At 41.3% G+C, this 107,315-nt stretch overlaps 1 pseudogene; it reads left to right on the top strand.

Moving 5' to 3' along the window:
* The first annotated feature begins 12,787 nt into the window (after nt 1–12,787).
* LOC141431787 (uncharacterized) lies at nt 12,788–100,389 on the top strand (annotated as a pseudogene).
* Nucleotides 100,390–107,315: the final 6,926 nt, after the last annotated feature.

Consider the following 107,315-nt stretch of genomic DNA (forward strand, 5'->3'; position numbering starts at 1 on the left):
GAATAGCGGTAACCCAATCTTGCGACGGTGAACAAAACGTGTCTGCGCGCGCGGCGTCAGGTGCGATGGGTGTTTACAAACGTTTTTTTGCGTCCCAGTATGAACGCGGAAGGGTTATGGTTAATAGTTATGTTTGGTGTGATGCTAATCGCTTTTTAACTGCGGTTTGTTATCAAAACAATGCAATATGTGGTTCTACATTGAAGTGGATGGCATAAGTGCGGCGGAATATAAACTGTATAGGAATCTAACGTGTTTGTTTTTGTATACGTCATGGATATATTTTAGTCGAAAATTTCTACTGTCGGTTCTGATTTACAGATATAGGCAAACTCAACTTAGACAGGCAATAAAGTTAAGACGCGTTTATAACATGGAAGATAGGACAAATGGCGACGTCAGAATACATCGGCACCCGAAGTGTCAATCAATTGTTATTTTGTACTACAAATGGACGTAGTTATGCAAACAGGAACGAACCCACACCTCCCCCTAAAAGTATAGATAAGTATGCAACAAGTTAATAAAATGCACCTTCTATCAACTCGATAGAGTGCATTTTAGTAACGTGTTGCATACTTATCAATTTTGGGGGGTGGTGTGGGTTGGTTCCTGTTTGTATAACTACATCCAAATTATTCAATAAATAAAAGTATATTCGGGGATGAAAAATCGATCTAGCTTGGTCTTTTCTCTAGAAAAACGCTTCTTAACGAGTTTTAGCCCGATCAAAGCTCGGTCGCCCAGATACTATCCATTAATATGGAACTTGGTTATAAAGTGTCATGTCAAATGTCAAAGTGAAAAATGTATGGCTGGATACTGAAGCTCACTGAGAGAGCCAATCCGGATTTAGACTATTTGATTCCCTAAGCAATCCACACATGACGCCCCCAGCCATAAGTAGCCCTAATCAGCCTTATCTTTTTTATGTTAGCAAATTTTATTTTTGGTGCTGTTTATGGTGCCCCCCAAGACGTGATACCCTAAGCAATTGCTTAATTGGCTTATGTACTAATCCGGCACTGGAGAGAGAGAGCACGACAAATACGAACTTTACCGATACAATACGATAGTACGCCAGTAACCACAGGCTAACATTGCTAGTGTCAGTAGCTTTGTTGCATCGGTTTTTCCAAAAGCGCTGTTAGTACAGTCAACGTCATAAATAAGTGGTCACTTTTGTACCTTGTCATTTTAACGTCGTCTTTGAAAAGCCAAAAGAAATTGTACTGAATTGTAATTGTACCGACTGAAAGCGACAAGGTAAAAAAGTGCAATGATCACTCATTTATAAAGTTGACTGTATCCCCTAACCCCCTTAGTAACCCCCACGCTATTCTGACATCTATAAGAGAAATGCCTGTAACATTGTGTATCGTGCTGTATGTAGGTTATTATAATAACCTTCCTGAGGAGTTGAAAGTGTCGCATGGTAGATTATATATTTAAAACAAGGCTGACGGAATAGCTACATGATCACTGTTTCTATATTACAGGACTTTTTGAATTTCAAATTTGCATGTTGATTTTGTATAACGACTGAAAACTGATCCTGATAATTAATACCTACTCGTGAGACCTTTTTTTTTATTCAACTGGGTGGAAAACGAGCAAGTGGGTCTCCTGATGGTAAGAGATCACCACCGCCCATAAACATCTGCAACACCAGGGGTATTGCAGATGCGTTGCCAACCTAGAGGCCTAAGACGGGATACCTCAAGTGCCAGTAATGTCACCGGCTGTCTTACTCTTCACGCCGAAACACAACAGAGCAAGCACTGCTGTTTCACGGCAGGACTAGCGAGCAAGATGGTGGTAGCAATCCGGGCGGACCTTGCACAAGGTCCTACCACCTGCGCAAACCTTACGCAAACGCTTACCTTATGCAAACGTAGGTATTCCAGCAAATAAACATTTGATTTCACTTCATTAGTATAAAAAGTGACGTGTAAAAAAGCTCTGTACCGCACTTACAGAATTTATTTATTTCGTTTATATACGTTTCGTTTTTTTTTGTTGCAGGGCTGCCGGCGGCCGTGGCTGGAGTACCCGGCGGCGCGTCTGCGCAGGCTGCTCACCAGCGCATGCGCGCGCCCGCCCGCGCACCACAAGCTCTTCACCGGTGAGTGACTCGCTGATCAGCTTCTGTTTACACTGCCCTGATTCTGGCAAATACCCGCGGCGGTGCGTCGTGCGTTTTTATAATACACTACCCGCGACTACGAAATCGTTTATTCGCTATCCCGCGGGAACTATGCAATTTTCCGGGATAAAGTATCCTATGTCGTTTTTTGGGACTCAAACTATCTGTATACCGAATTTAATCTAAATCGGTTCATCGGTTTAGACGTGATGAAGTAACAAACAAACAAACAGACTTACAAACTTTCGCATTTAAAATATTAGTGGGATTAGTGAGATTGGGTATCAAATCAAATCAAAATCATTTATAACAATTACAGTGCACACTTACAACTCGTTGTGGGACTCTTTGGAAGAGGCATTTTTGCAGCAGGGTCTGTCTTTCGGTAGAGATGATGATGATGACTATTGAACTCACTGAATGACCCACTGTGGAACCGTTTCAAATAAAAAGTCATATTGATATTGATATGATGATGAAACTTACTGTGACATGAGGAAATTCTGGAACGATCGGGAAGCAAATGGTTTGACAGTACTTGTAGTCAGCAACAGAATGGGTAAGCTACTAAGAACTACCCCTGTAGTCGCATTTTCAACGGTCACATCCGTGAATTAGCTTTCTGAATTTGAACTTAACGTCTGCAACAACATTGCAATGACACAATATCTTAATCACAGCAAACGCCTCTGTCTTCCGCGAATCAATCCCAGTGCACCGGCTAAGGGCGCGGACGCGTCGTCGCCGATAATCGTCCGGCACAAAAACCGGAACGGTCCGCAACCCGTTCCCCTCGCGTGGGAACGGTGTCCGGCCGCCGCAAAAACCCGCCCCGGCCATGTCGTGATTTGCGTGAGAAAGTACTGTCCTCCTTGCATGAAGCCTCGCATTGTCGCCAACATCGTATGCATTTTAAGATCCACAGAAAACTAGAGGCTTGCTGAAACGTCAAAAACTGTTCAACTTTATTGAAAAGTTTATTAATGTAATTTATAAACTATTATTTAACCAAAATCTTATCACTAATATCTTCAAATTATGAAATATTTTAGTGATAATATGTAGTTCATTAGGGAAAATACATTATGTTAAACTATAAAGGAGAAATTAAATAACTAAAATGTAAACTACATAGTTCTTAAAGCATAAATAGATACTGGCCCTTTGGTCACCGGCGCTTTTGCGAAATCACTGAAAAGTCTAAGCTTTTCTTCTCACGATATTTCGCCATGTCAGTATTTATGTCCATCCATCAACGATCAACAAAAGGCCCAGTACAAGTAATCGCTTTTTGTCCTTCATCGCAGTTATAAATTTCAATCGTTTGTTAGAATCTGGAATGAGTACCGCCCGATTAGTATCATTGACGATAAATTGGAGCGCATCGGCCACTCGACTCATTATCCAATTAAGCAAATGTCCAGAGCAACAAAGAGCATGAGGGCATTTCTTTTTATTAGCTACCACTTAAAACTTTGAGCTTTATTGGGCAGGGTCCTCGATACTACAGTAGGTACTACGCTAGTCACAATAGGTCTTGGGAGCAGAAATGAAAATCTTTCTTGACCCTGATTACAAGGCTTACAATATTATGGTCACTTGCCGGGAATAAAACTCGATTTAGTGTTAAAATCAGTTTGTTAGTATCAAAATGAATTGTTAAAAATCAGGTTTATGGATACGTTGAACTTTTTGCAGTGCTGCAAGACTGCCCTCGGATTTATCCCAAGATACAAATTTAAATTCTGATTAGCCAATTAATTATTTAATGCTATTAAATTATGCTTATTAAAACAAAATGGTTGTGTCAACGATTTTTCTTTAATTTAAAAAGGAGGCAAAAGGGCAAAAGTATCACTTGACAGTAAAGTCTCGGCTGTACGACATTCCTTTTGATTGGCGACGGATGTGCTCAGGTGGCTTAAAGGATGAACTCGTAGAGTTTGAAACGCGTTAGCATTTGGGGTAACTATTTGTAATAATTGGGGCCTGTATGACACATATTGTTTCATGTGGTGCGGTGCGCGTTTGTAACGGAGAAGCTGGGAATATTGTAGTTGAAGTCTCACGCGTAGGAAGGCGTTGGACATAAACTAGCCGGGCATTACGCGCCGCTCCCACAGTCATATGAAGTGGTTACCCCGAGGAGGAACACCTTTTTGTGCCGCAACCAAATTAATGAATAATAATAATAATACGTTTAGCTAAAATACTCAAAGATCTTAGACAAGTTTAAAGTATTTAAAAGATTTAAATTTACAGTATAACTATAATCTAACTACTATAACTAATGCTCTTAATCTTAACAGTATGGTGTATATGGATTATGTGTGCGTGTGTGTGTGTGTGTGTGTGTGTGTGTGTGTGTGTGTGTGTGTGTGTGTGTGTGTGTGTGAAAAAATGCATTTCTTTCTGCGGAGGCAACGTTCGAAATGACGATGAGTTTGTTACGAGTCATAAATACCTTATTATTGGAACTAGTTCTTTGTTAGCAAAATATTTCCTTACGTATCTCTTGCACAGAATAAATTTTAACTCTTCATTGCGTTAATATAAATGTTGTAATAAAGATCTTAAGAAACCTACCAGGCACGACTGAAATTCGCACACTGATGGTTCTGTACATAAATAAAATTCAAACTATTTAGGTTTTGTTTTTTGAATTTTGTTTGTTCAAATGCCGTACAAAGTATAGTCGCTAACAGAAAAATTCTTCTATTTTGCATCATCCTACTTGATAAACTACCAAAATTATAAAAGGACATAGTTAACACGTGTTAGGTAGGTACCATCAGCCAAATATGTGGTCTACCACTTTAGCGACATTCATTTGATAGGAATTTGTTTAAAAATTGATAGACCACTTATTTGGCTGATGATACATAGAGTTTCAAAGATCAACTCGTTATGATCGATAGATCGTTAAAATAAAAAGTAAACTGGAAGAGATAAGGGATGAGGATGAGTTCCCCTTTGTATATTATATCTCATTCTCATGTTAACTGTTATTATCAAGTGTTTTATGTACAATAAAGAGTAGCACAGTAGGTACAATACTTTTTGCAAAACATTGTATCTCCTGTTGTACTGCAAATTATTGAGTAAGTTAGGTATCTTATCTTATTTATATTAAAGAAGCGTGAGACAGCGTGCCCCGGCTGGTACGGCACCCCCCACACGACGAGAACAATGTCACAAAACAGGTTCCTCGCAGGTTTACAATGTAGCGGCGTAACGAATTAAACTGTGCAATTATTTGTGCATGATACATCAGACATTTTTAGGATCCCGTACCTTAGTCGGCAAAACCGAATCCTGATAGGATACTTGGTACTTGGATACACTTGGTGTTCGTCCGTCCGTCTCTCAAATTTCATTTTCTCAGAAACGGGTAGAACGATAGCGGTATCAAGTTCAAATAAATATCAAATTGATACTCAGCTCTGCAATATTCTAGAGTAGAGAAAAAAAACTTCTAAGACAAAGCAATAAAAAAAAATACAGTCATTAGAAAAGGTGTCATACAAATTGATGGGGAATCAAAACCTATTAAAATTGTTCTAGAAACTTGAAATTTGGTACTTACCTATTTAGGTAGGTCTTATAATAACACAACCAATAATAAAGTTTAAAAATCAAATTTGTTGCGAGTCTGTCTGTGTATATCATTATTCCATACAAAATGACTCCAAATAGCATATTATTATGGCTCCAAATAGCTCTGATAAAATATATTATATTTATTATTTTATTATCATTATATTTTATATTTTATTATTTTATTGTGTTATGTTTCTTTTCTTTTGTACAATAAAGAGTTTACATACATACATATATTCGTAGATTCCTACAAAATTTGTACGGAACCCACGGCGCGCGTGTCCGACTCATATATGGGTGATACTGAATTACTTGATTATGATTGTGTACCATTTATAAAGCCAACCTAAAGACCTAAGGTAGAAGAACTTATAGGGCAGTAATTTCATCTGCTTTATTACTCTCTATGCAAGAAAACTAAAGCACAAGCGCCGCTGATTCATTTTATACCTACACTATACGTATCTCTACTCTCTGGTCGATGACCGAAATCCCGCGTGGAGTTCCTTCTCTTCTCAGGAATGGTCTAATTTTATAAATTACTTAACTAGATAAATAGAAAAAATATGTTTTTGTATTTATGTACCCACATACAGGTTGTTCCTAAGTATTAAATTGTAAATCAGTCATCTTTCTGTTAATACTGTGGCGTTTCGTATGAAGCTTTGTACGTAAGTTAAGCCGAGTTTAAACTTGCAAGAAAAATCGTCCAAGTTGCATCACATTGCGAGGCCGAAAAGCCAACAGTTTGTAGTGGTCAATTGAGCGCCGCAATGTAATGCAACTTGCGCGATTTTTCTCGCAAGTCTAAAGTCGGCTTTAGAGACACACTAATCAACACGTTCTACTCATCTTTATCCAAAGGGTAGAGAGAGACACATTGCTTAGATAGTTTAGTTCAAACCTATTAAACATCTATGTAACTGACTGACAGAGATCAGCCTGAACCACTGAAACTAGCGACTGAAATTAAAATATGACAGGCAAAGTATGTGCCTTGAATATCATAGACACTAAGAAAGGATTTCGGTAAATTGAATGAACCAGTCCTTTTTTTTAGTTTTTCGCGTTGGACCTAGCCACAGAAATAACTAGTGGATGTTTTTTTTTATTTAATACTTAATAAGGACAAATTATACCATAAAAGTTAAAAAACATAAAAAGAACCAAAGAAAAAGAAAATAAAATTCATATAGTCTACCTTTTACCAGCCTAATCAAAAGCCAAAGCCATTTATATACAACAAATAAACAACCCTCGAAGTGTAAAATGGTTTTGCTAATTTATGTCTAAAATGGCAGTAAAGCACGAGAAGTCCAAATGTGTCGGTTGTCCCAACGACCGCTGCGCTAGAGTCGTTGGATAGAGCCGTCGGCGCGTGCGCAGCGGGACATCTGACAGATAACGCGACGCGGAACTGTGCGCGCTGGAAGATACAGCTCTCTCACTTTGTACATTTTTTGCGATTAAAATTTACAAAATCTTTGAGAATTTTCTCGACAGAACTGAAATCCGTCTATTTTTTATTTAAATAAGATTTTTAAGAGCGTATGTAAAGATTTGAAGACGTCTTACATGCATAAAAGTATGCTTTTGTCTTTGTGGAAATGAAGGGACGGTTTGCGAACATTTTAGTAAATAAAATCTATTTCCGCATCCGGATATGTTTCCGGAGATCATCACAACAAAATTAAATGCTACTTATACACCAAACACAGGAACTACACGCAAGTAAAACTATTGAAAGCTGACGCTATACATTCGTTGCTTAAATACAAAAGGGCCACAAATATAATACTCTTTTTTTTCAATCCTTATAATTGCATTTTAAATGCTATTTAACTATTACAATAAAAATGATTTTTTTTTTATTTGTGGCCCTTTTGTATTCAAGCAGCGAATATTGTGTAACTATGCTTAGAAAGAGATGGTGAATATCATCATCATCAGAGCTCAAGGAGGGTGAGGTCTTCTTATGTCATTTCATATCCTAAAAATACATCCTGAAAATAAAAATAAACAAAACACAAAATTATATAAATTAATAATATTTACGGAGCTGTGTAAAATACGTAAACAAACATAAAAAACTTAAAGCTCGTAGCAGAAAATCGTTAGTACAATAAACTTATGACATGAGACAACATTAAATGATCATCATCATCATCAGCCTGCAGCAGCCAAGCAGTCCACTGCTGGACATAGGCCTCTTCCATGGTGCGCCACAACACTGTCTGCAGCCCCTCGCATCCATCCGCCGCCAGCGACCCTCTTAAGGTCGTCCGTCCACCGTGCCTCAGGACGCCGTCACATTGTCATAAAAATGATTTCAATAATTGTGCTTGTGTAAATAATATTATGATATATATTTTTAATTCAAATTGAAATTTGTACGCCACTTAGTGTCACTGAGTGGCGATCTTATTATAATCGGTTAAATTGAAACCACTACACCCACTTATGACAAATAAACTCTATTTCATTTCATTTCATTTCATTTCGCCCTACACTACGTTTTCCTGTCCGTATTAAATGATGGGGGCATTTTATGCAAACTCACAAAACATTTCGCTCTTTTCGAGCTCTACTCATCATACGATTTGAGGTTTCATCTTAAAGTAGGTAATTTGTTGGAGTGTCCCGTCGCCCAGCCTCTTCGTGCGTTAGTAGATCCGTGTCCTCGCAATTCGGCTCCGACATAAATCTGCATGCGGGGGGCGCGGGAGGGGGGCGCCAGGTGCGGGGGCGGCAGATGCTCTGACCCACATCCCCCGCGCGGCGCAACGCCGACTCTGCGCCCTTGACTTAAGGGCCACGGGGGTCACCACCGTAAACAATGGACAAGCTTAATTCTTCAATACAAATCGATTTCGGAGTTCAATATTTTATTTTGGAAAAGTGCGGGTGTGTCGTGTGCCGAGTGGCGAGGTGACATGTGGCGCGGCGGGCTCCACACCGCAGTTTATAGGTCAGGGTTAAAGTACTACTGATCCGGTAAGAGACAATGTGTAAGTACCTTCTTACCTTACTGTATACCTATTGTGTGTTCGCGTAATAAGAATCGCGTCTCGAATTTGATGTTTTATGGGGACTGTTAACGCCGTGCATGTGTGAGTGCGGCTGGCATCTCACACACACCAGCACAACTCGAGGCAGTCGCGCGCGCCTGCTACTCTAATGATATAACGAAAACTATTGGAAAAATAGATTCAAAATCGGTCCATCGTTTAGGGGCTATGATACTGCAGACAGACACAAACACATCAAACTTATAACACTTTTTGTGTCGGAAGTTAAAAAAGGTTAAAGGTTAAAAATAATATAAATACTATCCGACTACTGGAAGTGGGTCAAATTCAACTTGCAAGATTTGATTACAGACAAACATCGGGACAGGTGAAACTATATAAAAGCTTGTAAAAAGGCATAAAATTAAAACAATTTATGGACACGTGCCATGGGGTACAATGACAAATATTGATATTGCTAGCTCTTGATGCACAAGCATCAGAAGAAACTACCTAGTTAGGTACCTATTGAGTTTTGTAAGATAAACTAAACAGTGTTAAGAATTCCTTTTGAACTTAATACCCGACGGAACCTTATTCCATGTCTAGCCCGGACAGACTAATTAAATATTTGAACTCCGCAGCTTTCATAAATAAAATGATGGTAGTAAATACAAACCTTTTTCCTAAATTAATTTATAGTAGGTATTAACAAAAAAAAACATTTATATCTTAAAAACACCCAGCAAATAAACCCGAGTCGTTGTTTAAATATAATTTAACGCTAAGTTTTATGAACTTTAAGTCAGTTGGAGTTATTAGTTTGTTTGTATGTCGAGATCAAAGATATCGTTACACATACCTGCTGATCATTGTGTTCCTTCCGACAATTTCACACGACAGTTCAAATATGAATGACAGCTTGGGGACAAGATGTAATGTGTAAATACATATATCTTTGACCTCAACTGTACCCAAGTTCAATGTCACAACATTTCGTACTAATTCGAAGTTTACCTTTTTGTACAATAAAAAGAGTATAAACGAACAAATTTAAATCATATGAAAAAAAATATCGTGGAACATTTGACAATACAAATCGACATAGTTGCCTCAAGTATTGAAGTTAGGTTCTCTAACCAATATGCTATGCACTTGAAACAATTTTATTTTCTCCTTTTCTAAAGTTATAAAACTATATAAGTAACCTAACTGAAACAAAGTTTATATATTTTTTTAAGTTAGCGAATTATCATGATAGCTTTCTAAAAGGAAGTGTTCTGTTTAACAATAAACTTATCAAATGGTTCTTGGTCCCCCATTCATTATGGTACATACACAAAGAGCTAAAGACGTTTTTTAATAAATAAATAAAACTGGAAAAATCATCAATATTCAAACTGAAATAACTTTACAGTGAGCGATTACCTAGGTAGGTACTTGAACTCAATCAAATTTATAATTCAAGTAATTATAAAATACTTAATAACAAAAACAGTTAAAAAAGAAATAAATAATCATGAACTTTTATTCTTATCCCAAAAATATTAAGATTTTAGTAAATTAAACAAAATTAGTACGTACAGTTAATTCAAGTTGCATCTAATAAAACGTTACAATAGAGCTCTACCTATCCTTAACTCCATTCCATTACCTTACTATGGCTACGGTCTTGATATGCCAATAGTAAAGCGACTATTCTTTACTCAAAAGAAAGCTATTGTGAAACTGCCAGAACCTGTGGAAATGTTCTACGAAAACTACTAACAATTCTAGGAATGGCGTAGGCTTAGTGACACTTCTAAAAATAGGCCTGAAACGATAAAGCAAAAGAGTCTGACTTAAGGTTTTTTGGCGAGACAAAAATGTACTTAGTTGTAGGTATACCTAGATATAATTTTCTTTACCACCTTAAGTATCGATGTATGGTTTAAATCAACAAAGGCTATTTTCGTTTCGATATAGGAACTTTCATACAAATTACTCGACAGAGATTATTTTTTGTCATTCATAACTGCTTGTTATAGCCTAAATTGAATAAAGATATTTTGGCCTTGACTTGTTCGACTATACCACAGAATTTCCTAAATAATATAGAAGAGTGAAATTGTCGCATGAGCTAAAGAGCGAAGTGCTTAGGTATGGTCCTATACTTATTTATCCGGATAAGTAGGTATTTTGTACCTAACAAACACCTGCTCGAATTAATTGTTTGATAAATTTATTATTACAGAGATTGCTTCAAAAAGGATTACTACACTTCACTGGTAAAGTATTGTAAGTAATTTAGTAAATTTCATAAAACAACAAAACGTTAGCAAATTAAACACAGAAGAGGCGGTAAAGTGATAATATCTGTCTAAAATTTACATGATATTTCAATTTCTCTTATAGTGCAGGTGGTAGGACTTTGTGCAAGGTCCGCCCGGATTGCTACCACCATCTTCAATCCTGCCGTGAAGCAGCAGTGCTTGCACTGTTGTGTTTCGGCGTGGAGAGTAAGACAGCCGGTGAAATTACTGACACTTGAGGTATCCCATCTTAGGCCTCTAGGTTGGCAACGCATCTGCAATACCCCTGGTGTTGCAGATGTTTATGGGCGGTGGTGATCTCTTACCATCAGGAGACCCACTTGCTCGTTTGCCATCCAGTCGAATAAAAAAAAAATTAGGTAGCTTTGGTTCCCACCTTGGTACCCACATAATATAATTAATATAGTACCTATATTATAGTACCTACCTATCTGAAAATATATCATGGGGCAAATAACACCAATTTAACTGGGCCAGAAATACCTGAGCAAAGCTTGTGGTAACAGATAAACATATATAGTAAAGATATACTTATAGTAAAGAAATTGGTACCTAAATAATAATATCCAACATCCAAGACTTACAAATATCATACTTAATAATAATACATATTTATTTCGAGTTCGACCAATAATAGGATCACTAGATTTAGTGTAGCACCTACCTACAAACCTAGACATGAACCTACAAATGCTTAACTCTTAACCTAAGCCTAGCCCAGCTTATTGTTCATACATAATATTTGTCCCGACCGCGGATAGAAAGAAAGAAAGAAAGAAAGGTTTATTTTGGCTCCAAAAGTACCACCTAAAACTAAGACTAGAACTAGCACTAAAACTATGTTACTTGGTGACACGGCAGGATACCAAAAAGGGTCTCCACTCAGCATGTGTGTGTGCACATAGCACCCGGGCTCTCAAGCTTTGCAATCAGATTCTGTAGCCACTTTGCTGTCGGTCAAGTAGAGTGCCAAGACACCATTCTGCCACCTTTAAGGCACCTGTCGCGGCTCCAGCGTCTGCGGGATGCTCGGTAATGAGCGGGTTAATTGTGGGCGGGTCAAGTTCGCGCGGCCGACGACCCCGTGACGTCACGCACACTCTGATTAGCTGATAACGCTGATAATGTCATCCACACACGCAGATTACGTCGAAGACATTTGAGTTGCTAAGATTTGTATGGTTTGGCCTTTTTTCTGATTTTTGTCGAGTTACACTCAAAAGTCATACTTAATAACAATAAAATTACGATATCGTGCTAACTGGTAATGTTGACATTAAATAAACAGGTATAGTTACGCAGCATCTTAAGATTTATTAACAAAATTTGTACCTCTTATTATGCAGGCTTAACCGATCGAACTAACGTCGTCTCTAATCAGAAACAAGTGGCTCGAATTAAATGTTAAAACAATGTCGAGACAAGTAAGCAGGTAAACTTTGCCTGGCGCAAGCAACGTTCAGGTTTGGTCCTGGCGGCCGGCGTGGCAGGTCCGGTGTGGGGGCAGGGGGGGGGAGCGTATGTAAAACGCCTCGCGAAGGAAAATCCATAACGGCACGCGGAAAACCCTTTTAATATACGGCACGTAAATAAGCGCGGGGCGGGTGCGGGGGCCGGCGGGGGGGCTCCGGCCGCCATTGGCCGGGCGCGCCCCGCCCCCGCCCGCGCAAGAAAAAAACCTCGGGAAAAAAGCGGGCGCCGCGCGGCAGTGCCTCGCCGACGCGCTCTGTGGGCGGACGCTCGCCCGCGCGACCCTTTGGCGCCGCGACCCCGGACCCGCGCCGCCACGGCGCGACCCCCGACCGGCGCCCGCGCCATGCCCGCGCTGGCCTGCGACCAGCCGCTCGACTGCTCCATGCGCCTGCGCGACCTGCCGGCCTGGCCGCCCGCGCCGCCCGACCACGGTCAGTGCTAGAGTGCTAGTGCAGTGCCCCTCCAGTGCTGAACCCCGACCCCGACCCCGGCCCCAGTGCTCCGGGGCCGCCTGTCAGTTATCACTTATAATCCGCTCGTTTACAAATTTAAAGTAGTTATGTCCGACACGTCGCCCGTGACGCTGGCAGGTATGTTGCGCTAAACCGCGGCCCGTCTCGCGCCACCTGCCGCTTGGCAGGCAGCCGGATAGGTGCTGATAATATAATGCCTACGTTTAGGGGTTAATTTCAAATCATACACAAAATTAAAATTCGTCTGGCTATTACGACATATCCGTATGATGAAATGAACGACATATGTAGGTACTCGTCTGTATGTAGAATTTTGAAATAATAAACTAGAGTTAGATATCTTTTAATCTACACGTCAAATCAGACAGTGACATTCCCGTAGAACCGCAAAAAATAGCTACAACATTATTTATTTACAGCAATGGCATCGACTCAACAACCTGTAAAATCTAGAAAATAATGTAGTGGTCAATTTATTTCTATGTTTACCTACTCAAACAAACAACAATAACGCGACTAATAATTTTATATGAAAAATTACGAATAAAAAAATGGCATATTTAAACTAAAAAACCAAATGAAACTATAATGACACCTAATTAAAACTGCATTAATATTGACATTAATTTAATATACCCTAAGCTGACATCACGTACACAAAGCCAAAACAAAATCGCGATTGTTTACAAACCACAGTTATTAAATTTCCCTCGATTCAATACGTACCCCAAAAATAACTAGCAATAAACGACATCGCCAACCGTAGGGGCAATAATTAACCGGGCTGTCGCCGGGCGACCCTGTCAATATTGCTGCAAATATCTGGACATAAAAAACGTCAACAAGTCGTTTGGACATAATCCTTTATCAGAAGTAACGCGGGGTCAGGTGGCGATGGCGGGCGCTCCCCCGGCGTCGGCGATGGCGCCCAAATAATATTAACTCTTTGTCGCGCTTCTAACGCGCCCTGCACTTCACCTCCTATTGTGTGTGGAGTGTTGCTTTTCTGTTTGGATAGGGAAAGGGCTCTAATTTATATTGGCTGTCTTCGGGGCGTAATTGAATGGCGCGGATTTACGGGCTGAGAGCTTTTCAATTTACTGGACGGTGCTGACAAATAACGTTATGATTAGGTGCCTTACATCTGGCTACGAGAATGTTAAGTGTGATACAAAATTAAATTGACACAATGTTTGCATCTTCAGACGAAAACAAAATGTACTTTCTTTTGTTCTGAGGTTAAGATAAACAAGCATAGGTAGCATATGTACCTACTACATTTTTTATTTATTATACTTATTTTTTTTAAATTAGATATTATCTATCTGGATAAGGTCATAAGAAAACATAATGGCGATATTAACTTTTTTAATTACATATTCACTTTTTAATCACGGAGCTAATTATTGATTAGTTTATTTATTTATTTATGAGTACATAAATGCATTGCAAATGTAGTTCTATAAGTACCTAAAGTTAACCTACACATTTCTTTATCAGTGAAGATAATGGCCTAAAATCGTATTTTTTATCAAAACATCTTCTCGTCCTCTCCTCTGTCCTGTAGATATTGTTATAAAAATGTCTAGTATCTACTTGGTCACCTGTACCTAGGTACTTAATTAAATAACAGTTACATTAAAATAATGGTTCAACTTGGAGTATATATTAAAGGGGACGCATCGTTGGCGAAATGTAAGGCTTTCAGTGTAAGGAACATAATCAATGATATATTTAGATACGTAATACCTACTTATAATCGTTGTTTATGAAAACCAGCCAAGTGCGAGTCGGAATCGCACATGAAGAGTTTCGTACCACACCGTACAATTCCCATTATTATAATCGGGCAAAAATTATAAAAAAACACGTTTTTTACATCGGGACCCTCTTTGTACTCTTATTATTTGTTGTTGCAGCAGACATTGTGACACTCGCTCACGGTTTATTCATTAAAACACTGAACCGTACTCCGTCTCCTTAAATAACAGGTGATAATGAATAGAAACGTACCCAGGATTAGTGTAGCCTCGCATCTCCATCGCACAATGGATTTATAATGACATCGTTGTCACGTTCACATTAAATTATATTAAAATAACAATTGAATTGGCCGCTGACGGTAATGTAATCGAAGCGTAGCTACTTTCCACCATTAGCGGGTAATTTGGGTGTAATAATGTCATTAATGGGAGTGTGGTGTGTTTGTCTTTACGGGTGGTTAGGTCACGCCGCGCCGGCCGCTCGGCGCAGCCGCTGCGCGCGCGCCTGGGAGCGGCGTGATCTTTACGCCGCGCACGCAACCCGCACCTGTGCTAATTGTGATTCGGCATTACATACACGTACGCCCCAATCCACTGCCCACAACTGTCATATTCGACATTCTTAAGTTAGTCTTTTAACTACATAAACATGTCGATTTTAAAATGTGATCATAATCAAAGATTAAGGTAACGTAGACATCAAATTGTCTCCGCTTTTCGCATTATGACTTTCTCTCTACATTTCACACGTATTGTTTCATGTGTTTAATTAAATAATTTTAGCAGGGTTACTTTCTACCTCTAACAGCAGTTTCCTAGTGCTCGCTTTTTTACGGCCTTAACGGGGCAGCAGGCGGTACCCGGATAATGATAGAGTGCGAATGAGGTTATTTTTCTAACAGAAACTAAAAGCCTAATAGGTAGTTCTGCGAAGCAAGTGTGGTGGTGAGGTATTTTAATTAAATTGTACTATGAACTTAGTTAGGGGTAGTAACATTACATATTTTTCTTGAAGATACTTGACTAATTATTTTTTTAACCCCTGACGCAAAAAGAGGGGTGTTATAAGTTTGACCGCTGTGTGTCTGTGTGTGTGTCTGTCCGTATGTGGCACCGTAGCTCTTAAACGGGTGAACTGATTTGAATGCGGTTTTTTTAATTGAAAGCAGGTTTTCTAGCGATGGTACTTAGATATGTTTTATCAAAATCGGTTCAGCCGTTTTTGAGATATTGAACTTTGAAGTGACAAAGTTAGGTTAGGTTATTACTTTAGAAGGGAATATACTAGGTTATATTCAATCGCAACGTATAAATGTCTAAGAAATGCTAATATAATCCGGTCCCTAATAATGTCTAATAAAATTACACAAGTTATTCGAGCAAAGACAAATTACAAGGATAATAGTAGATTATTGTCGTGGCCTGGAAGTAGGCAATTGCTGGCTGAGTATGAGTATTAAACGGACGAGCTTGCGAGTCCGTTTAACTAATACGAAGCCAGCAATTGCTATTCCAGCCGAGACTAATATAAAGCTTTTCTCAAAAATGGTGAATAATTCTGAAATAGAATAAACTTTTTCTCAAGATAAATTCTAAAATTTAATTTTATTCCAATATTTTTCTTATGCTTTCCCGCTTTTTTTCATTAAAAATAAACTGCAGGTGTATTTTTCCACCGAAAACACCACAAGCTATTTCAGACCCAATAGAAAAAGTCCGGAGTTCCAACAAAATATCTGATACGGCCATTAGACTTGGCTGTATACGACTTGTGCCAACATTTCCATGGCCTTTTTAACTTTAAAAAAAATGTGACTGATTGCAGGCGCGCTAATTCATTATTGTCGAGCTAGCGCGCCTGCAATCTTTTTAACTTTTTAATTTTTCGCTGACCATAAACTATGCATTTCACCTTCTGATATGTAAAGAATAATGTCAACTTTTACGGACATTTTTGAGAAAAACACATTACATAGTTTACGTTATTGGCAAATTTTCTTTTTTTTACCCGACTGCAAGGAGTGATATTGTTTTTCGCTCGTATCTTGTTCTTTCAATGTGTTATTTTCAGTATATTTAAATAAATTCCGAACCGGTGGTAGATTTTTTTTGACATTCATAAGTGCTTGTTATAGCCTAAATTGAATAAAGATATTTTGACTTTGACTTTGACTTTGAAATGAGCGGCAAATGTTTAATCTACTGCTATTTAATATACATAATATCCATACTAATACGTGTGTGTATTTGTTTGTGTGTCCCTCGTTCACGTTAAAACGGAGCTACGGATTGACGTGATATTTGGCAAAGAGATAGTTTATAAGTCAGAGAGTGACATAGGCTACTTTTTATCCCGGAAAAATGCAGAGTTCCCGAGGGAACAGCGCGCGAAAACCGAATTCCACGCGAGCGAAGCCGCGGGCTAAAGCTTGTAAATATTATTTTAACACTTACCTGTCTAGGACTCACGCTCAGTGAGTATTTGTAAAAAGTCCGCCTAGCTCGAGTCGGAGCACGCATAACGAAGGATTCCGTAGTCTAAACAAAGTTAAAATGACCGCAGAAGCCACAAATATGTACAATCACGTCGTTTACATCTTTTTGCATTAAAATTACATTTTTTGTATCTGAAGGTTATGTTTTTTGTTTTGCTGCGTCACCGATGGTTGTAACGTTGAGGCGTCAAGAGTTACAGCTAGATTAGAATCAGATTCATCGTTGTGCAATCCTGTCATCGTTGACCGTATATCAGTCACTCATTTTCAAGTTTCTTGCGACGCATTCAAAGTCAAAGTCAAAGTCAAAATATCTTTATTCAATTTAGGCTATAACAAGCACTTATGAATAGGCTATAACATTCTCTTGGCAATGATGGTCTTTCCGAAAGAGTCTTTTATACTACCTTTGTTATACTACCTACCAAGTATAAAAAAGTGGCATGTAATGTGAGCCCTTTGTAGGCTACTTACGGAATAAATAAACGTTTTGACAATTTTTTCAGTCGAAACAAAGTGGTTGGCAACATACGAGTAGCTTTAAAATATCCCGGAAAAACACTCATCTTATAGCGCTGCTTTATTATTAAAGGATGGCACTCAAATGGCTGTTCTATTATCTTGATGCGTACACTCACTTACAGAAACGCTGCATCAGTTTATTCCATTGCATCATATTACTTTGTAATTTGGAAAAGCGGATCGGTTACTATCTGTAAACCTAATCAGCAGTTTGTTAATTGCCTGCGGTCTCGGCGGACCGTGTTCATTGTATACTTGTACTATAAGACTATAAGTTATTCTGTGGTACAGTCAGACGAACGAGGGCGCGAGGCGAGTCCGGGAGTGCGTGCGGCCCAGAATTATTTTGAATACCTTAATCTCTCATTATATCTGTCTAATTAATTTCATGCTTATGCAGATTCGCCGCGTTCCAAATTACGATACACATCGCAGCCTTAACTCACCCGCTGTATTATTAATGTTCATTACATTAAGCACGTAATTATTATTTCTGTTTGTTTATTCAATTATTGTGAGGTATTTTTAGTTTTTGACGTTACAACATTCGGGCTAATTTATACGATGGCTAATTATAATTATTAAGGTTGTATTCGGAGGTGAGTGACGTTGCCAAAAGTGGTGGCGTGGAGCCTGGCGGTGGTTACTTTACTGCTGTGATTTATTTTTATTACTGACGAGGCAATTTAAATATTAGTATAATGAGCTTGTTTTATTTGAGGCAATAAACTTATAAATAAATATAAATGCTTGCGTACATACATTAAATCAAAACTTCACACTTCTGACCGACTTTGCAAATAAAGTAGTTTTATGAAGAACATTGCAGCACCGATGTCGTTAATATCAGTCTTATCGTGCGAATGAAAATATTTAAACTCTGGATATTAATGCTGCAAATACGCATGTTTGCAAAATGCAGCAGAACATAGCACGCAAGTTAATTTACTGGTATGTTCGTACGAAACTTCGAGCAAAATTTTACACAAGTTTCCTTCCGTACAAAAAACGTACAACAGGCTAGTGCTTTCAATATATTGATAGTTTTACTGCAAAAACTGCCGGTAGTTTCTATTCTCTAGCATTCAAATGACTTACATCACAGAAGTATATATTAATAGAATTCATAGATAACTCAAAGTGATCTGAGCACTACTGATAACATACTAAAGCGTAGCGCCTAGTCACAACAAAGTCGATGCACTTATCAGGAATCATTACGTCGCATCAATAAAAGAAGTGGACGATGCTACTGACTCGGCGGCGCGCGGGCTCGGCGCTGCTGTTGCTATGACATCGGCTCGTATCATAATAAACAAGAAGCCGCGACCAGTCCTTCCGCTGCCAATAATCTCAACCCCCAACCTGCTCGGAGCGTCGCGCGAGGTGTTGCGTGTTGTTGCCCTCCGCGCCGCGTGGCGTGCGGCCGAGACAAGTGTTAACATTGAACGTGCTCCCGTTACGGGGTATCGATTTTCGGATGTGGGGCAATGTTTGTGTCGGCCATGTGCGCGGGGAGGCTGGGCGGGGCGCCTAATTAACCAGCCGGTCAACGACACCGCGTCTAAGAGATAATCCACTCGCGATAGACACGGCTCCGCAAAACGTTCGCCGCTCACTTGTCTAGGAGAAAATCCTCGTGTTTTTGCTCAAAATGTTTGTAATAAAGTCGTCAGTCGCGCGATTAGCATGTCGTTAGGCATGCTCGCTGACTCACGCGATTTCGTGTTAACACAAATTATTGTAACTGATAAAGCTCCTGTATGCTCGGCAAAAACTGGAGGAATCCGCTAATCAATCGCTTATATGTGGCGCACTCGCCGCCGTGCCTCTCGTGGCTATCGAATTTGGTCCGATCGATCTGTACTTTTTATCCTTGCAATAGCTTATTTAATCAATAGGCACTTATGAAGTTTTTCTGCCACGCTTGTTGTAAGTAAGTTATCACGTTGGAGAGTCGTCAACACCGGCGTCGTCGCTCGCGTAGGTAAATCACGTTCATAGTTGGCGGAGTCGCCCTCGCCGGCGACGCCGAATCACGCGGCGGCCGGACGCGATAACAGTAAACGGTTTGTCGGAGTTAGCGCGCATTTACATTCCCGCCGCGCGGGGAGGGCGCCCTCGCTCTTTCTTTCTCAAATTGGATTTAAACATTGTGAATTACCTTTCTTTGATTCGCGGGTTAGCCAAATGGGGACGATTTATGGAGCAGCGAGGAGGTGCGTCCCGCGGGAGCGGGGGATTATCCGCCGGCCGGCGCACTATTTCACGCGCGCGATTTACTGCCACCGCGAGGGGGGGGGCTGACCTGACCCCACTTTAAATAGAAACTATCCCGCTGCCTCATTTATTTCCCTACGCTTAATGCGATGCTGTCTGATAAGGCAAGGACCGCCTCGGAGCAACAGAGCATCGTCCAACTTCAGATTAAAACCGTCGCACTCGCGATGAGTTTTTTCGTGGACGTCTCCGTCACAGTCCGGCGCGGCCTCCCACGAACTGGAGGCACCGCGTTAGCTCCGGTCGCGGTGGCGGACCATGGCTCCTTTTAAATTTTTTCTAAACCTCCTTTTCTATTCAATTCCAAACTGGCGACTAAAGCTTAAGTAATAGCCCTTGAAAAGTTCGGCAATACGTCGCTGGTCGGGGCCCGGGGGAGCGAGTGACCCTTTAATTTTTCACCGGCGGAGGGTCGTCGCCGGCGCACCGCCGCCGTCCGGCGCGCGCGACACACGAGCCGCGGAAGGGTCACTCGGACTGCGTCTTAACCATCCATTACTACCCTTAAAGGTCTTTACCAACTAGTAACATGGAGCGAACATTTTCGCAAGACGATCCGAATGCAACACCTCGCATTTATACTGCGTATGTATGTACTGAGGTCACCTCTAAAAATAAGGCAGTCCGGTGGGAATCCAGTTGTTACGCCACTGAACGATGCCTCATTAGCGGTAGAGATGACGAACACTCAAGACAAAGCCTCCGGTACAGTCTGCATGCTCAAGAAAGCGGTCGCATAAATGTCTCATTGAAATCTAATCTATCTAATCTAACACTTTTAACTAAGCAATTTTAACTTAAGTTACTCATAACAATTCCGATAAAATTTTCTCGGTATTAGGTATGTTGCGCCAGCTTGATTACGATTTAATAATAATAATAATAAACCAAGTTACAATTAGAAATTAGCTTGGTACATATTTTAAAGCACTTGGCTTAGGCCCGTGCAATATTTTACCTCCTAATAGGAGAGATAACGAAAAGTTAAAAACAAAATAATAATAATAATAAAACTCTTTATTGCCAAACAAGTGGATACAAAATAAGCATATTATAATTAAGTACAAAATAGGTCTACACCTTGACAATGGGTGCCGGTCTCAGCAAAGCATGCTTTGAGTGGGTAAATTGTAACGATCCCGTTTAGTTCTACGTTCGTAAATAAAATCTTAAATGCTTAATCAATTTGTTTTTTGATTTATAATGTTCACCGTGTTATCTTTTCACTAACTCGATAGGCAAATTTAAAAGAATTTGAGTCACAAGCCATATCGCTATCGGCGTGTTTACGAGTACTAGGTATAATTAATAGTTTTGATTAGACGCCGCTTGTGGTTCGGACAAGATACCCGAGACTAATTTATTCTAATCCTACGATAAATAAAAAGATATTACCGAGATAAAAAACATTTATAACTTACACCCAACCGGCGATCAATTTCGACGATAATATATTTCAGAAATCCTCGACCGCATCGTATTGTTTTTTTATTTCCGAAAAACATTAAAAATACATACGTACGCACGACAGCTTCTTTGTGCTTGATTTAAACTGGATCGTGAAGTTTCAGGGCTGGGTTTTATTTCAAAGGGAGTAGAAGAAATGTGATCTTTTAGATAAGTACCACGGCCGCTTGGAACTTCCGAACTCGCCCCGATTCGTCCACCGCTTACAGTACTATAGTCATGCCTATATTTATACCGAAGTATACCGGGTGGGCCTCAACAGGAGCAATAATTAAAACACATCGTACTCATCAAACTGAACGACATTAGTTAAGAGACTTCTAAAAATAATTGCGTCTTTAGTTTTTCCCTTTTTCATACAAATTAAAAAGCGTTAGTTATTTTATTATCAATATACGTAATCCTAGAGCCTATATACGTCGCCTGTCACGCTATAAATATCAAAAATATTTGTACATTGCTTCTTCGAATAAACTTTACAGTGTAATAAATAAAAATACTAAATATTTTTAAAAGTCGCTGAACTAATGTCGTTCGTTTTGACGAGTTCGATCTTTGCTTTAATTACTTATTTGCTCCTGTTAAAGGGCCCACCCGGTAAAGAAGAGTAATTTATGTTTTAACGTTTAATCATACGAGTAGTTACTATGTTTATACCACGGTATACGTAATTAAGTACGTAGGTATGTTAGAATATAAATCATGTACATTTAATTCATGCAATGTATAAAGTAACAACCCTCTTTAAATGTTTTACATGTTTCTTGCGGTGGTAGGTAAATGTCAAAACGAAACACAAATAAAAACAAATAAAGGTTTCCTGACTTATGAAGTAATAGTTTTGTCGAGCGCACGATTAAATCTAATTACGTTATTAATAAAAAAACAATGTGTTAAATTTTAGATTACCGCTCTCTGGGAAACCGCGCCATTTTGTTTACATAGACAAGTTCTAGTGACGTCATTCGACGCTTTATTGCTGCCGCTATATGACGGCACAGCTGAGTCTACGAAACCAAAGCTTTTTCGGGGTCCCTCATACGCTCATACAGTACAAATAATTTAAATAATTCAACTCGTAGACGGACTTAGGTAAGCAATACATTTAAAAAAAAGTCAGGAGTCTTGAGACTAAATATGATTTAGAGAGATAGAGCGGTGCAGCTGATGGCGAGTGGACGTTGGCATAATTTATGGCAGTACAGTTGGTATTCCATTAGGTCAGATTGGCGAGGAGCCGCCCACCCGCTCGCGGGCAAAGCGCGTGTCGGCAGCTGCGCTCGCGCACCCGGGACCTATTTTGAAATCACACTCGAAAGTGCCATTCGAAAGGTGAAAAGTGCTGACTTTGAAATACGAGTAGAGTAGTACAAAATTACAAGTCTAATTAATATTTTGAACTGGTCGGATATTTCATTGAAGCAACAGCAATATACAGATTTATACTATTTTTGAATATTTAAATGGTTATGATTTAAAGAATCGCCCCCTGCCCCGCGTAGCAGTTAGAGCATAGTAGTGTGATGAGTTAATATTTTCGTTAAATTCTAGTAGAATTGGTTATTAGGGATTTGTTATCCTGTGCACGTTTTTCTCCCTTAATCTGTACTTTTATTTTAAAATTTTGTGTGCAATTAAGAGTTTACATACGCGGTCCTACATACAAATCTGCCGCCATCTGTACTGTAAGTTATGGTCTAATAAGTAACAACATTGCTAAATGTATAATTAAATTAGACGATTGAGTCGTTGTTTTACCAGTTTTAGGATTACCTGAAAGGTGACAAACGGAACTCTATTACTGTCGCTTCGCTGTTCGTTTGTATGTCTGTCACAGCTGTATCTCGAGTCCTGTAATTATAGATAGCTAATTCATTAATTTCATTGTGGTAGAGCTTCACTGTAACCACTTGCTGGCTGCAGTACGAATGGGCCGGCTCGACCGGGTTATTAGTAACACACTCCCACAGTATACCGGCGTGAAATAGTAATTTAGCTACTGTGTTTCGTACGGTGAGTGGGAGTCCCCCCTCCCCCTTTTACACCGGTAACGCAACCGCAGTACTAATAATGCTGTAGGTGTCCATGGGCGGCGGTGATCACTTACTATCAGGTGACCCGCCTGCTTGTTTGCCAGCTATTTGATAAAAAAAGCTAAACTGTATAATAATGTAATTTATACATAGGTAAATAATAAAATTAAATTAAATCCATATTAATACCTATTATAAATGTTTGTCCGTCTTTCACGTCGAAACGGAGCGACGGATCGACGTGATTTTTTGCATAAAGATAGTTTAAGGGCCAGGAGTGACAGAGGCTATTTTTTATCCGGGAGAAATGCACAGTTCTCGAGGGACAGCGCGCGATAACCGAACTCACGCGGGCGAAGCCGCGGGCAAAAGCTAGTAATAAAATTCGGATAAAAATCTATTGTCTTACATATTATATGTGTTATTTTCAAGATCAAGCCATCGACACACCAAGCGTTTACCTACAATCTTAACAGGATTAGCTGAACTAGGATGACATCTGAACCGTTAGGATGACTACAAATGTCATGTCGTTCGTCTTGTTTACATGTGCCCGACTCGCACCTGACCGCCATGACTTTTAATTGAAGTGTTGCCGTTAACATTTAAACTCGGACACATGAGGGGTTTCTGAGTGCTACAGTTAAGCCGGCGGAATGACGCATCAAGTTTTTTGTTATCCCTTCCGTTATAAATGTTAATAGAGTTGTATTGAAATTAATACTAATGAAAAATTAATACGACAAAAATATGCGAAAGTGTGAGAGCACGCGCGTGTGTTTGTACCTGGGTGAAGATAAAAATGAGAAATATAGACAAATAACGGGTTCACGAGAATAACGGACATAAAAATAAAACGTCCCAATATCGCGTTATACCTTTTTTTACTATTTTGGTGCGCCTGATATATTTTTTTAATTCTTAATTATATATGTAACAGCACCTAAGAGTTGGGCCACTGTGTCTAGAAGAAATTAACTTAACTAACTTAAAAAAGTTAACCCTTGACATTGTAATTTCAAAGTTCAATTTCTAAAAAACGGTTGAACCGATATTAATGAAACTTAGTGTGTGTGTCTGTCTGTATGCGGTCAAATTTATAACACCCCTCTTTGCAAATTAAGGGTTAAAAATAAGGTCTCTGATGTTTTAAGATATGCAAATTAAATCGCCTGGTTGCGTAATAACCTATTCTACGAGCTATGACTTCAGACACGACTAACACAGATTACATTAGATATATTTGTAACTATTTTCCTTAAAAGCAAGAGTTCCGATAAAGCACGAAGCCTCTACTAACATGATCAATTTGTCTTATGCGTTTTGATCGTTACATCCTTATCACTCCTGTTATAAACGACAAAGACACAATACCTAATCATACAGAAGTTCTTAACAGTTGTCCGTTGTTACAGTGTCGGCGCGCGGCGACGTTCGCAGCTACTACAATACACAGATGGTGCTCGACCTTAACGGTGAGTGTATAAGGACTATTGTTGAACGCCCGCGGCGGCTTGAATGTCGCGGGAATTATCTAATTATGTTTTTGTGGCGCAGCCGCCGATACCCGGGGCCTTGGCGGCGACGGCCGCCACACAAACCGCTTCGCTCCCAAACAACCTTAATACTAACCTAGGTATTAACTATATACCTATCGAGCTATCCTTTGACAGCTACTCTTTAGCAGAATATTGCCGTTGGTATGCACTATGCAGTGCCAGTGCTGGTGCAAACTACCAACTGACCTTTTTTTTGGCCTGGGAAAATCCTTTATGGATGTCAGCGGCCGATCGTAAAATCCGCCAGATCAGGAAATTCCTAGGCACAACGTGAAATGGGTTAAGGGACATCCGCCATATCGTTAAAAACTCGCCGTTTAACGATTTGCGTAGTGACGTTTAGGCAGATTATGAAGTTCCTAGGCATATCATGAAACGCCGCCATTTCATGATTTGGCTAGTTTAGGCAGATCATACAATTCCTAGGCATATCATGAAACGCCGCCATATCGGTTCTGGCACTTTAGGGTTAGATTTTCTGCCACTCAGTTTATTTTCCATACAACACTTCATCTCTATTTCATCCCAGTTGAATTTCCAGTTTTTTGTCTTTTTTTATTATTTGACTGGATGTAAAAGGAGTAAGTGGGTCTCCTGATGGTAAGAGATCACCACCGCCCATAAACATCTGCAACACCAGGGGTATTGCAGATGCGTTGCCAACCTAGAGGCCTAAGATGGGATACCTCAAGTGCCAGTAATTTCACCGGCTGTCTTACTCTCCACGCCCAAACACAACAGTGCAAGCACTGCTGTTTCACGGCAGGATTAGCGAGCAAGATGGTGGTAGCAATACGGGCGGACCTCGCAAGGTCCTACCACCTGCAAATCTAACAAAAGTCGAAAAAGTCTAACCTTGGTACTCGTTTACATGGATGAAAGGAAGTTCTGAGCAAAATACAAGGTTTTAGTCCCTGTGGTTTGGGCCAGACAGACAGCTTCTTCTTTTAGTGATATCATAACTGAAGAAACGCAAAAAGACGTGAAATTTTATAAGTATAAAATATCTAACCGCCACGCCCCGTCGGCGTAGTATTGTCGTCAGTTTTTTTTAGATAAGAACTAAAATTCATACCTGGGCGAGCTCGGGCCAAAACTCAAAATTACGCGTTTTTCCAAAAATGAGACCAAGCTAGATCGATTGTTCGCTTGCAAAGACCCCGAAATAGCAAATTGCATCGAAATCTTTAGAGCCGTTTCCGAGATTCCTGAAATATAATATGTCTACAGAAATTACTCGTTTAAAAGATGTTCAACTGCACAAAATTCGGTCCACTCTACATACAAAGTTACCTATTATGCCCGGTTCACATTATTGCAGTATAACCGTTCTAGCAGCATGACACTGCGGTGCTCGATCGATCTTATGTAATTCGTTTGGATTGTGACCCCGCAATGTATAGCTACTGGCACGATTTCACTAAAATAATAAGAACCGGGCATTAGGTACTGCGTACATTTGAGGACCAGATTTTTTACCGCTCAGTTTATAAGATGAGTACCTCTATAGATTCACAATTTGATTAAACACAGTTATAATGTGTGAAATAAATTGTATGGTGATCGGAGTGGTGCTGTTCGTAATAGAGTCGAGGTCGGTGTCGGCGACGCGTTTTGACCCGAACTTTAAATTGTGCATAATCATAATCAAAGTCCAGCTCCAGCGGGAAACAAACAAAAAACGATGACTGGAGGAAACGGCCGCGAGTCGACAGTCGGCAGTCGGGCGGCGGGGCCGTTGAGTCACCACTTTGTATATAAAAACATACTATCCTAGTTTCGTAATGATATAAAAATGCGAAAGTTTGAAATCATGTTTGTTACTTTTTTACAGAAACAGGTTGGTGGATTTGGATGAAATTTGATGTGTAGGATTTAGAAGTACACAGAGGCCACTTTTTATCCTTGTTGTTTGTGTCATCTGTAGCTCCCAAACGTATGGACCTATTTTGATGGCGTAAAAATCCAGTTTAGACGAGATGGTTCTTAGTTAAACATTAAAATTACATTTTCGCCGTTTATGAGACATTAAATTTTGAAATGACTGTGGTGGGGGTTTTCAACTTTTATAATTTTTTTTTTTTTACGTTTGGAAATTAGAATTAGTATTTTATAAATAACAGAATAAGGCAAGTTGCCAGCAAAACTGTGACTTCAGACGGACCTCGTCAAAGACGCTATCTAGCGATATTTTGTTTGTCAGAGAACCTTCAAGTCCCATTTAGACCATTCAAAAACTTGCACACAAGTTGCATTACATCGCGGACTATAGATGGACAATGAATTCAGTTGATCAAACAAACACCGCAATGTAGCGAAACTTGCATGCAAGTTCTCGCGTAGTCTAAATGGGGCTTATTTATTCAATGCTGCAATACTATTTGACGTGCAAGCGCTCCAAATAAGAAGCGATTCAAATGAAAACAAGTTACATTTCTTTGTATCAGACAGTTCCCGTTTAAATTGGTACGGAGTCGCTTTACTTGCAACTTTGTAGGTCGAAAGCAGAACCAGCCCGCGCCGAGCGGCGCACGCGCAGCCGAGCGCGACGACTCGTTATTATCATTAGCATTTGCGTTTTAGCGGGTACCAATATCATTAAATGACAGATTAGAAACTGATCGATGATTGAAAGAATATCAATGATCTGCGTGCGGTTAGTATAGATAGATTTGATTTTAAACTTGTACATATTTGATTCAGTGGAATATTTCTTTCGGTGGGAACTACTGCCCAAGCCCTTTCATTCTTAGAGGAAGCCTGCAGTGGGACGTATATAGGCTGAGATGATTTGATTCAGGCGTATCTTTGCAGAGGTCCATATCAATGCACTACGTAGGTACACTGTTTACCTTGTGTCTCTGCTACAAATTCTATTACATAATATCTTTCACGCTTGTATCGACTTGATATTCTGTCGCACGCAACAAGTAAGCTTTGCATTTCTGTCTATGATTTACATTGTAAATAAGGTTTCAGAAACTTCATAGTTGTGCAATGTGTCAGGATTTGCTTCATAACGGCCGTTGACTAGAACTTAGTCATGCTTCCTAATGTCAGTCAACCCTAGAAACGCTCCGCTCATGGCAGCGCAACCGTCAGCATCCGGACTCCGGACACCAGCTTAGGTACACATAGTTACTAGGTACTCGTACAGAGTTGATAGTCGCGTATCCCAGCTGTTATATCTAGGTGTATAGGTACCTACTAGTTACCGTCGACGCTGTAAACGGTTAGCAGTCACAGTATACTTTCGAGAGAAAACTGTCAAAGAGAATAGAAACTATCTGTCAACGATAGCGTTGAGGAAGTTCTTTATTGTAGAGTGACGGGGCACTGCCCCAAGGCGGGGCGAGACAACGCGACACAATTAAATTAATACCATTTCACAGCAGCCGCTTTTTCTACCGAGACATTTCTAAATTTGGTCGATCTGCGTTTTTTATGCGTTAATTACGCGCTGAATGCGCCCGCGCAGCGCGTGCGTCACGCCGCGCTTTGTGCGACGCTTATTCAAATGCGGCAAAAAACGGGCGATCGGTCACAGCCGCGACGCCCTAATAAGCGTGTAACGCGACATTTTATTTTACTCTATTTTGACCGACGAAATAACATTACCAGGTTCAACGTTGCACGTGGCGCCGCGCAGCGGGCAAAAACGAAGCTCGGGGTAATATCGCGGCTGGCCTTATCACGGCCAGCTGACACTTCATCATCATCATCAGCCTATAGCAGTCCACTGCTGGACATAGGCCTCCCCCAAAGAGTGCCATTGCGCCCTGTCCTCGGCTAGACGCATCCAGCTTCTACCAGCAGCCTTTCGCAGATTGTCACTCCACCTGGCCGGAAGACGTCCTACACTACGTTTTGCAAGACGCGGTCTCCACTCAAGAACTCGTTTACTCCAGCGGTTGTCGGTTCTTCGACAGATATGACCAGCCCACTGCCACTTCAACTTGCTAATTCTCTGAGCTATGTCGATGACATTAGTTCTGTGTCGGATGCCTCGTTGTGGATACTATATTTTCAGCTGACACATGGCGTCGCCTAACTGAAGTAGCCATCGGCTGTTATGTTTATGTACATATGAACATGAAGCGGACGGAATCACTTTACTGTCGAATCCTCTCGACGTTCGGACCCCTGCGCCGCGCCGCGACCCCGGCTCGCCTCACCTTATGTTTAAACCGGGCGCTTTCACCCCTTCGACCGTGATAGGTGTACAATACATGTCAACATCTCATTCACGCAGCATCTGTCGCGGGTGCGGCACGCGCGCTCTCCGGCCGGCGACTTGCTTCGTCACTGCCTTTCGTTCGTTATGGAAATGGTAGTTCCATGTAAATGGCGTCGAGTCGATAAATCACGGCACGGTCGGAGCTGCTGTGACCGCTGGTTGCTTGAACTCGGGTGACACTTCAGGCTTATTGGCAGCCAATTATGGGCCCTTCAGCTCGGCGGAAGCTCAAATCACCCTGAGCTAGGGTGAGATGGGTCTAAAAGCTTTTACCACTCTACGCTCTAGTCTCAATGATAGGTCACTCAGACTAGAGCGGTAAAACCCGCGGGCGGGGCTGCGGTCTGCGATTGCGCAAAAGTGATTGTTCACTATAAAATCTGTAATTTAATAAGAAAATTGCGTTCCGATATTCGGTTGATTGGTCGGAATTAGTGACGGGTTGATAATTTAGCTTTCTAAGGCACAAAGAGATCCATACGCGATACCGCTCCGGTCAAATAGAACTGTTACCAATTTCAGATAGGTATCTCGTTGGTCGCGGCCGCGTCGCCTAATATCTGATCATTTAAAATTCTGACGCTCGTGCGCGCGCGCCGCCAGTCTCCGTTATCTCCGCATCGCCGGCTAATTCCGCTGAAGAATGTAAACAAGCTGATCCTTTCCTATTATCTAAAAGCTTTCGAGTATAATTTGATGACCGCTTCTAACGCTCGGCAAAAAACAGCTCCGCGCGCTCGCCCCGCGTGCGGAAAAAAGTTTCAAATTGTATCGGCTAAATTTGAAACCTTTTATTTTTTTGGCCAGTTCTTATGAATATTAATAGAGATAACTAAAGTTCGGCGCGCGCAGAGAGTTGTAAGTCATCGTGCGATTAGATCGGGCGTGAGCGATGTCCACAGCGCGCAGGCGCGGCAGCCGCACTGAAACACTTCCATTATTGTACCTGAACAGTATTACAATAGAGACTGTCACATTTGTGGAAAAACAAGAATGCGTTCAATTTGCAGATTTTGAAGTACTATTATCGTGATCTTCAATTCAAGTATAGTTTCACTGCTGCTGGGCACTTCTCTCTGAAGGAAAAGGGTCTGGGGTGAACCTAGATTTTGTTTCGACTGGCTCAAAAATCGTTTAAAATCGGTTGATGTAAATGAGGCGCAGAGGATCGTGGGTTCAAATACGGGCTCGCACTTGTGTTTTTTGAAATTCATTTGCAAAATCACTATTGACCACGAGCTTTACGGTGAAGAAAAACATCGTTTAGAAATCTGCACAAACCTGCGATGTGATTCATTATAGTCTGCGAAGTAATTCATCATATGAGTTCTCAATCCACACTGGGCCCGTTTGAAAGCTACTGCCCAAGCCCTCTCCTTTTGAGAGGAAGCCTGTACCCAGCCAGCAGTGAGACTTGAATGAATATACTTCGCAATGCTCTTTTGCCTCTTACATCGCGCAGAAAAACCACTGCTCCGGTCCTCCCTTCAAAACGTTTAGGAATACGTACTTAAAAATAGACACTTAAGGAAAAGGCAGATGCTAAATGACCAATGTTTGCCGGCAAACTACAATTGAAGGTAGCGTGAACTTTAACTTTGCAAAAATTCAAATAAATACGCACATTACAGCTCCAGTGTAAACAGCTGAGCGGAACGAGAATAGGTAAAGGAAGCGTTTCTATTGGTTCATAACAAGCACATTCCTCGCGACGCATCCTCGCACATCTCTGGTGGAGACGCGGCCTTTATTTCCCGTCTTGGTTTAGCCACTTAGTGTTTGTGTTTTGTTTTGCCGCAGTTTCAACGGTATTCGTGATAAAATAAAACACTTTTTCTTCTAACTATGCTTTAATTTCATCATAACCGCCCTAAATACCCAGCACAAAGCGGGACTTTTCTGCTCTAGAGCAGAAAAAATGTATGGAAATCCTTTATTGCATTGTTTCAATTTTTTTTAATTGCACCATCAAAGAGGCACACAAATATTTTTTCTATAAAATTAGCTTGCATAGTGTAAAAATCTAGTGTTTGGTTGGCCAATTAAAAAAAAAATTGGCGGGAACCTTGCGAATATTCCGTGGACATTTTTTGAGAGTGCGAACGAAACTTGCAAAAATGGAATCATCGAGTGCTAGTGACATTTCTTTCCTATTAATAGTTTAGCATGAGTTTTTTGTTTCATCTACTATTCCTGTAATAGTTGAAAGAAAAGCAGATTATGCACCTCGCATTAAGTAATTTATATTGCCCTCGTGCTTTTTAAAGTGCAATAATAAATAACTTTCTGCTTGGTGCAACCATCTACTATTCTGTATCTCGGTCGGTCTTGTGGTTGACTGACTGATATGTATTTAGTTTTTTAGCCGGTATTCCTGGGCACCGCATAGGCTCGGTACGACGCGCGGCCGACAGCGTGGGGAGCGTGTTTGCTGTTCATTGCGCGACCGGGGCGCGAGCCGTAGTGATCACTCGACAGCACACGCAACGAATAGAAATCGCTATAACCATGCTGGTCGCGGGTAGTTCCTTGTAACCGTATATCTCAGATGTTTTTGAATAAATATATTATTAAATAATTATTATCTCACACACGCACGGGTTAAAATTATATAAATACGTATCTAACACAACACTTATCATGTTGAAAACAACGGTTACGTTGTTTGCCTAAAACAATAAACGTTCCCTCGCGTACAAACCGTACACGTTATAAACTCACAGCCTAAACTCACGGTAGTTTTAAGTTACAGAGGCCTTCGATGCCCTAACACAAGTGCTTAGCTATGAATTAAATGATTCAAACGAAATAATAATCAAGACTGAAGAATCAGTTAAACATAATGAATAATAATTAGGAATTTGCAGTAGCATTCTAGAGCGCGCTAATTCCTAGAGCCGCATCATCCCGCGCATTTGCATGCCCCCCCCCCCCCGCCGCGCCGCGCCGCGCCGCTACCTGCTCACACGCATCTGCCATTTTTTTGCCGCGCCTCGATCTGCCGCGATCGCCGAACAATCACTCGCTTGCATATTTCTTTCTATTTCCATCAGTTTTTGCCGTCTGCGCCCGCGCAGCGGCCGACGTGAATAACGATTTTTTACTTTTTCCTAAAATTTATTGCTAAACGTGCGACGGATCACAATGACGCCATGCTAATGATAGTATTGGTGCGAGCGAAAGGCCACGGCGGCGCTCGGCCGCTCGCCGGGGCCTCCGCCGCTTACTTTTCCCGTATGTTGCTGATATTTCGTATAATTGCGACGAAAGCTGTGCACTATCGATCGGGCCGTAAGCACTGTAATGACAGGCCACTGGGCCTTTCTAAGCAGCACCCCGCGCGCTCGCGGCGGCAGCGCCCGCGCTTGCCTAATGGGCGTGCGGTGCGGACGTGATCCGCTCTCCGGCATCACCCAACAATGATCATAAAATTCAAACATTTTTTACAACCAATCGATCTTATTATAATATCCACGCCGATGCAGAACTAGGTAGAGTCGTAACGGTGCCGCCGACTGCAGCGTATCACTCTATCTCGGGTATTGATGGTTAAAACGTGTCTGCATTCATAATGCTGAATTTTGATCGTCTTAACAGAATAAATAAACTTTAATTGAGGTAATTATAATACTGGTTATGGACTACATTAATTTCAAGAGTATTTTCATAACGAATCCACATGAGCGGGTGCGGCTTTTTGCGATCGATTAAGATCTCGCGCTAATTACGCATGCGCCGGGCCCGTTTCATCTCGTCAACGCGGGATTGTCATTTGTGGCAATTGTGGCGTCTGCGGCCACTGCAGCTGCCGCGGGGCGATGGTGGACGCGAGGCCAGCTAACAGACAGCAGCACAGATTTGGTTCATACCTACATGTAGTAACACAACTGACCCGACATTTGCGTTTGATGGTCGCTAATTCTTCGCGGAAGAAGTCGTAGCCAACAGCTACAAAAAAAAATTAAAGAGAGTACATGAAAAAATTAACCGAAGGATTCCATTCAGTTTCGAACGAACGATTTTAATTTTCGATTTGACATGAATTGTCGGAACGCTGCCAGCACGGTTCTCTATCGTTTTCCCGAATTTCATATGCCATAAAGTAATTTATTTCTGAAGTAGTAATTTCTTCAGAGTTGATATTAAACTAACCTAACCTAACCTTCTGCATTCTATATGATGACATTTAAAAAAAACCTGAAAACAGCATGGTTCTATATATTTTATGGCAAACGTTGGTATGGCAAATGAAATTCGGGCAAATAAAATTCGAGCAAGTAAAGGTAAATGCATGGTCCCCCGCATGGTCGCAGCACGCACGCGTCGCCGCGCGGACGCCACGCGTACGACCGCGGCCGCAGGTAGCTTACCTTGCCGAAAAAAATCGCACCGACCCGGGGCATGCGTGCCCATTGTTACGGCAACGGTCACTTCGGATATTAAGATATTCTAATGCTTTCTTGGATGTATTTCGTTGCCAAAATAATGGTCCGCAGCACAGATCTAATAAATAATAAAAAAAAAACTAAATGTTATCGTGTGTATTTTCTTCCCGAACCGACGTAGCTTTTTCGCTTCTTCTGATAGAAATGCGCATACGTTTTTGTATGTTTCTAGTAGTAGATTACGATACTCACCAGGTCCAATGAAATCCGCTTTTTGAAGCACAAACTCTACAATAAACCAATTTTTGAGCAATAAATATTGTTACAGATTCAGTTGCGAAAATAAATATGTATGTATGTGGCTTTTCAACAGCCGTGACATTTCTATTCCTTTGAATATCAGGTATAATCTGTGATATGCGATATTCCCGACTCTGTGTGGGTCAACGGCCAGCTCTAGCTATTTAAAAGGCCGTATCATCGTCATTCAACTTTTTGCCGCATTACAAAGTATGCAGTTGATCAAACGCGACACGTTGCTAAAAACAAGTCCGGAGACGTAACGTGGCACCCGTGGTATAAAAACCAGCCAATTGTAAGTCGGAGACGCGCACCCAGGGTTCCGTACACATTTGTAGCTATGCCAAAATATACACTATAAATCGTCGTATCTACCCATAAAATTTCGGTGACATTGCACTGGCCGTGGGCACGAGTAGACTGTACTGACCTTGTACTGACTGATGACTGACGCGTTTGTCGACGTTTAATCCTTTAGCTTATTTCGCATTTGTTGTTAATAACATATGGTACGTTTATATTTCCTTTACAAGGTAAGAACAGACAGACATGCCAAGTACCGCGGCACTGTTATCTCTAACAAAAAGCTATCGGTTCGTACACAGTGCGCGGGAGCACGCAGCGCGGCCATTGTGCCTTATTCAGCCGCCGCAATTTCCATAATGCGAGTTTTATTCAAAACTATGCAATTTACGACTCTCTACATAGTTTAGCGATTGATGCTCTCCCCCCCCCCGCGTCATACCCCTGCGTACGCGCACAAAAAAACTTCCGGCGAAATTGTATACGTACGTATGCAAATCCTTTGTTCGCTGTTTGCAACAAATAAATATGAGCACTTTGAAACTCACATAAAGCGCATAATACCATAGCAATAGCTGGTCAATCGCGCACGTAAAGGTCTCCATAGATTACGGCATACGTTCCCAATTTTATGGCTTCTTAGAAATATCCCGTGATCGATGGTTCGGTCTATTACCTACGTATTTTCAAAAACCCACACCTCTATGAAGCATTGTGCATGAGAATGTGCATAACTATCTTGTTATTTCGCAGCTGCGCATAAAGAGGCATTAATGCATGCATAGACAACGGGGCCGATTGATATAATATACCTCCGAGTCACGCACGCGCAGCGCGCGGCGATCTATTGCAATCCGCGTCGATGGCACCGGCGGTGACGGGTGACAGTCCGCGACCGCGACCCGCACCTCGGAATCACTTTATTTTATACACAGTTGACAGTAATAACCAAAACCATTACACATTAGCCTTCTGGATCCTGGAAGTGATTTTGCCGAAACCGGTATCTTTTCAAAAAGTCGAATTAATAGGGACACCTATTCGATTTTTGAAGAAATATCGGTTTCGGCAAAATCACTTCCAGGGTTCAGGAGGATAATGCGAGAAAATTCCTTATGGAAATTATGCTTATGTCCTCAAGTGAGGACTGGGAGATCCAGGAGGTTAAATCTCACAAAAAGACAATAAAAATACTAATAACAAAGAAACATTACAACCACTGTAACGTTGTGACTACGTTACATATTTTAATAAAATTATTTACAAATAAATATACCTAACCTAGGTATTTAATAATAATCATTGAAATATCCATGTCAGAATTACTTTAGGTACACATACTTACCAATAATACATAATAAATACTGAACAGGACCTTAATCGGCCTAAATAATAATTCAAAATACAAATAGTCTTTATTGTATCTATTATTTGCTTAAATGGTATGGTACACATTAGTGACGTTGTCGTTACAAGTCTGAGTCTGCCCGTTGGAGCATACATGTCTGCTAAGACACAAAATTAAGACATACATAACGTACATTCATTTCAATGTCAAATAAATTAGGAGGTTCAGGATTAGGTTGAAAGATTGATGCTTGTTATTCAGACGCAGCCGAAGGCTCCCCGCATTGTCGAATTATCCTTCGTCCGTAGGAGTGTTTCGGTTGACGATGATGATGATTTTGAATATTAATTAAGTTATTCCACAATTGAACTTACGTGTAACTAGCTAGGTTGTAGCATCGAACCCTGGGAGCATTAGACCGTTCCGATGTTTTGCGGAAAAAACATGAAAGTGAAGGAAATGAATAAACATGGAAGAAAGTTCGCACAAAAAGTCTGCGAGCGAATCTAATTAACAAGTCGACGCGGCTCATTGAAAAAACCTCGCTCCCCCTGACCTTAGCGCTACTGACTAAAAATAACCATCGCCCTGGACGTCCTAACCCGTTAGCCGCGGGGGTGCCGCTAATAGCCGAGCCAGGGGGGGAGGGGGTAAAGGTCCCGCGACCCCACACTCTAGTTACGCGGTCCCGTTAGTCGCCATTCACTGACATTTCACTTTTTGCGTTAATCGGGGGTGAATAATGCAGACTGGTCTGCTCTCGGGCGGCGCGCGCGCAGTGCGCCCGCGACGCCGGCCCCATGGACAAGGGTGAGACATCTCTCTTATTTATTGCTATTGCATTAAACAGTTACTCAGCAAGAGCCGAGCACATTTGAAATCGCAAACGTCTTCACCACTCCTTTCTGTCACACGGTGTAGAATGAGGGTAGAGAGATATTGAAGGCGATTGCGAACGTCAGCGCGTACGACCTCTGGACGGCGTCTAGATCCTAAGGTCCGGCCTGATCCAACCGATCTGACACTAGTTTTTACTTACCTGCTGCGTCACCAACATTTTCTCCACGAGTTGGTATGCCTACGTTACTTGGTAGGTAGCGGCCCTCCCCTCGCCTCGCGTGTGACCGACCCCCCTCCCCGCGCCGGCACCCACCCCCTGCTGAATTTTTACGGCGTCTTCATGGTAAGCCGTTAATTACATTTTAATTTTTTATCGCTTTCACCGAACGCCATAACCCGAGTTCCTCTACGGCTCGGGGTACGCTTTACGGTTATTACCGCACGATTCTGCGGGACTCGCTCGCACAAAGCCGCGCTTTGTTTTTCAACTTTTTAACAAATTAGGGATGCCCGCTAGAGGCATCAGTCGTCGGAGAAAGCCGTTCGACTCGCGACAAAAGGAAGAAATGGCTTTCTAATTTACTGTCGGTGATTAAAAAAGGAGGAAACAATTGGAATGTAAAAATTGCACAAGCGGCCGTTTTACGACCGGACAATGCGGCCCGAAGGTCCGCCCGGCTGCGGCGGCCTGCGTCGATCTGCCTAACGGTACTCGCTGCAAGTTTTTTAACTACCGCATAAATATTTTATAATGTCATTATTATAACCATTAAAAACCTTTCACGGAACTCATTTAACAGTTTGCTTTTGGCAGCAATAAGCATTGTCTGATCTTGTGCACAACCCACATCGCCTCCGGCCGTGGGCTGGAGTAGCGCGCGATTGGACGCTTGTCTAGACACCCCCCCCCCTCGGGTCAAAGCCTCCTCCATGAAACTGACATCGCATTTAAATAGTATATCTCTGCATCGCGAACCTTAAGGCACTCTCCCCACGGAGCAAGCTCTGTTGATTTTATTCCTCACGCTACGAAAGTTAGCATACGATTATAGTCTGTTACTAACTTAAATAGCTTTCGTTCAAGCTCGAAAGGTTTTCGTTGCTCAGACAGTTAAGTCGTTGCGTTGCGTTACAGCCAATACATATTCTATTACCTCCTCGGAATAACTCTTCCAAGATAACATTAAGCGAGTTGTGCGATAACAATTGTTTCATATGTAGTTATATACTTCACATTTGCTCCGTAGAACTGACATATTTGTCTCAATTTCTAACTCTATAACTTCAAAGTTTCTTAGTTTTACAGAACAAATTGAAAGTTTCTTACGATTTAGGAACTCATGTGTCATGAACCCTTCTGTTTTCTTCTGCGGTTAAAATACTAACATCCTATAATAGCCTCTTCTTGTCCAGTTTACACAGCTTTTTAGCAGAAGGGTCACTGTCATCGCTGTGTCGTCCGGATAAACAGCCACACAGTCGGTGCCGCCCCAGCGCCTGGGGACCTGCCAACTTCCATTCATACCCGTTTAAATAACAATTGAATTTCATAGCTTTTAGTGTTCCTCTGATAACATTATGTGTATCCTGCGTTTGATTAAGTTACATATTTCGTGCCTTCTTATAATGAAATCAGAATCTTTGTTGTTTCGCCATGTCACTATAGTATACGTAGTAACTTATTTGAAATTTTATCCGAACCTATCCAAAGATTAAAAACTTTAAACTAAACTAAAAACTAAACTAAACTTTAACCTTATTAAACTTATGTACAATAAAGAGTTGTACAATACAATACAATACTTAATATTTAATATTCACCGCATATAAGGTATCTACAACACTGGGCGTCAGATGAAACACACTTGGATTGTTTTTTAAATTTGAAATTTCGTATCAAAAGAAAATTACATCAAATCTTTCTATATGTATGTTACTTGGGACCTGTATGCCTGACCAATGTTATAGATGAAATATTTTTCACAATAACTGCATATTCGAAGCGCCGCAACAAACAAAATTGAGTGCATTCAACGGTTTTCAAAATAAATTTGTTAGATACTTTGAACCCCTTACTGCACCCCACACAGCCGTCGCTGCACGAGTTCACTTTCCTCCGTCACTCGTCGCATGCCGTACAGCACTTGTCGCGCGGACGTCAGGTGTCGCGTGACACTTGTCGCGCCGACGTCGCGTGCCGCGCGGCGCGCTATGCGACCTTTCACGAAAGTCGCGGGCAGGGCTGCCACAACGGACAAACAGACTGTACCTATTTAGTCTTTTCCTGGCGTTAGCCATGCGTAACCAACGCTACAGAAGGGGTTTCCTCTTTTTGACATTTGATTGTCCGAAACGGTTTTGGCTACCTAATCGATTTTAGACTAATGTTAACGTAGCAGAAACTTCATTTGGCATGACTGGTATTGTCAGGCGAAAACTAGCTTGTTTGAAATTAACATTACTTACCTGATACTTGGCAGAAGTATTTTAACATGCTAAGCATATTATTTTTTTACTTATTTTAGCATAGTACCTGGAGTATGTTAGGTTAGAGCTACGATTACAACAGAAAAGAAATTCCGCAGTAGCTAATTGGATAAAAAATAATCGGAGTGTAATAAAAATACGCGATACACGATTCACACATAAAATATTCAAACCATTAAAAATATGCTAATTTAGACTTTGCTCCATCACAATTTATGCAGTTAATAAAGCTTTCCTGCAAGTTGTATTTTACGTGAAACTAAATTAGTATTCCCAGCACAATTATCATCACCACCTGTTTGAACTACTTTCATTAGTTTTATTTAATTTAGAGTGTTCATACTTTGTTGAAAATAAATCACAACCTCAAAGTGTGATTTTGTGAGGATAAGAGTAGGTACTTAAACAATAAAATAAAACAAAACTTTAACATTATGACATGTTGTATTAACGTTGACTAATCGATTTACGTTATTCGTTTTGTGTATTAGTATAGTTGTTAGAGTAGCATGGCGCCGTAACAACCCGATGCTCACCTGTTCGCGTTTATTTTTCAAACGACGTGATTATTTATGTACACGAACTGAGAGATGTTGCCTCTAAGACATACCTAAACAGGTCTCTCTCTTTACACTGCCCATCAAAGTCACTCCACGTCACAGGCTTAAGACCAGCTGGAGCCTCATTATTAGGATCCATGTGTTGGTCCTTATGTACCGATACGTTCGGTTTGTCGAGTGTGTCGGCTAACGGTAGCGGCCTGCGACAGCCCTGCGCTGACCTTTCGTCCCGCGGCACCTGCTGGCTGCAGCACGTTACGGTCCCGCTACTCACCCCTCCCCCCCCCTCCCCCACCCCCATAACTGTCGCTGCGATACATTCACATTAGCGCTAACCCCTTTGCTGTCCAAAACTGGACTCGTTGAGCCGCTGGAGCTGTTAACAATGCGAGGTGTTAAGTTACATGCGTGTATCGGGAGAGTGTTATTATATTAAATCTTATATGGACACTGACTTATTGACAGCTGTCGCACAAGTACCTATCGTTAACCCATATATTATTATTAACAATCTTCGTCAGTTATCTATCGATACCAAACTGCATCTAAATTTGTTCAGTGATTTAAGCGTGAAGAGATTAAAGACAGACAGACAGTTACTTTCGCATTAGTACGGATGTAGAACATTATACATTGTTTGAACAAGAGCTTGCGATGGCATATGCATGTACTTCTTGCTATTTTTGCATGTTTACATGACGTCTAAAGAATCTTATTTATTTCTTATACTTACTATTGGGTATAAATATTAAGCACGAACAATAAATTAATGTTACGGTGAACCGTTGTACCCACTTGTATGCGGTTGTTTGCATTTATTACTTCCGACACTATAATACAAGTAGCTAAGGAAAATACCTTCATAATTTTCTATTACTTTTGTTATTTAATTAAGGCACTATCAATAAGTAACAAAAACTAAGCAAAAACTATAAATTTATGCCTACGTGTTATTATTTCGTCTACATACGCGTAACATCGTATAAATATTTATTTCTTCATCTAACTTTCATGCGCATCAAGAGACAATACACAGATACTGTCTGCTGCTAATAAATATTTTACTGCAGACAACTCTATCCTTCCTTACCAATATTTTAAATGCAAAACTATTTCTGTTGGTTACCTCTACGAGTACATGCTTAACAGATTTAAATGATATTTGGAAAGTAGTTAGTTTGAAACCCCAGGAAAGGCCGAGGATTGTTAGAGGAAGATGTGTGTTCATGCAGCTCAATCGCTTTCACGCTATAAGAACACACACACATCACATAAATCCAACCATCACCACCACCTCACTACGCAGACGCGTTTCGAACTCAACCAGAGTTCATCATCAACGCAACACAACCTGATGTTGGACTAAATCGCAGTTAATTCCTAGCTGTTTAGAGTTTGTATGGGTTTTTACTTGTCAATGTGGGATTTTTCGACATGTTAATTGGTGCTATCGTGAGATCCGTAGTACAGGCCGGTGCCGGGTGATTGCTTCCATTCCGGCGCCGGCGCAGACAGCCGGCTGATGATATCACGCGCATAACGCCCGGCTACAGACGAGACGCACTGCGCCCGCGCACAATAAACCATCGCACGGTTCGTTACGTCCAACATATTATAACACATGCATATCATAACTATGTCGTTTAATAATATAACCATAACTGGGCCGCAATAAATGTCTCCATGGCCCTATTTCTCCACGCTGACAGGTGTGACTACTACTCTCATAGAGAGCCATTTTGAAAATACGCGTGTGTTAAGTTAATCACGAAACACTACAATTATAACGCAAATCTGACAAAGCTTTCATCTGATGTCAAGATTTATCGACAAATCTACTTCTCTCAAAGTTGGACTTCACTTGTTTCACAACATCATTATCATTAAATTTTGATACAAACAATAGATTCTCGACAAATGTCACTGACAATTGTCACGTTGGCGAAATAAGGCCCAGGTTGAGCTATAAATAAATTACGTGTAGTTCTTTTGCGACCATTGCACGACGTGTCCCACTTGCTCGTTTGCCATCCAGTCGAATAAAAAAAAACGTGCGGACTGATGACATTCGCACACGTACGACTTCTGTCGCGGGAACTGCGCCCGCGCAGCCGCCGCACGCGAACTGCGACCCTCCGCCCCCCACTCACAGTCCACTATCGCTCAACTCCAAATGTAATCTCGCGGGAAGGTGTTGCCGCGTCCGATAGAGATCAATCGGCGGCGTACTGCTCGGATATTAGAATACATTCAAATGCGCGCGCGCCGCTCCCACGCGCTGCGCCGAGCACGTCCCGCGCGATCAGCTGATTGGCGAGCGACGCCCGACTACTAGAATTTCAATCAGTCTGGCACTTTTAGTAACAGAACGGTTTATTTTGAACTAAAAATGATCAGCAATTTAGTTCTCTCTCACCCATTGGTGACGAAGATGTAGCTGACTGGTTCAAGAACAGGCCTATTAATTTTAGCCTTAAAACACCCTACATTATGTTGATCATTTGTTGATGTTGTTGTTGTTGTGTTGATGAGCACTATCTAGCTCTAAGCCGCCGGTAGACTTATTAAGTCAACCGGCTTAGAAATACACTAAATCCAACTCGGCTAACTAGCGTTTGAGGGAACCATCTCAATGATGGGAGCAGACTTCATGCACGACTGAACCTGTGCTTGGTACAGGGTCAAGCAAATCAGCCTTCAAGGGTTCGGAATCCTTAATTCGGGCTTTAGAGCTCGCGGGTGCGCGCGCGCCGGCCGGTCAAGGCTGAGAGGTCCCGTCACCCCGACCTCGAGCGAGAATAATAATATCCTTATCTCTGTCCATCCACACTCTTGTCGGTTGCGCTGGACACTTTATACTGTTAATGGCTGTAGTAACTGAAGTAAATTAACAGTGGCACTTCTACTTATGCCTAAGTAAGTGGATAGAGTTATCTTGTCTCATATTTATGATGTACCATAAGGCAAATATATGGTCTACCACCCTAAAGTTGATAATCGTTTGCATGTCGTAAAACAATAATGCCAATAGAATAGACGTGTCTGTCAACTTAAAAGTTCGACTTTAGCGACATATTCAATTGATATAAACTTGTTTAAAATTGATAGACCACTTATTTGGCAGATGGTACAGTCAGCCAAATAAGTGGTCTTATCATCATCATTATTTTATTTATTATTTATTTGTAAAAACTTACACAGCATTACAGTTTGGCACCAAAGCACTGAGTAAGACAAAACAATAATATTTTATCTACATGCATATCATAACTTCCCTATTATATGTTCAGAAACGACTATCAAATGGCCTTTATTAAGAAACCTGGTATCTGCGGATGCATCTTAATGTCCATTAAAGTATCGTAATACTTTTTTTAACAAGCATATCTATACATATTGTAGAAAACTTATGACATGCATGTAGATAATAATGTTTTTTATTATCTGTTTTATTTAAGCTTTGGTAGGTAGTCGTGGCAATGCCTATGGTTTTTGAGACATGAACTTGGATTTACTATACTGTTTGTAGCAATTAAGTAATAATAAAAAATTTACATACAAAAGCAAATAATAATAATAACAAGTACAACAAATTAACAATAACATGAGGACGGACGTGCATCCATCATCTCACAGAACTTCAAACATTCATCGCACACTCTTCTCGGCGAACCTTTTGTTATTTCGATCAAAAAGGATCTAATATCCATGTTTATTGATTGACGGACGAATGAACCGACCGGCGGAGTCGACGAGCAAAGCGAGGGGCCTCCGCAAACACCCGCCGAAGCTGATTTGAATAACATGACAGTTCACAAGCATTAATGTTTCTCTCAAACGTAACAGCTAAGTATCCCACGCTATTCAGAGCTATCGCCAACTTAATTTCCTTTCCTAACCGTTTAGTTTCTCTGAATAATATCCTTTGGGACGGAGACGTATCTTATGCATGTAAAACATCAGGCTGCGCTGGGCCGGGGTCGCGTCCCTCCGACACGTTGTTTTAAATCCATCCGTCTTGCGCCCGCCGGCCGTGCCAGCCCGCCGGTCGCCGGCAAACCGCGCCGGACGACGGCGCGCGTACCGGACCGGCGGCACCCGACCGCACGACTAACGTTGCACGGCGGACCGATCGTTCTCCTGAAAGAGATTTATGGTGCACCAAAGGAACCGGAGTGTTATAGCTATTTGAAAATGTAAAAAGTAATAGACTCGAGAACGGTGGTCTTATGTACCTAGGTAAGCATCTGTTCAATCTTAGCAAATGATTAAATAAACTGTTTTTGTAGCTAAATAAATTACGGTCCCAACGGTTGGTTCAAGACAGCTCAAATTAAACTTTACTTTATGTAGAGCTGTAATTTTTCACCATTCTCAAATGTTTCTCAAAGTGTCTTTATTGATCTAATTATTCCCCAAGGCCTCCTGCAGCTGAAATAAAAGTACTTAGGTATAATTTGATCACAGAAACTTAATTGAAACTAGTGCTCGTATGTAGATGGCAGAGTAATTGTCGCAACGGCGTGGCGTATGCTAATTCGCGGCGCACGCGCGCTCCCGCCACCTGTTGATACTACAACAGCTTTAATGTAAACGTACGAGTGCTCGTCACTGTCCCAATAGATGTCGTTTATAGTTTTATGTCATTAGCAATAAAGATGACAGCAGGGTGTCATTCATTGGGCAGCGTGTTGAGCACTAGCGTTTACCGTACATCCTTCCTGATGTCGCGCTGAGCAGTAGGTGGAGTAGTAGAGAGAGTTTGTCTCTTTAATTAGTATTACTATGGTTAATCCTTCAACCAGCTCTGCTAAAGTGGCCACTGTATCACAACATCAATTACAGGCATTGTTAAAATAGTAAGTGGTAAGCCGTGGTGGCCGAGTGGTTTGGCCTATGGCCTCTCAAGCAGAGGATCGTGGGTTCAAACTCCGGCTCGCACCTCTGAGTTTTTCGCAATTCATGTGTGGAATTACATTTGAAATTTACCACGAGCTGTACGGTGAAGGAAAACATCGTGAGGAAACCTGTACAACAAACCTGCGAAGCAATTCAATGGTGTGTGTGAAGTTCCCAATCCGCACTGGGCCCGCGTGGGAACTACTGCCCAAGCCCTCTCATTCTGAGAGGAGGCCTGTGCCCTGCGCAGTGGGACGTATATAGGCTGGGATGATGATGATGATGATACTTTTTATTCAAATTCCTATATTCCCACGGGATTCGCGTAAAATCCCAAAACGGTAACCAACAATACAATACAATAACTCTTTATTGAACACCAACACAGTAAGCAATACAGAAAACACATACACATATGTATATACCACATAGAGATTTTCTAAGGTAAGCAATAGGCGGCCTTATCACTTCAGAGCGATCTCTTCCAGGCAGCCTTTACAATGGACAGAAGTAAGGAGTAAATTTTACCAACTTGACTAAGTTTGTTACAATTTTGGGATTTTCTACAGATATTAAATTTTGCACGGTCATGCGCATGTATATTTATTTACGGCACACGACGAACCACCACATCACGTCATAAAACGTCAATGAAGACTACGATGTAATTCATAGCTAATATTTCTCGACACTTAATCACGAACTAAAATGACATTCGCGTTTTGACCACATGGAGCCGTTAGTGGGAATGTAGTAAAAACTTTTTTCAAATCGACTGCCAGATCTCATAATTTATGCGAGCAAAGCCGCGGTGAAGGTTAGTATTCAAATAAAATGATGCTCGCTTCAGTGCTCGGCGCTGCGCCGGAGCGCCGATAGCGCGGTGTATTACCACGCTCTCCCTCTAATATGATTGCGGTTAGAATCGACTCAAAACAATAAGCCAGTAACAAGTTGAACGCAGATTTGTGTCGGTACATTTTTATTGCCTGTGATTAGGTATCTTATGCTTATTTCGGCGTGTTATAAGTAGGTTAACCGAGAAATTGTTTTCAATTGAAAAAAGAGAGATAGAAGCATGAAATAGGTGTCTTTTAATGCAATACCTCGCAGTTGTGTACCCAAAATTTGCCATACAGAAGTCCCGTATAAAATAGATAACCCGGTGAAAATTGAGTTACATTGTAATGACGCCATGTCTCTGTTGGGTACTATTTATCATTTTCTACGACTGAATGACCTTCGACCATGTTTGTATACATAAATAGATATAGTGAACAGTGGATTACAATTGACCAAGTCTCAATCTAATTAAAGTTTATACTATGGGTACTAGACAACGGATAAACATACTTAAAAACTTTTAAACATCCAAGACTGAAAGTCAAAATATCTTTATTAAATTTAGGGTATAAACAAGCGCTTATGAATGTCAAAAATACCTACGACCTACCTACTCGAGAACAAATTATTCGTATTTTTTTATACAAATATCTTTCCCGACCAGGAAGCCCGGGAGTTCAAATGTCACAATCAGGGTCTCTTATTTACTACTGGGCTAATACCAGGTATCGATCGTTCTGAAGATGGCGCCACGCGGCCGAGTGCTCCGGCGCTGGTGGTGACCGTTTGTTCGCTCGGCACGGGGCCGGGGACACCGCGCCGGCGGCTGACACGTTTAGCACCGCATCAGCATAATCCCGCATGCGCAATGAGCACAGTTACGCGCCGCACATTTTATGTCTTAACAAGCAAAAAATATGATTTAAGCAACAATCTGCCTCATTTAAATGCCGTAAATGAGTCTAGACGCGGCCGTTGCGATGAGAACGCTCGCGCAGGGTCCATGGATCATTTAGTGGAAAGATTACACGAAACTATATTTTATTCAAATCTCGGCGGCCATAAAGTTAATTGGATATTCGTAATGAAGTGGTTATATTTTAGATTCATGTGCGTCGAGCCGCTTTAGTTACATCTTTACTATAACGATTAACTTTTTTGAGCCTTTTTGGTATAGTTCACCGCGCAACCTTCATCTGTGTGTTTTCACGGCGAATTTTGTCGAAGTCTCGGTTGTCCCGCGACGGTCACAGGTTCGGTGTACGACGAAATACAATAAATATACGTGAAAGACTCCTGTGTTTGATATCGTAACCAATTATAGTATTGAGACATAGAATCAGACTAAACTACAACTTCGTATCGTCATGTTTTTTTAATAAACCTATTGCAATTGACTTTTCTATCTCTCCTCATGGAAAGTGTGGATGAGACTAAAGATGAACCTCATTAGTTCAGTAACAGGCATTCTAGCCTTGAAGAACCTGGGATGTATCTGTCTAGAACTGAACAGACGATGGCAACGAATGACTTTCCACAGCAGTCCGAAAGTTACAAGAATGTTTAAAATAGCGCCTCACATGATAGCTCTAGCATAGTAATATTATGATATATGTATCAGCAAAACAGCAGACGATACGTCTACGCTATTTCAATTAAATGAATCACACTAACCTTTTAACTACTAGAGTAGTAGACTACTTGAAGCGTCACGCAGCTCCCCTCCACTGCCTCCGCCGTGTACCACTTTAATTAATTTAATAACATTTCCTACTTGTGTGTGTGATACTTATAATAATTTAAAACATTGATTGATAAGCGTGTACAAGTGCTTGAATATAATTAGAAGATAAGACGTACGTGTGTGTGTTGTGCGCGTTGTGTGTGTGCGTGGCGATGATCGTAATAAGTTCGGATGCCCGCGCATGTTAATGAGCGATTATGCTCGCGTTTAAATCATAATAATTAGGAGGAGCGCTGCGTGCGCGGCAGGGCTGCGACACTCAAAGCCAGCACCAAGCATCGACCCTGCTGAATACCTTGCCTTGACGTCTGTCGGGCAGTTGAGTCCCGCCTATATTATGTGTCCCACTAACTGTGCCCAAGCCTTCTCTTAGAATGACTGGGCGGTAGTTTTCACGCGGATCCACAACATTGAATTGCTTCACATGTGTCTGTAGTTCTCCTAGCGATGTTGTCTTTAACTGAACCGCTCATTTAAATGTACTTAATTTCAAGCATCAAACATAAATTCGAAAATACGACCCTCTCATAGACAGGCCATGGATCGAATCACTAAGCTATACTACGTAATTTTATCATAACAGTACTCACTGTATTTGTACAGTCACCAGCACCAATATTTGACACTACAAAGCGTGCATAAATATCTGATACGACTCTATTTCTAGTGCCGGTAGCACGTGTCAGATATTTTTGCACGCGCCGCTGTGGCAGATATTTATGCAGGTGACTTTTAGTCTTAAAGAAAAAACGTCTCCACCCGGTCCAGCAGCCCCTGCCCGTGCACGCGCAGCCCTGCCCGGTGCCCGCGGATATTGTAATGAGCTCGTTTTCAATTATGCCGCGGCAACGAGCGCGGCGCGAGAGCGGCGGCCCGCTCCGCTTGCGACCGGCGCGTACAGCTCGATTTTGACTTCTACGTGTATTAAACTAAACACCTAGCCTAACCTAGTGAAACCATCCTAGTTGACGTGTGATGTACAGTCACGAGTACAGTCACCTACTTTAATATCTGCGACAGCGAAGTGTGCAAAAATATCTGACATGTCCTACTACTACTAGCACTAGAATTAGAGTCGTATCAGATATTTATGCACGCTCGGTTGTGTCAGATATTGGGGCTGGTGCACGTCAATAATGAGACCGCGTATTATGGTCATAGTTTGAACCTTTTCATTGCAAATTTCATTTAGATATTCATCAGGAAAACAGCACTTATACCTTTGAAAAAAGAAACTTCCGAAAAGATTGAAACTATTAGGACCTTTCCTAACTAATAATCGTGATTTGAATAGTTTAATTTTTGTGATTGAATATCGTTTCGGATCAGGCCAAAATTCGGTCAAATTTCAGTTACAAATTCTAGTTCCGACCGGATACTACGTATTGTTATAAAAATAATACATCATCAAATGCGTTAGCAAACACGAGTGTTTACATTCCTCATAGATAGATGTAATATTAGACCTCTTCTTTAAACCAACCCCTCGAGTTCGCAATAACATTGTTTGTTTGTTTGTCCGGCGAGGGGGGGGGGCGGTGCGCAGTGGATTCGTTCCGCCGCGTGCGTCGACTATTTTAGGAATATGCTAATGTTATTAATAAGAAGTAATAAGATGCATATTTAATTACGCGCCGAACTTCCTCGCGCTCGCCGGCGCGGGTTTGGGAGGCCGCTACATTCACAGCTGACGCTTGCTACCATCATTATCTTTGACCTATATAAACGATCTATTGCTAGGTACTCTCAAAATTAGAGGGTTATAGTTCCCATGTTAACCTAGGTCGTATAAAAAACTGCACAAGCTCTATAGGTAGAGTTGTATGGAGTAGTTTCGCAGTTTTGTCTCCTCATATTTTCCTTCACCGTAAAGCTCGTAGTATTAAGTATGTTACAAATCAGTGGCATCGCGCTCTAACGACTCAATAGGGCTGTTGACACCATTAAAAAATAATTCGAAGACACGACTCCAGTAAAAAAACGCTTTACTTTAGCCCTGAAAACCAGATTAATTTTAGATTAAATGCAAAATTAGATTTTTTGTTGCTTTAAAACAAATAAATAGTTAGTTGATTGAGTGTGCGAACAAGTGACGTCATAGTTGCTATTTCCATTCAAACTCTATGGGAGAATTGTGTTTTGACAGCTCATAAAAAGTACGTCAATTTATTAGTGGTGTCAACATCCCTATTCTCACCTTATATTCCTGTAAAATCTAGATATATTTACGACATATTAATTGTTTCGAATAGTCGACTTTCTGCCAAGTATTTTGCGGCGCATTCTTCTTGGTAATGATGGTCCTTCCGAAAGCACTGGTACTCGTAGTATAAAAAAGTGACGCTTAAAAGAGTCCTTTGCGGCTTACTTATAGAATAAACATTTTGATTATGATATTTATCTTTTTACAAGCTTTTATTTAGTTGCACCTGTCCCGTTGTCTGTCTGTCTGTTTGTAATCAAATCTTACAAGTTAAATTCAACCAACTTCAAGTGTTTGGATTGACTTGAAATTTGATATACTTATGTAAAATGCGTGACAATACAATAATCTGGTAGTCAGTGACATCCTGGTAGTCCGGCCAGGATCGACCCGCATAACGGAATTCTTCAACGGTTAATGGCATCGACTTATTTTTTTTGGTATGAGTAGTTTGGGTGGCAATGCAAGTACAGTCAATAAAAAGTACAGTCGGCAGAAAAAGCTTGTATTAAAAATGATTTTTTTACCAAAAACTTATTTTCTATGATAAAGCGCTTGACTGATATAGAGATCAACAAACTAAGTACGTGAACTTAAAATGCCAATGAACTGTAAACATTATGTAGGTACTTTGCTCACCCGCGACCTTGGTACATTTTTTGTTCTTTTTGATTTACTGGACCTCCAATGTAGCGTCTGATTCAATAAATTATGTCAAATGGCAGCTTGTTTTGTACAATACATACAAGGTACCCACAAAGTTCTCGAATGGAGACCACGGATCGGCTAGAGCAGCATAGGACGTCCACCAACAAGATGGACGGATGACCTGGTTAAAGCCGCGGGTTCACGGTGGATGCAGGCCGTAAACAACCGAAGAGCAACTGGAAGTCTCTGGGGGATGCCTAATGTCCAACAGTGGACGTCCTACGGCTGGGATGATGATGATGACATACAAGCCACTTCTGGTTCAGTGTGATGTCGTTACGTCTCTCGTCACGCGCCGCCGCGGCTATCACTTACGTCCCTCGCCAGTTCTAATGCGGTTATAATGAGCCGCCGCAAACCCGCCCTTATCACCGCGCAGCAAGGCCCCCGGCACGTAATGAGACGTACTGCCGGTCCAACAAGTATCCTGTAGAACGACGATGCAGTCCCTAATCATATGTTAGTGGGAACTACTATGATAAATGCACTCAGTGCAAAAACTTGCAAAAAAAATTAAATGTTAAATTTTTGCCGTCCTCGTTTATAAGTGGAAAAAAGAAGTAGAAAATATTTACGTACTTTGAGGTAGAATAAAGTATGTATCTCTAAAGAGAGTAAATTATTCCGGCATATTTTAGCAGAGTCGTTAGTTCAACTAACTACTCCCATAACAGTTTTTATCCGTATTTCCGATTCAAAGTGCAGTATAGGTACTCGTACTATACTATACGGTATACTTTGCACATTGATCAGTGTATGAAATTATAAAGCTACATTTATTTATTACAAATCAAAATAACAAAACAAACCGAAATTTTACAAAACTAAAAATTACAAATAAAAAATACCCTGGAGATCGCCCACTTGGGGGCATCGTCATTAGCAGGGATGTTCAGACAAACTAACGCAACCTCCTTTGATAAAAGAAACTGGGGAATACCTACCTCGCGCATCCTGCCTGCCGCAATAAAAAAATGAATAAATATCAGTAAAAGTAAGTTGAGGAAGGCATTTCGGTTTACAAATCCAATTGGCAGCGGTACGGTATCCGCATTTGGCCGATGTTTAATTCCGTCCATTTCACTCGCCGCTAGCCGCTACGTGCCGTATAAACTGCACTCTAAACTCTTTTTGTTTTTAAAACATTCATTTCCAAGTCCATTCTAAGCAGCCCCCATTTGGCATTCATGAACGCATTTAGCATTTATATTGACCGAGCACTCCGGCGTGTTGACTATCGAAATCAAACACCGGCATTATCGGTGCATTACGGCGTCCCGGGGGATCCGTTTGCGTTGCATTTACATGTTTGTGAAGTTCGGTCCGGCGTCCGGCGTCCGGCGGGGACGCTATCGGCGCGGCCAGGAGCGCCGCGCAGCCGGCCAGAAACAACCTATCGATATTCCGACCGACCACGCTTCACGGCGCAATCCTTAGGCTCCGTTTTCACCAGGGGTGTGCGAGGATGTGTGCCAAGGAATGTGTTCTTCATTTCTCTTATTTCCACTAGAGATGTGCTGTGCGAGAATAGGTAAATAAAGTGGTTCTATTGGTTCACGAAAAACACATTCCTCGCAACACATCCCTGCACATCTCTGGTGGGAACTCAGCCTTAAACAGCCACCAGACTCGCTCAGCCACAACCGCTGCCGGTCCGACTCATTTCGGAGTTTATCTACGGATCTAGTTTAAAATTCAATTCGCAATGAAGCTTAAACTGGCAATACACGTTTGGAATTGGCTCCCGGGTCCGGCGCATTCCGGCGGCGAGCGTTTATTCCGCTTATCTGAATTTTAAATGCCCTCCCGTCCCGTGCCGCGGGCGCGCACGGCTGGCGCGCCTTCCGCGCGGCTGCACGCCCGTGTCCCGGCCCGCTGCTGCTCCCGCGTCCATCCGAGCGAGCGCAGTATTAGCGTAAACTCCACCGCTCCACAGACCTAAACTGTGGAGACCAGGGGGACACAACATTCCAGAGGAGACTTCATAATCTCGCGCTACTTCGTGCTTGACGAGATTGGAGTCCGCGTGACCAATTTATACCCAATTCTCTCTCGTTTTTATAAGACGTGGTGGCCTATTATTATGACTTATAGCTTCTCAAGCAGAGAGTTGCTTCGAGCCTGGACTCGGACTTCTGAGTTTTTCCTTCGTTTTGTGAAATTCATGCGCGAAATTCTACTATGAAAAAAAAAACATCCTAAGGAAACCTGTACACATCTGCAAAGAAATTGAATGGTATATGTAAAGTTTCCAAATCGCGTGGGCCTGCGTGGCCCTGTCATTCTGAGACTTGTACTCTGCACTGGGACGTTTGTAGGTCGATATGAGCAATTTGTACTCATAACAGAACACTAATTGGCCTCTTAAACTTTCGTGATTTTCACTCATAGTCAAAATACCACGCACAGGACTTATCACGCTAACACACACGAGTAATATTTACCTCGATGTTTCGGCAACATTACAGTGGCTGCTAGGCAGACTTGACACCCCACACTTCAGTCTACTGTAATGTTGCCGAAGCGTCGAGGTAAATATTACTCGTGTGTGTTAGCATGATAAGTCCTGTGCGTGGTATTTTGACTAATTGGCCTTTCAAAATTCACATCGTGGGGAATGTTTTCACACAATTTCGATAATGTTGACGACAGCATTGCCAAGAATTGGTGAGTACTCAGAGTAATAAAGTGTTTGAGAGTCGCCGGCGCGCGTCGTCACGGCATTTAATGCCAGCGTGGGAGCGCAGGCGCAGCACGGGAGCTGGCGCGCTTATTACGTTAACCCATATTTTAGATTCCGGGACAATTTGTGGAAGATTGTCGGCGCCGGCCCTTTGACGCGATCAGCATACGCGCCCGCGCCGCTTCGGGGAAGGGACGCTAACTTGTAACTGCTTATTTGACTACTATTCACTTTGATTTATTATTTTCCCTTAATGTCTCTGATGTATTTATAAACAAAGCAGAGATTGCGCGTTCAGATGATTTCTCGTGGTAACATATCTGACTCGTCATCATCGTCGTCACAGTCTTAGTACATCCCACTGCTGGGCACAAGCTTCCTTTGAGAGCATTAGCTAATATCTCCATTTTTTTTGCATGCAAATGTAACCGTTTTTTATTGTGAAATGAAACGAAGTATATCTTAGACAAGACATGGGTACCTACCTAAGTTACGTTTGTCTTACTCTTACGGTTGGCTACCGTAAGTGTTCTCTCTGTTAGTTAGCTAAGAGAGTTCCCAGCGACGCGGGCTGGCGTGACATCTCGCATACGAAATGTAATTTAGTGAACGCAAATGAAGCGCGTGGGAACGGAAGCTGTCACGCACGCTCCCCCCCAGCCCTCCTCCGCTGCATGTCAAACCTAATTCAACTTAATATAAGCCTCTGGATTACTCTCACTTTCTAAGGCTACCTGTGAATGTTACGTCAATATGCAGGTCTCAGGCAAATTACTTTCACATTTTGGAAGAGGTAGTTACGGTAGCTGGAACGTGGATCTAAATACATACTTTATTGATTCAAGTACTTATGCGAGAGCCACTTGAATGGTATTTTACAATTAGTAGCAGACAGCTAAGTCTGTGCGACACACGTTTGTTCTTCAAACGCATCCAAAAAAAAGTTTAAATAAGTTTTTGTTAAAAAATTCATAATTTTTTGCTGACTGTACTTATATTGTCACCTAAACTTTTGCATATAAAATTTCAAGTCGATGCCATTAACCGTTGAAGAGTTCCGTCCTGTGGAGATGATCCTGGCCGGATTATCCGGATGTTACTACCAGATTATTGTATTGTCACGAAATTTACAAAATTATATCAAATTTCAAGTCAATCCAACTGCTGGAAGTTTGTCGAATTCAACTTGCAAGATTTAATTACGCACAGAGAGACAGACAGGCAGACAACGGGACAGGTGAAACTAAATAAAATCTTGTAAATAAAAAATATGTTGACATGTGGAACTTGCATGAAATTGAATTATATAGGACGAACAGACGTAGCTGCCTCGCGCATATGGTTAAGAGCAGCTCGGCTGTAATTTGTCTCACTCTAACTAGATCATGTGGCCGGCGTATCGTGCAAAATATTCATGCGCACATTATCAACTCGGTAAATTAATTGATCGCAGTCGGTTCTCATGGCGGCCGGTATCGCAACAATAACTCTAAATCCGGCGCTGGCGTGCGGCCGCGGTAATTGAATAGTTGCGTGCGCGCGCTCGCCGCCGCCCCCGCTCCCGCCCCCGCCCCCGCCTCCGCCCCCGCGCCCGCGCGCGCCTGAGCGATGCCGCGGATTTGCATGCGGGGCCCCCGCGGCGGAGCCTCTGCGCTGTGCACTGCACCCACCATTACATGCTCACTGCGCACGTCGCTAATCATCGATACATCCTTTATTTTATGATCTACAATTAATAATTTTACTTACTATACGATCTAACGATTGAGATTGAGGGAGAGGGAAACATTTATCAACACACTAGCTGTTGCCCGCGGCTTTGCCCCTGTTGAAATTTTTCTAAATTTCCTTCCATAAAAACCTTCTTCTGACAATAACAAACACAACAAAAAAATAAGTATCTAATTCGGTGCCATCGTTCGAAAGTTACAGTATTTCGTTATAAGATAGATAGATAAAAGATAATTCAATACACCCAATACACAGGGTAAAATATAATGTCTTAAACTTTCGTGATTTTCACTCATAGTCAAAATACCGCCTACACGCGTTATCACGCTAACACACACGAGTAATATTTACCTCGACGTTTCGGCAACATTACAGTGGTCGTGGTCACGAGTAGATCACAGGGTAAAATATATTGAGAAAGAAAACATTTTGAAAGAACATAGTGTGGAATAAATTCGGCCCCACTCAGCATAGTGTTGCGACAAACCGCAACTTGCCGGTTTTCAGTGGGACCCATTTAAAAACTACCTAAACACAAAAACATAACATACACTGTCACGTCACGAACGCCAGCAGAGAGTGTAGTTCACAGCGAAGCTTAGGTACAAACCAAACTATACTTGATCATGAATCATGATCAGTTTAATTGTATTTAGACAAGTAAACGTTAACAAATTAGGCCAAGATTTGTTTTATACTCTTTTTTGAACAAATAGGATACACAAAAAAATTATAAACACTAAGGCAGACTTATCCCTGAAGGGAGATTAGATATGGCTAATATGGCTATTGCAGTGATTTATCAGCACTTTCACTAATTTTGATATGTAATGCATCACCTCGGATTGGATTTGTTTCTTCACCTGTCAATTCTAGAGCTACCAGCAATGTAATTGTTTTGTGACACTATCGATTAATTTTACATTACCCTTTTCTGGGCGAATAATGAACAAAACCAAAGTAATTCTCGCATTACATATTAACCGGAACGCGCCGCACGCACTTCCATCATTTTCCAGCACCTCGTGACCTATTGATTCAGTCCGCACCAGCATGGCATGCCCCGCCCCAGCAGGCACCACCATCAATTATGCAGCGCTGGTGGAGGTATTCTTCCAGCGGCGGTGTCCGATCATCGTGACATCTATCTTATCGACTACGCATTAATGCAAAGCGTAACCGCGTTACGTCGACACCCAAAACATCTGCAGATCGATTATTGAAATCAATTAATCATAGTCATATTATGAGATGTACTTTTAATGGGCCAGCTATATTTCAATGCATCAACTAGTATTACGTCCACTTGTAAACCGAAAAAGTAAGTGCTAATCTTGCATAGACAGTTCTTAGTCCACCCTCATTGTGTACCAATTTTGAACATTTTGGACCATTTCTTTAAGTCGGTACTTGTTAAGAACTGGAAGAGCAAAATGTTAAAACAATAACTAACACGACGTACAGGCAGCGGCACGGCGGCCGCTCGTTGCCGCTGCGTCGGTAAATGGCCGCCGACAGCCCTCGCGCCGCACATTCCTAACAACATAATAAACTTAATTATCGGTTTCTTATTCACACCAATTTCCTATTGAATAAGGACAGACGTAGATTGATAATTCGTCTTAGAATTTGTTTACATCTCCATCGGCGGTGACGCGCCGCCATTGTCTCTGAGCGCGCGTCGCGATCTCGACTCTACCATCCGAGCGTACCGATTACTTTTCTTTAATGAAGTCGACTTGAACTCTAAAGATTGCGCTGAAATTGAAACCTTGTGGAGTCAGTTTAAGGAAGCATCTCGTCAGGTGGCGCGTCGGCGGCGGTAATTGTAGCGCTCAGCTAATTAAACGCGGTGACTGTTGGAACACAAACAAGCACCCGCGCTGCTTTGTGCCGCGCTTGTGCAGCCTAAACCTTATTGTTAGCTCCGCGGCCTGAGCCAATAGCTCCGTAACGAAGCAGCTACCAGTTGTTCTGCGCGTAACTTGCGTTACCACCGTCTTCATTCAGTGTCAGACAATCTTACACAGCGCACAATGTGAAGCCATAGAGCGGAAATCTATACCTGTCTATAACGTAACGAATTGTCGGACTAAGAGACAAAGAGACTAAACCACTGAAGCTAGAAACTGGAAATATTTGGCAGATATTTTCCTTGAGATGCATTTTAAAAACTCCTACACAACAGAGAGCTTTTTTTTATTTTTACAGTGGAGCAAAGTCCTGGAATAAATATAGGATAAAAACCGGCCAAACTGAGACGATTTCTGCACTCTGACTGCCCAAGGTCCAGAGGGTAAATTTAATCGAAACAAATAAAACAAAAATTATGGAAGAATTGCTCGTTTCAAATTATTCGATACTAGCTTTTACCCGCGGCTTCGCTCGCGTTAACCGTAAATATTTCAAAGAAGCAAGCAATCAAGCAAGCAAGCCAGCAAGCATGCAAGTGAGCATATAAGCAAGCATAATTATGCAAGAAATAGTGCAAGCAGGCATGCAAGCATGCAAGCAAGCATGCAAGCAAACATGCATTCAACATTCAAATCTGCATTCAAGCATGCAAGCAATGATGCAAGTATAAGCATAGCATATTATTATTAATTTGATAGGAACTGTTTAAAAATTGATAGACTACTTGTTTGGCTGATGTACTAAGAACGTTACAAGTGATGTGCAAAAGTAGTCTACGCTATACACACTTAGGTAGGCTCATAGTTAATACATGCGAGTTGCGACGGGGGTGCGAATAATGAGATTTAAGACCGTGGGAACTTGCACATGTTTAAAAAGCAGTAAGACGGTTCTGGAAGCTAGCGCTGGGCCATACCAACGCGCCGGCGTCATTCGCGATCCCAGCGCAGGAGCCTTATCAGCTATCAGTCACACTGCGCGCGCGCTAATATCACTGCTATTATAATAATTGTGCGACGCAATTAAAAGCGACATTTTGCATGTGACGCGCCACGTACACACACGCACACACGCAGGCCGGGGTCAACGGCCGCGTTATCTTCCGAGTAATTAGCCAATAAAGCTGTTACGAAGGACTTTTTAAGAAAAAGAGGGAGCGCAAATTAAGGGCTTATCTTTTGTGTCCATTTAGGTCATTGTGCAGAGACCAAACTGCTGGTTGCCGGGACGTGACTCATTCAGAACAATTTAAATAAATTTCATACGTCTATGCCAAGTTTTATACTGCTTCGTCATCACATATCTGATAGAGATAAACCTAACGTAAACCAATTACATAGTATTCCTATAGTAGTAGTAGTAGTAGTAGGTATTGTAGTGCTGTTCACAAAAAGTTTTTTTCTTGTAACAGATTTTTTTTTGTTTGACTTCAATTAGTATACAATTAGTAGAGTGACTTCGGGATAGAATTACCAAATCGGACCGCAATTTGTTGCTTAATCAATAAATAGAGAGACGAATGGACAGACATGGCGAAACTAGTTCCTGGAACGCTAAAACTGCATATTAACGATAATAGAACCTCACTAGAAATTCTTCAGCCAACATTAACGCTGATACCAGGTATAGCTAGTCAAATGTACTTGACTCCGTGCGAATGGGATTTAATAAGCAAGCTTAGACAAACAGCAGGTCCGGCCAAACCGCAGGCAGCGCGCGTCGTGCGGCGGCGCGCTTTGAGCCTCGTTTATTAATTACCTCCCCCCCGCGTGGGGGGGGGGCGCCCCCGCTGCGCAGGAGCTCCTCATTACTCAGCAGCAGGGGCCAGAGCCTGCGCAGGTCTGATCATTAGGGCTTTAGTCGGTTACTGACTGACTTGCTTCAACTTCGTACCTCGGACTAAGAACGTCAGGAGATAAGTAGGAAACTTATTGGAATCTGATAAGAAAAGTATCTTATAAGTATATCGTGTAAAAGTATACGTATCAACAGTTCAACTAGATTGTCAATGTCGCTCCTCGTCGGGTTTCTTCGTTTTCCTGAAGATTCAAATGAGAAAGAAAAAGAAAACTGCTCTTTTGTTTCCAGTTCCGAACGACATTCGAGCGAACTTGTACCAAGTAATAATGTACCCGAAACTTGTCATAGAATGAAAAATAGGCTACCCCTAATATAGGATACAATTATTTATTAGTATCCTGTGGAAATTTTGAAAAAAAATATATAAGTGCACCTCTATGAACTTCAAGATAAATGTCTGTCAAATTTGAAGTAAATATCTAGTTCCAGCATATGACCAATTTTGTGCTAAGCTGGAGCTTCGGTATGCGACTATGCGATGCGATCTAAGTTTGATTTTAGGGTGGAGTTGGTTCTTACTGGAAATATTTCCAATTGGACGGATAGCTGTTTCGATGCATCGCGTGGCGTTGTAAGGGGGCGATAACACGGGCCAAGCGGAGGAGACGTCGAGCGTAATACAAACAACATTGTGACTCGGTTGCTAATAAAAAATGGCAACTGCTTGAAAAAGCTTGAAATGATTTCAAATAAGTTTCAATTTGCTTTGCTGTATCGCGTATTGTATGTAACGTATCTGGGCGAATCAACTAAAATTACACCCTTTTAATTTTGATATTACAGAAAATGAATGTATTCTAAATTAAAATGGTGTGTTATGAGTTTTGATTGAGATAGACATACTTAATATGTATAGAGAGATTTGGTTTAGATAGACTAATATTCAGATAGACCTAGGATACTATTCCGAAATATGTAGCAATTTCCGCGGAAGATTAATAAATATCATAGGTATCCTAGGTCGTCCTGGCGTAATGACCATCATATGAATTAATGTCTCTGCGTGCAGATTATTTTTATTATTAAAACATAAAATACTTGATACGTTGGATATTTTTATACATATAATATAAATAAAATTCAAGTTTGTGTTGATTGTAAGACCATAACTTTTCTGTCTTTCGCCTGTACTGCAGCATCAACATTTGTTTCATTTTAAGTCATCCCGAGGTGGCCCAGCATGTACAAAGAAACTTCAATTGCATACCGAGATTGAACTTTTACACAATCACCTTGACGATTATTTCTTTGGCAGACGTTTGGAACGCCAATATGACAAGTTCCAGGACGAGATTCAGTTTGATCTAGTGTAACGATCCCACGAGTGGGCTAACGAGACGCGGACAGGCGTGCTAATATTAATTATAATTTTATTATAATTATTGTTCTAACGCTCATTTGAATAGAAGCTTTAATGAGCGGCCACGCGGCGCACGCGCAGGCTAATTAGCGCTAATCACCTCGTCTAATGAGCGCAGGTCGCAGACGCTGGCTGGGCTGCTTCGCTCCGCGCGATGAAGTTGACACCTAGTGATTCTGTTCTCGTTGGCTGGACACTGGAAAATGTGTTCTACGTACAGCGCGTATACCTAGTGCCATCCACGAAGACGCGTGATTTTGACAAAATTAGACATTAATGACATTGTAATAAGAACCACGGCACGCGTCATCGTGAATGACTCTACCTGTTACAAACACGCTGTATAAACTGCTACTTACACCGTCGGCAGTAGGTAGGCGGGGAGTAAGGTGAATATCATCAGTGCTTTATATACATCCTATTTCTCAGCAAAGGGCTCTTTTCAGAATGGGATAGCTAGGGCTGTTATTTACTACGCAGGCCTTGCGCGAGTGTTACACTACACAGTGTACTGTGTACTGTATCCAGGTTACTTTACGTTGTATTCCTTCGCCATAAAGTTCGTGGTAATTTTGTATATATTATGAATCCCGAAAAAGTTAGAGGTAGGAGCCCAGGTTCAAACCCACCGTGACCTCCGAGAGGCTGTAGGTTAACTGTAGGTTAATAGGGTAGGTAAATATATCTAGTTATTGATAAACAACTTAAAAAATTACATTTCAACAAAGATAAAGTAAAAAAAAAATTAAAAAAACAATGGGGTACTAAACAAGATACTTACAGAAAAATATAAATCAGGTGGCATAAAATTATACTGTACTCTATTAAATTATATTTGTGCAGTTGAAGTGAGTTTTTGTAGCTGGGATCATAGTCACCAGCGACATCTGTCGGGCTCGGGCGCGGATTGCGCGGGCGGCGCGTGCGCAGCGTTACTAACGACATCAACGCGCGTTATCTACTTGGCTTTTCTAGTAACATTGGGGTTCCATTTTCTGATAACTTTACTTACTACGAGCTACCTGTAAATTTTAAAATTGATAGCTGCGTTTATGTGACCTTCGGAAATAAAAATATTTCTAAATTTTGCTTTTTTTCCCATCCAATTTCAAAAAATCGACCAGGTGTGAACTAGCGCACTGAGGGCTCCGTACATTTATGAGTAAGATGCCCGAACGGCAGTTCTGTGCTTCTTATTTGATAGCAAAATTAATTTGTTTATAACAATTAAAACATGGACTTTTAAGGAAAAATCCGATTTTTAAAAAAAAACTCTTTTACACAATTAAAAAAAACTCTTATTCCTTCGTTTCACTATATTTTTTGAAACAAAAAGGTTTCTTGTACATTTGGTAATTGTAAAAAAAATCATTCAGTATGTTACTATTTTTATTGTAGTTATAGTGTTGTTGTTATTTATTCAATAATGAATAACTCTAACGCCGCTTGACGACGCCACAGCTTGTAAAATGGGATTAAGCACCTAATTTGTCCCATAAATTCTAACGTAGAGTACCGCATAAAAGCACCGGCCACTGATTTATACATTTTTTTTATTTTTAAATCGGAGGCCTTATTTATTTTATGTCCGTATGCATACTCATATTACACGTTTTAAAGAGTCGGTAACATGTTCTGAATTAACTTGTAATTCTATAATAATTTTAGTACAAACTAAAATTCAAAATGTTTTAACAAGAAATATAAAATTGTTTGTGCTCTGTAGTTCCGATCTAAAAAATGTACTAATAGAAAATACGAACAATTAGTTCGTGGATACCGATGACAAGAGTGAGATAACAAGTGTGAGATACGCATAATGTGTAGTAGAGTGTATGTACTCGTATGTCAAATTATTGGTGATGCCACTTACTTATAATACAATAAAATGATTCTTATTACACCACAATAGTAAGCGATACAGAGAACAGATACATAATAGTCCTAGTCTTATTAGATTGTATTTGCAAGAACGTTCCAGTTGGTTCTTATTGGAATTCCAACTGCAGCTTATTTTCTAGTTTTGTTAAAATATTCTTATTCGTTTTGTGTTGTGCTTTGTATTTATACTTAGAATACCCCTGGCCCCTACTTTACCAACGTGAAAATTGACCGTGATATTATGTCGAGTGAAAACGTATTATTTGTATCTAAGTATAACGATAGTTATTTAGTGAAAAACGAATAATTTTTCCTAGGCGACATTTATTTGTAGATTTGTCGGTAAATCTTGACATCAGATTAAAGCTGTGCCAGATTCGCGTTGCAATTGGCATTGTTTAACAAGGTGGTCTAGTTCCAAAACCATTTCGAGGAATAGGTTTATTAAATCATTTTATATTTTTTTAGTAAAAAATACTAATTGATCGTGTGCATATTTTTGTGATTCATACGCGTATGTTGCAAGTTCGAAGTAACACATGCTTGATACAAAAACGCAGTTGATGTCAAATTCAATTTAAATATTTCGTATGTAACGAAACTACATTTTCCTGGTGCCGGGAAGCGGTACTTTAATTCGGTGTTATATAATGCTCATGAACATACCACCTACTTCCTCGTGCATGATTATAATTTTAAATGTAAATTATTTATCTATTGCCTGTGTTGCGTGTAACGAGCTACAGCGCCGATGATAATTGAAATAATTGCATGTTTATGGAGGGGCGCGGGCGGAGGTGTGAGATGCTAATTATGCTGTTGCAACTCTCTGCCCGCCCGATGGCCTGCGGCCGCCGGGAAACCGGGACCGAGTCACTACCGCGGGCTATCGCGATGGATACACACCAAAAAGTGACAGCGTTTTTGTTGTCACTTTCGTAAATTTGCGTGACAGTTTTACCCAATAGTTATTCGTGCATGGCTTCTACGAAACATAGAAATCAATCAAACGTTAAATTCGTTTCGCAACTTGAATGGTCGTAGCATTTCTAAGGTCTATATTCATAAAGTCTAATAGGCATCTTAAAATTAGGCTGGATTGTTTCAGCAGGAGGTGGGGTGAGTCTGACTGAACAGAAACTGAGGGTTTTCATCGGAATTTTTCAATTAAAATTCATCATGACATTTTTGACTCAGTACACTTTGAACATGAATCAAAGTATGGACACATTTATAAATCATACTATAAAATTCTGAAAAGAGCAGAAGAAGGATTAATGATTAATTTAACACCATTAAGTTTAAGTACGTACTTTATTCATATTCTAGTGCAGGGATGGCGAATATTAAGTATAAGTGAGTGGCACGCGTTTCATTTATTCGCCATCCCTGCTCTAGTGACAATTTTATTAAACGAAACGGCACACTCTAAGTCCGAATGGAACAGTTTCGATCTGGAATCAGGACGAAATGGCGATATGGCCACCGCGTCCGTTTGTTCGACCAGTTTTGCGTTTGATAAGAACTACATGCTTGGTATTATGAAACTCAGTGAGCGTCATCATGTCATCATCATCATCATCTCTATAGTTATCAACTCCCGGCAAATAGACTGTATAGTGGTGATGAATTGGTATCGGTATCGGCCAGGCTCGGCAGCGCCCCGCACCCCGGGCGGCGCGCGCGCCGATACCGATCAGTAGGTCGCGTTGCGCAACCCGGTCACTGACCCCTGTCGATTAATAAATGAAGATAACAGATGAAGCGCGCGGACAATGCGCCGGCGCGGGGATACGCTAACATCTTATAATTAATCACGGCGTTTTTCTTTGTTGTTCTAGTTAAAAGCGGCGATCGAACAGTGGCTCTCGAATCATAGTGCATAGGGACGTAAAATAAGCTGAAAATTATGTTATCAATGATTATTTAATTATTGCACCAGGGTCAGGTAGTCAGGTCACGCGATGCGACGCGACGTATGTATCCTCTCAATGAAAATGCAGCGTGGCGTCGCGTCGCATGTTGGTGTCAACTGACCATTACGGTCATAAAATGCAAAAGCTTCACGGTCGCTTGACGTGGATAATGATGTCATAGTATCAATTCGTCAAACGCATAGCATCCAAGGTTTATTGTACTTGTGGCAGCAGTGAGCAGCCGGGCTGCGCGGGCGGCGCGCTCAAAGGCCGTATCGCCGCGGATCGATATTTCCGCCGCTAATAAAGCGATATTAATTATCTAGTATTCAAATCTGAGCGCGCTCGTGATCCCCCCCCCCCCTGCGGCGTCATTAATATCGGCGGTCAAAGCTCCGGAGCTGCCTCACGACTGCGCCCGCGCACTCCAACAATGATATACTTTGGGTGCGTGCACCACGGTGTTGCGTGTAACCCCTTTTTTTGTCTCGACACGAAACTGCAAAAATATTGAAATTCCAGAATTTTCTTTTCAATTTAATATACAAGGAAAGAAAAATCAAAAATAGCTTAATTTTGTAAGATGAGGCATCTGGTTTTTAAATGTTATTGTCAATTTGTGAGACGATGAAGTTGAAATAATAATAATAAAATGTAGATATATCACGGCATGAACGTGCCTTTTTTGAGATTATAGACCAGGATGTAAGATAAGTACCTAAAAAGTAATATTAAAGGTGTCACTTTTTAACAATTAACTTATTTTTTTAAATCGCGTTTCTATAAACACGGCGTTATTAAGTTCTCTGCTATACTTTAAATTATTTTATTTCATGTTGGAAATACTTGGAAATATAATGATTACGTGCTAATTAACTCGACTAGCAAAAACAGCATGACATTAAAGAACGGTTTTTGATACTAATTTATAGATTTATTGCACCGTTGATCAGTAGCGTGCCTCACAAATATAAATCGTAAACAACTTGTTTATAAATAATATAAATAACATATGAGCCACGTAGTCAAGTAATAATGTGGTTATTTACAGAAAGCGGGTACTTGCTGCTGCTGTTCTGTTATTTACACAAAGCGGGTACTTGCTGCTGCTGTTCTGTTTCCAAGTTAATCCAACGCTGAGAGTCGCTGTTGACTCGAGCTTAATTACTTGACTTTATGTTTCGAATCTTGTTCATATTAAATAGTAATTTTATTGCGCTAAAAGTACTCGTTCACGGTCTGCGGGGTTTTCTAACAGCTTTACATGAAAACAGGTACGCCTGCATAAAACGTGCGTACACAAACGTACAAATGTTGCTCTAGTTAAGAAAAATAATTGATTTAATGTTGTCGAGCTTAGAAGAAATCATACCGGATGCTCCCTATAATAAAAACAATTAATTATTAAGACTATTCCATGTGTTTGACACACGCAGTCATAATTACAATATCTTAATTATTATAAAGAAACAGTAAGTATTTAGAAATTTATGTTTTTTATGCTCTATTATAGGCTTAACAATGTGCTTGGTTGTGTCGGGTGTTACTTTTGGTTTAATTTTGAAATGTATGCTGGTGGTCGGTCATTATTTAATTTTATTGGAAAAGGTTCTCTTTTCAATACCCTTAAACTTAAACAAACAATTATTATGTATTTATTGATTTCGGGGTTAACGAGATGAATTCATAATTGTGTTTTTGTAAAAAAAATATAAGCTTTTTCATGACTTGCTATAATTATAAACTACATATCCGTACCAATTTTCAAGTCGATATCACCAGCCGTCGAAAACTTCCCTCCTGCGGTGATAATCCTAGCCGGAAAACCAGAATCTCACTACCAGATTATTTTAATGTTACTTAATTTAATAATAAGTGTTAATGTTACTTAATTTAATTTCAGCTCAATCGAATATCTAAGTACGTACCAGAAAGTGATTGCAAAATGGTTTGCATATTTTGAAACCACGACTTACAAAGTAACACGAATGTTGCAATAAAAGCTTTTAAAAATTAAACCTGCGCTAAAACTAAAAAAATAAATTATAGAGTCATTTTAATAAATAAAAATGAATAATAATAATAATAATAATAATAGTGTAAGATCAGTAGATCAGTACCTGTCGAGCATGGTTCTCCACTCTGATTGAAAATAAGTAGCGAAAGGGAAATCTTCAAATACTTACACAAAGTATCACTGAAAGGTGTTTTAGGTGTAACCCTTTGATGAAATAACTGGGAATAGTTGAATTAAATATTTAAAGCCGCTAATTATCGATTACAGTAGCGCCCGCGCTGGTGTTATATTTGCTCGATATAATCGCGTTTCAATATTACAACAAGGAAATCAAAGAGTGTTTCCTGTAGTACAAACTATAAATTAAGTTGATGATTCCTTAGTCTCTCCGCAGTCATAATTAAATAAATAATAAATAAATATCATGGGACACTTGACACCAATTGACCTAGTCCCAAACTAAGCAAAGTTTGTACTATGGATACTAGGCAACGGAGAAACATACTTACATAGATAAATACATACTTAAATACATATTAAACATCCGAGACCCGAGAACAAACATTCGTATTATTCATACAAATATCTGCCCCGGCCGGGAATCGAACCCGGAACCTCAAGCTTCGTAGTCAGGTTCTCTAACCACTTGGCTATCCGGTCGTCAAAATTAAAATATCATAATGAGGAATGGGATTTCGGAAATGGTTAAACACAAAGTCAAACTAAAACTTTATATCAATTGTTTAAATCCTTTTCACTAATTGTTCTCACGCCTTCGGTTCGAGGTATATTTTTGTGTCAAATTCTGAGTAGGTTTACTCGTAGCTGTCTAAATTATAAATTAAAACGATATGAATGAAACATCGATTCAAATTTATTACACTGTTGACAACTGGTACATAAATAGTCAATTAGTAGAAACGGCGGAAAAGCTGCTGAAACCGTTTCCTTTCGGGCAAATTAAAAATATCTATCACACGTGATGTAACACACCAGCGTCGAGTCGAGTGCACTTTTTGCGAGACAACCTCTTTGCCTAGCAAAAGGTTGAGTGCAAAGAAGTTGAGTGAGAGACGCCTAAGCTAGTCTTAGGATGCAATGCAACACCTTGTTAGTGCACACAAGCTTTACAATACGGACGTCACGAAAACACCCGGCCAAGTACGAGTCGGACTTACCGTACCGAGGGTTTCTACCACAAACTTCAATAATTCAGTGTGCGAGTTAGGGCTCCGTACCGTTTATCTATAAAACATTAGAAATTAGCAAAAAAACGGCAAAAAAAAACAAGTTTGTGGTATAGGAGCCCCCTTTAATATTTATTTTATTTTAATTTAAATATTTTTTTAAAATAATTATACAACTAAAGACTATGTGAATATTTCAAGCGTCTAACTATCGCCGTTATTAAGCAAATTAATATCAAGCAAAAAAACGATAAAACCATCACGTTTGTTGTACGGGAGCTGGGAGCCCCCTTAAATATCTATTTTGTTGTTATAGCGGCCACAATAATACATAATTTTATTTTTAGTAGGGCTGCGTTGCGCGGCGCTTTGGGCAGTTCTGTATCGCATGCCAAGCCAACTAGGACCCACATAATATCAGCGTCGAGTCACCTTCCGTGACCTGACAAATGCTGAGGGGATTCCTTTTTCATAACTAACGTACTTAGATTGGAATATTTGTTACTTCCTAATTGATTATGTTAGTTGTGAAATAAATGTTTCTTATTCTTCTTATTCTTATTCTTATAATCTGTGAAAATTTCAAGTGTCTAACTATTACGACTCAAGAGATAAAGCCCTCTGACAGACGGACGGACAGACAGACAGACAGACAGCGAAGTCTCAGTAATGGGGTTCCGTTGGCACCCTTTAGGTACGGAACTCTAAAACTGACTACCTATTTTAAGTTCATTGGAGTGTAGTCGCTGACAGACAATTAAATAACAAGTTTACATTTTTTCCCTGAGACTGACTCAAGTGGCTCACGCTTGATCGGTTTTCATTGTGTATTGCCTTTTAGGTAGTAGGTATAATTTATGTCCATTTTCATTCCGAATTTCAGATTTGTATGTTTAGATGTTATGGAGATAGAATGAAAACAATGCGGTTTTTGTACGAGTATGTGGACCCCCTTTCTTAGCGTTCTATCTCTGTAACGGCTAAACATACAAACCTCAAACTCGGAATGATAATAGAAATAGCATGAGTTGGCTTAGAGAAAACATTACAATTTGTAAATAAAAATTAAAAATAATATACGTTTCTTGTATGGGAGTAGAAATGTAACATCAATAGAAATGCACCATTATGTCACAGTGTAAGGAAATGTAGACTTTGATTATGTGTAAATTTGTAAGCTGTGGTGGCCGAGTGGTTTGACCTATGGCCTCTCAAGCAGAGGATCATGGGTTCAAACCCCGGCTCGCACCTCTGAGTTTTTCGAAATTCATGTGCGGAATTATATTTGAAATTTACCACGAGCTTTACAGTGAAGGAAAAACATCGTGAGGAAACCTACACAAACCTGCGAAGCAATTCAACGGTGTGTGTGAAGTTCCCAATCCGCACTGGGCCCGCGTGGGAACTACTGCCCAAGCCCTCTCATTCTGAGAGGAGGCCTGTGCCCTGCAGTGGGACATATATAGGCTGGGATGATGATGATGTGTGAATTTCATCTATCTATTACGGTTCTCAAGATAAAGTCTTATGACGTGCCTATGACCATCTATGACGCAGACAGACGGACAGTGGAGCGACAGTTATATAGGATCCCATTTTTCACCTTTCGGGTACGAAACCATAAAATTTTGATGACCCATTGAGAAAAGTGTTGCTACGGTACCATTGCTGCCTAAGTACAGTCCTGCATAATACATATCTGCAACAAATGAGCGTGCAAGTCGTAGAAAATAGAATCGTACCGGATATTTTGTGCACGCTTTGTAGTGATATTGGTGCTGGCGATTGTAGGTCGTTAACAAAATGGTCTGCTCAGGCCCAATGTCAGTAGTGCACCGGGCTGACCTTGCCGGGGCAGCGTGGCCGCGCCGGCGCCGTCCGGCGGGCACCGGCACCGGCACCGGCGATGCCGCGATACGCGTCACGCGCCGCGGCGCGGCTGCTCCCGCGTAAGGTCCACTTTGCCGCGCACACACGCAATCACAATTAGCCAGAGATAGCATCCGAGTGCCGGTGTCGTCGACAGCTTCCGCTCATAACTGCGCGATGATTTTGATTGACGCTCACGGTCTTTGTCGAGCCACGTGAGTTATGAGTGTTATGAAGTCTTAATTTTGAAATGGAGACAAAAGGCTTTCGTGAGAGACAATCGCTTCCGACGCTCCGCTTTGTCGGGAAATACGATCGGAGCCGCAGCTGCGCGCGCCGCGCCCGGTATGATGATGCTTTTAGGTCCTCATTACAAGAAACTATCAGTTCCGTCTCACTATAGCGCTATATTGTCCTAATCAGTTCAAACACTGAATGGACAGCTTAGTGCAGCGGCGATGCCTAGATCCAAGTGTACATATACTCGTAAGGAACGGCTGTAGCTGATACTGATGCCAGGATGATCGAAGAGTTTCAATTTCTCATTTCCAAAACCTGCAATGGTCAATTAACTTTTTAATTTACTTAAACCTATGTAAAAACTGATTGAATCTACAAATGACCAGACTTAGGATTTAGGATGTCTAGTAATATTAATTAAGTACATATTGTGTAGGTAGCTTGTATTCAATAGTTATTTGGTGCAAAGCACATGTCCGGTAGTTTGAATATGTTATGTTGCAGTAAGAAAATATACAATACATTACAAATATTCTTTACTGCACACCACAAATCAGTACAAAATTTTACATACTTATGAACACAAAATACAGAATACAGGGTAGACAATAGGCGGTCTTATCGCTTAAAAGCGATCTCTTCCAGACAACTATTTGGGTATAAGAACTTAGAGTTAAGTTAAAAGTAGGTGGCGGAAACAAATACAAAGTAATACTTAAATACACAGCACACAATACTCATACAATACATATACCTACTCGTACCTACCTACTAATACTATTAATGTATAAAAAGGCCGAAAAGTGAAAAAAGGATATGAAATTAGGAAATATAAACACAGAAAGACTGAGGGCAGATTTAAGATAACAATGTCAAGTAGTAGCCTTGACGAGATTTGATATAGTTTTCAGTTCATTTATCGCACTCCTCGGGAATGTCTATTTTTTGAGATTAAAGTGATCCTATTATTTAGATATTTGAATCTTCTAAGATGATGTGTGCAATACGGAAATTGGTTCAGCAGGTAGTTAAGGCGTGAAAGCGGAAACAAACAAACTCACTTTAGCATTTATAATATTAAAAGTACGGGGTAATAATAAGAATTGAGGATTATTTGTCCTACAGTTGTTTTTTTCGTTCAGATTTTCAGCAGTTTTCTTCTCTCAGATTACCTAAGTTCCATCTACTCGTACCTTCCATGGTCACCAAGTTTATGGCCCACCAGTGACCTTGGTTTTGACCTGGCTGCCGTAGTCTACTTTACCACATGTACCTATAAAGCTCAGTTCAATGGCTCGGTATTAACACTAAGCCATTAGAAAAACCTTGTTAATACTTTTCTTGGTTCAACTGGCTGTTTGGGCTTAATGATCAATTAAGTCTGGTGTTGACTCGTTCTTAAGGATAGATGGTGTTCAAAATACTATAATACCTTCATATTGCCTTTTGAAAATAGAGTCGTGTGGTGAATTTGTAGAACAACCTTTAAACTGTCATGTACTCTAACTCTTTTGTCGGTCGAATAGTGACCGTAAATAAGTTAATTTGCGAGGCGCTTGTGCCGGCGCGTCACCGCAGGTGGGGTCCTCCCGGAGCCTGCATCCCCCCCCGCCGCCTCCACCTCGGCCGCCGGACGAGATGTTGATGGATTATTTGTGAAGTGCCTTTCAACTCGTTCGCGCGTTAAAACGGAGGCAGTCCCTCCCCGGCCGCGGCCCGTGTTTACCTAATCAGTTTATTGGCTCCCTCGCGGGGGGGGGGGGACGACGACGCCGCCGGCGACATTAAATTTATTTCCAGCATCCCCGCCCCCCGCGCGCCCAACCCTTCCCGCCGCGCGACAAGCCGGAACACGCCGAAACACTGATATTACATTTATTGAGAAAAAAAAACGTAAAACTCCTGAGAAAACTTCCTCGCAAGCTGTGCGGGCTTTTACATTTTTTACCCCAAAAAAGTGTGTCAGAGGGGAGCCCGGGTGCGCGGGGCGCGGGGGGAGGATACAGGTCGCAGAAAACTGTTTTTTAGCGAAAAAACGAAGGAGCGACACAATGGGTGACCCACTTCCCGCCGTGGGAAGGAATAACGACCGCTTCTGCGTTAAAACTCGCGATTCTGTGCAATAAAAAATGCATTACCCCATATTTTTTAAATTCGTGGAGAATAAAAAGCGCGTCGCGGTATTGTGCGCCGGAAGAAGGGTGAGATTTATGTCGAAAATAACGGTTTTTGCAAAAAAGTCAGCTGCAGCAAAACGAGGCGCGCCCACTGACACACATCCCTTGTCTTACGAGTCCGAGCAGCATCGCGGTGCAGCGTTATAGAGCGCTGCCGAAGCTCCCGGGTGTGGTCGTAACGGCTGTGATTACTGTTTAACGGTTTTGCAAAAAACTTTGTCTTGTTCTTATCAGTCGAGCCTCGCCGAAGTTACGCGAAACAAATCCGTTGGCGCACGTGGAAAAGAGAACAATGAAAACAACTAGCGTCAGTTGCCTCTTATTTACAGAAGCCGCAATTTGCTATAAAGTAGGAATTATTTCAATCGATACAGTGGTTCAGTGGTCACCGAGACACCAACCCTTCACCAAAGTCGCAGCGACCGTCGCGTCTTGGTCGCGCCCCCGCACCCGCCACCATTTTCACACACTTAGTGCTTCTATTCACGAAAGGATTATTTTTATTCTGAAGTATCTTATTATGAAGTAGCGAACAATACCGATATCGGACCAATTTTCTAAGTCATATGCGGAAATCCGTGCTAAATCTGACTTTTTCGTACCTAGAGATACCTTTATCTACGAGTATGTAGGTACAAGTTTTTACCTTACTAGGTACTATCGAATGACATCTTCGAGGCCCCAAGACTACGTTGCATACCTACCTACGTACTTAGACACGAGTATAATTTTCTCTAATTAATTAATATCTTTAGAATTAGGTATGCCTCTCTCAGAATGCATAATAAATTACCGTAATATGGTGCACCGTGCAGGGTTGCATTGCAGCGCTCGTGCAGCGCAGCGCGTGACGTGTTATATGCGCAGGCGCACTGAACAAAATGGTACCTACGTTAAACAAAAACATTTTTAATGATATGATAAATTATAGTAAAGCATACTTATTTATTAACGGGACAAGACTAAATGTGCAATGTTTTATGGCCCGGCCGCGCGCCACACACGCACGCTGCGTTTTTGCAGCGCGGCGCACGCACTCTCCGTCGAGGTGATTAATAGTGCGCCATTTGAATCCGCGTTTACCGTAAAAAATGCATATTTCCGATCTCGCATTCATCTCCCTTTTTTATGCAAACAGCTATTTTACAGTCGTTTTTGCCCGCTCATCGCTAGCGTGGGATTCTTACGCTTTTCAATCGAAGTTTTTTTTAGGATTATTTTAAGTTTTTTTGTCACATTAACGGATTTTAACTCCTGAATCAGCAAAGTGATTATCGGTGGAATTATTTAATAGTAAGATATTTTGGAAACGTTGAACAACAGAATCAGTAATAGGTAGCATAAGAAATCGGCCGCTTGTACGTGACGGATTGCGCGTGTGCGCGCGGTATGTAAATGAGGGAACGGGTCGCGCGGAGGCGTAGCGTATGCAAACGAGGCGGGGCCTGCCCTCCCGCTCCCCTCCCCCCGCCCCTCCGGCGCGCCTCACCTGCGCGGCGCCTAGCGATCTGTTCCGCGCGAGATGGATCCCCTCGCGAGCGCGGAGGGTGCGCGCGCGCAACCCTTCCCGCGCGTGCCGCGCTATGTGCCGGCGCCGGCGCCGCGACAATAGCGACTCACTTTCCAACCGATTATTGTTATTCCGGCGAGCAGATGAGTCGCGATTACAATAGCGAGTACATGCCGCTTGCCGCGCCACGCGAGGGCGCCGTGCGCGCGTTACCTCTTGTAACATTAAATCATTAAACCTAGGTAGGGTTGACGGCTCCATACATTTTAACACTAGTTTACTCGGTTAACAGTTCGTGGTTCAAAGTTAACTGGTCCGCGCGAGCTCACGTTCTTAATATTGAATGGTCTTCTGTGCGTTTAAAATGGGGTAATCGTAGGTACAACATACCAATTACATAAAAACTTAAATAAATAAAGTATGCTTTAAGTGAGTCGTTGCTACCTACTTGAATTATAATTATGAAAACATGATTTCATATTAACATTTCTAGTGCATGATTTCAAGAAATTCAGATTAGGCGTTTGTTGTAAGATAATGTCGTAGTATTTATAGTATTAGATACTCCACATCATATATAATAGATAAATAAACGCTACTTACTAGGTGAAAAGTAAATAGCTACCTGAAATACCATTCATGACATAACATTCAAGTTTTACTACTACGAGTAAACTGATAGAAACAGTATTGTTATGCACGTCGAAATTAATGGTTTTTTTAACTGTTACATATTTATACATATCTAATAGATAATTGTTTAAAAACTTGTGAAACCCGTCGTTGGCGAGGCGTTTATGAATAGGTATTTACATAATATTATTAACTCAGTAAACCAATGCATAAATAGGTTGTAAGACGTGATTAATTAACTTTTTTATAATTACCATTTAATTGTGTGTCTTACTCAATGATTACCACAATTTATAGGTATCTGAAAAGTATCATGAATATTAATAAGTACATCTACTTCGGGCTCTATGTTATGTAATAAAAATAATTAAAGAAAAAAACTTAGAATGGAGCGCACTTTGCCAGAATTGTTATTCTTCGTGAAAAGGTTAAAGCAAACTCCCCCGCAATGTTTTCTTTAGAGCCGACGAGCATGCCGAGAATTTTAAAATATCCAAAATACCTCAACAAATGGCGATGTCATTGAAATAGTTGAGCGAGTGCGGCCGAGCGGACGCGGGGCGAGGGTCCGCTTTGATGTCGGCGGCACTCGCTAAACGCTTTTCATCTGCAATTCAATCCGCCGCCGCCGCTGGGCCAGCGGGAAATGCTCCGCGACCCCCCCCCCCCCCCGCCTTCGCCGCGGACGCACGAACATCAAACTTTACTGTTTTTATGAAACACCAAAACCAACCACTGAAGTCAGACAAACACACTATTCGACTTTGGTGACTTTCACTTTGATTCCTGTTAATACTCTATAATAAAACTCATCCATATTTCCCTTATGTAATACCTAAGTAAAGTATGTACCATCTTTGAACAAAAATTATTACTATTCCATGTTACGAATAATCAGTTTATAGAAAGTGTAACTTGAAGCCAATGCCTGCTGGTGCGGCGAAGACTATCAGTTGTTGACAAATTATTGCGTACTTATTTGAAAACGTCCGGATCCACTTCAATATTATTACGCCACTGCGATTCGCATCAATAATGTTGTGATACGAATCGTGATACGCGTGTATCATCGTGATACGCGTGTATCATGTTATAATATTAATAGTCTAACTCTAACTAATCGCATCAATAACCCTCTTAATCACAGAGCATAAGAAAGTTGTTGGCCCCTTATAAAAACAATTGCTGGTTTAAACATTCACAGTAGGTACTAAAAACGATGCAGGCTATATAATTTAGTAACTTTTGCAATGGCAAATCAAGACGTTATTAATGGTTATAATTTGTGTAGCAAGATAAGGGAAAGGGCGAAATAGTCGGCGCGCAACCCTCCGCGGCGCAGCGACGCGCAAAAACCCGTCAATGGCGTAAAGGAGAGCGCGCGCGCAGCCGGCGCCGGCGCCGCGCTGCATTATACGATGTTGATTCAGATTGCACGACGGCCTAGCGCGGGGCAGGACTCAAGTGGCTTATATTATCAAGATGCAGAAATCAGAAATTATTATATCAGACGTTTGCTATGTGATGGAACATTATACCAACGGCCCGACAAGAATATTTAAAGACAGGAATCTCGTAATTACAACACTTGCGACTTGATCACGACAATTTGTTGCTGAAATTACGTTGACGTATCAAGAAAGAATTTTCCCTGATTTTCAGGGTAGAAGAGGGCGCATAACGGCAGCCAGCTATGTTTATAGGGATTGTGTATGCAGTTGCTACGTCGTTGTGATATCTTTAGCGTATAGGTATTTGCTAATACTTTAACTTGTACGAGTATTGGACGAATCTAGGGACGAGATGATCAGTAGCAATTCTAAGCCGTGTGTAGCGATATAGCAAGATATAGTTTGATTGTGTTAGCGATTGGTATTGAGTTGCTGTAGTCTCACGGGTCCTCGCCGTGCGGACTAGCCTACGAGCGTGGTGCCCTCAGCACCCGCAGTGACCACCACAGTGAGACTCAACGTGGCGTGCGCGTGTGTGCGTGTGCTACCATTGCAACAATAACTATTTATAAATAATTGATGAGCGTTGAGCTAGTTATTTCATGATGGTAATGCGCGGAGCCATTACTTCTGAAATATGACGATCGGTGGCGGCCATTAAACGTGATTAAAGCAATTTATAATGTTGATTCGGCGCGCGCGCCCGCATCGCCCCCGCGCGGGATCAAATGCCTAAATAAAATAGAGTTAACAGCCGCTAAAGGGTTGGCGCGTGTCCCCCCCCCCCTCCGCACCCCGCCAGCAGCTGCGCGCGCGCCGTTGTGACGCAGCCTTTATTTTTTGTTCCGCATTCGATTTCAGTATCGCATTATCGGCGCGACATCGGCACTGAGTGTTATTTGATTATCCGACCCCCCCCCCCTCCCGCCCCTCCCCCCGCGCTGGTGCCCGCCGAGGCCGACACATGCATCCTTTCGCTAACGAAAGTAACATCGACGTTCGCTAACAAAGACCTCCACAATGGGAAATGGCACGCGTTTGCATTGGGAATAAACTGTCATCCAATGCATCGTTAATAATATGAGAAGAGCTTAAGGATTATTTAAACTTGAATGCTTATTTTTACTCATAATTACTACCACATGCGGGACTTATTCACGACAATATATCGCTAAAATTAACTCGACGTTTCAACCATATGACAGTGGCCGTCTCGTCGTGACTAGACCGAGTAGTAAAGATAGAGTCTACCTACTCGTGACCACGGCCACTGCAATGTGGTCGAAACATCGAGGTAATTTTTCATTAAAATCGAGTCATCGAGGCTTTTAAACCTTGCACATAAATAAGTAGGTATATGAGTTTGTTTACTACTTGTGGTCATAAAATTTGTAAACCATTTTTCAACCACTTAGAAACAACTTAGAAGAAATATTTAGAACAACACCTAGAAAGTCACAAGTCTACGGTTTCTAGTAAGTCACTAAGCTGAAATTTGGCATACTTATTATATTGTCCCATGGCATATAGTATTGTCCCCTCAGCGTCGTCTCCGCAGGACGGAATCATCAACGGTTCGTGGCATCCACTTGAAATTTGGTACAGATGGAAGGTAGGTATTGTAGTTTGGTTAAAAAAGCAAGTAGCAGTCAGTAAAAATCTTATCGTAAAAATTATATTAAATAAACCTTATTTGACAATATTTCGCCGTGATCAAATCCTGGGCGTGATAGAGGTAGTGATGGTCATTTCTAGTTTGCAATGCAATGTGTGATTACATGTGCATTGTGCATGCCTGCCCGACGCCGGAGGCTGCAGGCCGCGACTTCAAACGCGCTGTTTTCCAGCTCACTGGCGTGCTCGCTGCGCCTAATGCAACTCGCAGCGCAGTGAGGGGCATTTTGTACATGTCATGCGTTGATCAATTGTATTATTGGACTGGCTGCTGAGACGCAGTGCTCGGTACAGGCGGTACAGGCGGCGGAATGAAAAGATTGACCAGTTTTCAAATAAATTCGTTTACACGTTGCATTACCTTTTTGAATGTATTTTTTTTATTCGACTGGATGGAAAACGAGCAAGTGGGTCTCCAGATGGTAAGAGATCACCACCGCCCATAAACATCTGCAATACCAGGGGAATTGCAGATGCGTTGCCAACCTAGAGGCCTCAGATGGGATACCGCAAGTGCCAGTAATTTCACCGGCTGTCTTACTCTCCACGCCGAAACACAACAGTGCAAGCACTGCTGCTTCACGGCAGGATTAGCGAGCAAGATGGTGGTAGCAATCCGGGCGGACCTTGCACAAGGTCCTACCACCTGCAGAATGACCTGAATTATGACGGAATTATGTCATACTCGGTCGATAAAGCAGTTACACTGAGCAAGAAAATATAGACGTTAAGGTGGTCCATCTTTACATTCCGCGACTGTACCAACTGGTATCGCCTTGAGGCTTTAAAAAAAAGGGGCTCTAAGGCGATACCAGTTGGTACAGTCGCGGAATGAAAAGGTTGACCACCTTAAGGTCTGTATTTGCTTGCTCAGTGTAACTGCTTTATCGACCGGATCCTTTCTAATTTACATACCAGCGGGTTACAATTTACCTAAATTCACAACATCAAAAATTTTCTTATCTAAAGAGTATTTTTAACCGACCGTCTCCATTATTACGATTAATAAAATACTACTTAATTAATTTGACACCACAAAAATTATATTTAAATATTTTTCTGTGTGCGCTTTCTACTCATCGATTTGAACTCGTTAGAATAGGTACTATACTGTTGGTTAAATCAATTACTCGCTAAGTCACCCAATTCGCCTCTAAGCATTTGCCTTTTGACAACCATGTTCTGGTACTCAAAGATTCGTAGGTCAACTTCAAGCGCAACGTTACAGTCTTACTGCTCTTGGTGTTTAAATAAGAGCTTGTAAAAAGCGAACTGGAAAGGAAATGTAAATAACAAACTGAGCAAACATAAGGGGTCCTAACATAACACGCATAATTCTCAAATGACGCAATACGCAAAAAAATATAGTTCGCGCATTCTGCGTACCTTGCTACCGTTGAAGCGGTCGCAGCACAATGGCCGTGCCAAGAAGAAAGTAAGCATTTTCCAATTGACTGTAGTCTCCGATCAAGATAAACTTTAAAGGAATTTAATTTGCTCGCATGCAGCCCCCCTCCCCCCCTCCCCCTGGACAAACAATCAGCGGCCGTGTTTGCGCAGCGCGTTTACATTCATACGTTCATTACGGCGGCCTCCTCCCCCCTTCCCCGTGCGCCGCGCTCCTCCCGGGAAAATGCACTTCATTTATACCTCTATACCTTACCTTACCTTAGGCTGGCTTGCAAGTTGTAGGTACTTGTTTAGATTAACATTTAACAATCTACATAGTTTCATCATCATTTCGGCCCCCCTGCGCTACGCCCCTCTGCAGGACACAGGCCTCCTCTTAAAGAAAGAGGGCTTGGGCCGTAGTTCTCACGCAGGCCCAACACACAGGTAAGCCAATCAGAAGTAGTTGACCACTTTAGCACATTTGTTTGTCGCAGTACCTAAACAAAAATACTACAGCATTTTGATTTGACATATTCTTGTATCAAATTTAGGGAGGGGTCGAAATTCGTTTTACATTCGGTTTAACCGAATTCACAATTTTCACAAACTGAACAAACAAATTTAAAAATCTCTTCTTATCTATCTACTCGAATTTAAATTTTACTAGAGGCAGGTCATTGAACCGAAGTTCGGCCGAAATTCAGCCGATTTTTTTATTTTTACCTAATGTTCAGCCGAAGTTCGTATTCGGTTCTAACCACATTCGGCCCATCTCTAATCAAATTGCTATTTACCTCTAAAGTGTTCAACTAAATTGAGCAGCAAAAAATCTGGCCCTCAAATATATGCAGTTAATAGGAGTAATTTTGTATGTAGAGTGGGCTAAATTTTGTGCCACTGACTAAATGTTTGAGTTGTCTCTACGTAGCTGCTCTACAAGGCCAAAGTTTTTGATTTCGCGAATAAATCCAAGCTGTCGACCGCGCGATATTGATAATTGCGCTAGTAAAAGGGTGTTATTGTAGGGCAAAAGCTTAATTTTAATAACGCCGCCATGTGCGGCGCAAATTAATAGTGTCCCGCGCCAACCCTTCCGCGGCGGCCCCGCCCCGGCCTACACGCCGCGGCAAAGGGGCGCTACTTTACATACATTTACATAGTTTAAACTCACGCGTGCGCGGTAGGGTTGACGGCGGCCTGTGTTATGTACTGCCTGTGTAATCACGGCAGGTATACGGGTGCCCGCAGGAGATAAGCGAAAGCAAAATATCTAAGCAAAAAAGCTTTAGCTCCTAAGTCGTTCACAAAGCATTTTCTGATCTCAATCTACACCTATTTATACGAGAATGTAAGTAGGTAGGTACTACACGTTCAGTTTGGAATTCTCAACAAAACATTTTAAAGAAATTTCGCGCCCGGCTCAAACTGTTCCCTCCCTTTAATCTTATTAATACGAATTGCCCTCCGCTAATACACAATTGAACTGAATAATCTATGATCTCCCCCCCCCCCCCCTCCCGGGCCGTGTGTCCGCGATAGCTTTGTGGCCCGTCCGCGCGCGATAATGGACCCCCCAACCCATTTCCAGAGAAATTCTAAAACTCAATGGAAATCCCACTCGGTATGCGGCGCGCCCCTCCGAGCTCATTTCGGGAAATCTGTTAGTGATTCACAAAGGACATGCGGCCGGCGGCCACTCGCCCGCACCAGCTTGTGCGTCTTGAAAGATTATTAAGTTTATAGTCACGATAATACCTGCGTGGACCGGGTGGCCTGCGGGTTGGAGGACCTGACCACGAAGCTCGAGTTAACGGTTCAAAACCCGGTAAGGGCAGACATATGTTCAAAAACGGAGAATTTACTGAAATATTATCTAAAAAAAATTTTGCGTAGGCCCATATCAATGAACTGAAACTACTAGGGTGAGCAAAGTAATTCTTTCAGTTTACTATTAAACTAGTTTTGCCTTTTTAGTTTTCGTTTAAAGATTTTTTAAGACAGTCTAGTTTTTGATTTTTTGATTACTACGCTTTTTTGGTGTTCCTGTGAAAATGATCGCTTAAAAGTATTATAACATAATTATATATTTGGATTGAGCCAGTTATTAGCATTTGATACGGGTATCAAATGACAATACGCGTACGGGTACTCGTATTGTTAAAATTAAAGTAATGTTTTATTAATCCCTCCTCCATATTATTTTTCGGGAATGCCAGTTTGAAGTCTGATTTACATTCCTATGTTACTCCGACAGTTTTGACGAATCTACCTCACATGTTAAAGTCGTCCAGCCGTTGAGGCTACAGAGAGAAACACAGATTAAACATACATTATTACGCTCGAAAAACTTAACCTTCCTTCGGGCAGCCTGTTAAAAATACGAATGTTATAGCACTACCTGTATATGACTGTGTTTATCCACTGGTCGCCTAGTAGGTAAATGTCATTTATTGATAGTTAGTACGAGTACAAGCGTAGCAAAGTTTGGGGCTAGGTCATTTGGTGTCTATCGTCCCATGATATTTAGTTTATTTACATAATCGTATCGTAACTCTCTCTGATAACGCAACTAATGTCGTCACTGCATCAAGCCAGCGCCAGCGGTGTTGAAGCGCGCCGTAATTAGCGATCGGGCCGAGACAAAGTGGGCGCGTGTCGCGACGCGCCGCGCGTGTGTGCGCCTCGTGCATGTGTGCAGCTGCAGCTATTGATTAGCGCCGCATCCCGCAATCAGCCCCCCCCCCGCCCCCGACGCCCCCGCCGCCGCTGCAACACTGGCTGTGTATGCACTAGCTGCTAACACCGCGGGGCGTTGCTTTGCAGGCTGCTCACTGTCGCACGGCTTTCATATGACGATTTTATAATACTGTGTACAAATTCTGCTCTTTTGGGTTCCGTAGTTCAATCACCGTTTTGTCATTTTTAAGAAACCCTTATAACATTACATTACGAGTACTCTATGTCCGTCTTTCCGTCAGCCCTTTTTCTCGGGAACGCGTTAACAATTCTAAATCAGCGGTAAAAAACATCAAACTCTAAGTCAACGCAATCAAAATTAAGTACAGAGCTCTCCTAACACTGGATATTCATAGATACATGTGTAGACTAAATGCACGAATCCAAGTCGCAGTTAAGGCCGGCTACACATAGCGGCTTGCATGCGCAAACGGCTTGTGCAAAAATTGGCGCAAAAACTGTATGGCGTCCAAAAGTCATTTGTGCGGTATACCGTTTCGCCAATCTTAACGCACATGCTTGCTTGTGCAAATTGGAATTTGCGTAATTATGATTGAGCGTGTAGCCGGACCCTGAGTCGGTTTTATTGATAATTGACACATGTCATCAGACGAAATCGGATGAACACCCGCATACCTATCACATTACCTAATCGATTATGCTTGATCATCGACCATCGGCGATCAAGCCGGTCTGGATGGTGAACATCGCTGACAGAAAGAAACCTAATAAGCAAGAACAACGGTGTCTTATTAGTACATAACTGAAGTTTTAAAGATAATCACCTTTTTTGAACATGAAACTACCGTGAGACTCACTTATATTAAATATAATGACCCGGATAACTAACCGCTGAGTCGCGTTGCTCCGAAGACGAAGGGCTACGGATTAGCCCGAAACATGTCGAGCTAAACTCGATTTAAGACGTGAGTTATCCGGGTCATTGTATTTAATAATCACCTTTCAACGTCAAACTGCATAACTGCGGTAGAAGTGAATGCGAATACTTATATGGACACGATGTAGAAGGATGATGCACTAAAGGCGTTAATCGATTTGTGTGTCGTATTACTCAAAACTAAACTATTCTCACAGCTACCAGTATAAGACGAATCATACTCATACTAATCAACTCTGTCACTTAAATGTAACAAAATTGCTAACATTTCACGACGTTTCGACCATATCGCACACGTCAAGGTAATTTGAGGAATAAAACTGTCAAATTTAAATCCTGGTTGTGATAATTATAATAACTATAACACATTACAATTAATGACCAGCTAATTAAAATATTGTTTATGAATAATTATGAATAATTAAGAACATTAAATTTATACTTAACGTCGATAAATATAATATAATAACTGTCAATTGAAGTACTTGTTAGTCAAACAGTGTATTTAAAAATCTATATGAATTCACAACTGAGATTTAAATAACTTAATTTGTATAAATCTTAGCACGCACTATGAATAAACGTGAGCGGTGTCAGTGCGCCGTCCCTCTTCAGTGTCATTTGACAAAAAGACGGTGCGCTAAAACCGCTCGCTTTTAATCACACCGCACGCTAAGCCTTACACGAAAGACAGTCCAATAAAAGTGGTTTATATGTATATTCGTACGAGTATGTAGAGCTGAGCCAAAGTGAACAAAAGAATGTCATAATATTTTCGTCCCCTATATTCCCATTAGGTTTTGAATTAATCTTAACTAAAAATCACATTAAATAGGTCGGCGCGGGTCGTAAATCAGCGCTATGACGTCGCCGGGCGCCGCCTGCGCGCGCGCACCCTTCCGCGATGCAAATACGGCCAACATGGCGGCGGCTGACGACTTGTTAGCGATAGGCACCTTGCCCCGGGGGTCTAGACAAACTTTGATATGGCAGTTTGTTATAGTACACGATGTCTGGAATGACGATGCAAACATGCAAACTGCAAGAGGTACTTATACATTGGAGTATTAGGAAGAGTGAAGAGAATGCTTAATAAAATATACCTCGTTGAGTTTATTGTCGGATTCTTCTCAACTGACGTTTTTCCGAACCGGTGGTCGATTTTTTTGACATTCGTTAGTGCTTGTTGTAGCCTAAATTGAATGAAGATAGTTTGACTTTGACTTTAATGTGTGATATTTTTTGTGTACATGCTATTTACTCGATAGTAAAAGAAATATACATTTGACCAAGACATTTAGGGTTCAAGCTGTTCCTAGTACCGTATATCAGTCTTAAGTTCCTCCATTGTTATTCCGTAACCCATGTATTCGTGTTTGTCTGGGCTCTAGGTATCTGAGGTGCGAGCCCGGGTTTGAACTCATGACCTCAGCTTGAGACGCCATTGGTCAAACCACTATTTCCCACGGTTTTATGTGTTGATGTCATAAGGAAATTAATTAACTTACAATTTGGTTAATTTATCTACGGCTGGTGCGCACAACGATTGATTGGCTGATTGTTGCGATGCAGAGCTGGTAATGCTTCACTTTTAAAAGTGGCGTATAAGATAAATAGTCCAGTTAACATACAAGTAGAAGTACAAATCAGTGGTTCAATTATTATTATAAAATGTGAACAAAAATCAATACATAGTTTAATCTCGGGACCAAACTAATACAACCGCACCGCCCACTTGTTGCAATCAATTTCCAACAAAATACATTAATAATAAGCATTTGTGATCCCGCCGGGCGCCCTCTCGGACAAATATGATGCACTTTTTATGAGGTCGAGCAAACAGTGTCACCCTTTACTGAGGGGGGGGGGTCACCCGCTGGACTCGCAATAAACTGCGCAAATATAGAAATCAGAGGACGAGGGTGGCCGCTACGCGCGCCGCGCTACGCCACTACGCGCTACGCCGTAGCACGCCTACGCAAGCTCATTCAACTTAATACTTTCAATCTTTCTTCACATGCTTGTGGGTCCTGTCTGAATCGATACCACCATCTTATTAATCCTGCCGCCATGCAGCAGTGCTTTCGCGGCTGTGTGCGGCGTGGAAAGTAAGACAGTCGATGTACTTTCTGACACGTGAAGTATTCTCTAGTGTTGTGGATGTCCACAGGTGATGGTGCTCAGATTAGAGGAGCCACTTGTTCGTTTTCCACCCTATCTCAAAACAACTAAATGTAATGAACGAACTGAAACAATTATTTTGCTCACCTGCGACCTTATGATGGGCACGTTTCTCCACCACAATGTAAGAACACACACAAATCACGCAAACCCATCTATCCTCACCACGACCCTACACTGACGCGTTTCGAACTCAACCAGAGCTCATACTCAGAGCAACACAACCGTTCACTATGCTACCAGATGTTAGACAAGGCAACAAAGCCGCAAAGTAAAGGCTGATTCAATAAATTATTTAAATGTAATAACTCGACGTAATAAATTGTGTTGATTCCTTCTTACGTAGATATTTAAACTCTGCCGTAATTAGAATAATTTGATGGATTTCTGCATATCATTGTGTGACGTCCCGTGACCGTGGCTCGGGGCTGCGCCATGTCATGGAGAAATTCGTCTTTTTAATTGACCACGGGTAACGACTACTGACGGTTCAGACATTCTATTGCAGCCTAATGTTCATAGTCTTACCGACTATAATATTATGCATAGTGGAAGGACCTTTTACAATGTATAGATTACTATAAGAACCCATCAGTCTAAGCTATCATTAAAAGAAACCGTCGTTGCGTTCGCGCAGCGCCGCCAGTTTTTTTAACGAACCCGATATCGGAATTCGCGCATCGCCGCAACCCGCGTCTCCCCTTTCCCAAAAAAATTAAACAGCTTTTAAGCGCGCATCGCTCGATCCGTTCGGCGAAAGCGGAAAAAAATCATCTCAGGTAATCGAAATAATGGCGAGGACGCGCGAAAAAAATTCACTAGCTAAGGGCGGAAAAAAAGAAACGGATTTCAACAAAAAAGTTCCAATTTTTAATTCGACGGCGGCGGAGCGGGGGGCGCCGCCTCGCTCACTCGCGCGCCGCTGCCCGAGCACGACGCACGCACACACGCGCGCCCGCCATGGTGCTCTCCGCCTGCGTACGCGCAGCCTCGCGCGGATACTGCGGATACCGTGAGTACTGCCCTTGTCTCTCTTGCCTGAAACATTGTAAACATTCGCGTCGCAACGCGTTTTATATTCGATTTATTGGTGAGGTTGGTGTTTGTTTATTGATGACATAAAAGTTAGTTGTTTTGTGATGTTTAGTGTATATCCATCTCTTCCACTCTTAACCGATCTGATCTTGAAATGACATAATTATATGGAACTAAGGCCTGATATAAATGTAAATTATGTATTATTTTACTATCATGGACTTAAGTTATTGACCTTGAACCTTGTATTAGTGGGTAGTTGTTTAAATGTTAATTGACAAAGTCGATTCTTAAATCTTAAGACAGTAGGTACTGGGATAAGAAGAATAGACCAAGGAACTGGCGAAAGCTACTCGTATCTGCTTGCATACTTTTTATGGCTAGAGAATGTATACGTCCACTTTATTTCCTTGTATAAGTACCTACTTTATAAATTTCCATTTGAAACTAATGAGTAATATTAACTGCTACGATCCTAAAGATTAGAAGTTAATTTGGAATGTGTGTTTACTTTTCGAATTTCACCGTATTACGTATTTTATGCTTGTTTACAAGAATATAACCTATTACGAGTAGCAATGTATTCTCAAAAGAAGAGGAGTCCCATTGCTTTTTTATGTACGTATATAATTTTGTTATTTATGTAAATAATTTAAATGCACGAGAAATGAAGTATTTACTTACTTATATGTATATACGTCCCATTGCTCAGAACAAGAGGGCTTGGGCCACAATTCCCACGCGGGCCCAGTGCGGATTGGGAACTTCACACGCACCATTGAATTGCTTCGCAGGTTTGTGAAGGTTTCCTCACGATGTTTTCCTTCACCGCAAAGCTCGAGGTGAATTTCGAAAAACTCAGAGGTGCGAGCCGGGGTTTGAACCCACGACCCTCCCTGTAAACTGTATTACAGTTGTGTTTAAATGATTTTTGTATATTATTTAAACTCGTCTGTTCATTGATAAATTAATTTTTTGATGGTTTTTAATTCTAACTGTCAAGATTAACGCGATGTAGTTTTTTAAAGTGTGATGATGAAACCATTTGTTAATGTCTGTTACAATTCCGCGTCACGGATCGAGTTCGCATTTAAAACACCTTTTTTACAAAAACCCTTAACGAAAAAGGCAAAATGGATATAGATTTCGTCGCGGCTGATGAGTCGGCGCGTTAATTGAAGCATTATAACGTAATTAAGACCCGTTTTATAATATTAAAAATAAGCATCGATTGTGTATGCGCAGTTCATCAGCTTGTGGTTTTAACCGCGATTATCTGTTTACATTACAATACAATGACTCTTTTCTTCCAACTATGCCTTAATTTCATCATAACCGCACTAAATACCGAGCACGAAGCGGAACTTTTCTGCTCTAGAGTAGAAACAATGTATGAAAATCCTTGTTTTAGATTTTTTTTAATTGCATAATTGCACCACCAAAGAGGTAGCGCAAGTATTTTTGCTATAAAATTAGCCTGCATAGTGTAATAAAATCTAGTGTTAGTGAGGTTGGTCAACCTGACGGTCTTATGAAATTTGAGAAATTGCGTACAAAAAATTCAATCCTATTAAAAATAAACCGTAAAAAAAACTGTGTGTTTGGTTGGCCAACCTGGCGCCCATTCGAAATTTCACAGATCACGGGTAAAAATATCTGCTGCTAACTCTGCCAAAAAAAAGTAAGAAATTAAAAAAAAAATTGGCGGGAACCTTGCGAATTTTCCGTGGAAATTTTTTGAGAGTGCGAATGTAAACTTACAAAAATGGAATTATCGAGTGCTAGTGACATTTCTTTCCTAATAAGTTGTTTAGCATGTTTTTTTTTTCATTTACTATTCCTGTAATAGTTGAAAAAAAAAGCAGATTATGCACCTCGCATTAAGTAATTTAGTAAACCGATTTTGATAAAACATGTCTAGAAACCCTGCTTTCATATAAAAAAAACGCATTCAAATCAGTTCACCCGTTTAAGAGCTACGGTGCCACAGACAGACACACATAGCGGTCAGGTCAAACTTATAGCACCCCTCTTTTTGCGTCGGGAGTCAAAAAAATAGACATGGTTTAAAACACTACGCACATAATAAGGTATAGGGTAGGCTAGGGTAAATCTTCTGTAAGAAGTGACCGCAAAACAAGCTTTTTGCATTTACGTACAATGTATTTTAAAATTAAGCGTTTAGTCAAAATAACCCCTAATTATTATATCTATCACTAAGAAATATATTGGTCATCAAATTAATAAAATCTGTCTCTAAGTACGAGTCATCAGATTAATGTAAACCTGTATCCTAAATTATAGTTTGAAAACTTGAGCACCAAAATAATGCAAATTATAGTCCTTTTATTTATACAAAAAAAACTTATTTGTTCTTTTAAAAAAATACTATAATTAAAATGCACACTAATAGTAGATCAGAGTGCATAGATTTAAAGGTAGGCACGGAATCGCAGTGACGCACCGTTTTTAACGCATGTTCTCTACACCGCTGCTTAAAATACGGAATCGCAGTGATGTGTCGTAAACGTCAGGACTTTACCGAGCAAAAGTCGTGACGTTTCTGCCACGTCACTGCGATTCCGCACCGATTGCGTATTCTAAGCAGCGCTGTGGAAAGGTGCGACCAAACCGCTGTTTAAAAAACGGTGACGGAACGGACTCGCAGTGACGCACCGTATGCGCACCGTTTTTATCGCATGCTCTCCACACCGCTGCTTAAAATTCGAAATCGCAGTGACGTGCCGTAAACGTCAGGACTTTACCGAACAAAAGTCGTGACGTTTACTTCGTTTGCGTATTTTAAGCAGCGGTGTGGAAAGCATGCAAAAAAAACGGTGCGCATACGTTTCGTCCCTGCGATTTCGTACCGACGCCGTTTTTTAAGCAGCGGTGTGGCCGCTCTGTAATCGTACGTGTGATGTATTTTGTACTTAGGTACTTTGTTATATATGTACAACTAGTTCAAAAGTAGTTTGGAAAGACGGAGATTTTTGCTTTCTTTGCTTTTTTATAGTATTTGTAACAAATTGTTGGATAAACATATTAATTTGTTTATTGCTCACTCAGAAAAGAAAACTAAACCTCTGAAGCACTTTAATAACAATATCTATTTCATTGTTTAGCGAAAACCGAAATATCTGTTTCATTTACCATTTTCGGGCTCGTTTTAAGTTGTACTTAATTACGTTTTTAGCTGATTGGCCATTAGCAGTTGGTGCCTAACAACGGAGTATAGGTAACTGACCTAACGCACTAAGTTTGTTTTCTACAAATTTCTTTACTTCCACGATAACAATAATATTGCTATCACATGATGTTGTTAAAATGCTATTTACCTAGTCATTTGCTGTTACTAAAATCGAAAAACAGTATTTAGAGTAAGTACAATAAATTTAGACAAGACGCGTCGCGGTACATTAACTTAAGAAAACAGGGCAAGTAATACGAGATATAAGAACTTATTATATAATATTCATAATTATATATACGCTCACTATAACTCGTTTAGTATAATTTTAAAATATCTTATTGTGTAAGGTGTAACATTGTTTATATATAATATCAATTGATATAACGATCAAAGCGTATAATTTAAATAAAACCTAAGAATTAAAACTTATAAGTAATTCATTAAAAACCTTGATGCAAGCAAACAATTAGACATTAACTTTTTCCGCTCTGTTACAAAAAAAACCTAACATCGAAGGCTAAGGCGTGTAATTCTCGAAAAAAAAAAACAACAAACGATATCTTAAATAACCTTCCCTTGGTACTCTTGGTAGCATCAAATGGAGTCAGGTACCTCGACGTTGGTCAACGATGATATTGACGTTGCTGTGCAAAATTTAGATTTTTTGAATGCCTAATAGTTATACACAAAGATCAATATTCAATATCTCAAAAACGGCTAAACTGATCTTCTTCTGACTCAGACATACAGACATACATAGCGGTCAAACTTATAACATGCATGCCTGCATGTTTGCTCTTGACAATTCTGTGTGTGTGTGTGTGTGTGTGTGTGTGTGTGTGTGTGTGTGTGTGTGTTTGTGTGTGTATAAATTATCGATGTCTACTCCGCGTCGTGGACCGCAGCTCAACAGCGCTGATCCGCTGAGGATTGTTTACAGAACAAGACAGCAGTTATATTCAAATTCATTATTCGTTGTTGATTTCCGTATTTTAATTGCCTAGACCATTTTTTTATATTTTAGAGCTAATTAATAATCTCCTAGTATTGAGTTGACTAACGATTTTAATTGCTGAATATATTAACTGATTAATTATAATTACCGAAATCATGATAGGTACTTGGGTAACGCAATTTTCAGACATTAATTTAAATCTCATCAGACGGTGCGGGAAATATCGCGGGAGTTGCGACTTGCGGTCCATCGCCGGCGATGCCGGATCGCTTACAGATCAAAAACCGCGCGACCCCGCAATGGAACTAGCACGATATTTATCGCACCTTTTAATTATTGGATTATGGATATGGTAGGTATATCCATAATCCTAAACTTGCCCACGGTTGAATAGTCTCCCGTTACAAAATAGGATTAAATAAATAAATATCACGGGACAATTCACACCAATTGACCTAGTCCCAAAGTAAGCTTAGCAAGCTTGTGTTATGGGTACTAAGCAACGGATAAATATAATTATATAGATAGATACATACTTAAATACATATTGAACACCAAGACCCGAGAACAAACATCCGTATTTTCATACTAATATCTGCTCCGACACGGGAATCGAACCCGGGACCTCAAGCTTCGTAGTCAGGTTCTCTAACCACTAGGCCATCTGGTCGTCTGATTGGATTAGTCCTATCCCCTTATCAGTGCCTGTATAAGTACATTTCATATGCTCTGGCGGTTTCATGAATAAAGTAACGTTAAATATATTTCCTGATGACCTAATTGGAACACGTGCCAGTGTCGAACCTTCTCTAAATAAATGATATACGATAATATAGCAATATCTCAAGGAAATTGTTGAAATATTAGCTGTGATTTTTTTGTACATAGTAATATGTATTATTACTAGCTACAGATCTGCAACTTGCCGAAAGTTTCCAAGAAGTTGAAAAAGATCACGGAAATTTCAGGAAATTTTCACAAGATATATAATTTAATATATATAATTTAAATTTAAGAAACGGAGAGTGTCAATCCCTACACAAAATTGTGAGAAGTTTCCGAAATTTTCCGATATGAAAAATGCCACAGTATTGTAAAGTTTCCTTTGGCACATCAGTAATTATTACTACGTGATTACTACTTACTCGTGTAGATATTTCTTCCAGTCAAAATATTGAGTGGATTAAAATTACCTAAATATACATACCATAATTGATTGTTAAGAGATCCCTTTAAGGGATAAGGTAGCCTTTATACATGTATCTCAGCGTTGATCACCTGTGCTTATTATTTTATTTTTGTACAATAAAGGGTTTATAGCCATACATACATTATGTAGTTACCTACGCTGCGTCGTCAAATGAAGCGATCGCAAACATCTGCATTCACCAATAATGAAAAATATACAGAATATGTATACTTGTTTAAATCCCTACGCGCTAAGTAAGACGTCTGACAGACGGAGGTGTGTTTTTTGCGAATCAATTGTTAAAAAAGTTTAAACCGACGAAGCAATTGTTGGATGATTTCGTCACATTCGGTTACTGCCAAAATGGGTTCTTGATCCGCGTCCGCGCCGCAAAAAATGGATAGTCTATAAATGTAAAAAATATCTGCATCCGACGAGACAAATGCATCTCGTCTGTGCGAGTACCTACCCCTTGCGAGGACCCCGCGCCCGCGCCCGCGCCGCGTCAGGTGCGCGCGCGCAGGTACCGCTCCCACGCGCTGCGTCGTGCTGCAGCCAGATAAAAAGCGTAAGCTCTGCCACACACGTACACAAAGTTGCATTATTATTATCTGCATTCATGAACTACAACCAGCTGAGGAGCGAATTTCAACAATGTGTTCAATTCGGAAGGTGGTTGATGATTTTCTCCGGACTTGATTTTCTTCCCATGTGAATCATTTTCAGATATTTTATAATATGGTTGATAAATGTTTCCATACACTGCTCGGTCAAAATGTGTCACGTCAAAGACGCGAAGAATACATGAAACGTTATGGAATACTTATATAGTTGATATGAATCTGAAATAGATTTATCTCCTGAGATACCGTCAGCCCTGCCGTAGCACCTCTACGGACAGACCCTACTTATTTATTCGAACATGCAAATCGCGTTCTGTTGTGTTATTCGTTACGTATTAAACCGCTAGTCTCTCTAATGAGATTGTAAGGCGATACCCAAATATTGAGTCCGGCGTTTGGTATCAAGTCGGATATGGAATTAGAATGGTAACGATCCGGTTAGCGGCCGCGCGCGTCGTACAGCTTCGCGATTAGCGCTAAGCCGTGTCCAGCGGTAATCCCGCGCCGCGCCCGCGCCGCCCGCGCCCGCGCCCGCCGCTGCTTTATCTGAAAGCAATTTCAACTACAAATTGACACTTAATCGGCTTAATGCGAGGCGTCGCGGGCGCGGGCGCGGCCCGCCGTCGTGCGGCTTCGCGACACCGAATATTCATAAGAACATTCCGCATCTGAAGGATTCTCTAATTGTTTGTTTTCTTGTTGCAGAGGAATCGGGCGAACTCATCAAGTCGCCCTCCCCGCCGCCCAGCCACGGTATGTACCACGACGTACACTGCCATACTTCCATCGTTAGTCTATAAGTTAGCTTATATCTGCGGTTTCGCTTCCTGTGTACATTTTTTAACTATTACGAACAAAGCAAAAAAAAAACAACAGAGTCTCAAACTCAGGGTATGCAAATACACTGCAGCACAGCACACACAGCAGCAACACAGCATATACATTACATATATTACAGCAGGTATGCAAATATACTGAAAAAAATGCATGGCAAATAATACTTAATCTAATTCATGCCAACGCTTATGTTAAAATAATAATGAAATGACACTCATAGTATTAAAATTGATATCCATCAATATTTGATTGCATTTATTACCTACCTGTAAAAAAACTATTGTAGAATACTAGTCGTTCCACGTTCCGCCACAATGGCGGACGCAGGTTAAACAGCGATTTATCTCCCGGCAGCGCGCGCGCAGCACGCGTGGCGCCGCCGCCGCCCTGACGCGCAACCCTTTCGCTTTCTTATTGTGGAGCTCCTTGTAATCGCTCTTTATTATTGTAACGATTCTTCAGAGCGGTGGTACGTGTCAGCCGCATCAATAGAGCGTCCCCAAAGCTTTTACCCAAGTCATTTCTTTTGTATGTACGAATGATTGTAAATTAAAACGTAGCCCCTGCAGTACTTGGGCCTTTCGTACAAATTAAGTAGGTAGTATTAAGTATTAATTTACGTTAATAATAATAATAATAAAGCCTTTTATTTTCCAAATACTTGCAGGAGTTTCTATACTTATTTTTCCTTTATAATTAGCAAGTTGTTAGTATTGTTAGTAATTCCTTAGTTTATTTATTTGTGTTACTTAGTACTAGTTTCCGTAGATTTGGACCCCTCTCTGAGTGTAGGCCTCCTCCAGCTTGTTCCAAGTCCCCCTATCTTCCGCTTTTTTCAGCCAGTCCTGTCCGGCTGACTCCACTATGTCATCTGTCCATCTTTTATACTTAGGATCTGCCAACTCTTCTTTTTCCATTGGGGCCCTTCCATTTAGTTGTGAGTATTGTCCACCTTTTGTCCTTGTTTCGAGCTAAGTGTCCTGCCACAACTTACGTTACGTTTTTGTTTATTAATCTGTCATCTCCCAGGATAACAGTATCAAAGGAATTTGAGCACAAATTTGTGCCTCTGGGAGAGGACAGGTTAACAGATTATATAGGTACAACCTGTAATTTGCTTCTGGATCAAGACTGAACTCTCGAGTACCGATTAGTATGAGTATGAAACTTTGCATACCTAATGTTAGAAAAACTCTAATCAGTATGTAATTTTCATGTGTTTAAATGACCTGGATTGTACTCCATACACGTAACAGAAATTGTAAAAAAAAAAAAATAACTTGCATCAACGTGTGGCACATATTTCGACAGCTCTTTTGAAAAGATAAGTAAGGTTTCTCAAAAACTCTTTTGATTAAGTGAAGATTTCGGAAATAATCGCTCCCAAAGTAGCAAAAATTGTGTCCCCCCTCTATCTTGTAAACCGTTTGTCCAAAAACATCCAAAAAATATGGAAAGGTAACGCTTAATAAATACTTTCAACGAAAATTGGTTTCAACATGATCGGATATACCGTTTTTGAGTTATTGCCGAAAAACTGCGCTTCTCAACAAAAGGACGTAAGTGCCGTGAAGATACGCTCTTTTTCTGGTAAAAGATTTTAAGACTGTAGTAAATGTTTAACGCACATAATATTACTTGTTTTTTTTTGTAATGGCTACGGAATCCTATCTAGGGCGTGTCCGACACGCTCTTGGCCGGTTTTTTGTAATGTCATCTTCGATTGTCTTCCATAAGTTAATTCGAAGTAGGCGTTCGCGCGTTAATTAAGACAAGTTAATTTTTCAATTTTCCTAAACGCATAAAAAAGGGGTTGCAGGGTCGCGGAGTCGGGGGTCGTGGGGTCGCGGGGTCGCGGGGTCACGGGTGGCTGCGGGAGTCGCCGCATTTGCATTAAATTTCCGGCGGCGTGCGTGCGCCGGCGACCATCGCTCACGGCTGACGGCCGATTTATGTCGTGTTTTGCATCAACTCATCCCATTATAAAAGGAGTTTTTTCTCTGTATCCTGTCCTGCCTCACTAATTCCCTGAACTGAACCTACTGTGTTAAAAATGAAGTTGTGTTAAATACTTGTGATGTATACATATCATTTAATAATATTGTAAATCTGTTTTAAAAAATATATACATATACCTCGTTGAGTTTCTTGCCGGATTCTTCTCGGCATGGGTTTTTCCGAACCGGTGGTAGTTTTTTTTTTGACATTTATAAGTGCTTGTTATAGCCTAAATTGAATAAAGATATTTTGACTTTGACTTTGACTTTGAATGCGTCTTCAAACGAGAAACTTAAAATCGTAGTCTTTTATGTTAGGGATCGCCTCCACACCTAAATATTATTCTATAAATGGACACAGAGGCGGATCAACATTGTATATTTGGATATCATGTCATTTAACGTCGTAATTTTTTTCAGTCACCAGCCCGTAGAAAATTGTCATTGAATAGGATATTTGAAATTCGTGGTGCCTAGTGAATTGATCTAGTGCCTCAAGTACTCTAGGTACTGAATGAATAACTTTAATCCAGATTATTTAAGCTGATTAAGATTAAAGGGGAAGCCTATCCAACAGCCTATCCTATTCGTCTTCCGGCTGATGATGATGATGTATGGTGGTTGGGAAAGGATTACTGAACAGCCCGTTAATGTTTATGGGATTTTTATTCTTATTTATATATATAATTATTTGTGTAAAAAAAACACATAGAATACATAAAATTTTAATCTGAAATATAACAATTTAAGTAACAGAACACCAAAATGTATTGGGTAAATTTTTCAAGTGCATGTACACAGATCAGTCGATTGGTGGCCTGAGATTGGTGGTGTCATCCATCATCACTACTCGTACTCGTATTATTGAACTGTGTTAACTTGGTTGTGAGTCAGTATTAGTGAGCATTGTCGTGTGTGGTGTTCCAGACGGGTCAGCGAGCGGCGAGGGCGAGGGCGAGGCGAGCGGCGACGAGCGCGCGCCGTCCCCCCCGCGCGCGCCGTCCGCGCCGCTGCCGCTGCCGCGCACCCCCACCCGCACCCCACCCCCACTCCCACCCTCACCCCACCCCCACCACACGCTGCCAGTGCCGCTGCACGCGCCGCAGCCGTCGCCTGTCTTCGTGAGTACCTCCCCCTTCCACAGCCAACACTACACAGCAACAGAGGAAACACACAGTAGACCGACAGTGAAAAGCTGAGCTCTCTTACTAAACATGCGCTGTCAGAAGACCAGTGGTGTGTCCTTATTCTAATCCCCGCAGGGATCATGGTTTTCTTCAGCGAACAAAAGTAAACATACTTATCTACCGTGTGTGTGCGTTATGAGAAAAAATACGTCTACACTATCTCTTCCGTCTATACACCGTGCGAGGAAAAGAAAAAAGAACTCGTTTGGATGTATTACTCCATCATGCCGCACGTGCAGTTTTTGCTTGTATAAGAATGTAGCTACAAAAGTGCATTTGGTAGAGACTAGGTACGTCACTCAATGCGGGAACTAAATGTGCATGACTCTTTTGACCGATAAACTCAGTGACGATCGGCTGGGAGATGCCTCTGTATCTCTAGTATCCGCACTGCACTACTGATTCGATTAAGAAACAATTATTTTATTTTAAAGTATCCGGAGACGGTTCACTGGCAATGGGCTTGACGTAGATTTATGCCTACTCGTAAGTCAAACATTTTGACCACTGACAATAAACGCTCAAACATAAGCAAGCGTTGTAAACGCTCAAAATGCCTGATCGTCTCCGAAACCTTTATCGAAAACTTTACCAAATTGTAAGCATGTTCGTCATCCCGTATAGTTTTGTTTCTCGTTGGTTGTTCGTGCTAACAGTGGTTGCGTCATGCAGGGCGGTGGCGGTGGCGGCGCGGGCTCTGCGCTGGCGCAGCTGCAGCATCTCCTGCTGACGCAGCACGGCGCGCACTCGCTGCTGCTGCACACGCAGGTAACACACACACACACGCACCAGATATGTATGTGACAACACCATCCCAATACTGTCATCATGTTGCGACTTCAAGAGAGAGAGAGATCAGTTTATTAAAATTTATCCAAATTGTAAGGTCTAACTTCAGCTGGTAGGGTTGAAACTGTAATGTGTTGCTAATAAAGGATTAGCAGTGGTTTCATACCCGAGACAACATTTTGGCAACCAAAATTTCCATTCGCATATTTTCCTGTTCTTAATTTACACCAGACGTATTTATTACTGAATGCTTTTTTTACTGAAGCTGAAAATAATCTAACCGTAATTTTGGTCTAGTAGAAATAGTAGTTGCTAAAATAGTCTGAAAAAACGATATGCACTAGTAAATGATTAAAGTTAGACGTGTATATGGAGTGACTTATTAGAAACACGCATGTGGTGACGTTACAGGTGCAGCAGGCCGTGGCCCAAGCGGCGGCGCAGCAGCTGCAGCAGCTGCAGGCGCGCGCCGCCGCCACGCACGCAACGCACGCAACGCACGCAACGCACGCAACGCATCCCACGCACGCCTCGCATGCGGCGCACACCGTGCACGCTGCGCTTCAAGACCGTACCATCGATCTACATTCTGGTAACTAATATCCACATCACTCTAGCCATTTTCGAGGCATTCGACACAGTTTGTCAAGCTAGCCTCCTCAGTGAGCTTCCCTCGTTTGGCATTTCTGAAAGTCTGTATTTTTGACTCACAGATTTCTCGAGGCATCGATCTATTCGATTAGTCTTTCATGCATGGCTGCTCGTCTGAGGTCATGACGGTTATTGTCGGGATGCCTCACAGACCAGTCCTCTCTACAACTCTCTTTTGCCGCACATTAACGATCTGCTTCGAGCCAAGACGACATCACAGTTACGGAGAGATATATATTTCTAACGACCAGGCTAGTGGTGTTGATAGTCTCCTAGGGAGGCTCCTCGTATGGTCGAGCAAACAAATAAGATTTTGGTGGTTGCGTTCAATACTGCCAAAGTATAGGCGCTGTTCTTTTTTTACAAAACTGAATCTCTTTGGTTCCTACTTTCCAGAGTGTATTCATATCCTTACCAACTACTGACCACCTTAAACCGCTCGGTTCGGATAAGTCTAAACTGACCAGCTTGTAAGCAAACCAGTTGAAACTCCGGTTCTGCCATTAGGCAATGACAAAAACTACGAAAAGCTTTGACATTCTTTTCAAGGTGAAGCGGTGTTTAAGAACAGATTTGGCTGCGCTCGAAGTAGTTATTATTCAACCGCTGCCCTTGATGTAAATCAAACAACGGTTGCTCGGCGAATGACAATGTATTTCAATTTGACACCCTATATATACTAGTCAGGAAAAATCTCGCCAGCGCGATTCAGGGTGGTGTAATTTTCCGTACAGCGACATCTATTGGTATATAAATTAAACAGACACATATTACTGCTATACATTCCGCCCACCATGGACAATTGTGTCCATATTAGTTAAATTGAATATTAATAAACTTAGTGTCAGTTCCCTTACACAACATGAAACGTTAAATTATCCAAAATTACAACTTAAATGAAAAATGTCCTCCCATAAAACATTAAAAACACATTTGAGAAGGATAAACAATGACAAAATATCAAAAACAACTCTTATCAAGTATTATCAGTCCAATAATTTCGTTTTACAAAGTTTCTTTGTCGATGTTGCCTTATATTATTTCTAACCTGACTAAATTTATCCGCTCCACCAGAACTGACAACCCTGAAATAATCCACCCCAATTTTGTGGACTGAGCTACAATTCTCTCCTGATTATCTTTCTTGACACCATCCAGAATTACCCGACCAAACACCTCAGCGCCCAATAAAACATCAACTTTATTTGGTGTGTGGTAATTCGGATCTGCCAACCATAAATCTTTTGTGTCCAAAGTGTTTAGATCTACCTTTGTTGTTGGAAGTGATGCCGTGATCGTTTCCAATACGTAAGCCTTCACAGAGATTTTTGTCCCCGGATAAATCAAAGACTGCAAGTTTAGTACAACCATAGCCTTTGATATTAGGTTATTCTTTTTCCAAGACCCGAAATATTTCCATCGATTGGTTTCTTTTTCAAACCTAGACATTGCGCGGCAGTCTCTGTTATGAAAGAGGTCTGCGACCCCTGATCTAACAAAGCACGAATTGACATGTATTCCCCATTTTCAGATTTCGCCTTAACAATCGCAGTAGGTAGTAAAACTTGTCCCGATCCCATCGCAATAGAGTTAGCTTTAGTTTCTTTTTCACAAACTGTGCCCACATCGGTCATTCTAACTTTGTTATTTGTATCTACCAGTGTACTACCCTTAGGATGTAATAAAGTATGATGGCGGCGCCTACAGATCCTACATTTGGTAGGGTTCTGGCAAAACCTGGCCGAATGCTTAGCCCCCAAACAATTAAAACATAACCCTTTCTCCTGAACAACACAACGGCGAGCACTCACATCGAAAGTAGCAAATTTTTTACAAAATACAATCTTGTGAACTTCTGAACAGCAAGGACATTGAGTGCCATGGATGACGTGCAATACGCGAGGGTTATGATTAATCAATGCTGGTTTCTTAGTCTCCACGAACTCTAATGCTCTGTACCGTTTAGTTATAAAATCCTTAAATTCCTGGAAAGTTGGAAATTTACTACCATCGACATCTCCAATTGCACTCAACTCCCACTGCTTACGAGTTTCTTGATCTAGCTTAAGAGAGAGCAAATGAATAATAATGGTATCCCATGTGCTCACGTCTATGCCGATATTACCTAGAGCGCTTAAACAATCTGAACTAGTATCAACAAGCTCCTTTAAAAATATCGAAGATTCCGCAGTAGCGTTTTTCTGACTTAAAAGCCGTTTTAAAATCGTGTTGCATATGAATCTCTTGTTGTCATAGCGCTGCTTTAGAAGCTCCCAACATTTTATATAATTTTCATTTGAAATTGGTATCTGACGAAGTAACAGTTCAGCTTCGCCAGCCAGATATCCTTTTAAGTAGTGCAGTTTTTCGACATCTTTAAATGTATCATTGTTATGAACCAACGATTCAAACAAATCTTTAAATGTTACCCATTCCGAATACTTCCCCGAGAAATTTGGAATAACAATCTTTGGAAGTTTAACACCAACATATTTTGAACTAGTACATTCCACTTTTGAATCTGTTGTCATAAACTCGTAACTAAACATCTCTACAGCCGTCATTAGTTCTTCTTTATAGTCCATATATATTTCACTTGTCACATCAAAAACCTCTTTTTCCGCATAAATGCTCGAGTCGTACTCTTCCGAATATTCTTCTAAAAGACGATCATGACCCACACAGAATTTTTTCCACAGTTCTTCCAAACGTTGAAGTCTGATCTCGACGTAAGGTTTGGTGATTCGTTCATTCGGTGACTTTTTATATTTTTTAAAGTCTTTAGTAATTTGGTTGCACGTTTGCATTTGAATTTTAATTACCACTTCCATTTTTACCAAAGATTAGTCCACTTTTTTTAAATTGTTCTAAGTCCCCAAAGCCAAATTTTTCTAAGTCCCAAAATAATTCTCAAAATTTTACAAGTGTTTCAGTTTTAAGGACTGACGAAAATCGGGTATAGGTTCCCCGTTAGAACCACTTTTCTTGCTAAATTTTTACAAGTCCAACTTCTAGCTAATTTTCTAAGTTTTTTAGCTAACTAGAATAAGGTTCACTTTTTCTTGATTTCTACTGCACTGAACTTTGACTCTTCCGTCCGAAACACTAAGGTACAAAGTTAAATGGCTTGTCACTTACAGTTTTCCCGCTTCGCACGCAATACCTCGCGACACTATCCTCTGCGCGCGCACCTTCCTGCTCCCGCTCCCGCTCCAGCTCCAGCTCCCTCCTTCCTCGTCCCGGAAGGTAGCGGCCGCCGCTTCCTCGGGCCCCTACGTCGCCGTGTCCCGTGGCTCCGTCTGCAGGTCCGGCTTCCTCAGCCCGAACTGCCGCTTGACGGCTCCGAGAAGCGCCGCGGTCCGCTTGGTCACCTCCAAATTACTGGAGATCCGGTTCTGAAGGACCATGTTCAACCGCTGCCCTTGATGTAAATCAAACAACGGTTGCTCGGCGAATGACAATGTATTTCAATTTGACACCCTATATATACTAGTCAGGAAAAATCTCGCCAGCGCGATTCAGGGTGGTGTAATTTTCCGTACAGCGACATCTATTGGTATATAAATTAAACAGACACATATTACTGCTATACAGCCAACTTTTGGCCGGTCAGTCGCATCGGTTGCAGTGGAACCACAGAATAGATAATAGTGCAGGCTGTGGAATACAGATTCTGTAGATTCATCTGTAATAGTAGTAACGTGAGCGATATCGTGATTGCAGAGGGTCGGTCGCCGAGCCCGCGGCGCACGCCGCCCGGCGCGGGCGCGTTCCTGACGCCGCACACGCCGGGCCCGGCCGCGCGCGCAGCCCGCCTCACGCGCACGCGCACGCGCACACGCCGCTGCACGCGCACGCGCACGCGCACCACGCGCACAAGCCGCGCGCGCTCGAGCCCGCCGCCGACGACACCGCCGACCTCGAGGAGCTCGAGCACTTCGCCAAGACCTTCAAGCAGCGCCGCATCAAGCTGGGTGAGCGCCGCGCCCCTCCGCGCCCCCCGCCCCGCCCCTCCGCCGACGGCCCCCTCTGACGCGCTCTGTGCTTGCAGGTTTCACGCAGGGCGACGTGGGTCTCGCGATGGGCAAGCTGTACGGGAACGACTTCTCGCAGACGACCATCTCGCGCTTCGAGGCGCTCAACCTGAGCTTCAAGAACATGTGCAAGCTGAAGCCGCTGCTGCAGAAGTGGCTCGAGGACGCGGACTCGTCGCTGGCGGGCGGCGGCGGGGGCGGCGCGGGGGCGGGGGGCGCCGCGCTGGCCGAGGCCGTCGGCCGCCGCCGCAAGAAGCGCACCAGCATCGAGTCGGGCGTCCGCGTGGCGCTCGAGAAGGCCTTCCTGCACAACCCCAAGCCCACCAGCGAGGAGATCAGCGCGCTGGCCGACGCGCTCGCCATGGAGAAGGAAGTCGTCCGCGTCTGGTTCTGCAACCGCCGGCAGAAGGTCAAGCGCACGCGCCACGAGGCAGACGCGCTCGGCGCGCCCGCCTGGGACAAGCGGCCGGGGGCGCCCGCGGGCTGGGGGGGCCGCGCTGCTGCCGCTGGCGCTGCTGGCGCGCCGCCCGGCCCCCGGCGACTGACGCGCCGCGCCCCCCGTCGCCCCCGCGCCCCCGCCGCCCCGCGGCCCCCGCTGTAAATACGCCGCCCCGCGCTGTACATACGCATATTAGCGGGCGCGGCGCTTTAGCCGTAAGTCTATCGTATGATGTGGATTCTATTTATGTTTAGAGGAGCGAGTAGCCCCGCGGCGCGCGCGCCCCCCCCGCGACATATCACAGGCGCGCGCGCTCATGTACGGTGGATGTGTAGAAAACTATCTATATGTTACAATAAAAGATGATAGAGATTATCGATTGGAGTTTTATTCGATCGCCGCCGCCCCTCCCGCCGGCGGGCCCCCCTCGGGCGCGGCTGACGGCTGCGAGTTATGCTGGCCATACACCATCCTTCCTATCGTCCAATCGGCATGACGCTGACTGACCATGTGTGGGCATGAATTGGCATGACAGTTATACTTGACGGCACAATCAAATTTCAATTATTTTGGCTTGATCATGCCGATTGTAGCGTGTATGGCGGCCGGCGATCATCAGTTCAAACTCGAGATTTTTGTCGGTGGTAGACGCGTCGTACCGCGAAGTAAATGAGTAAACTGAATTCTTTTCACTAACCACCACTCTTTCACCATCTTTTCATGCACCACTCTGCTCGATCTTTTTTTATCACGATTAAAATGCCCAAAACAGCTAACACATCGTCGTCTGTCACTGGTGACGTCATGGTTTCAACTGAACGTCGCTGCCAATTGGACAGTTCAAACCGATCGTGTGTGGTGTATATGGACGAACTGCAGATTGGATTATGCCTGCAGCGTCATGCCGATTGGACGATAGGAAGGACGGTGTATGGCCAGCATTAGGGACGCCGACGCGTTCTCTCGCGCGCCTCCCGCGGCATTGGAAAATAACATAGCGTTACATGGTGAATTCCTTATTTTGTAAATACATATCTAGGTAATGATTAGAATTATCCTTTATAAATTATTTAAGTATATAGATATTCTGAAATATTATGTGGTCGAGCGTAGAGCCCCCAATTGGTGCGACTACTTGTACCATCAGCCAAATATGTGGTCTACCACCCTAAAGATGATTATCGTTGGCAATTTAAAAAAATTACTTCAGCGAAATACAGTTGTTTAAAAATTGATAGACCACTTATTTGGCTGACTGTACGTATAGATGCCGCTGAACCCCTGCATCAGTGACACCCTGCACCCCCCTCCGCCGCGAGCACCTTGCCGGGCTACCGGAAGGTCCTATCTTGAGGAACATGGTTTACATGCGAAAAATAAACGTTTCGCTATTTAAATTGTACTTCTCTTGTTGAGGATTAGTTCGTTTCGTATTTATTTTGTTCTGTGGACATTGTTGTCATAATTAATTTATTATATTATAAATTGTTTAAACTAATAAATTAATGTAAAAATGAAACGGACAGTCCCAATTGTCACCTCGACCTGAAAGCTTATTTACACACTTCCTTATTGATAGTAAACAATGAACATGACTTTTACACGAACTGTATTTCTTTTATTTTGTTAGTTAATGATGAACTTTGCAATGAATTAAAAATAATGATTATACAGTGTTTGCGTTCTTTTGTTTATTCCCTAAATGATGCGCCTGCGCCGTTTGCAGCTCTGGCTCGTGCCCGCGGCTTGCTCCGTCAAATGATACAAGGTACAAGAAATAAATGCAGGTAAGTCGCTATCCCAAGGTAATGCGAAAAATTACGATACTTGTCTCAACTGTGGCTTCAGTAGTTATAACAGTACTATCAATAATGTCAGGGCAGAAGTTTAGGTACTGCACCCGAGACTTGGCAGCTGGTTGGAATCTTATAGTAATTTGATGCAACACATTCTCAATAAGTAAACACATCTTACAAATAAATTACGATTAGGTAGATACTGTAATGTGACTGTATATTATTCATTCGTATAGACGATTATAATACGAAACGTTTTCGGAGAAATAAAATTCGGATTAACGTTTTTAATCATTTTATTCGTTACTTGTTTAATATTTAGATAGTAGTTTAGTTCTTCATTTAGTTAATAATGTAAAGTAAAAAAAAAGTTATATCAAAAAATTTAACCGACTACAAAAACCAAGAAAATATTTTTCTACCAGTCTGAAGTCGGTGCCTCAGCACGAGCCAGCAGGAGTGGACCTATAGTCGTCTACTTCACCTACATACCTACTGGTATTTTAGACTTAAATCACTCCTGCTGTCTCGTGCCGAGGCACCGACTTCAGACTGGTACGAGTAGAAAATTATTTTCATGTTTTTTGTAAGTAGTCGGTTAAATTTTTTGTTATACATTTTTTTTCACGCTTTTTAGTGTAAATAATCTAAGATATAATAGTTTAATGTCAACTGCTCGACACCTTTTACGAAAGTTTGCTTTTTCTGATGCAGAGAGGTTCATTATTAAGGAGTCCTGGTGCTGCACCACCCGTTCAATTTTACCATATGCATTACGACGAGCATAAATTGCTTAGCAACTGTGTTAAAGTAATTGAAATTCATCCCGTGAAGTACTGTTATTGAGTAGTAGCTCTGTTGGACAAAAGTGGTCTTCATCATCAGTTCCACTTCACCAAATTATGATTTTCAAGAGCAAATGCACGAGTTACTGCTAAATATATCCAAATTATCATAGGTGTTTCTACAATATTTGAAGAGTTCCCTCGATTTACTTAAGATCAGATCATCAATCCTGATTTGGTGCATATGGGACCTAATTGAAGGCATTCCTAGAAAACCAAAAAAATTTTTCAAAACCGTTCATAAATGACGGACACCTGAGGTAACAAACAAAAAATAGATATACCGAATAGATAACCTCCTCCTTTTTTTGATGTCGGTTAAAAGGGCCAATTACCAGTGGCGTAGCTACCAAGGGGCTAGGCGGGGCAGTGCCCCGGGGCCCTCAAGCTCAGGGGGCCCTCGAAATTCTGCTTTATAGCTGATGATAAAGTTGCTTAGCATTTTTAAAGTATTTGTATATATAATGATTTTACTTCAAAAAACCTTACCAGTTTGATAGCAGTGGGCCCCATTTTTTATTTGCCCCAGGGCCCTAGGTTAGGTTAGGTTAGCGTGGATCGAAGAGTGGCGTGTCACCATCACCACCCATGCCGCCTTCACCAGTGGTGTGGGTACAGGAGGTCTTGCCGATATTAGGATAATAACTCCTTTCATCCCCTTTTTAGGGTTCCGGAGCCAAAATGGCAAAAACGTAACCCTTAAATTATAGTTTCGCCATGTCTGTCTGTCTGTCCGTCCGTCCGCGGCTTTGCTCAGGGACTATCAATGCTAGAAAGCTGTAATTTTGCACGGATAATGTAAACTATGCGACAAAATGGTACAATAAAAAACTAAAAAAAATTTTTTTAGGGTTCCTCCCATAGACGTAAAGTGAGGGTGTTTTTTTTTCTCATCCAACCTTATTGGTATAGGTACTTTAACCATTAGGGGTTTGCTAAGACAATTTTTCGATTCAGCGTTTTTTTTTGCGAAATATTCAACTTTAAAGTGCGTCGAGCGCTCCCCCCCCCCTCCCTCTAGATCTAAACCGGTGGGTGGAAAAATTTGAAAAATTCAGGATGGTAGTAAGTATATCAAACTTTCAAGGAAAACTATAACGGTTAAGTTTGCTTGAGAATTATTAGTAGTTTAAGAGTAAATAGCAGCCTAAGGTATAAAATATATCTAAACTATGGAAGATTCCGTATAAAATACGAAATCCTTAGAAAAATATTAATTTATGCAACATATTAGTGAACCCTTGTGAATCTAACCGAAGAGAGTTGGTTTAGCCCTGAACAAGCAAATTCACTTGCTTGATAAAATTATGCGTGTTAATTTTATAACAGTTTAAGTTATAGCACAAAGTAGATAATATAGTCATAGGTAAAAATGTTATGCATATTTCAAGTATGCGGATTCATTATTATGCTGAATAAGTGTTATGCTTCTTTATAATTATGCAAGTTCACTGTTATGCACAATTATGTTATACGAAATCATATTAGGACAATTAATGTTATGCAAAATAAGGGGCACCCGGGAGCGCCGGCGGGTATTTGATTGTCTGTTGTTCATTCAATTCCGAGTAAATCAAGTCCTGGCACGGTAGTTTGAAATAACCACATGATATATTTTGTGACACGCCCATAGAAACTCTTGTCAGTTTGACACCAGTTTGTATGAGCGTGTACACGAAATATCGGGTCGGTATTACCCGTGCCGGTAAATAGTGTCACCCGTAACAAAGTACTGAGAGGTTAAAGTAATTACAAGTTTGTCAGTAAGTAACTAATTGCATACGGCATACTGAAGAGAAAGTATCCATGAAGCTTCAGAGAAACAAGTGGATATCCGATTACATCACACTAATATTATAAATGTGAAAGTTTGTAAGTCTGTTTGTTTGTTTGTTACTTCATCACGTCTAAAACACTGAACCGATTTAGATGAAATTCAGTGTACAGATAGTTTGAGTTCCGGAGAAGAACATAGGATAATTTTTATCCCGGAAAATTGCATAGTTCCCGCGGGATAGAGATAAACAAATTCTGTGCGGACGGAGTCGCGGGTATCGGCTATGGTATGAGGGCCAGTCTGGGCGTACGATTGGTGTAAAACAGAAAATACATCGACTGGAAGAAGTTTCTTTGGAATTATGGGTAAGGGCGAGTGATTAGAGAGTGAAAAAATACAATATCTACATGCCTAACTGCTAGATGTTCGAGTTAGTTAATTTAATCTTATTTATTACTGAATTTTAAATGAACTTTCTTAATTATTTCTAAAACCACGATCGTGCATAGCAACTGAAACTATACTTGGGATTGCTTGGGATGTAAAATATTGGATCATTATTATTCTGAAAAAATTTCGATTATAATTTGTCACATCACATTACGTGTAGTGAGCAGCGCCACCTGTGCGCCGTGGGCCGCATTCCGCCGCGCGCCGCGATACCACAGAATATATAATAGTACTAACGTGCGATACGCCCACCGCCATTTGACGCCGGCCGCCGGTAGGTGGCTCGCTGAACAACAACAAGCTAACTACAGGAGATCAATAGCAACGCTTTCAAGCGCCATCTATTGTCAAACAAGCTCTGATAAATGACACCTGGCTCTCCACATCTATGTTGTACAGTCACGTCTAAAAATATGTATACAAAAACAAGGTGCATAAATATGTAGTCATACATTGTATCAAAAATATTTATCTATTACTGACACCAAAAATTTATTCATTAAACTTTTTCAGTATTATGTAATCACAAAATGCTTCAGAAAGTTGCATACTTAAATAAATTCCATTTAATGTATCCACCTCGTAGGCAAAAATAAGTATACATGAATGGCGGCCTTATCGCTCTTAAGCGATAAGGCCGCCTATTGCTCACCTTGTATAATTTTTTTCTGTGTATCTGTTTTCTGTATCGCTTACTATGTCTGGTGTACAATAAAGAGTCTTTGTATTGTATTGTATTGTAATGGGTTCCATATACATATAACCACACCAATTTGGCAAATATTTGTATACGCCGTTTGATTCATAAATATGTAAACACGATTTGATATTTTGATTCGTTTTGAAGAATTACTGTTTTGTTAAGATTACATGTCTGTCTCTTTCGTAACCTGCATGCGGGCAGGGACATACATACTACGAATCCATACTCCATTAAAATAATATTATATACCTACTGGTGACCCGTTCCGGCACAACACGGTTACGGTATACATAGACACCGTGAATCACACTATTTATTTGTGAAAACCGCATCAAAATCCGTTGCGTAGTTTGAAAGATCTAAGCGTACAGATAAAAAAAGCGACTTTGTTTTATACTATGGAGTGATGAATTGAAAGTAACTCTGTCTGTTCCGGTATCACGTCGAAACCGACTGGTTTCGACTGTCAAGGGGCTGAACATAGGGTACTTAGTTTTTATCTCCAAAAGCAACCCTTAAGGGGAGAAAATGGGGGATGAACTGACTGGAGTGAGCTGGATGAAATTTGGTATGGATATATTTAATTTTTTATACACCATCAAGATCACCAAATACTTGGAAACGTCCAGAGTGGTCATTAATATCGACTAAGCCAAAGCGATCAAGTTGTTCGGGTCATCCACTGAGGACAGATCCACTGAAGCATCTATAATTTGCTTCACGTCGATATTCTGTGAGAGTGTGGTACTACCCCGGTCGAGCCCGCCCATTCGTACTGCAAACCAAGAACTGGCTACAGTGCGGCTCTACCACTAACAATTAACAATATAATTAAAAAAAACAAAAAAAATGCTTAGTGCACCTTTCTGAGAATGACCCTAAACTGAAATACTCAATATTTACAAGTCAATTCAATCTAAGGACTGTCAAGTGCGTCAAAGAATAATCGTGAGATAGACGTATGCAGTGACAAGTCCGCACTGTTTTCGTGAATTGTCAAATCAGTTAAATATACAACTTACGATTCTATGCCAGTCAGACAAGGTTGTTGTTGCAGTCTGGATACATATTATGAATCAAACGGCGTATACAATATTTGCCAAATTGTGTGGTTATATGTATATGGAACCCATTCATGTATACTTATTTTTGCCTACGAGGTGGATACATTTAAATGGAATTTATTTAAGTATGCAACTTTCTGAAGCATTTGTTGATTACATAATACTGAAACAGTTTAATGAATACAATTTTTTGGTGTCAGTAATAGATACATATTTATGATGAAAATGTGTGGCTACATATTTTTCAATTTTTTTGTATACATACTTTTAGACGTGACTGTACATTACATTACGTGAAATCGCCTGAAGCCGATCTATAAAAAAAATATACACACGCAATTGGAACTAAGAAAAGAAAATAGCAACAAAGCATGCATAAATATAATAATATGATACGACTCTATTTCCAGGGCTATAATATCAATGCAGGGGACTGTACTTTCCCTACACGTA

This window comes from Choristoneura fumiferana, chromosome 10 (genome assembly GCF_025370935.1).
Source record: "Choristoneura fumiferana chromosome 10, NRCan_CFum_1, whole genome shotgun sequence".
Lineage (NCBI taxonomy): Eukaryota > Metazoa > Arthropoda > Insecta > Lepidoptera > Tortricidae > Choristoneura > Choristoneura fumiferana.